Source organism: Micromys minutus (genome assembly GCF_963924665.1).
Source record: "Micromys minutus genome assembly, chromosome: 27".
In the NCBI taxonomy this organism is placed as follows: Eukaryota; Metazoa; Chordata; class Mammalia; order Rodentia; family Muridae; genus Micromys; species Micromys minutus.
In genome coordinates, this window is record NC_137962.1 from 26,468,036 (window position 1) to 26,589,931 (window position 121,896).

General features: G+C 44.8%; 1 protein-coding gene across 2 annotated transcripts; it reads left to right on the forward strand.

The window, feature by feature from the left end:
- The first annotated feature begins 29,911 nt into the window (after positions 1-29,911).
- PRICKLE1 (prickle planar cell polarity protein 1) lies at positions 29,912-121,242 on the forward strand. 2 transcript variants are annotated; one of them, XM_080939030.1, is made up of 8 exons: positions 29,912-29,993; positions 110,283-110,469; positions 111,994-112,107; positions 112,814-112,951; positions 113,375-113,578; positions 115,899-116,085; positions 116,900-117,763; positions 119,085-121,242. In XM_080939030.1, the coding sequence occupies exons 2-8, from the start codon at positions 110,338-110,340 to the stop codon at positions 119,939-119,941; spliced, it is 2,496 nt and encodes an 831-aa protein (XP_080795156.1). In that variant the 5' UTR covers positions 29,912-29,993; positions 110,283-110,337; the 3' UTR covers positions 119,942-121,242. The 2 variants fall into 2 exon arrangements, with proteins under 2 accessions (XP_080795156.1, XP_080795155.1); XM_080939029.1 differs by lacking the exon at positions 29,912-29,993 and adding an exon at positions 104,373-104,457.
- The last annotated feature ends 654 nt before the right edge of the window (positions 121,243-121,896 follow it).

The following is a 121,896-nucleotide window of genomic DNA, read 5'->3' on the forward strand; positions in this document are numbered from 1 at the left end:
CTTCAGGTGATGGCCGTGTAAGCTGTTTCCAATTTCTGGTGCTTTTGAATAGAGCAGCAATGAACACAGATGAACAAGCATCTCTGTAGTGGGATGTAGAGTCCTTTGGGCATATGGTCAAGAGTAATGTAACTGGAAGGGGTTTGCAACCCCATAGAAAGAACAACAATATCAACCAACCAACCCCCCCCCCCAGAGCTCCCAGGAACTAAAATGCCAACCAATGAGTACAAATTCGGGGACCCATGGCTCCAGCCACATATGTAGCAGAGGATGGCCTTGTTAGGCATCAATGGGAGAAGAAGCCCTTGGTCCTGTGAAGGCTGAGTGTTCCAGTGTAAAAGATGCCAGGGCTATGAGGTGGGAGTGGGTTGTTGGGAGAGGGAGCATCTTCATGGAAGCAAGGGAAAGAGAAGGGATGGGAGAAGGGGAAGGAAATAACATTTGAAATGTAAATACATAAAATATTCAACTAAAAAAAATTTTAAAAAAGAACAATGTAGCTGGATCTTGAGGTAAATCGGTTTCCAGCATTTTGAAGAACCACCCGCAATGATGAAGTATTCCCTTCTCCATGTCTGAGACAGCATTTGCTGTCGTTCATTTTATTGATCCTGACCTTTCTGACTGGGGTAAGATGAGATCTCACAGTAATTCTTATTTTCCTGATGTCTAAGGATGTTGAACATCTCTTCAAGTCTCTCTCAGTTGTTTGTTTGTGTCTCATCTTTTGAGAACTACCTTCATCATCTCCCAAAGATTTGGGTATATGTGTTGTCATTCATTCATCCATTCATAAAAAGTTTTAATTTCCTTCTTGATTTCTGTCTTTACCCCTTTTTTATTTTTTATTCAGTACTGAGTTGTTCAATTTATAGCGTTTCTGCTGTTGATTCCGCTTTAACCTATGGTGGTCAGCAGGACACACAGTGCTACCTCAATATTCTTTTATGTGTGGAGACTTGCTTGTGTCCAAATAAGTGGTCAGATTGGAGAAAGATTCATGAACTGCTGAGAAGAATGTATGTCCTTTAAAAAGAAAACAAAATGTGTTCTACTCTCATGTCTTACATCCGTACCACACTTTGCCCTCCTACATCTCCTTCCAGACACTCTTCCCACCTCCCTTCTCCCCAGATTCACGCCCACTCCATTTCCCTTCAGAAGAAAAGCTGACCTCCCAAGGATATCAGCCGAATACCGCAGAACAAGGCAGAACAAGTTACAATAATACTAAGTATGAAACTTCATATTAATACTGTATGAGGCAACCAATTCAATTATTATCAATGAAAAGTATTTCTTGGTTCATGTTTTTTTATTATGATATTGGTTTCCCCCTCTTTTGATTTAATGTTGTGAAATTATTTATTCTTTGTGTCTTCTTGTGTTTGATTAAGTACTTCAGACTGAAGTTTACCTTCTAGCACCTTCTGTAGACATGGTAGATGGATGATTGCTTAAATTTAGTTTTATTGTGGAATTTCTTTTCTTTCTTCATCAGTTGTTAGTGATAATTGTGCTGGGTATAGTAGCCTGGGTTGGCAACTGTGGTGTCTCAGAGCTTATAAACATCTGTCCAGGACCTTCTGGCTTTCAGAATCTGCATGAAGATGTCAGGTGATATTTTAGTGAGCCTGCCTTTATATATGACTTGGTCTGTTCTCCTTTACAGCATTCATCCTTTCTCTGTTCTATGTTTGTTGTTGTTGTTGTTGTTGTTGTTGTTGTTGTTGTTCATGAGAATTTTCTTTTCTAGGCCAGCCTATTAGGTATCCTGTGTATATCTTACACCTTTAGAAGCACTTCCTTTTTCAGGTTGAGGAAAGTTTCTCTTATGGTTTCGTTGAAAATCTTTTCTGTGCCTTTTGACCTGAGTTTTTTTTCTGTCCTCCATCCCTATTCTGCATAGATTTCATCTTTTCAGAGTGTCCCAGATTACCTGGTTGTTATTTTTTTTTTTGTTTGTTTATTTGGGTTTTTTTGTTTTTTTTTTTTTTTAGATTTAACATTTTCTTTAACTGGTATATTAATTTCTTCTACCTTGTCTTCAACCCTGAAATTATCTCTCCCTTGTCTTGCCATCTGTTGATGAGGCTGACCTGTGAGGGTTTGACATCTTAAGTTCTTCACTTCCAGTTTTATTTTTCTTTAGTAAGACAATTTTTTTGTTAAATTCATTCACATCTTGAACTGTTTTCTTTTTTAATTTTATTTTATTATTTGTTTGTTTGTTCATGGGCTTCATTAAAGAACTTATTTATATCATTTTTGGGGTGCTTGAACATATTCATAATTGCCATCTTGAAGTCCTTGACGTATGCTTCAGCTATATTGCATTTCTCATGGCCTGCTGCAATAGGATTGCTGGCTTCTAGTGGAGACATGTTATTCTAGCTGTTCATACCTGGGTTTTTGCACTGGGGTCTAGGTATCTGGAGTTATATGATTGGGGGGCAGTGGTGGGGGTAGGTGTTTCTTGGTGTCAATATCTGAATTTGTTTTTTGGGAGTGGATATTCCATTCTTTGGTTTTGTTGCCCTCTCTGAATCCTAGGCAAGTGTGGTGACTGCAGGGTCCCTAGTAGAGATTATTTCTGAGTCTTAGATCAGTGTAGCCACTGGGGGTCCTTAGCTGATAAAAGAAAATGGAGATGAACAAGGAGACCAGGTCAGTAGGAAGAGCTAAGTAGGATCCTTACCAAGATGTAGAGCCCCCAAGGAATCCACTATAAAATACTTTCATTTGATGTCTCTTCAAACATATCAACTAAAATATTTAGTTGAGGGTTTCCCTTCTTTTATATAGTTTTGGAATCCTTTATTATTAGAGCTATAAGAGGATCTTTCTGACCATAGAGACCTTATTAAAAAAGCTTTCATTCGTGGCTCATAGAAATCTAATATGAGTTAAGCCAATTTCTCATCCAGCTAAATACCCAATGCTCACCTGACATTAAGAATCTAATTTCTGAGCTAACAATGGTAGAATGCTTTCTCGGCCCATGGGAGGCTCTACGTTCAATCCCCAGTACCAAAATAAAATAATACAAAAAGATTTGGTTCTGGTTTTGTCAGTTGGGTCTTGATAAAGCTGTGTAGAGAAGGAGTTCAGAAAAAAAAGAAGTCCCCAAAAGTCTAGAAAGCAAAGAGGGTTTACCTTCATGTCCTTATCTCTGAGGCCTTTCAGTGTCACTGCCCTTATGGTTCTCTCCCCAGATGACCAGAGTGGTTCAGCAGCTACTGCGGGATCACCTGTACTAACAGAGGAAAAAGAGCCCTGTACTAACAATGAGAAAACAAATCCCCCTTTCAACAATTCCAGCTGCCACCGTGACCAAAATGGCTTCCAGGCAAAGAAGAGAGTCTGGATAGTAGCATTTGCAATTACCAAGGTCAATTCCAGCCTCCCAAGATAAGACCATTAATGTGCCATTGAGAAGAAATACAACTTTCCCACCATGAAGATATGGGAGCCTCAAGAACAAAGTCATAGATACAGCACAGTGACTAGAAATGATTGGCTTTTGACTTTTCAGAATCTTTGTCTTTGTGTAATTTAATTTGTATAATTAGCAATGGCCACGTGTGACAAATTATTTACAGAACTAGCAAGTTAATAATGTACATGCACGAGCTTTCCTTTCAGTGAAAGAAATTGATCTCCGGTATTAATTTCCAGACCAGTATGAACCAGCACAACCCCCAGTCTCAGAAAAGAGATAAATCCAGAAGCACAGTTTTACCAGAGGCTGGAACGACAGGCACATTTTCTGTTCTGTCTCTGGATCCCAATGGATTGAATGTTCTGACTGGCCATGTGCTTTGGGAAGGAGTCGGGCAGCCTATGTACAGTCTGACACTGGGGAAGCTAATGAGTGGTTCTGGATGGAAAATGAGAGAGCAAGGAGGTTGGGCCAGGGACGTTCTAATTCTTGAACCTATCAAGGAGAGATAAGGCATAGAGTTTATTGTACACTTGGAGAAGATGGTGCTTAATTATTTTCCCTAGTATCACAGATACTGAAAACTCTATCTATGAGAAATCAAAGGCCCAGGCATGGTAATTGGCTGGCTCAGAGTCCCACACATGCAGTGAGCCTCACATCCAGGAAACAGCCAGACATATCTAATTAGAAGAAATACAGAATTCTGAGCATAATTTGAGAAGACAAACAAACACCTTACCTTGCTGTGCATCCCAAGAATTTAATATTTGTGAGGTAGTTTCAGGAAATAATCACATACGTTCTCAGTAGCCTCCCGTTAGGAGTGTTCATTCCAGAGTTGTCAGCAGAAGATTGGAGATAATTTAAATGCACACCGGTAGGCAAATAGTTAAACAGTATCTTTCATTTATTGTGTTATGGTATATAATTTGCTCTAATATACCTCCTGAAGAGAAAAAAATTAAGTCTGAAATGTAGGATTATTTTAATCCTTTTTAAATTGTGTTTATTGGTGTATTTTTATTGCACATAGTGATGGTTTTAAACATAGCGAGTTCTTTGGTATCCATTCTCCCGACCCTTCCATCCCTTCTCCCTTAAGCCTCTCTACAGTCTCCTCCTCCCAGGCCTTCCTTCTGCATTCAGACAATGAATAGAAATGATTTTATGTGTCTATAGAAAATCTAGGATCCTATTTTTTAATAGGGAAAAAGAAACGTCTGAAAAGGACAAAGCATATTCAGACATTAATTTGCTCATCTCTACAATGAACAAAAATTGATTGTGTGCCTTTTCACAATTATTACTTTTGTGGGTTTTTTTTTTTTTTAAGATTGTTCAAATGTCCAATCTATTTACTACAAGAGCTGAGCTCTGCCTGCCGTTGGTGTTAGCATTCTTCTTGTCGCCAGGGCAGAGCTCTCCCTGTGGAAAGCATTTAGCTGGGTATTGGTCCACCCTGTGGCAAATAGAAAGGAGAGGTACTAAACACGAGAGGGGTGTGTCACGGCCTCCAGCACGTTTGGTTGTTAACTCTATGTGGCCTTAACTCTTTCAAACTTGCTCTGCTTTTGAAAAGCAATGTGCTTTAGAAAACTGCTGTAGAACAGCAGAAATGTTTGTCAATTCCGACCTTCTCCAGGAACCCTCCACTCTCACACATCTAGAACCAATTCAGTCAGCGGCTCTCCAACGCCCAAGTGTCAATGTTACAAGTACTGCTTTGGAAAGAAAGCTTTACTTAGAATCAGACGGTGTGACCTTTGGCCCTGGCTCTGCTATCGATAGGCTCTGGGTTGTGTCCGGGGTATGAGTTAATGCCGCTAAATCTGGTATTTTGTCCTATAGATACAAATAACATTCCAACACAGCTATGGGCACAGTGACCGGCACAGACAGGATGCTCAGTAGCTATGTGGTGAGTCAGGCTTGCTTTGCAAACTGCAAAAAAAAATCCCTCCGCATCATCACTGCCTAAGACTTTTACTTTTTCCTATCATCTCAAGTAAACGCAAACTTCCTGAAGGAAGAAATGTTCTTTTTACTGATCTGTGTCTACAGAGTTCAGGACAGTGCCTTATTGGTGGTGGGCTCTTGCTCAATATTTGCTAAGTGAGTCTGTGAAAAGCACCTCTCGCAGCTTAAGCCCTTAATGAGAAGCAATGTTGCTACTGGCTTGTAAAACATGGGTGAGTATTAAAGACGTTGTGGTGTGTTCCCAGGAGTCTCCTCTATCCTGCTTGTTTTGGCTTTAACCATAGGTTAACTCATGATCCACATAGATCACAAGAAACATCTTTGCTGGGAACCTCCTGAAGTCAAGTTCCATGAAGAAGAGATTGTGTCAGAAATAAGTCACTCCCGTTAGTCACTCTTGTTACTAGACTATTTTCTCCTTCTTGAATGGAAAGCAAGGGCTTAGGGTAGAAAATTGAAAACAGTGTCTCTTCTCATTTCATCAGACAGCAGCATCTACAGTACAAGGGGCTCTCAGCCCTGACTTGCCATTGGTTTATCAACCATCATGAGGACCACATTCCTTGGTGAGGATCCTGACCATTTATTGTTATCAGTACCTAACCTTGGATGTGATGATGGAGAAGACATAAGCAAAACCCACTTACATTTTACAGAAAGAACCAGACTCCCTGTCTTAAAAGCAGCTACTCCAGGACAGCAGGGGATTGCCTATGACTGGGTCACACACAAAGCCTGTAACATACTGTTCTTCAGAAGCCATGAGAAAAAAAATGTTTAGGAAAGACTTTATTTTCTTTAATTAAATGTTATTTAATATTCAAACATTTATATAGTGTGTTTGAAACCAACGCCCCCAATTGCTCCTTTACCCACACAACTTCAATTTAATATGATACCTCTCTCTCTCTCTCTCTCTCTCTCTCTCTCTCTCTCTCTCTCTCTCTCTCTCTCTCTCTCTCCACCCCTCTCTCCCTCTCTCTGTCTCTCTCTGTCTCTGTCTTTCTCTGTCTCTGTGTGTGTCTCTCTCCCCTCCCCCCTCTCTCTCTCCCTCTGTGTGTGTGTGTGTGTGTGTGTGTGTGCAAGCCCTGTGCATGTAGTCCCAGCTGTTGCGAACTCATAGGAACAGCTGCCCTACCGTGTCCTAAAAATGCTGTTTTACTACAAGTACCCCATCCCTCTGACTTGTATCCTCTTCCTGTACCCACTTCCATGATAATCCCTGCACCTATTATGGGATGGAACTAGATATAGATGTCCCATGTAGAGCTGAGCAGTTCATAGTATCTAGTTTTTCTGCACACTGGCCAGTTGTTGGTTTGTGTATTAATCACTCTCCACTGCAAAAAGAAGCTTCTCTGATGAGGACTGAAAGCTGCCCTATCTGTGGGTATAAACATGAGAACATAAGGGATAGTTTGTTACTATGTCCATTTTGCTCTCATGAGCTCATATTTTTGAATACTTGGTTTCTAATTGGTAAAACTGCTTGAGAAGGATTAGGAGGTGTGACCTTGTTGGAGGAGTTGTGGCTGAGGACTTCGGAGTTTCGATGGACTCAAGCCATTCCGTGTGTGTGTGTGTGTGTGTGTGTGTGTGTGTGTGTGTGTGTGTTGTGTGTCTCTCTGCTATCTGATCTCAGTTCTCTAGCACCATGCCTGCCCCCTTCCATAATGGTCATGAACTCTAACACCTTTAAACCAATAAGCCCCAAGTAAAAGATTCTTTTCTATAAATTGCCTTAGTCTTCCTGTCCAATCATAGCAATAGAAAAGTAACTAAGACAGGGTCTTACAATCAAGTCCTGGAGGGTAAGCAACATAAAAGGCAGTGACCTGCAATGTTTGGAGATCTGTAGGGTATCAGTGACCAACAACTCAAAAACATAATTTATACCTAACAGTCAGCTTTCTGCTTAACAGCTACCAGCGTCTAGGGAAAGTCTGGCCTCCCCACACCTTCATGGGGTAATACAATTTAAATCTTTTAATAAGTGTATAGGTATGTATATATGTTAGGAAGCCTCTGCAGTAGCAGAATGTTCAAAGGTGTGTCTTTGGTGTTGGTTAGGCTATCTTTCAGAGAGATGCTCTCTGTCTAGTTAGCATGTAGAACACCAAGGTGCCCTTAGGCAGTGGAGAAGCTGATCTACGCATGGAGATGTCAGTCCCAGAGATGGTCATCACGATAGCAATGGGCTGGTTGAAGGACAATGTCAGTGTGTAACTACAGAAGAATAAACATAGGTGATAGCCAATCATCCCTCACAGAGACCAGCAGAACATCATTCTTTGTTTGTTTGTTTGTTTTTCTTCCTTTCTTAGTTCTTACACTGGGTCCAAAGAAACTTCACCAAAAATAGAGTTGCACCAAAGTTCTCTGTCATCTATTGCGGTAAACATTAAAAGGATGGCTTAACCTTTTATCTGCCCTGTGCAGTCTCACTCCACAGACGCCTCTCTAGTGTGGAAGCAAACGCACAGACTCTGTCACACAGTCCGCAAGTCACCCTCTCCACGTGGTTCCCTTCCTAAGCTGCTCACTTCGCCCGCCCCTGTTGCTTCTGTCCCTGATAAATACGACCACCTGGGCATTTTTCTTTTCTCTACCGCCCAGAACAAACATGACTTCAAAACCCGGTAGCTTTTCAAGCAGGTTTATATATTAAATTCTCAATCCACAAATCCTCTACACAATAAGCTTACATCCGATGGACAAAGATACAAACTGCCCTTCTATATGAGATTTTTTTAAAAGACCAATAGAATCCCTTAAATATATTCATATCTACCTATTGCCTATTACAGCCACCTGGATCTAGATCTTTCTTCTCCAGCTCCATCTTGATTCCTCCTGAATCTCCTCTCTGCCTCCCCTTCTGCTCCTCGACCTTTCTCTGCCTATCTCTCTAATGTCCAATCACATATCACCATAACATAAATCTACAATCATCAATGTTTTAAATGTAACAGAGTCCCCTCTGATTTGATCCTTACTTAAAAAGTAAACTAATATAATATGAAGCAAAACTACCTGTTTGTGTGTTTCTATTTTCATTATTATTATTATTATTATTATTATTATTATTATTATTATTATTATTATTATTATTATTATTATATCTTCCTTTATAGCCTAGCTGCTACCTCCCCCTGTCTGCCACCCTCCTCCCTGACCATTCTTCATCCCATACCTCTTCCCCTGTCTCCAAGAGGATCTCCCTACCCCCTTCACCCCACCCCACCAGACCTCCCACTCCCTGGGCTTTCAAGTGTCTTGGGGGTTATGTGTGTGTTCTCTCACTGAGGCCAGTCCTCTGCTGTATCTGTGTTGGGGGGGGGGGGTGTTTCTATTTTCAATCCTTTCCTTTTTGCCTGGAGAGCCAACCACTTCTGTCCAGCTTCTTAATCTACTTGACAGAGATAGATGTTGCCTGGTTCTAGGCTTGCTAATAAATAAGACAATTATGTTTTTACATAAATGAAGGAAGGAGGGTGAGAATAATGGGGAGAGAGAGAGAGAGAGAGAGAGAGAGAGAGAGAGAGAGAGTAGAGAGAGAGTAGAGAGAGCACAATAAAGGAATTCTAAACCAAAGTGAACAATCATAATAATGTCAGACAATAGTTTTTGACTTCTGTTTTGAAAGGCAGTTACTAAAAATTGTCAAGTTCTCTTCAAATAATTGGGTCTTTGTCATTTACAATAATTACAGCAGAGAAAGGGGAAAATATTAAAATCAAATTTCCCCACTATGCCTCCTGAAGAAACTTCATTTTTAACTGTTTCAGAGGCATTCAGGAAAAAAAAAAAAAAAAAAAAGACTTTTTTTTCCTTCTCTCAGACACGTACAGCCGTCTTGAGCATCTTTCTCGTGTACTCTGACTTCGACAGATAATTAAACAGGAGCAGGGAAAGAACTCACCCAAGTGACAAAGCGGCTTTTAAAATACGGAGAAAGCTTCTCTCGTCTCAGAAGTTTCCTTCCTCGGTTTCCCTCCTTGTTGGCACCTTTAGGTGCTAACTGAAGTTTCTGCCCAGTGCACAGCTCTTAAGAGCTCTGGTCTCAGATTTCCAAACAGGGAAAGAATAGGTTGCATTCCCCTCCAAACTCGGTGCAGCGGGCGCCCAATAAAACCTCCTATAAAGTGGAGAGCCAGGAAAGGCTGCGAACCCACAGCTGCGTGACAAGGAGGAATTAAAAGATCTAAACGACCCGCCTTCTCCGCATGTTGTAACCCTTTATCAGCACTATGGAAGGCGGAATGTTTCATTTAGTCTTAACTTTCTAGAGATGACAACCCAGATTCACTCAATATAGACGAATGCAGTTGGCAAGCTCTCTAGGGAAAGAGAGGCCAGCTTCGGAATATAATTGACGATATTTAATGGGAGCATTTGCCCAAGAGAATGGAAGCCCATTGGCTAAGCTTCAGGCTGCCTTCCTGCAGTGTAGACCTGGGTTCCACAGGGAATGTCATTTCTAACCATCACTGGCAGGAGGAAACAGCTCTTCCATCGATAGCTGCAACAAGAGAGATGGAGATGGAGCCAGGATCTCACCCGAAGCGATCCCCACCGAGGCGCTCTGGGGCGGGCTACACGGTCCAAACTGAGCCCGCTCTGCAAGGCGCGGGATGGTTTTCGAGACTCCGCAAACCTTTTCAAGACGTAGGTCTTGAGAGGCTGGAGGGGGAAGAAACCATACTATAAAACACGGAGCCTCCTCGATCTTAAGCAGTGTGTTATAAATGAAAGTTTTTCTCTCAGAAATGCCCATAAATAAGGAGTCTGTGTCTATAACGAATCATTCTATCTAAATGGACCGCGCCTGGCCCTAAAGCCCATAATGTCTGAGACACGCTTTTTTGTCTTTGACAAGAGTCAAAGCTGTAGGAGAAACCATAGGGGACATAGCTTGGTGCCCTGTTCCGGACATGAGTTCTACACGTGTTACAGTGACGAAGGGCAGCAATCCGAATGTCCACAGGTCACTTCAGTGTGACTTGTTTGAAATAGCTACGATTTGAGAGGGAATGGAACGTCTGAAACCCAGCGAGCATCGCCTTCTGTTTTTCAGTCTCTCTACTGACTGTTCTCAGCTAGGGAGAAGGATGAACTGCTGTTTTCCTGGTCTACAGAAACGGTCAGATGAAAAACAAGACATTGTTTTTGTGTTTGTTTTTTTTTTTTTTTTCAATTTATATTTAAGTAAAAAGTGATGGGAGTATTTTTTTTATCCCAAGAAGCTAAATAACTGAGCCTTAGTCCAATGATGGGGTCATGAGACACCAAAACTGCAAACGAATTCCAAATGACACCTTGGCGGATGTGTGGAGAGTTTAAGCAATGACTAAGCAAAGGTAATGACAAGGAAAATTATATAGAAAAGTACATCTGAATCTAGCCATTGGTCACATTGGGATCAAGTCACAGCCCCCATACACTCCGAAATACTACGGTGGGAGTTCTGTCAAAATCAAGCATGTGAAAATACCATGGGAAATACACATGATCTGCTAGAGGATGCTAACTCTTAACGGAACGTCCCAAATGGTATCTGAGAGACACCTAGATCACACCGACCGGTGCCTACCGATCACAACATAGTATGAGAGGCTTCAGCTGCTCAGAGAAGCATGGAGTTCTGTGAGCTTCGAGGCAGAGGGATGGCGATGCTGACCAGGAGCCAGTGTCCCGCCCAGGGTTGTCTTACGAAGCAAAAATCAAATTAATATTTATGATGCATTTTAAGAAGCATTTTACATATATTAATTTTCATACGTGGGTACTGTCAGGATCAGTCTTCTTTCATATAGCTGAGAAAGTTAAAGAGAAAAACAACTACCATAACAAAACAGACCGCATAAGGTCAATTGATTCGGTACATGAGGAAATCAAACCCCTGCTCAGGGGCTCTGTGCCTATGAAGACCTGGGCAGTCCCTCGAGACCTGGCTTGGGGGAGGTCTGAACACACTGCCTCTGGCTGGGGTTTGGGGGCAGGGCTGGAAGTTGGGACAGTGATAAGGACTTTAAATATCAGAGTGACATTTCTGAGGCCAAACTTAGTGCAGAAGAGGAAGGCAGATTCAAGGCAAGAAATTAGCAGAGGCTAGCTCAAAAGACAGAGGCTGTGGTACACAGGACAGGGAAGGCAAGACCTTTCACTGGGACCAAGCGTTCACTTAGTTGCCACCCATCCTGTGCTGGGAAGGAGAGGAGGACAAAGAGAACCTCTAGGACAGAACGCCCCGGAAATGCCCTTCCTGAAACTGACAAAAGCAAGTGTCCCTTTAAGCCAGACATGGTGGCTCATGCCTACAGCCCCAGCTTGTTCGATCCCAAAGCAGGAGGATCTGAAGTTCAAGGCAAGGCTCCGTCCTACTTCAAGCCCGGGGCTAGCCTTGGCTAGATGAGATCATCTCAAAAAAAAAAAAAAAAAAAGTCATTTTCTCCCTTAAAATAATCTGAAGCCTGGAAATTAATCTGTGCCCAAGCTGAAAAGCAGACAGGCCACTTTCATTGGCCCACCTGATGTTCTGCTACCCCGAAGTTTTCTCGGAGCCTAAGAGACTGCCCTGCCGCACCCAGAGATCCATTTAAGGCGTGTGCCTCAGTGCAACTACTACCGTCTCTGGGCTCTCATCTATAGTGATGTACTCTGAGCACTCTAATTGAACCCTTTAGCGGTGTGCTGACTAGTTTTATGTCAACCTGACTCGGAGCCAGAGTCATTCGGAAAGAGAGAACCTCATTTGAGGAAATCCCTCCTTAAGACCCAGCTGCAGGGCATTTTATCAACTAGCGATCAAAGGAGGGGGGAGAGGGTCCAGCCCGTTGTCAGTGGTGCCATCCCTGGGCTGGTGGTTCTGGGTTCTATAAGAAAGCAGGTCAGGGAAAGCAAGCCAGTAAGCAGCCCTACTCCATGACTTGTGCATCAGCTCCAGCCTCCAGGATCCTGCTCTAATGAAGTTCTTGGACTGTTACTTGGAAGTGTAAGCAAAATAAACCCTTTCCTCTCCAAGCTGCTTTTGCTCATGGAGTTTCACCACAGCAATAGGAACCCAAATCATGACAGCCTTTGATCCCACGACCAGCCAGACTCTCTGTGAGAAGGGCTTTGTCTCTTACTGCCTTATTCTACACGTGGATGATGAGGCCCAGGACACAGTAGATGCTCAGCAAACATTCGACTGACTGCAGTGTGTTCATGCTAACCCCAGTGGGGAATTTACAAGTGCAGTCGAACGGCTGCGACTCTTTCCCCTTTAACTAGCAGGATACAGAGGTATCTGCAGAGCGGGATAAGTGGGAGGAGTCTGAACAGATCTGCTCAAGCACTGGGAGTAAATGGGGGCACTCTCTAGGAAGAATTTTTAGAGAACTGTTTGGAGACCACACATCTAACCCGACCACTTTATTTTTCAAACTGAGAAAATTGAAGCCCAGAGGGGTTACATGATTTCTCCGAACTCACTGTCCAAGAATGTTTCCCCATGAACACCACTCCATATGAATGCCATGCCTGCACATTACCTGTGAGGTACAGGTCAGAATAGAGCTTCTGCTTCTAGAAGTAAGAGTTCTGTTTGCGTTTCCCTGCCTCCAGACTCCGGAAGAATGGCGTGTCTTGCATACTACAAATTGTATCTCTTGGTGAGGATTTCCACTTCTTACTGCTCAGTTTTAATCAATAAACCTTGGCACAATGCAAGCTTTCCACGGGGGGGGCGGGGGGGGGCTCCTCATCTCTTCCTCAAGTTCAGTGCTTTCTTCCCCTCCCCGACCCCACCCACACCCCATCTCCACACCTCTTTCATTTTGACCCCAGTGTGTGTCAAAATGCCCTGCAGCCACAGGCTCTAAGTACTTAACACAGCTCTGAGTGTGGTGGTGGAGCTCCCCCACCACCAGCACCATCAGAACTAACACACACACACACACACACACACACACACACACACACACACACACACACAATCACCCAGGCCTCACTGCAGTAGGATTTTTCATGAAGTCTTAACAATCCAAGCCATTCAATGGTATTATTCTTCCTCTTCTTCCTCTTCCTCTTCCTCTTCCTTCTCCTCCTCCTCTTCTTCCTTCTCCTTCTCACCCTCTCCTTCCTCCTCTTCTCCCTTTTCTACATCCTCTTCTCCCTCCGACTCTTCCTCTTCTCCCTTCTCCTCTCTTTCTCTCTTTCCTCCTCTCCCACCTCCTCTTCTTCCTCCTCCCCCTCCTCTTTCTCTTCTCTCCCCCTCCTTTTTCTCCTCTCTCCCCTCCTTCTTCCTTTCCTTCTCCCCTCCTCTTTCTCTTCCTCCTCTTCCTCTTCTTCTCATTCTCCCCCACCTCTACCTCCTTCTCCCCTTCCTTCCCCTCCTCCCTCTTCTCTTCCTTTTCTAAGCTCTGCTGCCAGGGTGACTCATTTGACACTTCACTCTTTCCCCTGGTTCCTTCAGATGACCGAGGGGATGGGATCCTAGAAAACAAGTGCTATGTTATTATGAAAAATTCTCCACGTGAAACCTAGCCATCTGGCAAAAAGTGTAACAAGGGGAAACCAACGCAGGAAGGGAAAGCCCAGGAGACCATCACCAGTTTCAGGTAGAAAAAGAGGATGCAAACCAGGAAAGGATCTGTTTAAGCCCGTGGCCAGTTAACAAAGAACGTATGTGAAATGGAGCAGTTGAGTCTGGGGGAAGAAACCTGTATCCAGGCGGTGTGCAGAACTCTGAGAGGCCAGGTCTGGAGGGAGAAAAAAATGTCAAGGAAAACTTGCAGGAGAAAAGGTTTTTCATGTTATTCATTGAAGATTCAATTTGTGCCTCTGTCTAATAAGTATGAACTAATATGTAACTACCTTGTTCTTAAGTAAAATTGCCATGTGGAAGATGTTCCGGTTAGGACTAAGGATACAGTTCACTTGTCTCACAGGCACAAGACAAGGGCTGGAGAGATGGCTCAGAGGTTAAGAGCACTAGCTGCTCTTCCAGAGAGGTCGCTGCTTCAATACCCAGTACACATGACAGCTCACAACTGTCTGCAACTCCAGTTTCAGGGCATCTGACACATTCCCATGGACGTACATGCAAGCCAAACACCAGTGCCCATAAAAAATAAAATAAATAAATAAAAAGGAATCACATAGAATTTTTTAAAAAGCACCTTATGATAAAAGTCAATACTAGAATCATCTCCTGCTACCCTTGTGTGCCCAAGAGGTATTCTCTCCGCAGCAAACCAGTACCCAACACTGAGTAGGGGATGGAGCTGCACTTGTCTCAGATCCCTCCTCATAAAAAGCTACGCATCATCTGCAATGAAGATTTCCCCCAGTGCGTTCCAACTGAGACAGAATATTGGCACAAGGCAGAGCGGGAATGTGCTTTATGAGAAGCAGACAGGGCTGGCTCCCCCCAAAACTTGGCTCGGACAAGCAGCGAGTTACTTTGTGATAATGAAAATACAAGAATATCTGTGTTTGAAACATAATGGTGTCTGAGTAGGTCACGCCATAAGCAGCGTATAAATTATCTGTTTCGGAAGGGGGAAGGGAAATGGTGATCCCCCCCCCAGGAAAAGTCCTCCCTTCTGTCTTTGGTATGCAAAACAATGGTGATATACAGACTTCAAAACACCCAGAGTCCTATTTCAGAGATAACTGACCTCTGGCTCCCACCTCTGGGAACGGCGCTGAGTCCTGGTTTCATCTGCCCGAGAGGACCGGGCTCCGTGTGAAACTTTCATGTGTGACTCATCGTCTCTTAAAAACCGATTCTAGGGCACAGTGACAGCACCTGTGGCCACAGCAGTCAGCGGCAGCAAGAAGGCGGATCAGAAACAGAAGGTCATCCTCAGCTGCATAGCAAGTCCAAGGCTAGCCTCGGACTGCAAGAGACCTTGACTCAAAACACTCACGTAGTAGGGCTCGTGGCTTTTCCGGCTGCGGCCACGTGTTCATCATCCGTTAGTCTCAGCTCAGTACTCTTGTCTCGTGCACCATAAACTTCCCAGAAATGAAAAAGAAAAGCTCCGGTGTCCCAGCATGATGAACCGTTTGTATACATTCTTGTCTCTTCCTCTCTGCGTTTTTCCCCTGCTTTGCGGCCACATCTGGAGATACGGAGCTGGGAGCTGTCTTTCCATTAAAAGCCGCTGACTTGCTCTGGTCACACAGAGGGGAGGATGGACGCCTTTATCACAAAACCCCAGTGCAGGAAGAGAGGACTAGAATGGAAACAGAGAGGGCGAGGGTCTGCCCACGTTCATTACAGCTCATCCACTTCCTTCTTAGCATGGTGCCACTTTGTCCATACATGAGTATAAGAAGGCTGCCCAGGGCTCCCAAGTTCAAATACTATGTTTTTTAAAGAGATACAGACTCCCCCTTCCAAACCCAAGGAGAGAAATCTAATGGGCCCAGATGCACATCCGTAACGTACAGGGCTTATAGGGTCCCGTTCCTTCTGAGCTGCTGGGAGCCAATCATGATGAGCAAAGCATTCTGGGTGATGAGCGGCTGCTGACCCACTGGGAAGACAGGGTAATAGTGACTCCCCTGTGTCTGAACCAGAAACTCTAAGTGGGAGTAGATGGGATTATGAGCAAAGTGCCGTGTGTGTGTGTGTGTGTGTGTGTGTGTGTATGAGAGAGAGAGATTGAGAACAACATGGATATGTAAAGGTGACTATGAATGTCAGGTAGGGATCTAAAAAGAGAAGGACTCTGAACAAGAAAAGAATAGTAATGGAAAACATCTGACACAAAAGCAGAAAAAGTATTATATGGAGGAGAAAGGGGACCAACCAAGGTGGGAGGGGAACGAGGAGAAAAACATGGGAGATAAAAATACTTAAAGACTAATAAACTCTTTAATTTATGATAGTAATAAATAACAAAAAAATTTTAAGGCATTTGTGAGAGACAAAGCCTAAATAATTGAAAATGCAGAATCCAGGCCCGATTTAAAGAAAAAGAAAAGAAAAAAGAAAAAGGAAAGCAGCACACAGCGGGCTTGGGAACCGCTCTTTCTACCTGTTTTGGAAGCTGACCCTGCTGGATTACAGCTCTTAAAGTAAGGCCCCTTAAGCTCTTGCTCTCTGATCGTTTTCTTTACAAACTTTCTGGGGGGTTGGGTTGGGCAGTGGGAAGAGGAGACTTGGCTGACCCGGGCTACAGGAAAGCCTGTGTCATCGGCGGAATCGGCATCACGGCATCAAGGCAATCTGCTTCTTTGGCTGCCGTTCCTTCTGCCTAAAGCTAGGAACGGTTTAAAACCAGGCTCTCGAGGGGGAAAGACAGATCCCTCTCCTTAACATCCCCCAGACTCGGAGTCCAGCGCCCTGGGTGTTGTAAAGTTCCTGTGTGTCTGTAACATATCACCACAGCTACCGTGTCTCCTAAATATAAACGGTATGTTGAGAAAATGAAGCGTCGTTGCAGAAGTGAACCCAGCGTGATGAACCGCTCGAAGCAGGAAGCCCGTGTTAGCAGGGCTGGGAGAGCGTCCCAGGCTTGGGCCCAAGGGCCAGAGCTCAGCTGGAAAGCAGTGAAACCAGAATAGAACGCTGTTTGGAAGAATGAGAGGCCTCGGGGTGTCTCTAGGCACCACCATAAAGGCTCTGGGCATGCATTTCACATACATGAAACATAGTTCCATCCTAGAATATTCATGTCTAAAATTAGAGCCCCAAACAAAAAGTCGGCAGCCAGCAAGCAACGTTTGGATTTAGCTCTGAACAAGTTTGCCAGGTCTCCCACGTAAACCACAGCCCACTCCCGGGACTCTGGAACACGGATGTGTCACTTTCTCCCCATCTGTCCCAGAACACTCGTCCTCTATGAAAACAGGGCAACAGCAACACAATTCCACCCTCTCTTCTCTGCCTCCAGCCTCCACTTACATGCAACCGGAGAGCAGAGAGGGGGATTGTGGGAACGGGTTAAGCAGGAGCTCACTGTACGCACGATGTGCCGGTGTTCCTGACTTCAGCACCAGAGCAGATCCTACAAATGACAAGCTAGGTCATTCGGTAATGCAAAACACACATTTGCTGTGTCCATTCCCTGTGGAGGAAGATGTGCTTCATGAATTGACTGGAATTTTTGCCAAAGAATTTTCCAAAGACCATTTATCTCCAAACCTTTGAGCTCTTAGCGGTTGTCCTTGGTAGAGTTTATGGCCATGAAATTTAAGAGCGCTCCTTAAGAGTCAACCAGTCATCCTTCCTTTCTTCCATCAGTCTCGCATTAATTTATCAATACTTTGGGGGTTCATTCAGGTCCCCAGAACTGTAGAGGGAGAAGTAACTTCTAAGATTCACAATCCCAAGTCTTACACAATGGCATAACTTAAGATTGTATTATATACCTATCAGTGAATACATTACGTGGTTGGCTTTAATCTTAAAAAAAAAAAAGCGAAATTGCTTTCAGTTAAAAACAAGAGATTTGAAGTTACCTAGATAATTCCATTCACAATATTTACAGCATGAGTGGAAAAAAAATGCAATTTTGTGATAGTCTGATAACTCAAGCCTCTTACATAAGTCAATGACCAAACTTGTTTACTCAGAGGAAGTCTTCCGAGGACCTGTATCAGTGGGAAGCCATGGAGCCAGTGTGACCCTTTCCTGTGGAGCCCTCAGTACGGCAGGAAAGATGGATGATAAGTGTGATTGGATATGGTATTAAAGGTTATGATGTCCTCGGAGGGAAAGGCTGGCAGTGATTCCGGGGTGGGGGGCTGGGCACTCCTCTTGGAGAGGAGTACTGTGCTGACATTCCCAAGTTCAATCCCTGGAACCTAAGTAGAGAGTTAGATGGAGGGTCCTGTAATTCCAGCACCCCCATGGTGAGATGGGAGATGGAGATAGAATTAATCATAAGCTTCTGGCCCAGGCTTCCTAGAAACAGAGAGGCATTGCCTCAAGAAGACAAAAATCAACTCCTGGAAACTGCCTTCTGACCTCCACAAGTGCATGCATGCATACACGCATGCGTGTACACGCACACAGGGTGGGGGAGGGAGGAGGAGGGAGGGAGGGAGGAAGAGTAATGTAAAAACATTTGAGCTCTTGCAGAGAAGAATCCGCAGCTTTTTCTGGGGATCAGATTTCGATTATCAGCTCTCTACAATGAAAGCTCCAGGGAGAATTCAAGGCTTCTGGCCTCCAGGGGAACCTTCAGTCATTATCGAGGCACACACACACACACACACACACACACACACACACACGTAAGTAAATAAATAACTTTTCTTAAAGAAGAAAAGTTCAACGGGAAGGGTTATCAACACACTTTAAGAGTGGCCTATTCTCTCTCATTTACCTATGTGATAATTATTTTTCTTGTGAAATAATACTTGTATAGCAAAGCTCTCAGCCACACACCACAGTCATTTCTACCACTTTTTGCCTTCTCGGCCGGCTGCTGAAGACCCCAGTGCCCAGCTTCCATTCAGAACCTTAGGCACATCTCAACAGAGTCACAAAAGGGAAGAGAAAATGTGTGCTTCCCCAGCAGCCAAGAGAGCATTTGGCTCCTTGCTATCTAAACCATAAAAGATGCCATTCTACTCAGGGAACAGAGACAACAAGAAGGAACACTTAGACGGGATGCTTGAGCTTAAGGGCTGCCCTGTCGCAGTGAGGACATTTGAGCCCATTTCATTTGAACTTAACTGGGAATCCCATCAGCGTTCTGCATGACTCTGGCCACAAACTGCCCTACACCGGCTTAGTAAGCACATAACAGCGAGTAAGCGTTTCTCCATTACACCAAAGATGCTTCACCTTAGAGAAACCTTCCCTTCTGGTGTGGGAAAAGAAGGCCCAGGGAGACCAATTTGTTCACAGGTGATTAGCTATGTGGCTGAAAGGAGAGTGAATCAGGGAACCAGACCACTGTGCATTAGAGATCAATTCTGCATGAAGTCAGTTTCTGGCACAGAACCCCACCCTTCTTTTCTGCCTGGCAGCTCCCACGACTCCATCAGCAAGAACACACAGGCAGATGAGCAAGGAGGAAGTCTCCCTGCACTTCTGAGAAAGGACAATGGGGTCACCAGTGCATAGTGCAGAACAGAAAGGCATGAGTGGGATACCTGTGCCTCAGACTTAAGAGACCTGAACTTCGATGTTCCCCAAAAGGCCAAAGACGGTAGAACCGGGAATAAGGGACCTTGTCAGATTTGTCTCTGCTGTTGCAACTCCAGACATGGGCCGTTGTTGTATAATCTCCGGAATACTCCTTAAGAGGTATATTAACGTGGAGGACTCCAGGGAAGCCTGGGTCTCTTTCGCCTCCCTCATTAACAAGACTTTTTTTTTTTTTTTTTTTTGGTAGAAATATGCATGTGCCATTAACTGGATGGACCCAAAGACTATTAAAAATAATAACAGGCCGAGGGCAGGAGGTTCAGAGTTAGAGCCTACAAAGTTCGAATTTAATCTCTAGCATCAGAAGGAAAGAAAGGAAGGAAAGAAGGAAGGAGGGAGGGAGGGAAGGAAGGAAGGAAACAGCCTACTAAATTTAATGTCTCTCATTCATTCAAGATTTACTGGGGGCAGGGTCTTGATCTGTTGCCTTCCCTGAAGAGTAGGCTAATTCTCAGTTTAATTGCTCAACATTGCCTTTCGGTTCCGCTAGATGAAATTTTTAATTTTTCTGGCAATTATCGATCCAATGTCAGTTCTTCATGATGATTTATGGCCAGATTGCATGTTGTACATTGATCCAAGCTCTTAATACATCTATACTGTCTTTCTGCTAGGCTGAGCCTCACAGCCAAAGGGACGGACTGCCTGCCTCTGCCACAGCATTGCTTTTAACAATACATATGAAAGTCAACCACAGCCTCCTTTTGGTTTTGACTCGTACCTGAACCAAGGTGCCAAGTTTGGCCAAGGAAACAGAAGGTCCTTCCCCTATGATGATATGACAGGTTACATCTTCCAGGAGTGGCTTCTCAAAGCAGTTGGACCTGTTGACCAATTACTGCCTACAACAACAGCAACATAGTCATTTTGTCCCAGCTTAGCTCTATCCCGTGTGGTACACGTTTGAAATACACAGGGGTGGCGCTATAGGAAGCCTTGAGCGAATGTATACTGTTTAACATGGGCACAGCTATGTCAGGGACTCCATAACCTCAGATCCATGGAGGAAAGCCAAAGCCTTTCCCCCAAAGGAGAGGCTCACAACAAGGCCAAAGCTTTTCTCAGGAGCGGAGATGTTGACAGCATGTGCCAACAATGTCTGCCATATCTCCCTCCTGCAGATATTTACAGCCTGGATATTTACCCTGCTCCCCTACAGAGACGATCCCTATACCAAGATTAGCTGAGTATGCTTCCTTGACCCAGCTGTATACCGTGAACCCTATGTACATATATTACACCTATATGTAATAATGCCCCCTTCTAGCTCAACTGTATGCTATAACCCTGCCTCGCTGTTCAAATCTATAGAATAAGTATGCTGAGTATCTATAGTGCTGGAGTTTCTCCATCAGAGACCCCAGCTGACCTGACCCCAGATTTTCCTTTTGTCTGTGTGTCTGTGCATCTGTGTGTTTCTTATTTCTTCACCTCGCTGGTCAGGTCCCTCCCTGGAGCGATGGTTCAACACTAACAAATGTTCCCCGTTCAGTAACACCTGACCTCGTTCTGAGCCCAAATAAATGATCTTGGAAGACAAATCAGATGGCAGTCTTATTCAAAAGCGAACAGGATTTAGAGGTTAAATTGAGATTCCTATTGAGCAAAAAGTAAATGAGGATTTGAGGGATTTCTTCTTGAAAAAACTTGGGCTGGAGTCTGTTTTGCACTTAGTAAATTTGGAGAATTAAGCTGAGTGTTTCCTTAAATTCTTAAATAGACGAAGCACTCGGAAATTATAAAATCTACATTACTCACAGATATTCCTGAGTTGGCTATCCATTGTTTTAATCAACCACCGCTGTGTAGGCATCACTTGAAAAACCTCTTAGGACCCTAAGAGTCTGCCCTTTTAAGTTTAGAGTCTTTAGCAATGCACCCTAATCGTTGAAAGATTTGAACCTGTCATTTTTCTTGCCTTATCTTGCCAGCTACAAAGTGTGGTTCTAAGGGGGAAAGACAGAGGCCAGGGGAAGAAGAGATGCTTCCATGATATGATGTATTTCACCTATAGAAACGTACCCGTGATGTCAATTGAGAAGACTGAGTCTGTAACCAATCCCTTCCCAGGTTGAAGTGGGAATTACTGGATTATATGGCTTTGTCCTTTTACAATCTTTATGATCTCCTTACTACTGCCTTGTATTCTCACTGGAATTCACCTAGATCTAAATATGTGAATGTATGCACATGCAAACACATGCTACCTCCAGCACACAAGGTCAAATATCCATTCTTTGTGCAGAAAGTTTTCTGGGAAATTTCCCATTGTTATCCCACATGACTTTCGTCTGGACCCGGAACCCAGGTCTCCATCATTTTCTGTTGTTTGCTCTTTCTGTTCAACTTGAAGAGGCGCACAAGTCAGCCAGCTGTGTTGTTTTACTCCAAAAGCACAATCAGAAAACTCCTCGTACAAACCTAAGGACTGCAACCCAGAAGGTGTTGTCATGACCTAATTTCCATCTTATTGGCAGACAAGGTGAGTGGTACTATTGCTCTGAGTAAGCCGTCATTTGCATAGTCTGTTTCTGCTTGGCCAGTGTCTTCCTCCTCATCATCACGGAAGATAAGATGTATGAACCCTTTGGTCCACCATCTTGAGATGGACCTTCCTTGTTCCCTCCCACGCTAAACCACTTCTGGGTTCCAAGGCATCCCTCCTGTTGTCTCCCCTCCATCACAGCCCTCTTCCACCAAATCCCCTCCCTCAAAAAGGCTGTCTTACTCCTCAAAATCCTTCGTTAACCCTTTCTTTGCTGGCCCCATTAATATTGTGCAACTGTCTATCATTTCAAGGGAAAAAAGTTATACCTACCTCTCTAGTAAAACTTGGAGCTCACCCAGACATAGAAAAAGATACCAGGACTCCTACACACTTCAGAGGTGGAGGAAGAGGGTCAGGTCTTCAGGGTCATCCTTGGCTACACAGAGAGTTCAAGGCTAACCCAGGCTACCCTGGACTCTGTTGCAAAATAAAAACACAGACACAAACTGCGATTCTGTGTGAGAATATAATTTATCATATGAGATTGCACACGGAATAAATACAAGAGCAACAATTTGATATTTATTGAATTCAAGTTATCTGGAGATAAAACGTGAAGCTATGAGATGTCTCTGACATCTAAGGAGTTTTCTGTGCCCTTTAAGAGCTAAGATGCTAATCAGAACCTAAAAGCACCTTGGAAAGTACATAAAACATTATGAACAGATATTCGTGGGCCAGGTGAGGGGTCCAGATGGTAAAACGCAGACACTTCATGGAGGATGGCAAACAAAACTCCCTCTGAACAAGGAGAGAACACATCACTAAGGGGCAGTAATACCACCGGCCTCCCCATCCACATCACACTCATAAATCAGCGAAGAAAATCACCTGCGGTTTTCTGCTTGGATGTTGTAAACCAACGTGTGCCTTTAATTTAAAACACGAGAAGAAAACTCAGTGTTTGTTCAGCTATTAACCCCTAAGGCTCTAATAAAAACAATGGTAATAAGATAATTGGACAAGTGTCATTTTACTTCATTGATGGGCAACTGCACTATGGGATATTCAATCATTTATATCTGTGTCAACAACTCTGCTCCACTGGCAAACACTCTCTGACAGTCACACACACACACACACACACACACACACACACACACACACACCTCAACTGTCAGGCTAACTTCAGCACCTTCCATTCTAGTCCTTTCTTTGGCTGTATTCTGAAAAGCACCCCCTTTGCTTCACCACCACCCCCCAGCCCTCATCACCCCCACATCTCTCCCGACTCCTGAATCAATGAGCAAAGACATAAGCATACCACCGTACCCCCATTTCTTTCTGCCCAGCCAGCAGGATCGCCTACCAATTTACTCCCATTTGACAAGTTAGGAAGAGACCAGGCCCTGTAACTGCCAATGGACAAATTCCACTTTCTGATGAGACAAGCTGTCATGCAACTTGCAAAGGCAGGAGACCAGCTGGCAGGCAGAGTCTGGTCCGCCATTTCCCCAGCCTAAGCCATTCACTTAAAGAAAATATATTGCTCTGAATCACTTTTAGTGTCTTTGAGGACTTTTTTTCTTTTCTTCCTCATATTGGATTATTCTGCTTTTAGGCAAAATAGGATTATTATTTTTTATTTTTTTGGAGAGAAAAGACTGGGTTTCTACAGAAAGGATTGTGTTGAGAGGTATGACATGAGGACTTCCTTTCCCTTTAAGCTTCGTTACTTTGCCACATAGAAGGTAAATTAAAAGAGAAAGTCACTGCCAGAGAACAAATGCTATGAATTAAATATCACCCTTTGATTACTATTTCCAATCTCCATTTGACTTTCAAGCTAATAGAGTTGGTAAACTGATTTCCTCCATGTGTGTTGCTCAACTGCATCGTGAGTGACAGATCATTCTGCTCCTGACACACGGGGTCACACGGCTAGCACCTCAACATGAAAGGGTAATCCCCGGACCCTCATTGCCTCTCACCTGTGAGGAAACCACATCCTGCCTGGATAAGGCTGACTTGGGAACCAGTTCCCAGGTTCTTACCAGCCCCTCGCTACCACTGCCTTATCTGAATTCTCCCTCACAGTTGTTTTGCAAAACCCAGAAGTGAAGACTCCCAAACCCACAATGTCCTCTTTTAGGTAAATCTTGGGGGAAGGAGTAGCAGAGAAAAGCTGACAGTCCCCACTTAAAAGCTGTTCCTTTTTATACTCCCAGCCCACAATAGTATTGAGAACGTAATAATCTTTTTTTTTCCTTACACTTTAAATTTTAGTGCCCCAAAAATCCTGTGATCGGCTGGAAGTTGGTGTAGGAAGAAGAAATAGGGTTTACCTGACCAGAAGTCTGGGGGCCTTAGACCCAAGTTACACAACAGCACTTGGAGCAGGAGGGGGTGGGGCTGGGGGTGCCAAACATTACAAGATATGGAAGGTATTTGTGGCATAGCACGTGCTACCTAGAAAGTATCTACAGGCCTGGGACCCAGTGTAGCCGAAGCGGCAAGAATCTGTAGCAGGAATTGTTGTGGTTTGTTTTCCTTGTTTTGTTTTCCTTTTTATTTATTTTTTCCTAGAAGGGCAAACACACAAGCTAACCTTTCTGAGATCAAGAAAAGATTTAATTTTCCGTCCTTCTCTCAGCGAGCCCTCTCCACATTCCAGAGCTTTCCTTAGGTGAAAAAGACAAAAAGTAGCACCTTTAGCCCAGGGTTATCTCCAGCAAGGATACTTGAAGCCACCATGTCACTCTCTGAAGTATTCAGTCCTTACCAGTGTGAGCCCGGAAGTCTTGTGTGCCTGGATTGGACAGAGAAAACATGGGGCCCGACAGATAGGACTGGAATAGCTCTACACAAAGGGGACATTCACTTTTCTCATTTCTTGCGTTCTCAAAGCTGCAGGCATGTGAGGCCGAGTCCTCTTGGAGTGTGAAGACCAGAATCAGGAAACAGAATGAATATACTGGATGCAGTGGGTACATTCTTTCAAAACCAACACTCTAGGGCAAAGATCGGTGGGTCTCTGAGTTTGAGGCAAACATGGTCTACATTCTGAATGCCATGACAGATTGGGCTTATGCGGAGAGAGCTTGTCTCAAAATGATAACGAAGAAATAATAGTAATAAACCAAACACCAATAAGTTCTTCAGTCTCAGCATCTCAATTTTGGTAGTAAAAAGCTAGGATTTGGGGCTACGGAGACAGGGTCATCAGTCAAGCACTTACTAAGCAAGCAAACGCATGAGTAGACTACCAAGAAGTGGGCGTTTAAACCAAGGTTTTAAGGACCGAATGAACTTGATAATAAAGAAGGCAACGATAAGTGGGTAACTTTCTAGGCACTATCAGAGCACAGGGGTCTCAAATAGTGTGATGCTTTTGTAAACAGTTTGGTATGCTTGGTGCAAACACCGGTAAGAGCAGAAGTGTGCGAATATCAGAGCCTTCTCCTTACTCTGAGGACAGTGGACTTTGTCCCAAAAAGCACAGGAAGTCTACTGTGGACTGGCAACACAGGAGCTTGTCTTCCAAGCTGGCTGCTCACTCTATGTCAGACTGAGTGGAGATGTGGGGTAAGAGGCACAGGGAACAAGATCTAAACAAAAGGTAGAAACCAATCAAACCCGGATATCAAGTCGAGCTTGTCAGCACTCCTGGGTTCTTGCTTACGTTTCCATTTTGTCTGAACTGCTGTGAATTCTTCACCTTGAGTGAGCTAAGAGCATTCATTAGCATGAGTCACTGGGTACCACATTTGGTGACTGGCACCCGCCAGAGGAAGCATCGGATGTGGGCTAGCTGAAACAACACAAAGACATTGCCTCACAGGTGAGGAATGGAGAAGTGGAGATCAAGTGAGGGCTGGAGTTTATTTCTTTGGAGAGCTGTCCCTCACTCAGCGGCTCCAGATAATCCATTCCTCTCTGCTCGGTGCGTTGGCTTGTAAATTATCGCCCCCATCCCCTCGTTCACGGCTGTGGCATCCTCCCTGAACACAGGTCTGTCTCCAAATTTATGGGGGGGGGGGCAAGAGAATTAGAAGTTGGCGGTCTTCCTCAGTGACAGAGCAAATTCAAGGATAGCTTGGGCTATGTACGGCCCTAATCTCAAAGAAAGAAAGAAAGAAAGAAAGAAAGAAAGAAAGAAAGAAAGAAAGAAAGAAAGAAAGAAAGAAAAGAAAAGAAAAGATAAACTCAATTCCATAGGATTAGGCCTTGACTTTGGTTTCCTTTGATTATGTCTATAAAAACCAGTTTCGGAATAAGGTTACATTCCGAGGAACTGCAGATAATTTGGAGCTATAGCTCAATACACGTGGGTATAACCTCTATAAATGTTAGCATCGTTGCTTTAAAGTGATTCTGAATTGATTTGCATATGCAAGGTACAATATCCTACTCATGTGACAAGACAAAGGAGAGAGAGCCCTATCAATAAGAGGCCCAGAACAGCCAGGTAGTTCACAATAAAGACTACATTTGGCCATTAAACTTTATTTCCGAAGACATGTTTTTATTATTTATTTATTTATTTGTGTGCGTTTCTACATCTACATGGGGTGAATATTTTGTATGTATGGGTGCCCATGAAGGTCAGAAGAGGGCAGACACGGGATCTCCTACAGTTGGAGAGAGAGGCAATTGTTGAGTCACCTGGTGTTGGTACTGAGCATCAAACTCGGGTCCTCTGAAAGAGCAATTAATGCTCGTGACTGAAGAGCCATCTCTACAGTCCTAATACACTAAACTTCTAAATGGCCTCCTACTTTTCTTATACCAGGCATGGTGGCGTGTGCCTGTTCCCATAGCGACTCAGGAGGCTGAGAGATGCTCTCAAGTTCTTCAAAGCCAGCCTGTGCAACCTTGTAAGAGGCTGACAGAAAAGTCTTGCTCAGTGGTACAGCCCTTGCTTAGAATGCGCGAGGCCCTATACAGGAGGGGTGTTCTTTTCCCTAATTTGTGGGGTTTTTACATGGAGGCAGAAGTAATGGAAGGTGGATTAGAAAAGATGTGATCTAGAGACGTCATCCATAAAATTTTCAGGCTAATAGCCCAGGAACTCAATAGTTCTCTGACTTGGGTTATCATCCTCTTTACCAAGGAGGAACTGAGGGTGAGCAATGTTACTGACACCCCTTTAGGCTCCATTCAGTAAATGATGGGGCTTGGGATGTAAAATCAGCTTACTCTAATCTCAGACCATCCCTTGAACTGGCCGAGTAATTTCTTGAGCATCTTGGTTTGAAAAGCAAGTGCTCTTGCTACAAAGATGTTTGTTTCTCGAGCATTGTTTCTAGTGCAGAGGTTGCCCCTGCTTGAGAGGATAAAGCGTATTGTGTTTGCACTACATCTAATAGACGCTCAGCATTGAAAAAGAAGTTTTTGTGATATAACCGTAAGCCCTCTGCTGCCATACCATGTCATACTAATACCTTCTGCATTTACAAGGGAGGTCCAAGGGCAGGTTGTGCACTATACCCTTTCCTCTCGTTTCTCCCACCCAAATCCGCCGCAGAAGGGACAAGACTATTGGAAATAGCGAAGACCCCATCCATCCTCCAGCCCGTCCTCCTCTGATTCAGCCACGACATCGTTCCATTCTTAATTCTTGAAAACCCAATTGACTTCAAAGCTCTAAGGAGAAAAATAACAGAAACCCGAGATGTTAATAAAGACAGTAGATTTGCCCTTTAAAAAATACTCATTTTTCCACTGTGTCTAGACATGAAGTGAGTCATTTCTTGCGGGTTTTCTTGGGCAGAAAGGTTAGTTAGTAGCTCCATGCTTGTAGCTTGAAAGAAGTATTTGTTATTCTACCACTGAGCCACATACTTAGTGATATTTTATCATGTTATTTCTTCCACAAATATTTCCTAAGAGCCTGCTAGGAGAATGCTAATTTTAAAAAAGTCTTTATTTCTTCTAGACAAATTGTAGACTGTTGTGCTATCCTTACGTTGGTATGAAACTCAGGACTGCCCGTCAATTTTTAGTTCACATCACTAAAATCTAGTGTTCCTAGTTTAAAACTGTCACTGCTGTCACTTGCTGCATGTTCCTATTTAAGTCCTCCCAGGTTGTGTGTATGGGCTTCCTGAAGATTCAAGGAGGGACTTTGACATTGTCAGCTATGTTGGCAACTGATATTTTTCTTGCTTTGCAAACACAAATTTTTTAGTTTTGTCATCATTAGCCTGAAATGTTAAAATATCTTTTTTTTTAATCACTGGCCTGTTTTTTAAAATTGCTTTAGCCCTTTACAGGTATAAGATATATCCAAATCATTAAAAATAGACACACATAACACACACACACACACACACACACACACACACACACACACACACAAGAAGTATTTGTATGAACAAGATGAAGAGACACACAACTTTAAAGGCCGCGTCCAAGGAAATGCTGAGGAGTGAGAAGGCTTGGGTCACAGGGAGAGGGTTTCAATCGCAGCATCCAGGATGCTAACAGACCAAGGAATTCTGAACCCCATTAAGAGATGAGGAAAACCCTGTTCGTTTGTCTTTAGCTATTATCGCTTTACATCTTCGTGGTCATTGGCTCCATTTTTAGCAAGGCTCCCTTTGCTTTGCCACCAAAGAAATGGAACAGGCTTGTTACCAGAGAAAGTCTTAAAATGGTCGGTCAGCTTTGGTTATCCTCAAAGAGATATAAATCCGTCAGTCAGGGCCATCCTCCCTACTCGCAACACTGGAAGCCTTCTCTTCCCGGAGGATGCTACTTTCAGCATCTTAGAAGGCATGGGGAGGTCCACAAAGGTCCAGCTTTGTAGGCAGCACCTGTCAGGTTGGCATTACCAGCAGCAGTGGGCTCTGCCCTCTGAGATCTGGGATCATAGTGCCCATAGTGTGATTCCATAGATCCGGGAGTAGAGAAGATAAGGGGTTCTGAGGTTTAAAGGGCCACAAATGTCAGGGCTGAACTTTCAAACAGGCAGAGCCCCTGTTGAACGTGGGCGACTAAGCCTGACAGCCCAGCCCAGCCCTGGGAACCGGGCACAGTGAAAACACGGAGAGTGGCTTGGTCAATGAAAAATTATCTTCATGGTGGAAGAAGGCTTTGGAGCCTGCATCCAGTGTGCCCTGCTAACTGAGTCCTGGCCCCCATCCACTGCGGTCCCCGAGGGTCCTCGGCTTGTAGCACTTGGGCATTTTTCTTGAGACAATCAGTGTGGCCTTCCTGATCTGAAATCTCACCCAATTGGCTCTTGGCTTTGGAGCATTACACAAGATAGGATCGAGTCCAGGTGGGTTTACAGGGGCGAGAGCTCCGGAAGGAATCAAGAGTTTAATTAACTAGTGCCCTCTGTACACGCCCCCAGAGGAAAGGGACCCCTAATAGGGACCCCGTCAAACTGTTTGATCAGAGGAAATTGGGTTCGCCTTTTCCTCCCCTTCACCCTTCCTATCTCGCCATCAGTCCATCTGGATTATTGGCTGAACCTGGCAACCGCATTATAAAAAGGGGGGCACCGAATCGAGGGCGGGGCGGGGCGGAGACTCGCGGGCCCGCAGCCGGGCCGGTGCTGCCTCGCGGGAGGGATCGCGGCCCCGGCACTGTGCGCGTGGGCGCGCAGAGCCGCCTGGATCCCCGGCGTCCGCGCTCCGGGATTTCGCTGGCGCCCGCGCGGCGGCCGGGGGCGGGTGCTCTGCAGCGGCCGGGACTGGAGCGCGCACTCCGCCTGCAGCCGAGCAGCGGCCGGGGAGCCGCCACCACCATGCCAGCCCCGCGCAGCCAGCGCTGACCTGGACCGCGCGGCCGCCGCGCTACGGGCCGGGCTGCGGACGCTCCCGGGGCTGCGCACGCGGGAGCGCGCCTGACGCGGAGGACCGCAGCTTTCAGCGCCGCCGCCGAGGACCGCGCGGCCGCCGCTCGCGCGTGGGGTGAGTGGCGAGGGGCGCCGCGGCTCGGGCCGCGTTGTCACGGCGCGGGGTGGGACGGCGGGCGGTTTGGGAGCGCGGGGACCGCACGGGGAAGGGCTGCTGGGCTGTGGCTGCGCAGAGGCTGGGCGGACGGCCCCCTCGTGCTGCGTGGCAGCCAGGTCGTGCCTGCTTCCCTCCCCTGCGCCGAGGCCAGCTGCATGGCCCCGAGCCCGGCCACGCGAGATCGGGGAGGCGAGGGTGAGTGGCTGAGGATCGCCTGTCACCTACTGGCGTCGGCGGGGAGGCTCGGCCCCTAGCGCTCTCAAGTAGGGCCGCCTGCCCTGGCGAGGCAGCCGCAGCCTGCCCTCGGTGGAGACCCCTGCTCTGCACGCAGCTCGCCCGTGGGAGAGAAGGGGAGCCGCGGCGTTCTCCCTTCTGGCAAGAAAAAAAAAAAAGTTGAAGAAACTAGGTCTGTTAATAATTAGCAGGAGCGGGACTCGGGATGCAGCAGAAAGCTGTTGAGTTTTCATTGCCCTCTAAGAAAAACAAACGGCATCGCCAACGACTATTGGCAGGGCCGTGTTATTTTTGGGACTTTGGGAAAATTGTCCACAGATTGCGTTCGGGAGACTGAAGACGGGGGTGGGGGGGGTGTACCCGGGAGGTCGCGGGACGGGCTGGCACCGCTTTGAGTTCCAGCCCGCCCCTGGAAGACTCAGATTCTTAAGCCTGACGCACTTGGTTCCTGCCTTTAAAACGTGTCAGAGGCAGAACTGCAGCCAGGATCAAGGAGAGGAATGAACGAACGCACTAGGAACCGGCCTAAAAGGAGCATATGTAAAAATCGCTGGCGGAATCCCCCCCCCCCAAAGAAAGCTGCATTTGTGGCTTTTAGGGGTAGGTTTTATGAATGACAAATTATACTTGATGAAATTGTATCTCCTATCTGTCCGTGAACGGTTCTGTCTGCCGCCTGGTTTTAATCAGCGCTTTGGGAAGGCAGTGTCTGCGCTGATGTTATGTAATTGACATGGTTCACCATCAGATATTTTTAATGTACTTTTGGAGTAGAGAAACTTCATCTGTCTCTTCAGACAGGCCCAAGGTGTAGATGGAGTGAGGGCTGCTAAGGTTTGCCCTCCTCTAGCTCCAGATGTGTGAGCTCAGCTGTTGCCTGTCACTTAGGTGACAACTGGCCTTTTTCTGACTAAGCCTTTGCTGTCGTCATTATCCTCAGTAAAGTGTCAGTGTTCAGAGGCCTTCTATTACCAAGAGTGGGACCGAGCCCCTTGGGAGGTGTCAGCCGTGTTTGACCATCCCCAACAATATGTCTGTTTTTAGAGTAGAACGGGGGAGGGGGACTGTGGGGGGGGGGGAACCAAAAATCCCTGACAGCAAGATAGATGCACTTTTAGATTAGGACCAACCTAATCTAAAAATTCTGTTTTAATCAAGACAGCTCCGTAAGGATGACGCAATGTTTGTCAAGCCTTTTCCCCTAGAACAATATTTACTCCCACCAGGGGATTTAAAACTTAAACAGCAGCCATTTATCTTGCTGTCTGGTGGGAGCTGGGTTCATTTTGCCTCCAATGTGGCCCTAGCCTAGGTGGCTGGGACAAGAATCTATCACTGTAGCCAGCTGGAGCCTGAAGAAAGCAAAATACAACACCTGCTGGTACCAGAGACTCCTAAATGCCACCAACTGGAGAGTGGGGAAACATAGAAGGGGGTATTTTATAAGCGCTTCCAGAAATGTTTATACAAAAGATTTGAAGGTTAACAATGCAAGGGCTATAGAAAAGGCGCTAGAAACAAGTGGGCTTTACCCTCAGTTAAGAGTTAGCACACTTAGTGATAATTCAAAATAATAATTATGGCTCCTGACTGAATTCGTGTGCTTTTAAATAAGCCCTAGAAAGGAAGGGAAGGGGTGGGGGGGGGAGAATGAGGTCTAAAGACGGATGGGCTGATAGGAGTGAATGAGTTTAGTAATTTAATTTTTTTTTCATTCTTAATTTAGCACTAGTTAGAGAGTTACCACTGAGTGAGCCTGTTAATTCATAGACTCTTTTGAAGAGAACATTGCTATATGTCATTGAAGTGACCAATTCAATCAGTTCTGATGGTAACACCCAGTGAAGCTTGAAAGGTTGGCTGTGGTTTTTTTTTTTTTTTTTTTTTTTTTTTTTTTTTTTTTTTTTTTATAAGCAAAGCCCCTGGGTCCACTTTTTGTTGTAATGAGTCAGCATGGGTTATGAGAGAAATACCTAATACAGGCTAGAAAGGAAGGGGAAAAAAGTTTGTAGTTAACAGCTGAAGCAGGACAGAGTTGACCCTAAAAAACTGAAGTTAAATTTTACAGTTTCCTTAGCAACTTTCAAAAGTAAGCTGGGATGTAAGTTTTTGAAATATTGTGATTAGATAATCTCTTCACAGTCCACAGGAACCTGTCAGTAGAGCACAAAAAGGTGAGGTTCTGTAAAGAGATGTCTTTGCAGTACCAGTGAGCTAACCTGGGCTCATGAGAGTCTCTATGGATGAGCCACACCCCAGTGACATTTCTAATGCTGGAGAGATAGAAGGAGGATCTTTAAAACTCATTTACCATCAAGTAGGTCCTAGAATACCCTACCCTATGGTTTTGAATTGTCTGATCAGGGTAGTTTGCTGGCTTTTAAATTACAGCATTCAATTCCCTGAGCAAAGCCGTTTACAATGGGCAAGTCTCTCACTTTAAAGAAGTAGAATTTCAAAAGGCAAAATGGGGTTCTGGAGAGATGGTTTAGTTGATAAAGTATGTGTTCTGCCGGCTGGAGAGATGGCCCAGTGGTTAGGAACACTGACTGCTCTTCCTGAGGTCCTGAGTTCAAATCTCAGCAACTACATGGTGGCTCACAACCATCTATAATGGGATCTGGTATGTCTGAAGACAGCTACAGTGTACTCATATACATAAATAAATAAATTTGTTTAAGTATGTGTTCTCAAGTATGAAGACCTCAGTTCAGACCCCCAGGACCTGTGTACAAGGCTGGGCGTGGTTTCCCGTGCTTATAATGAGCACCAGGGGAGTAGGGTGGTCTCAGAAGGCCAGCCAGCCTAAACCATCAGCAAGTTCTAGGTTCAGTGAGAGACATTGTTTAAACAAAAATTACATAAAGTGGAAAGACATAGAGAAAAATGATCTACACACACACACACACACACACACACACACACACACACACGGATTCTCATGTGTGCATAGAAATGTTTATGTCCACTGACCAACATAAACTCTTTACAGATAATGTTTCCCCCACCCCAGGAAAACAGTTTCGTGTTTTCTCCATGTTATGTAAATCAGCGTTCTTACCTCTTACTGCCGTGAGAATATTAAAACTGTAAATCCAGGCATATAGTGTTCTACAGTGACGAGGAATAAGGGAAAGGAATGAGGCGTTTCCTGGTGGGTATGCTGAGGGACAGTTATTTCCTTTTTCTCCTGGTTCCTGGGTAAGGATTTGGGGAGGTGCACAGGGATGCTTTTCGAAAGTGGGTATGATCAAATGACTGAGGAAGGAAAGCAGAGTTACCTGGAGGTCACGCTGCGCCCTGCGCAGGGCTGTGCCTCCAAGCCTCAGCCTCAAACGAAGCCAGCGCCTCCAACAGTCTGTCAGGGACCAGGATTGCCTGAGGACAGCCAGCCCGGCAGCTCTATCCTTCTCGACCCCTCCCTTAGGATATAAATCATCCCTCAGCACCCCGGTAAACAACAAACCTCCTTGTTTAGAGTGGTACAGAGAGGAAGCGGGAGGGGGCAGAGGTGGGGGGGCGGTTGGAGGGGATTGGCCCCTGCGGTGGACTGGTGAGTGAGCATCCCCGAATGGGACTGGCCAATAGCAACCAGGAACCCTTGCAAGCCTACCCCCGACTCCTGAAGAAGGCGGTGGAAAAGAGACTTACTTTACAGCTCGAAGCATGCTGATGTCATGGCCCTCTGGCACACAGATACGACAGAATAATCAGATCCCTCTCCATGTGCCAAAATGACACGATTTTTCCACGAGCTGTTACTGAGCGGCTGGTCCACGGGCACGGGCTGTTTCCAGTTACGGGGCTTGGGGTGGGGGTGGGATGCAGGGGTGGGGTGGACAGGCCTCTCAGTTCGACACTTCTTCCTGTGTCTGTTTAAACTACAAGCTCACAGTCACAAAGACAGTACCACCTTCCGTGGCCATTCGCCTATAAATAAAAACACCAGATAAGGCAGAAACCGGTGTGAACATTTGGAAAAAAACGTAGAAGGGCAAATGAGCCATCGGCTGCCGTTCACTTTTATTTAACTCCTCTCCGCAAGCTTTGTCCTAAAAGTTTTTTAAATCAACTGGCTAGGTAAGCTGACGTTGCATTTCTCTCCCTGGGAGATTGGAGTGATCCTGCTCATTTCTAGCGAGTTATGTACTCTTCGGAAAACAGGTTAAGACTGTTACTTCATATGTCTTGATGCCCAGTCATGCTTTTGGATTTCCAGCTCCTGCCAGCTTTGCTCCACTCCCCTGTTCTCAGCAGACCTTTGGAAGAGACATGTCCATGAAGGGTGCCATGCTGTATTTGAGATGCCCCCCTGTGCCTTGAGTCCTCTCCCATAGACCCACTGCCCTTTTTTTTTAATGGAGGTACTGAGCCCACGGCTCCCAATTATGCCGTGACTTTAGTGACAATTCTGTTTGAAATGTTTCCAATTACACATAAGATTGGCCCCACGAAGCAGCTGCAAGCCAAAAGCATTTCCTAGTGTGCTCCAAGAATCAGGCTGTGATTGCTTTTCATTTAAATGAAGGCTATTTGGTTTCCTGTGATGTTTTTTTATAACCACCTTTCCCGCCATTTGTGTTGCCTTAAAAAATAAAAATAAAAGGGGCCAATATAGAGTAGCAGCCACTTAATGTGCTGCGCCCAGAGTTTTCTAGGACGCCATTTGCCTTGAGCAAACACTCCAAACTTAATAAAGGAATCTTAAAGAAACATTGTATTGTTGGGTTTCCCCAAGAAAGGGGGAAAGGTTATCTGGTAAGACATTGTAAGTAGCTAATGTTTTCAAGTTTCCTTCCTTTTTTTCTTTAGAGACCTCTCATAATTACACATTCAGGCCATTGGATGTCTTCTGACATGTCGTCTTTTATTCAGACTATTCCATTTTATCTTTTGAAGGACCATGAAGAACAGTTTAAAACAGAAATACTGAAGCAGTAGTGAACTTTAAAATATACTTAGGACAAAACAGGAGAGAGCAAATAATTCCATCTGGTCTACGGGCTCCAGATCTTCCTAATCCACTTCCCCTGTGGGTCTCCAACGATCTTAACACAGTGGGGGCTCTAACCCTCTCATAGCCAGCAGATATATTTGATATACTAAGCTTGAAAAAAAGAAAATATACAGTCTTGGGACTTGGCGCTTGTGTGGACCGGGATCAGACTGGGGGTCTCTGTTTCCAGAAAGGTTTGCCACCCCCTCCCTCTGAAACACAACACCCACAGCCAGAGGGGATCCAATGGGTGAGGTGCTGAGATGGTCCGCAGGAAGGCTTCTCACACAGGCCCTTTCAGTACCTCGAGAGCATCCTGGAGAACAGAGTGCTCCTTTGGATCCAACAGCCGTTGACTTGCATGAATGCCAGCGTCTCTCCTGGCACTTTTGGAAATTTCCACCACAGAATAAATAGTGCTGTTTAGTCCAAAATTTGTAAATGCCATATTTCATGGAGCACAAATTCACCCAGGGCCATTGAACCCTGGAGGTTAGGTTACTGCCTAAATTCCCAATGTGACCAGTAGCCAGGTCTACTGGGATCTTTCACCAACTAGGAGTTAGCTTAGTCTGAGTAGGACAGGTCTGTGAAAAAGCATCCAGTGACTTCCATATAGGGTCCTCCTTTTTTTTCATCCCCCTTGTCCCTGAGCACTGCCTATCAATCAAACCTCCTTGGAGGTTTCTTGGTTCGGCCAGAGGTAAATCGAGGTCTGTGTAACTGTATAGCTGAGCATTCAGGAAGATAGCCACACCCACTGCATATGGGCCCTTTGCTACAGGGACCAACTCCTCAGTAGCTACCATTAAAATAGAACATCTGTTAGAAGGTTTTCCTGTATTGGCAAGTTCTCTGTTTTCACAAACACATGATGGGGAGGAGACATGTATGCATATACAGAGACATATGCATACACATACACACAGACATACATGTATAAACATATAGGCATATATGCATACACAGTAGCCTAATGGTAGTATATTAGACTGTTTTGCTCTTGTAAAAGTTAACTGATTGGAGCTATGTTATATCTTCAGTAAAGGCATTTGGGCTATTATTATTAATTTCGATGACAGGCAAATAGCGTGGTAATCTGGAAAAGTCCATAGCAGACTCCCCCAGCCCCGTCTGATCCCAGTCCTCACAAGCCAAGTCATAAGTCCATGGGTGTAATTGATATTTCCAATTAGGCGATTTACATGCTTGAACAATCTTAAGTTCCTCATTTCAGAGCTGAAAAGGGACTAATCGTGTATGGCCCTTTGCTTTGCTTTAAAGGGCCTGTGCCAGACCATGTTAGGTTTCCCGTAAGATCTCCCAGAGCACACATGGTGGAGCACTTGTGTAACCTCTGTCAGAAGAAATGACATTTTCATTTCTTCTGTAATTAACAAGTATGTATGTAATTAGCAAGTGTGAGCAGTGTTCGGAGTTTATGCATGTTACACAATTTTAGTTTTTGAAAAAGATAAAGTGAGCTCTGAAGTCGATGGGGCTGCAGATGTTTCTTATAGAAAGTGCAGATGTGTTGTGGGAATTCTGTACCACATTCTGAGCTTAGCTTTGTTCATTTCCCGGATCCTGTGAGTAATTCCACTGAGCTGCCTCGGCCCCCCATTCCCACACAAGTCTTGAGCAAGGGCCTGAAGAGCTAGCTTGGCCCTCACATTGTTCGGAAAAGCTTTGGCCTTCTGTGTTTCTGTGGATATGGAGGGAGGGAAGAAGATAGATGTTTCACTAACTTAACCGTGCATGTTCCCGTGGTGGGCTGTCTATAAATGTAACCAGCTAAGCGGGCTAATAGCCAAAAACACGGCCTTCAGCCCTGCCAAGTGTGAGAAAAGCCGGCCAGCTTTCTCCATTTTGGGGGATTGGAAAATGTACTTTCTTAACCTTCTCTTGAGTGTTAAGGAGTAAGCCAAGAAAAATCAATTTTCCCCCCTCTTCTTCCTGACCCATGGAAACCAAACAGCAGTGCTTTGCAACGCAAGTGGCTTGCACAGGACTTGGCTCTGTCAAGAGGAGATGACCAGGTCATTGGGGTGGGAGGAGCCTACTGGTGACTTTTGTTGTCTGTTTGTTTGTGCCACTGGCTTAACCTCGTGTCCGTCATTTTTGACAGACTGTGTTGACCAGTTGTCCTCTTTGTTCTTGAGCAGGGACTCTAAGACAGACAGCTCTGAACTCACAAGTAGCCAGGAAACAGCGGAAGACAGTTTGGTTCTTACTGAAAATCCTACAAGTGGGACTGTAGACCGGTAGCTGTGTGGTTTCTCCGTGTCTCTGGGCTTCAGTTTTCCTTGTATACAGAGTGAAAAAAAACTAGATCGATATGAGGTTATTAAGGGATTTAGTCGTAAACACCTGTAGGACTTGGTCGAAGGACAAATAATGTACAGAGGCTTTAAGGGGTTGGGGGGCTATTTCTCAGTACTGAGCATTGAACCCAAGAAAGGCTTGTGTGGATTCAATGCTTAGCTTGCCTCTGGGCCACGACCCCCTTAGGCGGGCTTTCACACACACGTGGTCTGAGTGAGCCATTCAGGTGATCCCAGTACACAGCTGCGGGTTGAGCTCCTGAATTAGATGGTGTGAGAGGCTCTCTACCCCACAGAGGCTGACCTCAATACTGCCTGGCTTCTTCCCTTCCCACTCATTTCTTCATGGTCCCTCTCTACCTCCCATACCCTTTCCCCTTTAGTTCATTCATTCTGAATGGCTACTTTCATTCGATGGCTGACAAACTATTGTGATGTCACAGAGCCTAGTGCCACCAGGATCTCTGCTCTGTGCATGGTTCATGGGGATTCATGTCAGAGAGGAACCAGATGCCTACCTCTGCCTGACACTCGCTGGCCCCCAGCAAATGCAGATGACTAAAGTCAAAGAGCTCTGTGAAAATATTATTTGAAAGCATAATTCATGTTATATTTTTGTCACTCTGTCACAATTAACATTACCATTCACTAATCTGAAAAAGAAGATAATAAACATGTTATGTTCCTGTACATTTACCATACTCCTAAGCATATTTAATGTACTTTCTTCCAGATTAACAATTGGCCTATTGTTTTAAACTTGGAATTACTCTACCTGAAAAGGTATTGGCCGACTAGGGGAAAATGATGTCTTATTCCAAAGTGAAAGTTTTTCAGAAAGTGCAATTCACATACAGTTGAAAAATGACTGTATCCTACATGTTACATTTTGAGTTCGTAAGGCTGTTTAATAAGTAAATGTCATGTTTTTGTGATCATGAAAAGTATATCCGTTGAAGAACTCTTACCCAACTATAGCACAATAAAAACATTGAAACTTATCTGACAAATTATGAGTTTATTACAGTTTTATTTATTGAGCATCCTACTTTTAAGAATTCTGAATCATAAGATCAAACATTTTCAAGTAGAATTTTATTAGTATGAGTCCTTAGTTAATTCTGAGTGTATACAGATACAGGTCTGTTCTTTCAACAGTGGGAATACTGATTACCATTTCTAGTTTTTTTTTTTAATTTATTTATTTTCTTTTTAATTGGAAGGGGGCGGAAGGAACAGGGATATTTGCACATAGGTAGTCACAGAGGCAGGAAGAAGGTATCAGACCCCTCTGGAGCTATTGCTGCAGGTGATTGTGAGACATTACAAAGGTGATGGGAACTTGAACCCAAGTCCTCTGGGAGAGTTGTTCCTCTCTTAACTATCCCTCTAGCCTAGCAGCTCTCAGCCTGTGAGTTGCTACTCCTATGGGGCTGAACAACCATTTCACATGGGGGTCACAGATCAGATCCTGCATATCAGATACTTACATCACACTTCATAACCATATCAAAAATAAAAGGTAGCAATGAAAATAATCTTATGTTGGGGGGTCACCACATGTGAGGAACAGTATTAGAGGGTCTCAGCATCAGAAAGGTGGAGAACCACTGCTCTAGCCCAGTTCCCATCTCTTTGGACTAGTGAAGGAGTCTAAACTAGCTAACCATAGGGTTCCTATAGCCAGAGATACTTTTGTTCATTCAGGGACATAATTCCACTTGTCTCTGTAACATGAAGTTCTTTTAAACTGTATCCATGTCCTGCCTAGAGGCTCATATCAAAGAATCTCAATACAATGTTACAAACACAGTGTTTCTCCTAGTTAGGATACTATATCTGAAATGTTTCCTATCAAGCATGGGAAAATGAGTGATCACATAGTTTTATAGACATTGATTAAAGACTCTGCTGGCCATCTGATCTCTTCCCCTTTTTTAGAAGTCTTTGAAAATGTGGACACTGTCATTATCCAGTATGGCCCTGGCCGAAGACATGCACAGGCTACATGGAACTTTAAAAGTCTACTTAGGCTGTGGCAGAGCGTGTGTGTGTGTGTGTGTGTGTGTGTGTGTGTCTGCTTAGCAAAAATCAAGAGGACATTGGATGCTTCTTCCGCTTTCTGGTTTTTTATTTGCTATTTTGTTGTTGTGGTGGTGGTGGTGTGCAGTTCCTCTTTTCAAAACAGGGTCTCTCTGTGTAACCTTGGCAGTCCTAGAACTTGCCCTGTAGACCAGGCTAGCCTCGACCTCATAGGGATCCTTCTGCTTCTGCCTCCCGAGTGTTGGGATCAGAGGCTTGCACCCCCACTGCCTGGGCCTGCTGTTGTGTTTTTAGTTCAAAGGCTTTAAAATTCACTATTCTAATACCTGATTAACTTTCTTCTTGCCGTGTAGGTATAATCAGTCACAAATCCCACCTCTTCTGTGCCTCTTTCCCTAGCAAATGCAGACTGCTAAGTCAAGTACCCCTGGCCTCAAAGCGGACATTTCTACCTGAATTATCTGCTTCGGTTGTTGGCCCAGTGTAACTGACTGAAACCTCTCACTTTCAGTTGCTCCGTGAATGCTGCAGGGCACTGTACTCAGGAAGAGTTGAAGGACCATGGGGGATCAAGGGGGGGCTGTCTCCATTTGTATTTGAGGATTCAACTCTCTCCTCAAGTTTTGAAGCTAATCCCATGGGTGCTGGACTCCAGACTCCTAGAAAAGGGTGCACATACCATCGTGTCTCTGCGCGAAGCACCTGGGATCAGGAAGGAATCTCTGCTCTGGCGTCCGTGATCCAGCAGCAACATCTTCACATTCTCTGGTGCCACCTACCATCCCCACCTGTGTCTCTTCTCCAGAGGCCTTGGAAACCCATCTCTCTGCTTTCTCCTCTGCAGCCCTGTCTTCAGCAATAGGGCCCCTTGGGGAACAGGGTAGGTGCTTAATAGTTGTGAACGGACAGGATCTTCACTGTAGTACAGTAGCCTACACTGCTCAGGAAAAGCAAAAAGCATTACTACAGTTTGCCTTCTGATACTAAGGCCATAAAGTAGCAAATGGCTTCCTTTATCTACAGAGCTTAAGGACCATTTTGTAGATAATGCTAAGACAAAAGTAGCCAAGATTTTTTTTTTTTTTTTTTTTACCAAGTCTTTCTTGTTCTTGAAAGACTTAAGGGTCTTTCTTTTCGTGGGTGGTGGTGGTTTAGTTTTTTTTTTTTTTTTTTTTTTTTTTTTTGTTGTTGTTGTTGTTGTTTTTGTTTTTGTTTTGTGTGTGTGTGTGTGTGTGTATGTGTGTGTGTGTGTGTGTGTGTGTGTGTGTAGCCCTTAACAGTCCTGGAACTCACTCTATAGACCAGGCTGTCCTTGACCTCAGAGATCCCCCTGCCACTGCCTCCCAAAGGTTGGGACTAAAGATGTGTACCACTACCACCTGGCTAGCATGTTTTCTGAGAAAATTCCCTCTTGTTTGAATAAAGCTAGAGAAAGGTGAAAGTCAATGACAGGCCTGTCCACACCTCCTTCCTCCCTTCCTACTTTCCTTCCTCCCTCCCTCCCTCTCTCCCTTCCTTCCTCCCTCCTCCCCTCTCTCCCTTCCTTCCTTCCTTCCTTCCTCCCTTTCTCTCTCTCTCTCTCTCTCTCTCTCTCTCTCTCTCCCTTCCTTCCTTCCTTCCTCCCTCTCTCCCTTCCTTCCTCCCTCTCCCCCTTCCTTCCTTCCTCTCTCCCTCCCTCTCCCCCTTCCATCCATCCTTCCTCCCTCCCTCCCTCCTTACCTCTCTCCCTTCCATCCTTCCTCCCTCCCTCCCTCCCTCTCTCCCTTCCTTCCTTCCTTCCTTCCTCCCTTTCTCTCTCTCTCTCCCTTCCTTCCTCCCTTCCTACTTTCCTTCCTCCCTCCCTCCCTCTCTCCCTTCCTTCCTTCCTTCTGTCCTCCAGCCCTCAGTGACAGAACCAGGAGTGACCAGCAGAGGAGGATTTAGTCAGACTAGATGGACACCTGCAACAGGAAGGCCTTCCTCTTCATCATGAGCCTCACTGTCTACTTAAAAGACGAGTAGGGGAAGCATCTTCGGACAGGCTTCGGGGCCACCTGACAATGACAAGCTGTCATTTACTCCTGAAGTAAATGCCAGGGCTGCACATCTAATCCTCTAAGTGATTTCAGCCAGCTTGCTAGGAACCCTAGTTGCTTGAGTTATTATATTAATGTCTCAAGTTCCGGGGACTAATTGGCAGAGGGTCAACTTTCTAAGAAGCCTAGCCAACCGATTTGTCCAGAAATGATCGTATTCTAATTTGATGGTTTCTTTCTTTCTTTTTTTAACTATAGTAAGACAAATGCCCTCCAAGTTCAAAATGCCATTTGATATACTTCGTGGATCTTTACTCTGGCTCTGTGGAGCGGCACTACCCAAGGTTAATCCAATGTACTGATGAGGAATCCACTTTAGTTCGAGGCTCTGGTTGCTAGGCAGCTATGGCTTGGCCGGTCTTGAATAAAGCATGCCTGCAGTTGAGGGTTTCACCAGAAAGAAAAGCAGGAAAGTCGAATGAACATCAGTGTTGCTTACCCGTCGTCTCCTACATACATATGTCCTGTGTAGCAAACACGTTTAAATAACTGTTGACTCTTACTAATTCTTGGGAGTTGGATGAGTCACTTAATAAATCTCTAGTCTTTTTACCCTGCCTTGGTCTCACCTATTAGAATGTGAAGGTCACGGTGACATTTTTAGTTCATACTTTATTTAATTCTAAAATATGAGAGTTGGAGGCTGTAACCTCCTGTGGGGGGTGGTGCTGGAGGGTAACCAGCAGGTTTGAAGCGGTATCTAGTAATCCTCATCACGACCTGAATGGACGGCTAGAATTGTTTTCACAATCTGCTCAAAAATACTCCTGCTAGCAACGTTCACCTTACGGTTTTATTCATTCTTCCCTGTGGCCCATTCAAACCCAAGAAAGTGCTACGTTTGAAGAGCTCAGGGAATCTATACTTCCCAGACCCAACCGTTGGTTTAAATAGATTATTTATACTACAGTAGGATAGCTAAAGACAAAATAGAAATAAAATAAAGCCAGGAGGTAGTGGCACACGCCTTTAATCCCAGCAGTCGGAAGGCAGAGGCAGGTGGATCTCTATGAGGTCAGCCTGGTCTGCAGAGTGAGTTCCAGGACAGCCAGGGATACACAGAGAAAGCCTGCCTTGAAAAACCTAAAATAAAACCAACAGAAAAAGAGTGTTATTAAATAGAAAGCTACCAGTCTGATATATGGACAGCAATGGCTGCCGTGTCACTGGTAAGAAGTGGTCACTGTGAGCAGAATGTTCATCGTGGGAAACATGGAGGGTTTAAAGCTGGCCCTCCAAGTGCCGTGCTCACTTAGATCTGTAATAACAGCTGTGCTTTAAATGTCCCTGCCTTGGCAGGGTTTGCCAGAAGCTAGGCCCACCTGACTTGATTTCCTAATATGTTAAAGATCCATGATAGGGTTCTCCTGTCTTTCTCGGATAAATCAGGTCGCTGTATGGGACACAGAAAAGTCCCTTCTGAGCTGTGTTATGCCCAGCTGGTACAAGCCACACATGTGCCCAGACCCAGCTGAAAGTCCCTGCTAGTGTACTATAATTAGTTGAACCATTTACTTCCCAGCAGATCTTTGACCCTCAAATACCCATCACCTCCTCATGAGGCCACATTCAATCGGGAGCCCATGTTGGGAAGGACGGGGCCAGCGGCAGCGACACACGGTGCTGTATCTCTCCCAGCGGGTTCCTGAGTGACTCTGAAGTGCTGTGCAGTAGGAAGGACTCCACAGTGTGACATGAATAATCACCAGTTTGAATCTGGGTCACCTCTCCCATGACTCAAAGATCAAACGCCACCCAATGGTAATGGGAGTGTGAGAAAGTGCAGCAGAGACACACTCGGAGTTTCTTAATGACACCTTTATGCCTCTTTAGCACGGCTAGGGGCAGAATGGAAACCAAGCCACCGAGCCCTCCGTCTGGAGGCTAGCCCTTCAGGGAAGCTGGTACACTTTCATGGAGACACTTGAGGGACATCACAGCAGCTTCTGTTGCTCTAGCTCCTTAAGTGATGCCCAGGTCCTTTCATCTCTTCCTGACCATGTAATCCTTTCGGAGTACTGGTGCCTGTTTTGCACATTCTCCTGACTCTTTCCTGGAAAAAGGAGAAAGACACCACACTCGCATACGCGTGTTAGCCTTTACTATCCAGCTTTGTCGTGCTTATTTCAATCTGGGGATGTGGTTTCCTTGCAAGATGCCTTTATGGAGTGATTGCACTGGGCCAGGCATGGGGTTAGGCTCTAAGAGCACAAACAGAAGGATAGTTCAACTCTGAAGGAATTAACCATTGGTAAAAGAAAAAAAGGCACTGGAAAAATGAAATATACATGTATATATGTATTTCTATAAATGTATATGTATACACATTTATCTATGATGTAGCATCATATATATATTATGCTGGCAAAAAGGTGAAGGCACAGGCTGTCCCATGTGAGTTTTGATGGAAGGCATCAGGAAGTAAAAGAAGGTAGTTCGGGCCTGAAGGATGAAGAAATGGCCATGCCCTTAGAATTGGAGACTGAGTGGTTCTAGACAAAAGGCAGAGTGTACAGAAAACAGGAGCGAAGTCCCTGAGGTACAAGTGTATGTGTCTCAGGCATTGGCTTTGCTGTTCGTTTGGGGTTTGTTGCTCCCTTTACAAACGCTCAGTTCTGATCAGCAGTAAGATATGTGTTTGACAACCTTCCCTCTGAGCTCCTCTTTCTCACATGTAGTGACCTCAAGCTTTGGGATAGGAGACAGGCTGGGAACAGCTGGCCCTGCAGGTATGCATACACGCATCCTTTCTTGCATCAGAACACACCAGACCCTTCAGGCTCGTTGACAGACTCGAATACCCACTTGGACAGCTCCAAGGGCTGCAGGCTGTGTGTCTTGGATGCTTGTGTTAGTTTCTGGTTAGTAGAGATGGTGTGGACAGAAAAAAGCCTGAGTGTCATCGAACAGCCTCGGATTATGACTTACTATGTTGCTTCCTTTGTTTGGTTTCACGAAACCTTTTTTAATGATAAAATATAAACGTATGGAGTGTACATAGAAAACAGTAGCCTCACAGGATATTAGTAAAGACACTGCTTTCTGCTTCTCTTCCTCCTTTTTGAGTGAGGGTCTCACTATATAGCCCTAGCTGTCCTGGAACTCGTTCAGTACCAGGCTGGCCTTGAACTCACAGAGACCACCTGCCTCTGCCTCCTAAGTACTAGGATTAAAGGGATCTTCTTCATTTATTGATATTTCTTGAACTCCTTTTTTTTAAAATGTAATTTAGTGAAACAAAACATTTTATAAAAAAACAACTATAGTTCAACTTTTAGAATAACAATATAATAATAATGACAACTATACTTTGCTTTGAAAGTAAATCATATTCATTTGTCCTGTTTGGAAAGGTAAACTCTCTTCTGAGAGCTGTGGTCCTTTCGGGTGGAAAGATTATGATATTTTGATTTAACATTTTAGAACCACTGGTCATCTAGTGACTACTGACCGTGTTTCCAGGCAGTCTGGCATGTGATAAATATTTTGTAGCATATGTGGCTGAACACGCCAATTTCAAAAGGGCTTTACAAGCTTTAATTAATTTTCTCAACATCCAGATGCTCTTGGTTTATTGATGGGAAATCCACAGACAGTGAGGCTCAGACTCGTTGCTTGAATTCATCTAATAAAGATGTCTTCAAACATTGGCAGCACAGTAGGGGGAACTAAATAAACACTTGATGCAGACATACCTGGAGCCCAACATGGAGAGTTAGGTTGCCATGTTGGGAGACAGGAAAGCTGTTCTGCCTCAGGCTCCCTGTTAACCCAAAAGAACCCCTCTCATGGGGTGCTAGTCAAACTTGCATTTCAAATAACAATACGTTTTTAGTACAGATGTGCTCTAATCATTGTGTGTTCCCTCAAAATCACACACTGTTTATGTCAAGTTTACTTACACATTCCGTATTTCGTGTGGCAACCCCAAGCTGGCGGCTGCAGCCACCCTCCCAGTTCCCTTGTCTCGTAGACAGTGGAGGTATCCTGGCTCCTTTAACATACATATTAAACATATATAACAGTAGCTGTCTGGACAAATACTGAGAAAGAATGAGCCCCGCCCTGCTGGTTCCCGGCAATGCCCCTATAACTGCACGTAACTGCACATGATGCTTTTAGACTTACTGCTTTCCCATCCTTCCTTTCTTCTTTGATCAAACCCATCAGTCCCTATCTTTGTCAACAGTGCTTGCTGTCAACCCCTTGTAGAAGCTGAGTCCTTGGAGGAAGCAGAGCTGGTGCTATACCCATGATTGGGAATTGCTTTCCCCAAGCAAACGAGAAGAGACGTGACCAGGAGCTTTGGGAATGGTCCTACTGTGACCATAACCGGGGGTGGGAGGTGGGATTAGCAGCCATGGAGTTAACCTCATCCTTTGCTCTAGAAGGCAAAGGCCTTCGGAGGCCCTGGCTTGCTCTTGATGCTCAGTGAAGCATGTCTGTTTTCCTTCCTGCCGCCTCATCTAAACGCAGATTTGGGAAGTTGTCCTCATTTTCTTCTTTTTCTAGCCAGCTACTCCACAGAGTATTTTTACTTATTCAGCCATTCAGTTCCTCAGTGCCGGTGAGTATGAGGTGATTATCAGTCAGACGTTTGTTTTGGGGAAAATAACTCCTTAGCATCAAGGAGACTCCCTGATTAGCTGATTAAAAATATATATATATTTCAAAAATATAGAAGGAACTGGGGTCCTTCTCCTGGGATTAAGTCGACCTAAGAGCTTTAGCTGACTTGGCAGCTGTAAAAAATTTTGTATTTGGAAAATGTTGGTTTTGGTTTAATCTTTAATGGATACATTGATAGGGTGTGGTTTAAGTTTTTAGTTTTTTTTTTTTTTTTTTTTTTAAGTGCTATAAGTGTGTTACTGTAAAACATGTAAAGGAAATGTTTGAGATTTATTTTTATCTGCCGTCAGCGTATTATTTATTAGGAGTGCTGGGAATCAAACCTGGGGCCTTGTCCTGATTATTCAGGGGAATCTCCCAGCCAGATGCTGTACGCACCAGAGATATGTCTTCAGCTGCTTCGGCCATCCATGTCGTAAGTAGAGATCTTCGAGGGAGATCTTTTGTTTCTTTGTTTTTGAGACAGGGTCTCACAGTGTAGCCCTGACTGGCCTGGAACTTACTATGTAGAGCAATCTGGCTTCAAACTTGCAGAAATCCTCCTGCCTCTGCCTCCTGGAAGCTGGGATTAAAGGTGTGTGCCACTACACCCTGTGAGATCTTTTGTTTGTTTTCAGTTTATAAATGTGTATGTGTCTTCCTGACTTAGTTATTTATGTGATACCTGCTCAAGTTGTTTGAAATTAAAACATATATCTTGTTAAGATCATAACAAGATATATGTTTTATCCATCATGTCTCATAACCAGGACATGGTAAGAGGAACAAGGAAAAGGAAGGTGAAATCCTTTCTTTGGGACTTGGCTGCATGGTGGGCCAGCACTTACCTCCCAGTCACTCTGGGGAGGCATGTGACTGTTCTGTTGCCCAAGGAGGACTGAGATCCACCAGGCTGAATGTTTCCATAAGTAGCTAAGAGCCCAGGACACCTGAGGTAGGATTCATAAGATGACACTATAAAAATGCAAACACAAGCAAGCTCCCATCCTGTGATGTGGATCTTGAGGCCATTGATCCCAAAGCCTTCAACCAGTGAATTCACCTTCTGCTTCAGAGGCCAGCGCCAGGACTAGCCGCAGACCAGTGCCAGGGTCTGACCGGCATGTGGTTTCATACGATCAAGCGTAGATTCTGTCTAACAAGTGTGCAATGGCTTCCCTTTTAGTTTCATGGAATTTATTTTTAATCAACTATATAATATAAGCTACGTGGGCATTTTTCTTTTCTCTCCCTGTTGTCTTCTGGCTTTTATGTATTCTCTTAGAGGAGAAAATAACCGGAATTTTATTCCTCATACACCTCCTTCAGAAAACAGCCTTTATCATGCTCAGAATGCTACTCAGTGGGAGAGGGCTTCCTGGTTTTGGCTTTTCAGTTTGAGAATCATCCCAATCTCTAACACAATATGGAGGAGGCCAAAATCCGTGAACTTTCTTCTCACCCTGATATTGTATAAGAGTGTGCAGAAGGGGGCCACGTGTCACTGTCGATGGCCAGATGAAAGTAGAATTTGGGGGGCAGTTTGGGAGAGGGGAATCTTTGTGATAAAGACTAGGATCCTAAAAGGTCTCAAACTTGCTAAGACAACTTTAGGGTCAAGATCAAATTCATCCAAACTATTTCTTTCATATTAAATTAAACTGCAGAAGGGGGCTGGAGAGATGGCTCAGCGGTTAAGAGCACTGACTACTCTTCCAGAGGTCCTGAGTTCAATTCCCAGCAACCACATGGTGGCTCACAACCATCTGTAATAGGATCTGATGCCCTCTTCTGGTGTGTCTGAAGACAGCCACAGTGTACTTACATATAATAAGTAAATCACTTTTTAAAAATTAAACTTCATTATTATCGATATTGACATGTCAATGCTGATGAAAATAATCTCCTGGATAAAAAATAATAATAATAATAATTTGAACACAGAATAAGCATAAAGGAACCTTGTTGAGGATTTACATAATTTTTAATTAACTGGGTGCTTTGGAGACGGGAAAGCTATACCCAGTCAGCAAGTCACAGGCCACAAGCTGTGGGAGTCAGAGGTGTGTCTTGTCTGCTGAGCTGCAGTCTGGGATTTGTTTAACACCAAGGCCAAAGCTCCTTAAGTCCTTAGGACTCCTGTGAATTTTATTATAAAGTCACTTTCTGACAGTCATTCAGGATGGACTCTGACCACGTATAGCAAAACATAGGTCACGTACGATACAAAAAAAAGGGAAGTGGACTATCAGAACCCAGGTGGGCAGACATAGCCACCCAGGTATCCCCACACCAGACCAGTTCAACTGGGTAATAAGCTCATGAGGCTGAGCAAGTACCACACCAGGACATTGGTTGCAATTGATTCACAAAAGGAATGTCCTGGGACACACGGTGTCTGCAATGCCTTCCACAGACCTCTGGTCTCCAAGTCTACTCTTTAGCCCCCAAGCAGGCAGGTCTGCAGACTTCGCAAACTTCGCAGACTTCGTCACTCAACTTCAGCATGAAGAGCTTGTGTCCCCATGATCAATCCACCTATTCCAGGGACTAGGTCCTCACAAAAGAGTTAATTTGTCTTTTTGAAGGGTCAGGTTTAATTGCACGGGTCAGTTTTAAAAAAAAAAAAAGTTAAATGGCTGCTTTTGATTTTTAGTCTGTGCTTTGCTTTGTCTCCAAGACCACAGGACAGTGCAATTTCCTTAATCAACACAGCTGAGCCATACGTGTGCTGGATACAGTGATCTAAAACCTGAGTTAATGAGTCCAGTGACAGATTGTCCTTAAAGCTTTGCAGAACTCCTCCCTCGGACAATAGGAGAAAAGAAGCACTAGGGGGCACTGTTGAGCTAGAAAGGAACTTTTTTCAAACCAAGCACACCCAGAAAGTGGCGGCTTTTTACCAAGGAACTTGGGTTTCATTTAAAACCGCAAGTCTAGGAGCGATAGGGAGGTTTGGAATTTTGTTCCTTTTGTTTTTTTTTTTTTTTGTTTTGTTTTTTTGTTTTTTAATTAAAGATGATCCTTATTAACCCTGTATCTGGTCCCTTGCTAAGCTCACTTTGTATCTGACTTGTTTTAATGTTTCACTAAAGGTAACTTTTGAAAAAGGCTAGCAGACAGCTCTTTTAGACATTAAAAGCTAAGACAAAATGGTGGCATGCCCATAAAGTAGAAAAGAGAATGCAACTCCTAAGAAGCAAAAATGCACAGAATATACTCAAGTGGAAGGAGAAGGTTCCAGAAAACATTCTTTGGGGGGAAACAGTACTTGAGTATATAATGCTGTGTCTGTGTGCTTGTCTATGGCAGTGTCTGGGCAAACCGGATGAAAGATTTATTTTTTTCATCCTTACTTTATTTACTGTTAAAATAACATAATGGGGGGGGGGGTGCTGGGCATATAATCACACACTTGGGAGTTTGGAATGAGGATTGCAATGTCATCCTTCGCTATGTAGCTAGCTTTAAGCTACCCTGGGCCACACAAAGCATGGCTGGGGAGATAGTTCATTTGGTAAAATTTGAGCATGAGGCCCTGACTTGTTCCCCCAAACCCATGCTTAAAAAAAAAAAAAAAAAATGAGTTGGTGACAAAAACCTGTAGTCCCAGCTGGAAAGTATTTGTAGATTTTTAAAATATGACCCCAAGAGAGATTTAATCATGGAAGAGATATGACTTATAAGTCAATTTTTCTTAATACTATTTCACTTTAGACTTGCTAGACCTTATTTAGTGGTGCGCACCTTTCTCTGAGCATTCAGGAGGCAGAGGCAGGTGAGTCTCTGCGAAATGTGAGGCCAGCCTGAGCTATCTATGGAATGCCTGGCGAGCCGGGGTTACATAGGAAGACCCTGCCTACCCACCCCCCAAAAAAGAGGAGAAGATTGCTACTGTTTGGGGTGACCAACATCAAACATTTGCACCACCCTTATTAATAATCATTAATAGAGTTCCTGTTAAATCTTAAAAATGCCCAGTTTCACATAACATTTACGTTCTTCTCAATCTGTTTTAATATCAAGTGATTGTCCAGAATTCTCTGTATCCATTTATCTTACAAATAAATGTGAGAACAAATTGGACTTGAAAAAAAAAACAAAAACAAACTGCCTGCAGCATGTGTATCGATGAGAAGAAATGTCCCCTCTTGTTCAGCTTGGCCTGAGGCAAGTTTCTGTCATGGCTGCCAGTTAGCTGCTTTTCTAAAACCATGGGATCATCCTGGTTATAGTTTAAATCTTTCTATTAAATCTGCTAAGGCTGGGTTGGAGAGATGGCCCACTGGTTAAGAGCACTGATTGTTCTTCCAGAGGTCCTGAGTTCAATTCCCAGCAACCACATGGTGGCTCACAGCCATCTGTAATGGGATCTGATGCCCTCTACTAGTGTGTCTGAAGACATTGTACTCATATACATAAAAATAAATATATATTTTTTTAAATCTGCTAAGACTTTAGTACAAGCAGTCTCTGTTGGCATCCAGCGTTTCTGGCCACTGATTTCTCTCAAATGATGTTGCCAAGTTCTGGCTGACCTAGAAGTCTGTGTAGACAAGGCTAGCCTGGTACCCAAAGAGAAACACCTGCCTCTTCCTGTGTGTGGCGTTAAAGAAGTATACCACCAAGCTACACTCCGTAATTGTAGTTTGTAAGCTCTTTTCCAGAGTCACTTTTTTCAGAATTCACCATCCTTAAGGCTTTATTAGCCAATTTCAAGTACATGCCAATCTTTTAAAAGCTTTCTCTAGCTCTAACTAGATATAAAAGATATATATATATATATATATATATATATATATATATATATATATATATATATCTTTTTTAAGCACTAACATTTTACTGACTGCAAATTGGATTCTTTGTCTCTTCCCATGGTCTCTAGTAGTTTTCCTGCCCCATCTTAATCTTCCCATTTTTAATATTGCCATATTAACATATTCATGTGCCTTAATGTTTTTCCTTAACCTTTTGATTTGCAAATGAGTTCTACTTTTCCAAGTATATATTTAAAGGCTACATTAACCATGAATCACTGTGGCTTAATTTTTTTTTTTCTTTTATGACAGGTTATCACTCAGTAGCCCCAAGTTGTCCTCTGATTCAGGTTCTGAAGCATGGGATCATGGGTAGGCGGTTTACAATTAACAAATGCCTTATGAGTAAATTTGATCGTGGCCTTTGGTTGACATGGCTTTTCATCAGTACCGTACACAAGTGTGTCATAGACATCGTACTCAAGAACTGGGCCATTAGTACCCAAAATGTTCTGAACAGAAAGTCGTGCAGATCTCATTGATACTCTGATAAATTTCACATGAGAATTCGCAGCACGTATCTTACCCTACAACTAAAAGCGAGTGGCCTTCTAAGCCCGAGGTTTAGAAGTTTAAAGCAAAACACTCCATTAATTCTTAGTTTGAGTAGAGGTAACTTCCTACAGACTAGCCATTCTATGACTGCCACAAAACTAAGTTAAATAGAGCAGGAAAAAGTATTCAGGAGAAAAACTTGGGTGGAGTAACGGGAATGTTTGGTGGGACAGAGGTCGGAGAAGTGGGGTGGGGTGGAAAGGTCGGTTGTTAAGGGAACCGCCTGCTTCTATTGTGGGGACTTTTAATGGATCTTTTCCTAACAATACATACAACACAAGGAAAAAGGGAAATGGCTTACGGCTGGATGTGTAGCCCCATGGTCTACCGGGGCAGGTGACAGTTGGTTATTAACGAGCTTCGGAAGGATGTTTGATAGTCTAACTCTGGGCCCTTCCCTAACACCATCTTTCTAATAGCTTCAAAGAGTTTCTGGGGCTTATCTCATTTTGATCTTGTCATCGAGGTGACAAATGCCTCCAGGAAGTAGGGAGGATGTAACCAGCCTTCGGAGATTTATGATTTCAGGCATCACAAACCCTGGACCACTTCTTTGTACTTTTTCAGGACGGAGTCCTACTATTTTTATATTACTAGTCAATGCCATTAGCGTCGCTGCTATTATCAGAGTCTCTTACACGGAGATAGGGCTGACCTGGACAATGGGGGCATTTTTCTTGACTCAGATATGCATCTACACTTGTGTGGGCTCCCTGGGGAATAGTGGTACCCATGTGTGAGATGACCTTCAGAGCTGGCGATACTGGCTTCGGCCATGATAAGGTACCTACTGCTTAGTCCCAGTAACATTCAGAAGTTCCGAACACTAGCCTTGAATAGATACAGACCCTGCCCCCTCCCTGCCTCCTTTGCCCTTCTTCCACCCCCACCCCAGTGGCATTGTTTCCACAATAACAAACAGCCTTGAACAATAGAAAGAATATAAATCTGAATACACACATTTCAGAGACTCTGGTACCCAGAGTCCTTTTAACTGGACTTGGGATTTCAATTCTCCGCCTTGATTTTGAAGAGTTAGTCTCTGGTTCTTTCTTTTCTGCTATATTAAAAATTGTTAGAGGGTGGGGTGGGACCAGAGAGATGGCTTAGGAGTGTGAGCACCAACTGCTCTTCCAGAAGTTCTGAGTTCAAATCCCAGCAACCATATGGTGGCTCACAACCATCTGTAATGAGACCTGATGCCCTCTTTTGGTGTGTCTGAGGACAGCTACAGTGTAGTTATGTGTAAAAAAAATAAATAAATCTTAAAAAAAAAAAAAAAAAAAAAAAAGAGTACTAACCAGGCTGCTCTTCTAGAGGACTGTGTTCAATTTCCAGCACCCACATAGCAGCTCACAACTGTGTGTAACTCCAGCTCCAAGGATCTGACACCTCCATATAGACATTTAAAAAAAAGAAGGCAGGCAAATACAAGAAATAAAAACTAAAAAGAAATTGTTGGTTAGACACTAGTTTTGTGAGATTCTGTTAACTGTGATTGTGTATGGCATCAAGGAAGGAAGCCCTTCAGTGTAGGCAGCAAGCTCTGCCTATCTGTAAAATGTGATGTGCCCAATGGTGGAGCCTGTCGTGTGAGATGGAACCCATACCAGAGCCCATAAGTCAGTTGCCTGTGTTTGATGACGAGGCCAGGGTGGCTCCCTTAGCATGGAGGGGCCTGAGTTGGTTTTATTTGGTCCATGTTTAATTACAAAAAGTGCAGTTAAATCGGTTCACAATAAAGACACTCTTCAGATATCACAAATTTCTCACAGTTGAGATGGATATATTGCTACTTCCTAAAACCCACCAGGAAACAGTCTGAGAAAACAGCTGGTAGTAAGCTGCAGCAAGGAGAGGAAGAGAGATTTTCTTAAGGTGAAAAAGCGATTTCCTTCTGGGGTTGGCTGTGTGGCAAGCACACCACAGAGCCCCAAGCTCTTTGTCTTTGGTTTTTTTTTTAAGCTTGTTTGTTTTGGGGGGTTAGTTTGGGGCTTTTTTGTGGGGCATTATCCCAGGCCTTTTGCAAATTCTTTAGCACTCCCAAATTCTTATTTTCCTACAGAAATTTCTACTCAAAGCTGCAAGCTCAAACCTAAGACTTGATGAAAATAGTCAGCAGCCAATCATGCAATGACTACATTGAGCCAAGTGTCCTTTTACAAAAATGTCAGTGTGCTGGCTATCTGATAACTATAACGCAACTAATTCGATATATTCACCATCTCAATGATGTCCTTTGCTTTCTCAGTAAAGCAACCCTCAGACTGACATTTTTACTGTTATCCGCCATATAGTTCAGCCCTTCGGAGATGCACAAAGCTATTTAAAAGAAAATAAGACCATAAAAGCTGAAAAAGAGCGCTTTATTGCCTTCTGTGAGCAGACTTTTACAACAGTGTGGCTTTGTAGTTTAGTTACCCGAAGGCAACAAGCAGACTGGTCCTGGTGAGTCTGTGGTCTGTCCAGCACCCACTTAGGGCTGGCATCTGCTGGCCCAGGGTGAAGCCAGCCAGGGACCCAGGCAAGCAGAGTCCTGTTGGAGACCTTAACTGCTCTTTCCACTACAACCTCGGAATTTTCCTAAGGCAGTTTCACAGCTGGAATTTTAAAGAAGGTTTGTCCTTCAATAAAATGGCAGTAAATCTTAGGAAACATTGTGCCTTTTGTTGTTGTTGTTGTTGTTGTTTTAATTAACCTGGCATTTTTGTACTAAACCATTAACAGATTTTTCGACGTTCTCTCCCCTTTCTCCCTTAATGGTAGTACTGGACATAATAGTAGTAATAATAATAATAATAATAATAATAATAATAATAATAATAATAATAATTTCAAAGTGCTTTTTGCATATTACAAGTTACAGTGATGTAAATACATCACAGAATATCTTGTGGGTTGTTTTGGGTTTTTTTTTTTTTCATAAAAGTATGCGTTTAAGATGCAGTTCGGTTATTGATGCAATTTAGCGTTGTTTTGTTATGAAGATGTGCAGATTGTGTTCTTAAACATTGCTCACTCACGGTTTTTACGGCAGCTTGCATATGCCATTCCTTTCCCCAGGCTTCAGAGACACCTGCATGCTTTGGAAGCTGTCATACTCCAGGACGCCACTTACTAAGCATGTAGAATTTCTCTTGAAAACCTGGTTTTGGTGACTCCAGCCTGCTATCAGAACAGTTTAATCAAATCCTGAGTGTGACAGTTTCATTGTTTGAAAGTGTCAAAGCTGTTCATTTATTTGATTGGAAAGAAAAAACTGGGGTGTTTTGGAGCAAGTAGCTTAGGGTGTGTTTGAGAAACTTCCCCCACACAGAGAGAGAAATTTGGCATTGGTTACATAAAACAACCATGAAACCTAAAATTTGGATTTCGGTAACTCCCACAGAAGCCTTGGTATCCTAATCATTTGTGCACCGGCAGATGAACAGAAGGTGTATCTGTCTCTCCTGCCTCCAGAAGAATCTTTTAAGTGCATGCCTTTAACCACAGAGCACTGGCAGGAGGAGGGGGAGGGGAGGAGAGAATGTGGAGCTACCTGCCGCCCCAGCACAGATCAGACGCACTGATTGTCCAGGTTACATAGAGTAAGCAGGCCAGTTAGCCTGAGCTCTTCATAAAATTCGTCACTCGCCCATCTAACCAATAGCTCTCTCTACTCCTCGCCAGAGCTGTCCCCAGCCAGCAAAAAAGGTCAACCAAAATATGTTATCTGTCCAATAGACTACATTTTTTAAAGCAGCTGCCTTCAGTAAGGCTTTATCTCAAACCCTCCCCAAAGCTTGGCAACGGTGTCTTCCCGTTTCTGAGAAGCTCCTGGCCAGTCACTATGGTCGAAATACAACAGCAAACCGTACGCTCTCTGAAGGCAAGACAGTGTCACATTCTAGATAGGACATCTGGCACACAGGAGATGCTTGGATCTGTGATCTGAGTGTCAGGACATTTGTGAAGAACACGCAAGTTTATAAAATGAAGCTTTTCTGGGTTGTACATTTTAATCCTCCGTCGAAGCCTGCAAGATGGGTCTATCTATATTGAAAAGTGAAGGCTACGTCTTGGTCAGCTCAAGAACATCTAGTCACTTGATGAAGGTTTCCCGAGACCTTCTTCCACACTGGGTTCCGGCTCTGAGTCAGAGCACAGGGCTTGTATGATCCTGTCCACGACACTCCGACTAGCTAAGGGATCACAGGCAGACCATGAGAACTGCTCCTTTAAGGTGGGAGTAGTAACAGTAACTTCTTACAGGGATGCTGGGAAGACTGTAAGAACCACCCTATGGCTAGTGCTGAAACCCCATAGGGGTATGTTATTACTGGTACAGTGGCTGTAGGGCATGGTTTTGTTTGTTGGGTTGTGTTGTTGTTGTTGTTGTTGTTTTCTTTTCTGAAAGAGCAAAGCCAAGCATCACTGTGATGTAGCCGGGGGAGAAGGAAGGAACCAGATCTTTCCAGGGTCTTAACTGTCTTACAAGACTTCATCCTGGGCCAAGCCTGGGGAGAGATGTCATGAGGTCTGTATGTAGGTTTTGTCTTTGCCTAGGTTAGAAAACCTCAGTCGGTGATTTCTGCAAGCGATTGCTTAAGGCAGCCTTGTAAGTGGCCACTTGAACGTAATCAATAGGCGCTTTATGTGCAAACCACAGAAAGGAATATTATTGTGTTCAGCCAGGGAGTGGGGCGGTAAATGTTTGCTTACCTTCAAGTGGAATTTAGAGACGCTGTAATATCGCAGACCTAACCCCAGGCTGTTTATAAAGAAATCAGATTTGGTGATTAAATAGTGAAAGGTGTAATTCTTTTTACTCTCCGGGCCCTTAGAATAATAGAAGGTTTCTATGCGCTGCTGTTAGGAGGGGGGTCACTGCTACTGCTAAGCAACCAGGTAACACAGGAAGAAAATGCTGCAGAGAAATAATTGCCATTCCGGGGGTGGGGGGGATCTGGAGGGTAGCTCCTAAAAGCTGTTCCTTAATGCTACCTTTATTTCGTATTGCTAGGATGTTTAGAATGTGTTAGAGCTGACAAATACCCACTTGTTATATTTTACATTTCTGTAGTAAGTCGTGAGGAGTTGTAATGCAAACGTTTTTCCGTCCCGCAATCCTTTCTCTCTTGAAACATGAAGAAACATCAGAGTAATGACTGTTGTGCCACTTGTCAGAAAATCCTGTGTGGGACACAGACCTGTGAAACATTTTAAACGTTAAAGATAGGAATAAGAAACGCAATGATGTGTTTGGGTGGCTCAATTTTCATCCCCGCACTCGGAAAGCAGAGGCGAGCAAAGCTCTGTGAGTTCGAAACCAGCCCGGTCTAAATCGTGAGTTCCAGTGCTCGGGGATGCGAAATATAATGAACAATGTTAGGACAATCTGGGATGCCCCCTTTCACCCCATTGGTCACCAGGGCTGCCGTGGTTGAGGCAGACGCTTGGCAGTCTCTCCCTGTTCCCTCTCCTCCCAGCATTCCCTGCTGGACTGAAGGTGAGCATCCTCCAATACAGAAGAGGACAAGTCTTTAGTCAAGACTTTAGTCTGTTAACACATTCACCCCCTTTATTCGTTTGCCTTTGTGATGAGTCTCTCAAGCGCAAAACCTCTTCAATAGAACCTGAGGGTTTCTGGTTCTTATTTGTGTAGCTTATGAACTGTTAGACCTGGGGTGGGAGGGTGGAGTCACCTTTGGAACTCATGAGTCTCCTACATTCCCTTTTACAAAACAATTAGGAAAACCTCTTTAGTCCTCTTATATAGTTTCTGGTTACTATTTTGGACATTCTTGTTGTTGTTGCTATGGGCTTTCCCCGAATTCTAAAAGTTTCCGCTTACTTTTTAAAAGTTTGCAGCTTACTTTTTTCTCATTACCCTTTTCTGTTCATATGCTCTTCCAGTAAGAATTGACTGCGCAGGCTTGTGGGCATGACCACCTTAAAACTGGACAGTAATCAAATTAAATGCCAGCATATTACCCTATCCCAGGAGCCAGTAAGATGGTTCCACAGGCAAGAGCGCTTGCCTCCATGCCTGGTGCGTGCTCGGCCCTTGTGGTGGAAGAACAGCTCCTATAAGTTATCCTCTGGCCCCTGCACCCATGCCACTGTATTCACACGCACACACACACATACACACACATACACACACATATGCACACATACACACTCATACACACACATTCACACACACATACACACACATACACACACATACACATACACACACATACACACTCATACACACACATTCACACACACATATACATGCATATACATACACACGTACACACATACATGTACACACACATACACACACATACACACATACATGTACACACACGTGCACACATAAACACACATATACACATACATGCACACATACACACACATACACATATATACATGCACACATACACATACACACATGTACACACATATACATACACATACATGTACACACACATACACATATACACACATACACACATACACACTCATACACACATGTATACACACATACACACATATACATGCACACACACACATACACATACATATACATATACACACATAAACACACACACATATACATGCACACATACACACATATAAAATAAATGCTTAAAAAAGACTGAGGTGAAATAAAAACACTTGGAACTTGAAGGGACCATTTTCCTTTTTCTCAGAAATTTGCTGTGTTTGCTGAAACTGAAACCAGGGTCTTTATGTGCACTCCCATATAGGCTCCAGTCCTTCTCAAAAGAAGGAAGATGAAGGGCTGGAGAGATGACTCAGCGGTTAAGAGCACTAACTGCTCTCCCAGAGGTCCTGAGTTCAATTCCCAGCAACCACATGGTGGCTCACAACCATCTGAAATGAAATTTGATGCCCTCTTTTTATTCTTTATGCATACACACAGAATACATTTTATTTATTATGCATACATACAGAATACCATGTGCATAATAAATAATATATGTAATAAAATAAAAGAGAACCTAGGTTCAATTTCCAGCACCCATATGGCAGCTCACAACCAACTGTAACTTTTAATTCCAGAGGATCTGACACCCTCATACAGACATATATGCAGGCAAAATACCAAGGTGCTAAAAAAGTATATATTAAGGAAATGATGCTTTCTCTTAGGTAGGGCCCCCTATTGGTTATTATTGAACATGATGGGTAGGAAGGGGAGTAAAGAAACAAGCCAGCTCACCTTTGCTGACTTGCTCTGAGGCAGGCTCCATCCTCAGTACTCAGTGATCTATACTCAGTACTCAGTGCTCTGTCCTCAGTACACAGTGATCTGTACTCAGTACTCAGTGCTCTTGCCTCAGTACTCAGTGCTCTGTCTTCAGTACACAGTGATCTCAGTACACAGTGATCTGTCCTCAGTACTCAGTGATCAGTCCTCAGTACTCAGTACTCAGGGCTCTGGCCTCAGTACACAGTGATCAGTCCTCAGTACTCAGTGATCTGGCCTCAGTACACAGTGATCAGTCCTCAGTACTCAGTACTCAGTGATCTGGCCTCAGTACTCAGTGTTCTGTCCTCAGTACACAGTGATTTGTCCTCAGTACACAGTGATCTGTCCTCAGTACTCAGTGATCTGTCCTCAGTACTCAGTGCTCTGTCTTCAGTACACAGTGATCTCAGTACACAGTGATCTGTCCTCAGTACTCAGTGATCTGTCCTCAATACTCAGTACTCAGTGATCTGGCCTCAGTACTCAGTACTCAGTGATCTGGCCTCAGTACTCAGTGCTCTGTACTCAGTACCCCTATAGATTATCTTGACTTTTCCCATGTTACAAAATCAGACAATAACTTCATAACATTAAGTCACTTTCTTGAAAGGACAGTTATAAGTGAACAGTTAACGGAGCTGTTATTTGGACGCTTATTTGTTTTGGTTGGTTTGTTGGTTTAAGGATTTTTGATTCAGAGTGAGGGTTGGTTTTAGTTTTTATGTGTAGATGACATGGGGAGACAGAAAGGGAGAGAGAGATGACTAGGTGAGTCTCTGCTTATGACATTAGTTGTCTGTAGCACAGGACCCATTCGAAAGCAGACGGTCCACTGGCTCCTCTTCAGAAGGGAGATGGCCAGATGAACATCTGTTCCTCCCTTGGGCCACACACAAAGGAGAGCCCACTCCAGCCACTGGCTCACACATGTGTGCCACTCTCTAGAGGGGTCTCCCCTTCCTCTGATCACTTGCTGTCATACAGAGATGAGACCTTTCTTCGTTGCAGGTGGATCAATATTTACAACTGTTCAGAGAGGTTGTTGGCTCCTTGTTCTTCAGCCTGCTGTGTAACAAAAGCCTCCTGTTTTCCCCGGGCCTCTCCGCATCTGTTAGCAGAGCTGTGGCTCCCATCATCTGGAGCCTAAGACAAGGCCAGCTCCAGGAAAGCCTATGAGCAGTGTTTTAAACTGTCTTCCCGTTTGCTAAGAAAGGAGAATAATTCTCTTACATGTAGGTATCAGACCCGGAGGGAGCCATGCCATTCAGAGTGGACATTCATTTTTCTATCTTTTTCTTCTTGCTATCACCTCAGCATCCTGGTGTGTGATCACGGCCCCTGTACAATTATAGCTATTTAAGGCCCTGCAAGTTAAAATTGAAGGTTAGATACGTGCGTATTAGCGGGGTGGTGCCGATACGTAAAGAAATAGAGACACGATCACACCGCCTTTTTAAATTAACAAATGTGATCGGGTTTAATTGTTTTAAAAATATGTATGTCTCACAGGCTTCCTTGATCTGACTTTTTTATGCTGATGGAGGCACATTTTTTTTTTCCCCATCCAACAACTGCAGAGCTCGGCTTTATCATTAAGCAGATGGTTTCTGTTAATTCTCAGGGCAAGTAAATGATTACAATTAGCCTAATATTCCAAATCTGAAGATTCTGGGGTTTCATTTTATTATCTCAGGCATGAGTCCGTGTGTCATGAGTCCATGTGTCACGAGTTCATGTGTCACTCTCTTTCAAGGGATGCCTAACAAGAGAGCCACTTCTGGAATCATGTCTCGGAGTCCTCCATGTTCACTTCGGTGAATCCCCGATGCCTTCACTGGCTCTAAATGTTTGTCAGCTTCTTTGCTTCTTGTTTTGGGAGAAACAAGGAAGGGGGAAACGGAAATAATCTAGATAAAATTGAATACCAACTAAAGATAGTCCAAAACCTGTAAAACTGGGTAATACCCAGAGGGGATAAGCAAAGACGGTGTCCTGTGCCTCAGGAACCTAAGTCAGAAAGATCACCAAGGATTCGAGGCCTGGGCTCTATAATGAGTTCAGAGCCAGCCCAGGTTACACAATGAGTTTAAGGATAGCCCAGGATGTAAAGGAATGAGCCTATCACAGGAAGAAGACAAAAGGAAACAAAGACACACACGCTTTTCTTTCTTGTCCCATTACAACATGCATAACATGTGTGAGAACAAATGTTACAAATGTTTCAGTAGAGTCTAAGGATGGGCAGAGTGATGGAAGTCACACACACACACACACACACACACACACACACACACACTCACACAAACACACGTGTCCTCCCCACCCCTATAAACTGATGTTTGTAGGAGACGCCTCCCAACTTGCTGGCTTTAACAAAATGACCCTGCTTTCATTTTGACATGTAGTCATACTTAACAAGGCATACATGTCAAGAAGCAAACATATGCAACTGCACGTGACCTCCATGTGCTTACAGAGAAGACACCAGGTTAAACACTTGGACTTGTTTGCAACATCTGAGGCACCGAGACAGGAAGGTCTCGGCACACAGGACCTTATAAAGAGGGAGCTTAGAGGCCGCCACTTGTATTTACATTAGAAGATATGAACACATTATCAGCCGTCAGCATGGTGGCCCAAAGCAGGGGAGGCATGTCAAGGGCTGCTCCGGAAATTAGAAGGTGCCAAACGTGTATCTCAAGGCAGAGTATTAGCAGCTCAGCTAGGCTGGAGGGCTGGGGCCAGGTAATAATGGTTCTAAGACAAAGGAGCTTCAGATTGTATCTGCTGGGGATCTTTGTGCTAGCTGTCTGGAGGATGTCGAGATCAGAGGAGGTAAGACCAGACTGGGAAGCAAATGGGCCATCGTGTCTCCTGCAGAAATCAAGAGTGGGGTCTGACAAACGTTTGCGGGCTTCTGGTTTACACAGCCATGCATCCCAGAGACAGGACTGGGAGGGAGGAGCACCGTGCCAGTACCCTTTAGTCACCCAGGTGGGGATGGCCATGTGCCATGACCGTCATGTGGGCCTGGGGCAGAAAGGAGAGATGGGGCCTGGAGTCCCAAGGATTCTTGTACTGAGAACTCTGCTACCTCTGTGTGCTTAACTTTGTTTCCCATGGGTGTGGATTCTCCTGGACCTTGTTTAGAACAAACATCATGGCTTCATGCCATACATACCCAGAAAATAAGTGTTGGGGTTTTTTTTTTTGTTTTGTTTTGTTTTGTTTTGTTTTTTTCCACCGCTGAGATGGAGAAAAAATAAAATAACTGATCCCTGTTGCCGATGATGCTCTTCTTCCGGCTTCCTGGGAGGTCTTGAGTCTCGAAACCTCAGAGCCATTCTTTTGCCAAGAGCAAAGGTAGTGTCTTCAGACAGCCGGTATGCGTCTTTGCTGCCAGGCGGAGTAGACAGGGCAGAGCCTTCTTACCCTCGGTAATGATGACTTCCAGCGTGCTCCTCTCCTAACCCTGCCCTCTAAGGACCAGCTCGGAATCCACGCTTTCCTTTGAACTCACCGCCCACAAGCCAGCCAGCCCTTTGCTCCTCAGAACCCCAGGAGAGCTTATTATCTATGTCTCTTACTGACCACTTAGCATCTCCGTGGTTAATTCTGGTGGATGTGGGAACCTATTGTCCTTCTGAGTGGAACTCTCTACTGAGCCCCCCCAACCCAATTCTATATTCTACATTCTTTATGCCTAGAAGCGCATAATGATTTTGTGTTACCATTCCAGGGTGGCCAGAGCTACATAATTTCTTTTCTTTTTTTTTTTTTTACTCTACCTACTATAATCGTATCATAACCTTGATCTTGTCATAAATAAACATTGTACGTTATAGGCAGATAGCTGCCTTTATCATGTGTACATTTTTCATCTTTGAGCTTAGGAAGTAGGACTGGTTCCTAGCTTTTAATAGAAGTGGGTGCTCTAGTAGCAGCTCATTATTTGAACACAGTATACATCATCCCATACAGGATTTTAAAATAATGTCAGGGCTATGGACATGACTCAGTGACAAGGCCCTTCCCCCAGCCCTCCCAAAAGATTAACATCTGAAAAATTAATTAATTAATTAATTAATTAATTAAATATAACATTACCAGGTGTCATTTTCTTGGCTTTAAAGAAAGCTGGTCCTTGAAGTAGCCTGTCAAGAGAGTCATAGATATGAGGAGGTAAGCTGGAATCTGGGTGCAATAAGGTTCAGCTACACCTCTAAATTGTGGGGTTTAGCCACGTTCAATACAGCTGGTGCAATGTGTCTGTTATTCCACATGTGCCCAAGGATCTTATGAATACCTGTTGTTAGCACCCTTGACAGATGGATAAGCTGAAATTTCAAAACTGGGTGTAACACACCTCTAGGTTACTAACTGCATCCCAACCCTTTCCTCTCCGCTCTGTGAGCCACTACACACTCTGATGCCTTGGCTGAAAATCCTGTTGTAGTCCATTGCTAAGACCCTCTACTCTAGGACCCTGCCATTATAAGAAAGACCAAGGTTTATTATGGAAGTGGGGGTAGAAACTATCCTAGCCTCTAAAATAGAGCTTCATGACTCCTCTGGTTTCTGATTTAGTAAACATACAAGAGTTCTTCAAACTTGGAGCTAATTCAGAATTACAAATTTGCTAACACAAAAACTGGGTGTATCTTGCCAGAGCTGTGTAATAAATAATCAAAGTAAAAATAAATTCTCTTTTGCTTTTCCTCTCTTGGATCAGAGTTGGAACAGAGGAAAGCAGAAGGCAAAAAACATTGAGACAGAGAAGTGGAGTCCTCAGCAAGCCCCCCAAAACTGTAGTATTCAGCCAATAAACCTGGGTTTATAGCCGTGAGAGTGAGCTCAAAGCCTTCTACATGGAAGGTTCATTTTCGGGGTTCCACTTGAAGAGGCTGGGCTTGATGGTCATCCAATAGGGTGCTGGCTTTGCAAACACAAAAACCTGAAACTTATCCCCAGAACACACACAGCCCACACACACATACACACTCTCTCTCTCTCTCTCTCTCTCTCTCTCTCTCTCTCTCTCTCTCTCTCTCTCTCTCTCTTACACTTAAAAGTGTTTGGAATTGAACCCAACAGAGGCCAAGTTCTCTCCTACTGAGCTACCCTATCCGCTGTTGCCTTCCTGATGCCCTTTCCTTCTCTCCATCCCTCGTTTCTGGTCTGGCCTCAGGTCACACTGCCCAGGCTGGTCTTGAATTCCATCAAACTCCCGGTCATCTTTTGGCAGTTTTGGTCATCGAGTCTGGAGAGAAGTCCTTTCTATGGCACAAGTCTATCCCAACTTCAGTCATGTCTGCTCACCTGACTTTGTTTCTGCATAACATACAGTGTCTACCACTGACTAACCGTCTATTATGAACTTAGGACATCCTCTGATTATACCATGAGTGTCTGAGGCATACTAATGGGCTGAGAGTCTTCTCAGTGATTCTTTCACGCTTTATCCTTTTTGTGTGTTTTGTTTCCCATCAAACTTTGAAATTCTCTAAGGCAAAGGAAGGGCAGGCTTCTGAGACCAGGTGACTGCAGGGAAGATCTCCTGGGTGTTTGCAGGCAAGAAGACTCAGATTGTTTTTTGAAGTCTAGACCATTCTTTTCTTCAATGCCGGATTAAGCAAGTCCTTGGGAAGCAAGGCACAGAGGCATACACTTAATCCAAGCACTTCAGAGACAGGCATGTAGATCTTTGTGCGTATGAGGCCAGCCTTGTCTACATAGAAAGCTCCAGGATAGCCATGGATACATTGTGAAACCCACTCTACAAAAGGAAAAGTCCTTGGGAGTCAGATACAGTGGTATGTGTCTGTATTCCAGCTACTTAAAAAGCTAAAGAAAGATGATCACTGTACCGGGAGTTCAAGACCAGCCTGGACAATATGCTATATCAGAAACGAGGGAAGGACACAGGAAAGGATGTCAGGAAGGCAGCGGCTTAGCCTCTGGGTTGTTTCAGGATCATCTCACCTTTAAAATCATCACTCTGTTAAGTTTTAATGTTTCTCAGGAACATATTAAAGCCAGATACAAATAATCAATTCCATGCATGTGGCTTTAGGATTGTATGTACCTCTGCCGTAGACACCTTCAGGTTATTAGCCGGGTTTGTGCATTTGGACCATCCAGTGATGTTCAGCAAGTGTCTGATGACTAATGACTGCCTGGGACTAGTTGCCCAGGGTGTCTTCCCAAGGGGAAGGGAACAAGTTGCTTCTCATATCAGAAGAAGCTACAAGACTTACAAGCAGACGCTGTTTCTGGAAGCCTTCGGCCCCGGCTGTTCAGCTCTTAAACACGTGTGCACGTGTATGACTCCGATAAAGAAATCGGAGCATAAACTGATCTCTGCAGACGGATGGTTAGCAACGTAGCCAACCTCCGAGGTCAGCTTCCGAATGGTGCAGGGGCATTTTAGGTGCTACTGGTGTTCGGTGACAAACAGCAACCGTTTGCTACACAATGTGACGGTTGTGTCATTGCAGAGCAGGCTATGGAAAGGTTGTGAGATAGGATGTAAACGAATACCCCCAAATTATATACACAGCATAACGCCATGCACACACACGTGTGCACACACACCAACACACACACAGACACACACACACACACATACTGCATGCCTTTTCCTTTTTGCCCCTACCATAGAGAAAGCTGGCAGTCATCAATATTATCAAGGACGCTTTTCCCGTGGCTTAGGTTCATACCCAGGACCTTGTGTGTATCATGGGTAATGTGCACCATGGATAATGTATCATTAAGCTTTATCCACACCCCTAGTCAAACTCAGTAAGAATGCGGCACTCTTGGAATTGGTGTGACACAATGTGGCATACACAAGGACTCCAGCGAGACCATCCTAGGAACATTTGCCTGAGTCTCGGAGACCTTTACACAGTTCATGGGGACGCTGGGAGGATCTCGGTACGTCTGGAATGCTATCATAAAATACCATAGGCCAGAGGCTAGTTGGAAGCATCAGTTAATTTTCTTTGTTTTGAGAGGATCAAGGAGCTGGAAGATTCTGTGACCAATGAGGATTTGTCTTTTTTTTGGTTCATTGACTTTCTCTGAAGACACTAAGTCCAGCCATGAAGGTGTCAGCCACATAACCAACCATGTCATCTTCCACTTCCTAATACCACTGATTTCACCAGCACGGTCTCAGCGTGAAACACTGGCCACAGTGAGGGGCTGGCAGGGGTCGCTGAAGACAGCGTAAGCCACAACATCCAAGATGTGGAATGAATCTAGACCTTTCCTGTGGTCGGTAGCATTAGATGGAGAACAGAAGCACTACTCTAGGTTATACATGCAGAATGTTGAAGGTAAAACATTTTCAAAGGAATGTCCAACAGCTCATACCTGCAAACACAGCATTTGGGAACCCAAGGCATGACTCCTGCTAAAGGTCAGCCCCATGCAGGGATGGACACGTTTGATCCTTTCCACCTGGCTGTGCCGCCAACATGTATAACGTCTGTCTGACGCGCTGCTCGCCAGCTCTCGCCAGCTCTCGGGATTGTCACTGTGACTGCTCTCTCAATGGACACAAGGTAACGAATGGGTCTGTCTGTCCCCGGGCCAGCTCCGTGCTCCACAGGAGAAAACTCACATCAACACGTGCTCGAGTCAGATAATTAAGGATGGAAAAGAGAATCCTCTTCATGGCTTGAATCATTCTTTTTCTGTACAGCACACATTCTCATTACCAGCCTCTTGCAGTGAGCTATCTAAGCTCCATCTCCTGTGTCCGACCAGCTGAGGAGTGCATTTTGTATCACATACTCTGTCTGCAGACTCACATTTCTTTTGTATCACATACTCTGTCTGCAGACTCACATTTCTTGACCTTTTGCTACAGTGTCTTCTGAATAGTTTTGGTTTTGAAAGTAGGCTATTTAGAAAGTAGGGCACTCTCTGGTAAGCAGGTGATCATAGTTTTAAGTCTTTTGTTACTTTGTTTTAAGACAGGGTTTCTTTGTGTAGCCAAGGCTGTCCTAGAACTCACTATGTAGGGAATGCCTACCCCAAATTCAGAGACCCTCCTGTCTCTGCCTCCCAAGTGCTGGGATTAAAGGCACGAGCAACCACCACTCAAGTATAGTTTGAGGCACAGGTGCCCCTTCCCCCGCTACCCACTTGGTAAAAGAGTCAGTTCTATAGGGATTGTTGGGGTATGCCCTTCAGGGGGACCTGTCCTCCTCTTCACTCTCCTGTGGTTTGTAGCCACAAAGTGTGCAGATTTATATCTCCATGACCACCTTGGCACCTTGATCAGGAGCCCCTAAGCAGAAGGTACTTTCTCTCCCACATGGACTGGTATGGCCAACATCACGAGCTGAAACAGACATTCTAGCCTAAAATATTTATCATAGTGGCAGAACACTATCACAGCCCACACCGTATCTTATTTGTCCTCTTTTTCTTTCTTTTTAAAGTTGACTGGCTAAGTGATTGATGATTGATTGATTGATTGATTGATTGACAGGTCTCACTGGCTTGGGGCTTGTTGTGTAGACCAGGCTAGCCTCTGCCTCCAGAGGGGCTGGGATTAAAGCTGTGCAGCACCACCCTCAGCCCACATTCTTTGTTTTGTAAAACCAGAAATCCAGAGATCTTAGTTTGCTCGTAAATATTAAGACCCAAGAAAATAATTCTAAGCGTAAACACAGAGGAAAGGTGGCGAAGAATGTTCCGTGCATACTGAGCCATGATCAGTGTCTTGTCTGGTCTTAAAATACAACATTTGCTGCTGGGGTATGGTGGTGCATGCTTTTCTTCCCAGCAGAGACTGCGGATCTCTGAGGCCACCCTGGGCTACAAAGCGAGTCCAAGGACAGCCAGAGCCATATAGAGAACCCTGTTTTGAAAAAGCAAACAAATTAATAACAGCATTTGCTTCAAAATTAACATGCCTAACTGCTTCCTTACTTGTGTGTGCAATGGGCACTCAGCATAGTATTGAGTGCTCCCGGCTGCCCCGTTCTTATTCCCATTCCACAGATGAAAACTCTGTGTCTTACAGAAAGCCAATCAAAGGCTGAGATGATGGAGTAGAGAATTTGTGTTCAGGAGGCAACTGCGGTCCAGGCTCTCAGCCTTCCTGTCATGGGGGTTCTCCCCCCCTCTCTGGGGTGAGATTCTGTCCACTATCAATGCTCCCCAAGGTGAAGCAGGGGCATGCAGAATCTTAGCACAGACTTCCATCTGTAGATTAAACACAGCTATGGCTTTAGCTTTTGAAATGCTTTCATGTTTTAATGTGCCAAACACCATCTTCAGTGAAACGAGAGAGGTGCAGGGTATATGCAGAGCTTAGCTAGGGGTGGGGGTTGCTTTTCTTCGCACACCAGCTGGAATGCCCACTGGAAGAGCTCTCTAGTGTTCTTGGGGACACTGGATTGTGATTAAAGGGCTTGCTCCACTGTCCCGTCAACTTCCTCTGGAGCCCAAGATCAAAACCAGAGCCAGAGCATCCTTGACATTTCATTCAGTCCCTTGCAGTCGTAAAACTTGTTTCTTGCTGCTTTGTAAGGAATAGACTGAAGAAGGCATGAAGGACTAAGTTTTGGTTGTTTTTGTTTTAGCTTAATACATAGAAATGTGCCTCTCAAACATATAAAAACAACTGGCTTTCTAAACTTAATTACAGAATTCTTCATTCAAAACTGACTCTAAACAGCAGGCACTGTGATTTATTGAGGAATAAGGCCTCACTGGTGGGTAGCTGCTGAGAGGATTGGAGGGCGTGTCTGCTCACATCAAGACTTCTGATGGCCTTATCTGGCACCAGTAGAAGGGGAGGCTCCTGGTCCTGTGAAGGCTCATTTCCCCAGTGTAGGGAATGCCAGGGAGATGAGGTGGGAGTGGGTGGATGGGTGGGAGTTGGAGCATCTTCATGGAAGCAGGGAGGGGTAGAGGGGGGAAAGGGGATAACATTTGAAATGTAAATACATAAAATCTCTCTCACTTTCCAGGACAGTGTGTATGGGTAGGAACACAAAGACAGCGTCTCTGGGTACCTTGTTTTGGGTAGCATCTAAGCATTTCCTAATTCTAAGGCTAAGCGTAGCAGTGCATGCATCAGGAGACGGCAGCTATGATGCATTTGTTCCTTTTTTTTTCTCACCTATTAAATTATATTAACTGTGCTCTAATGTCATGTAGGACTGTTTATTTATTAGCCCACTACAGTAGCCAATGAACTCCGAGGTAGGAAGGACCATGTTGGTTATCATTTTCTGACTGACTCACACTTGGCGGTCAGTAGAATTACCTGCCGGCTGTTCACACCTACATAGCCCGGTTACCTCTCCCAGTGTGTTGGCTGCCCTTCCCAAAGGACGAGGAGCGATGTCACCCTAGTTGTTCGAACCCTCGGTGGACATATCATGCAGGCCACTCTGATGACCTATCTATTCATCTCTATCCAGCCTGTCCTGGCTCTGCTCCAAATCAGAGCTCTCAAACACACCACTTCTGAGGAACAAGAAAGTGTTGGCTTGTTCAGATGGGAAGGAAGCCCAGGAGTAAATCTGCCTGCTGCGCCATCTACTTGGTAATTACCAAGAACCCAGCCTCCATCTCTAAGGCTTCCTCCTGCCGCATGGGCCTCTTTCTCGGGTGGATCATCCAGCATCCAGGCAATGGATACTTGCATCTTTTCAGTTGTTCTGGAAAGTTCCAGAGTCGCTTGCTCAGGTGCATCAGCCATGTGCCATCTCCAAGCTAATTTCTGGTAAAGACCACAGGACTCTAATTGCTTAAGTCTGTGATCAACCTTCAAGACGGGCCACCAGAGGGTATAGGAGGTGGCTTCTGTCTTGGTTACTTTTTTATTACTGTGATAAAGATCATGATCCAAAGCAACCTGGAGAGGGTTTATTTGGCTTAGGAATCCCAGTCACTGAGGGACAGCATGTAGGAAGTAAAGCAGGGCAGGAACTTGGAGGTATAACTGAAGCAGGGGCTGCAGAGGAACATTGCTCAGTGGCTTACTCTTTCTGGCTTTGGTTTATGGTTTTTGTTTACCTGTAGACCACAGTGGGCTGGGCCCTTCTGCATGGACCATTCAAGGAGTTAAAACCCCACAGGTTTACCTACAAGCCACTCAAACAAACAGTCATTCGTTTGTTCTGTTGTTGTTGGTTTGTTTGTTGCTTTGGTTTGGTTTGATTGTTTTTACAACTTTATTTTAAAAAAAAAACAGAGAAACATGTACAGATTTTTAAAAGCATTTTGGCCTAAAACTGTATGAATATATTTTTTGTCAGTACTTGATTTTTTTTAAAGGTTTGATAGTGTGCATTGAAATTTTACTAGTTACAATGAGCATCAGGTACATGTAAAACAAAACGTAACATGGAAATAGTCAATGTTTTATTGGTATATAAAGGTTAAACAAGGCTATCTTCTTAGCTCTTGAGTTATTAATGATTTAAGGTCTAGGTGTACCCCATTCTGAGAGGGTAGTTTGGTTTGATTTTTGTTTCAATTGACTTTGTATCTTTTTTAGTGTCTTTTAGTTTAGTTACTTGACAAAAAAAGTATCCCATACAATTTTTCAAAGATGAATTATCTTCACACAAGATTAAGGAAAATGGGTATTAGAAAAGCAAAGATCATGGACAGGTATCTACTACAGCACCCCATTCTATTTCCTATTTGTTATTTTTTTCCCCAGTAACACCTTTAAAAAAAATTGTCCATTTTCCATAGCTCCAGGAACCGTAAGCATCAGGTAAAATAAATTAGGAGAGAAAACCTACCAATCAGGGTCAGAGTTCTGACTCCAGCATCTAGATGATCCCGCCCTGACTTCACAAGCCATAGACAAGAAAGCAACTTCACCTCCACCTAGCAACACCTACCTCCACCATTTTATGGCAAACAAACCCACTATCATCTGAGGTGCTCTTAACGAGTGCCTGCTCACCAAACGTGCTAAATGCTTGATCATCGGCAGAGCTGGCCCCTATGCGGGATTCTCACAGCCGGTGCGGCTTTCTTACTCTTCCCACCTTTCCCAAATGCCCCTGAGCAGCCCCCATCTCACCTCTACAAGCACAAGCTTCTTTTTACTCCAGTCTGTCTGTCCTGGTGAAGAAGTCTGTCCCAGACCTTCCTTGACCTATGGTTTTCCTCCACAGAGACCTTCTTCTCCTGTGTTGCCTCCCCGTGCTTGGCAATGATTTGGAGATTTTGTGTGCATTTCCTAACCATAAACCCCGTCCTATAGTAAAAGGGGGACTTGGGCAAATACGTCTTAGCAGGACTGATTACCGTAATGTCAGCTATTTAACGTCAGCTGTTTTCTGGACCTGTTTAAGGGTGTGGGGAACTTTGTTGAAGCTGCTCTGAAGACTCTCAACAGCTGGGGTGCTAGTGGTGGGGGAAGATGGCAAGTGGGCTGAAGAGCAAAGGCAGACTAGCCTCAACCTGAGGGCCTTGTGGCCAGAGGGGAGGGAGGACTGTATGCGTCACATGACCAAATGCCATGTGACATGTGATGTTCATGCGATCCAGTCTCACCATTTCACAGTAGATCATGTCTGCAGGAGGCATTTCTGTGGTCCTTCTCCCCCTTCCTCTCTCTCCTCTCTCCCCCCTGCCAGCCCTATCTCTGACTAGGGGGTCTAGGGGGTGTTGGTCATATGGCTTGTTTATTATACAATTCCCCCAAGTACTCTGAATAGCCACATTATAAATAATGGTTAGCTAGTATTGCTGTCTAGACTTAACAAATGGCTATTTAACAGGCAGTGAAATAATTTATACACAGTTTCTTATTCTATAATTATACACACTCGCGCATTTAGGGGCAAATGTTAGAGCTAATGTTCAAAATCCACTTGTCCACAGTGGTGAATTATTCTCTGTAGACAGTGAACACTAGTATGAAATACAGAACAAACACACCTCAGTTTCTCAAGGATCAGGCTTTGGTTATCACCGTTACAACCTATGCTGATTGGAAACTATTAAGCAACATGTCTGCTCATTAACTTCAACTTATTACAGGTTTATTAGAAAACACGGCAAACATTTTGACATGTACCCCTTAGGTTATCTTTTCCTGTTATGAACTTTTAAAACACAACATTAAAATCATACTGTACATAGGTCATATAAACTGTTCTTAAGTTTTAAAAATACTGTGTGTGTGTGTGTGTGTGTGTGTGTGTGTGTGTCTGGTGTGTTCTCTGGTGAGTATGTCTGGTGTGTGTGTGTGTGTCTAGTGTGTGTGTGTATCTGGTAAATGTGTGTCTGGTGTGGCTGTGTTGTCTGATGTGTGTGTCTGGTGTGTTGTCTGGTGAGTGTGTGACTGATATGTGTGTGTAGTGTAGTGTTTGAGTGTGTGTGTGTGTGTGTGTGTGGTGAGTGGTGTGTGTGTGTGTGTGTTTGTGTGTGTGTGTGTGGTGAGTGTCTGGTGTCTTGTCTGGTGTGTGTGTGTGTGTGTGTGTGTGTGTGTGTGTGTGTGTGTGGAGAGTGGTGTGTGTGTTTGTGTGTATGTGTGGTGAGTGTCTGGTGTCTTGTCTGCTGTGTGTGTGTGTGTGTGTGTGTGTGTGTGTGTGTGTGTGTGTGTTCAGGACCTATATAGGTGGAAGAAAAGAACTGACCCTTATAGTCAACCTCTACACATGCACCCCTGCTAAAAATGAGTAAGTAAGTAAAAACAAATGTTTTGCCTTTTCATTAGTTCTTTCTCCTTTTTCAGGAAGGTATCGTTCCAGTGACTCTCCATTGATCCTTTGACTTTGATTCAAAACCATCATTTCAGTTACAATACAACTGCCTTCCCTACTGTGCATGACTTGAAAAGTACTAAGTCAGAACGTCACAGGAATCTTCTGAAGTAAAGATTGGCTAAGGGGCTGGAGCGATTGCTCAGTGGTTAGAGCACTGACTGCTCTTCAGAGGTCCTAAGTTCAACTCCCAGCAACCACATGGCAGCTCCGTTGGGATCCAATGCCTTCTTCTGGTGTGTGTCTGAAGACAGCACCACACTGAGCCAGTGTACTCAGTATAAATTAAAAAAATAAAGGGTTGGTTAAGTCGGTTGACTGTAGTTGATCAAAAGTAGAAAATGCTGATGTGACTTCACGTTTTCCGATCTGTGCGGTGGGACGTGAGTTTAGGCAATACATTCTCAGAGGCTGTAGTGTTCGCTCTGTCTGTGTGAAGGCCCAGGCGGGCAACTCTTAGCTTCGTTAAGTACCGTGCAATTTAAAAACCAAAGCCGTAGCCCACACAGCAGCTGCACATGTGTGCTTTCCTTGTAGTATTAGCTGGACAGACACACTGGGCTTTCTGTGTTACTGGCCGGCAGTGCCCTGTTAAAGCGCCGCCTCGCTCCTTAACAGGTTTGCTTTTGTTCTCCTCTTGACTGGCCTCTGCCGGTCCCTTTCGGTCCCCCTGGGCAGTCTTGAAGAACTGCTGACCCCAGAAGTGGAGCTTCTGCTTGACTCAGAGGTGTGGTGTTAGGAAGGATTTGTTGCACCAAACAGGAAGTTGAGTGTGATTTAAAGGTTTGTTGCATTTCAGAAGCACAAAATGAAGTGTCTGGTTCCCTGCCTATGTTGCATTTGAAATAATTAGTTACATTGTCTAACAGTGGAGGACAAAAAAATTAAAATCTACATGAATCAGGCCCGTAAATACCTCCTATGCCCCTGGTTTTTGGTCTGAAGAGTTTGAATAATCAACTCGGCCCTTAGGAAGCACAAACCCTGGGGCTGGAGAGATGACTCAGCTGCTCTTCCAGAGGTCCTGAGTTCAAATCCCAGCAACCACGTGGTGGCTCACAACCATCTGTAATGGGATCTGATGCCTCTTCTGGTGTGTCTAAGGACAGCTAAAGTGTACTCATATCCCTAAAATAAATAAATAAATCTAAAAAAAGAAAGAAAGAAAGAAAAAAAGAAAGAAAGAAAGAAAGAAAGAAAGAAAGAAAGAAAAGGAAACACAAACCCTGGGTTGTTTTTTTCTTGGAGAAAGACTAATTCCAAAAGAATAATCCTGAGAGCCACAGGCCTTTCCAAGGACTCTGCTGTGTCACTGTAGAGCTGGTGATCTTAGAATACACATGCTCACATATGCTGGCTCTTGTTGCCCTCCCTAGCCTTCAGCCCCCTGTAGCAAATCTTCCCATCTGACTGCAAAGAGGGGTTTCCCAGTTCACTGATTTGAAAACGTACAGTTTGGGGCTTTGCTGGTATGGTTTGGTTTTTGCTGTGTAGTTTCAGCTGGCCTCAAACTTGCACCCACCCTCCTCTCTCCGCTAGCCTGCAGGTGCATGCCACCTGACCCAGATGTGCCTTCTGTGAGTCACACCTTCCCTACACGACATACTATGACTTTGCAATAATATACAGAGACAGAGGTATGCAACATGCCATGCTAGTCTGTGGTGTTTTTCAGTTTTAGATCAGATACAGCAGCCGTCGATCTGAAACAGTTCGTGTTCTCCCAGGATCACGTTCTCTTTTGGTAGCATTTTACATTTAACAGCAACAAAAGCTAAATAAAATGTACCTGCCTTTAGTCCAAGGACTAAGGAAGCAGGGAACTGGGGGAATCTTGGTGAGTTCTACACCAGCCAGCCAGGGCTACACAGTAAAAGCAGATAGATAGATGATAGATAGATAGATAGATAGATAGATAGATAGATAGATAGATAGATAGATAAATAGATGTAGGTAGTTAGGTAGGTAGATACATGCATACATATATACATACGTACACACATACATACATAGATGTAGGTAGGTAGGTAGGTAGATACATATATACATACATACATAGATAAATAGATAGATACACACACATACATACATACATACATACATACATATATACATAGATGTAGGTAGGTAGGTAGGTAGGTAGATACATACATACATACATACATAGATAAATAGATACATACATACATACATACATGGATAAATAGATAGATACACATACATACATAGATGTAGGTAGGTAGATACATACATACATACACACATACACACATACACACATACACACATACATACATACATACATAGATAAATAGATACACATACATACATACATACATACATACATAGATGTAGGTAGGTAGGTAGATACATACATACATAGATAAATATAGATACACACATATATACATACATACATACATAGATGTAGGTAGGTAGATACATACATACATACATATAGATACATACATACATACATGCATACATACATACATATCTCACAGTGCTGGAGATTGGACTCAAGGCCCACATACACAAGTGCTTTACACAGAGTAACAGCCCAGCCTCCTCTGATGGCACTGAAAGGTAAGAGCTGATATGTAACAGAAGTGAGAAGCAAGTGCAGATCCTTCATCCCGAGTCTTGTCTAGCGCAGGCCATTCTTCACCAGTAACTAGACAGGCGTTGGTCTCTTTGCTGGTTAGAAATGTAAAACACTTTTTAAAAGACTAGTCACTGAGGTGCTTTTGAAAACGTGTGCATGTAATAAATAGTTTAACTCCATATTAAACAGTTGCCTTTGCCAGGTCTGTCACACATCAGTGATATAAAGTCCCAGAAGACCATGTTTATTTGATGAATGAAGACTACAGAAAAGGCTTCCAAAGCAGAATTTTGGTTACAAATAAAATGCAAAGTGAGGCATCTCATTTTAAGGAGTAGGTATTTTTCCTAATTAAAAAGAGAGACAGGAAACCTGTCATTTATTCTGGTATGATTCTGTAAATGTTTCCATGTGCAAAGCCAGAGAGGGTAAAGCCAGAGTCCAGTGCATTTGTTAGAAAAAGGGGAGCTCTGAGAGGCATAGGGTTTCTACAGGAGAACTCTTTTCTAGTTGTACTGGCTGGTTTTGTGTCAACTTGACACAGGCTGGAGTTATCACAGAGAAAGGAGCCTCCCTTGAGGAAATGCCTCCATGAGATCCAGTTGTAAGGCATTTTTTCAACTAGTGATCAAGTGGGAAGGGCCCAGCCCATTGTGGGTGGAGCCATCCCTGGGCTGGTAGACCTGGGTTCTATAAGAAAGCAGGCTGAGCAAGCCAGGGGAAGCAAGCCAGTAAGTAACATCCCTCCATGGCCTCTGCATCAGCTCCTGCTTCCTGACCTGCTTGGGTTCCAGTCCTGACTTCCTCTGGTGATGAACAGCAATGTGGAAGTGTAAGCTGAATAAACCCTTTCCTCCCCAACTTGCTTCTTGGTCATGATGTTTGTTCATGGATAGAAACCCTGACTAGGACACTAGTGATCACTATAGTGGAGACGTATGAAAGGCGGCAGCCACAGGCATCATCTGCACAGCCCATCAGGTGACTTTTTGACTCGGGTTGTACTTTGAGCCTAAGCACATCCATCGGACTATCACTAACCGATAACATTTGAAAACTTGCAGTTAGTTCAAGTTCCACCTGAACTAATTTTTTTCCCTGATGATTCAGATATTTAATGGAGATATTTGACCTTTTATTGTTTATTTACTTCATTTTCTACAAAAATAAATGAAGCTTTCATACATGTATACAATGTATCTGATCATTACCAATCCCTGTTTCTGCACTCTGGTTCCCTCAAACCCTCCTTGGATGACAGGTTTATTGCTATGCAGCCCTGGCAAGCCAGGAAAGCTGTGTAGATAAATTGGCTCAAACATAGTCCTCTTCCCTCTGCTCACGAAAAGTACACGTGTAGAGAGGCCTGGGCCTTGAATGCTTGACTCTTCTGTTAGAAAATATGCTAGGTTAAGGTTTTGTTTAAAACAAAACAAACCAATAATGGCTTATGAGAAGACATTCAGACAGATACAAAGGCAGACTCTGTTACTCTGTTTCCTGGGTTTATTTTCCTGTTGATTCTTCGCTTTTTTTTTTTTTTTTCTGCTGGTGCTCAGGATAGAACTTGGCTACAATGTGTGTGGAACACACTCCACCCTTGAACCCAGGTTCCTGAGCTTAGCTCTAGGTATGAAAAGAAATACATTGTTGTTGTTGTTGTTGTTGTAGTACAAATGATCTGTTTTTCTCAAAACTAAAAGCTCTCTTGGAACTAAGCGGACTTAGCAGTCCCACCCAGTACTTGTTGATCACGTCTAATTCTAAGAATGTCTTCCCTCTGGTTTTTATCACCTTAGTCTCCATTTTTGTAAACGACGAAGTCAGAACTCTTTGCTCTCAGCTAAATAAAGTCAAGCCAAGGGGATTTGCTGTGCAGAGCACATGGCTGGTCCTTCCCCCCCCCCCATCTTCATAGACTTCATAGATGGACTTGGCCAGGAGGGTTGGAGGAGTCCCACCCTTGTCCTGGAATGGCTGACAGAGCTTCCTGCAGCTTAAGTGGTAGGCCTTGGCTTGGCTTCCACCGGGGAGCACAGAAGGCAAGAGTTCACCGGTGGGCCATACCCTTACGCTCTCTCTCCCTGAGCCCTCGGATTCCAGCTGACTCACTTCTCCTGGATTAACTGTGTTACGTAGGCTTGTGCTGTTTCGAATTACCTGTGCTGTGCAGGACATCTTAGTGAAAATAAAATTAGCTTAAAGATAGGAAGTACCTCTGATTAGCTCAACAAGGCCATGGTCAATTCAATTAAAGTGTTAAAATATCTCTCAGAAGAAAGAATGTCTAAGATCGTGAACTAATTCCACACAGTTGTTCTGAGCACTCACCAGTTTCCTGGCACTACTGTGCTTTGAAGATAGCTACTGGCTTTTGTTTTGTTTTGCTTTAATGCCTGTTTAATAAAAAAGAAAAAATGAGCTTCAGAATACTGTATTTAACATCAAAGATCATTACCATGAACTTGTGGTTGACAGTTTTCATTTCACATCTTACTAGTGAGCTTACAGATAGATGTAAGTTACAAGCATCTAAATCATGTTATGACCGTGTTTCTAGGCAATTTCCATCTATTATACAGAATGCCTCCCTAGATTTTTACCCTTTATTGCAACAATAGGGCTGCTGTTAGTTCCAGAGCATCCTTGAAGTCATGGGGACCAAACAGGCAGGTAGCTGGAAATGCACTGCCCTCACCAATCTTCTTTCTGGGTTTTATAAAGGCTCAGTTGAAGAAGTTAACATCGGGCAGTCATTTTAGAAACAAGACTGAGGAGGCCATGTGCTTCATAAAGCTATCAAGAGCACACCGGTTCCTTCCATATGCCTTGTTCAGAATGGAAGTGTTGCCCTGTAGAAACTGAAATGAAGGTAATCCAGAAAACAATTGGTTTCCCTTTGAAACTTTTTTAAGGAACTTTTTTAAAGTCTCTTAGGATCACTTTTTCAGTTAAAACTTCTTTGGGAATGGGTAGGCTTTATTATTGAAAGTGACTAAAGATATAACAGGGCTGGAGAGATGGCTCAGTGGTTAAAAGCACTGGCTGCTCTTGCAGAGGTCCTGAGTTCAATTCCCAGCAACCTCATGGTGGCTCACAGCCATCTGTGATGGAGTTCAGATAATATCTGCCTTTGTATTAACTTTAGGGACAACAACTGGGACTTAACTGCTTGGTTGATTTTTACTACTTCTAAAAGATATTTGTTCATAGTGCCTTTAAGACTGAGCTATAAGAGACTGGAGAGGTGGCCCAATAGTTAAGAGCACAGGCTGTTCTTGCAAAGGAACCTGGTTCAATTCCCAGCACCAACAGTAGTTCACAGCTGTCTGTAAGTCCAATCTGGGGATCTGATGCCCCTTTCTGGCCTCTTCAGACACTAGGCACAGAAGTGGTGGACAGAAATACAGGCAGGTAAACACCCACACACGTAAATAATAAAATAAAAGCTAAAATACGAGTTAAATTTTTATTTCAAAATCATTTCCTTTTAACATAATTGTTTGAATCATTCAGCGAAACAATACTGTAAAGAGGTTTTTTTTTTTCTTTCCTTCAGTCTTTGGATTTTCAAATAGATAACCAAATTTATATTAATGCAGTATAATCTATCTGGATAAACTACAGTATATCTAAGTCCTTTGTCCCTCTGTTGGCACATAAAGAACCGTACTTTATCGTATGGCTACCTTACATGTTTTCTAACATCTGGCACATCACTGTATTATGAACCAAGTTCAGTTATTCAACTTTACACATAAACTGAAGAACCTTTCTAAAAGCTAAAACCCCTTTGAGTTGCCAGGCGTAGTCTTGCTCAATAGTGTAGTCCTAGTACCTGGGAGGTAGAGCCTGGAGGACTCAAGACCAGCCCCTGGCATGCCACCCCCACCCGTCTAAAGACAGACAACAATAAACCCTTTGAAATCAATAGGCTATTTTGAGGTTCTTGTAGATAATACATGAAGCAGAACCTCAGTCAGATTAAAATAATAACTTGGCAGCAGACCTCACAACAGCTCCCCGCTGTGCAAAACTCAGTGTGGCAATCCAGGCCTTGGTGCCACATTCCCTAGAATGGCAGCAGAAAATGAAGCCAGAGGGAGACGAAGGTGCTTGCCCTAGTCACAGGCAGTAGAAAGGGAACAGTTCTGGCCCCGGACTGCCTGACTCCACAGCCTGTTCACATTCCCCTCATGAATGTGCATGAGGAAGTGCGGCTTTTCCTTTTCTGCATCTCTAGGCTGTCCTGAAGAGCCAAGCCAGGGTTTACTTCAGATGTGTGAGCCATCTTCTGTGGAAATCCCTTATGGCTCTCCGCTATCACTGACCCTCGAACTGCCCTCAGTCTGGCGACCCTGGAAAGGGTGATTTTATTTATCATCCAAGATATAGAGGGAGCCTCATTCATTTCAGCTAGGAAAGAAGCACAAAATCAGCTTTTTCCAGAGTATTCTGGGGCATGTGTGTACCATGTAAAATTGCAGTCTCCATAGAGACCACATTAGAGGGTGGTACCGTGGCAGTTGCCCTATGTTCAAACATATTCCCTGGGCTACTGGGACTTGTTGACAAGGAGAAGGGAGCCTGGGAAATTCTGGCTAAGGATGTCTTTCTTTACTGTGTTTTAAAGCCCGTGCCTGTACTCAGCTCATAGATCTTTAATCTTAGTTGAGTTACGAAGAGAAGTAAACATTGAGTTAAAACACTCATATCCAAGGGCTGGATATGTGCTTGGTTTTCAGAGACCTTCTCCCTGTAGGGGTGTTTCCTTGCCCACACACTGGTTTAGAAAACTCTTGAAGGAAGTGGTCATCTACAGGTTAAGAGTTCAGGGCCTGGAGAGATGGCTCAACAGTTAAGAGCATGTGTTGCTTTTCCAGAGGACCCAGGATTGGTTCCCAGCAACCATCTGGGGTGATTCGTAACTAATTGTAACCCCAGCTCCAGCAGCTGTGATGTGCTGTCCTCTGCAGGCACCTGTGTGCATATGGTGCATGCTCATGGACCCACTCACGGGGTAGGGTGGGGTGGGGAGCAAAGCACCTTCCAGGATGCACAAAGTCTACCCCAGTTCCTAGCAGTGGGAAAAGAACTTTATCAGAAAATGAGGGTATCATCGGTAGCGTTGTAAGGGCTTTGAGGGACATCCCTCAGACTAAAGTCATCTAGGGCTGCCGTAAGTGTCTCAAAGTTGTGGCTCTGGACATGACATGAATTGAACATATTTTGTTCAATTTCATCTGCTGGATTTTATCTTGTAGTTTCTATTTAGGTGACATAATGTGTGTGTGTGTGTGTGTGTGTGTGTGTGTGTGTGTGTGTGTGTACAAGAAAGAGAGAAAGAGAGAGTGTGGGGAGGGGGAGTAACTTATAAAATTGGCCAACAGATGCAGGGGACAGATATAGGAAATTAAGGACCACTGAGCTATTTTTGACAGTTTCAAATTAAGTTTGCAGCTGCTGTTACTGTCAGAACTTAAATAACTTTGCTGTGTTTAAAAAAATAAATCCAAAACATATGGATTTCAGCAAATTCTATGTTTATTGTTGGTGCTTATTAAGGAAAGGCACTTTGGTCAGAAAATGAAGATGTTCTCTAGGCTGTGAGAACAATCTCTCCTGTCGGCAGGCAGCTGCTGACAGGGTCATTAAGATGTCTGCCCTTCCATGCTTTTAATTTAGCGATCAACAGTAACCTCTTTGCTAATGGGGCAGAGCAGTTTTGAGACCAGGTTTTAATTACATTTATCTGTTTTATCATTGTACGTGTGTCCTTGTATATGTGCAGAGGTCAGAGGACAACTAGGGACTGTAGTTTTCTCTCTCTAACAAGAAGGCTCCAACTCAAGTCATCAGGCTGGGCAGCAAATACTTTTCTCCACCTTGCCAGTAAATTGTTACTGTCGGAGACAGAAACTCAGGTTTGCAAAGGTGTTATGAATCGAATTCCTCTGTCTCTCAAGCCTTTGATATGTATGTCTGTCTGATGCACAGAAGGTAGCCCATCTCCGATGAGAAATCGCCTTCCAGACTCCCAGTGAGGTTGCTCTGTCCTCTCGTCTGTAGTGGTGTATACCTTCCGCCCATTGGGGTGCCTCCCTCTCCCTTGCACTCATAGTCTAAAGAGCAGCAGTGTCCTTGAGCCAGGAAAAGGCAGTGGGACTGGAGTTGAGGGGTGGTCTTAAAAGCCACCCTTTAAATAATCATGACACAGAGGCTAGAGAGAAGGCTCAGCAGTTAATAGCACTTTCAACCAATTCCCAGAGATATGACACCCTCTTCTGACCTCTAGGTCACCAGACATACACTTGGTATACAGGTATACATACAGACAATACACTCATGCATCAAATAAAATACATTTTAAAATTAAAGAAAAGCATAACCTTTTCTTAGATAAAGCCAATGGAATATTTACATATTTAACTCTGTTCCTTTTCTTAAAAGACTTACTTGTTTATTTAATCTATGTGAGTGCATTGTTGCTATCTTCAGAGACACCAGAAGAGGGCATCAGATCCCATTCCAGATGGTTGTGAGCCACCATGTGGGTGCTGGGAATTGAACTCAGGACCTCTGGAAGAACAGTCAGTGCTCTTAACCTCTGAGCCATCTCTTCAGCCCAACTCGGTTCCTTTTCTTACATTCACTAAATAAACAATTAAAAAGAAATAACACACACAGAATGGGATAAAAAATAAAAACAAATTTGGAATTTGGAATGTTGGCAATTAATTTAGAAGACCAGAGGAGGAGGGAGATACTTATCTGGAAGGTTGAATGAGACACAGCGATGTTTCTCTGTAGGACTCTCTAACACAGGAGCATTATCCTTTCTGCAAGGCTAGAACAAAGGCTCTTGGGGATAGGATCAAATCCAACCCTCAGTCCTTTTGGTCCAGAGGAACCACCGGGTTGAAAGGCTCCTTCCCTGTCCCATCCTTCCAAGCAGACAGCTTCTAACCAGCCTTTGAGGTTATAGCCAAGGAGCACTAGAAAAGAGACTGGGAGAATTATAATTTATAACATATACTGTAATGTATATGAAAAAGGAATAATTACAAACAAGAACAGGGTGCTACAAAAGAAAAGCCACCCTAAAAGCAAAAGGACATACAGAGATATGAATTATTCTGCCATTAAAACTCCAAAGGTTGGGGCTTAGGAGATGGCTCAGAGCATCTCAGGAAGAGATGCTTTTCTAGAGGTCCTGAGTTCAATTCGCAGCAACCACATGGTGGCTCACAACCATCTGTAATGGGATCTGATGCCCTCTTCTGGTGTATCTGAAGAAGACAGCAAGAGTGTACTCACAAGCATAAAATAAATCTTGGGGGAAACAATCCAACGGTTTGATTGAGTAATTTTGTATTTCGTCCAATAAGTTGCATTTTCAGACTGAGAAGAAGTTCATGACGGAAGAAATGGAGAACTTCACCAGAGCTCAAGGAAGGTGCAGCACAGAAAATCTCTTAATAAAATCAAAGCACAGAGATGTATACAGAGCATAATAAGAAAAACTGAAGTCTGGTCCCAAGATCCAGTGTCTCAGTAAAGAGAGCGGAAGAATGAGTATCAGCAACACAATAAATCCAGGAACATGTGAATGGGAAGATATGAACTCACAGATTTAAAAGCCCACAAAGTTCATTGCATGAACATATTCTCAACTCACCACTTATCCTCCGAGAGAACTAAAATATTGGGAAAGCAGAATATCCCGCAGGCTTTCAAAGACTGAAGGGAGAGGTTCTCTACGGAGAACTAAAGATCAGAATAACACCATAGGACTCCAGGAGACAGTGGGACACCGTCAGAATTCTAAGGAGAAATCAGTTTGGGCATTACAGTAAATACCTCACCAGAATGTAATTTGAAGCTCAAGACAAGAGAGGCCAGCCTGAAAGCTCAAAAGAGGTGCTTGCTGCCAAACCTAAAGACCTGAGTTCAGTCCTGATCTGGGACCCATGGAGTGGGAGGAAAGAGCCTGAAGACTGCCCTCTGGCCTCCACATGTGTGCCATGACATCCATCAGTGCATAACCCATCGATGGTCCACATTTGATCTTAGCTCATCGGTCTCGGAGCTTCCCCGGGGGGTTTGTGTTGGTTCACATGCCACGGTGGAATCTTTCTTTTGAACAGTAATTAAGCTACATTTGGCAACTGCTTATTTTTTTCTTTTGACAAGGGGGTCACACATTTACAAAAATAGTCATGTTTCTCCTCTCACCAAAGAACCGTAGTGTAGGTGATAGCGAGGGCTGGGGAGAGTGCTCGGTGCTTAAAGCACCAGCCACACAACCAAGAGGACCCAGCGCTGGATTCACTGTGGGTTGGGACATAGGTGGGCAGCTGGAATCATTGGCCAGTCAGCCTAGGTGAGCCAGCGAGCTCTGCAGTCACTCACAGACCTTGTCTCAAAACTAGAGCGGAACGTATTAATCAAGGAAGACTGGACATCCCCTCCTTCCATACACACACAGCTGTCAGACACACACATATACCACACACGTTCGCACATACCAAGGAGAGGAGGCTGGGGGAAACGGTGAATTTGAATGGGAGCACCTAACTGGTGGGGAATTTTAAGTTTCTCGGCGCACAGGCGTACACACAAAGAAAATAGAAGACATTTTAAGCCCCAGAATAGAAAATGGAGTTTCCGTTGCGAGAATCCGGACTAATTGTTATGAGATCATAAGTGTGTCCTGATCTGGGGGAAGGCTACGCTGGTGAACTACTCTATTGTGACAATGCCTCAGAGGATTTCGAAAACACCAGATGAGACTTCAGTGTGACAGTCGGTCTCAGGGCTGCTGTACACGCTTCAGTGGGCAGCTCCTGATACACAAGGAGACTGTACCCATGTCTTACTTTATAACCGTTTTTGAGGAAGACACACTAAGGCTTTGAAGAGGGAGAACAACGTAGCAGTACAGAAAGCGTTGAAGATATGGAAGAGAAGAGGAGAGTAAATTACCTACAAAGAGCAGCAGCTCTAAAGGCCACGTACTTTCCAGCTCCCCGGCCCTTTGCGGCCATTCAGCTAACACAACCTGAGTGACCACTGTGTGTCAGGACTCTACGTCATATCAGCGAGCACGTCGGATGTAGGTCTTGCCTTACGAGCTTATCGTCTAGAGTAGGAGCAGACACTAAACCAGAAGGCTACTCAACACACCTCCTGTGCCATATATAGTTAGGGACTGTGTAGGCCAGTAACACCAGAAAGGAGCAGAACAGAGGTCATAAAAAACAGCCGATGTCGTTCTTGATGGGGGGAGGGAGAATGCACATTTGACAACCTGGTCATTTGTCTTAGTGCAAGGCATCAAAAAGAGACTTTGCTTACATTCACCTTGTGATCTATACTCAGACACACCCCCAAACCCCTAAAATTATTTCTTGACAAAAATAAATCTGTGAGTCTCTCCGGGAGTTTTGTTTGTTCGTTTGTTTTGTTGGGGTTCTTTTTTTTTTTTTTTTTCCTGAATCTTTTATTTGTTTAACTATAGAGCCATCGCAGACCTGCGAGCGCAGGCTTTAGGAATGAAGGAAGGAATTAGGGTATTAGTTAGCCAGCACTAGGATGGATGGAGTGGAAGCAGGAACTGGGGATCAGTGCAGGCCAGAGCCCTGCACCTCATCCTATCCTTAACAAAGGAGGGCGTTTGCTTGCTTTTGGAAATCCAAGAATGTACAGCCTCTACCTCTGAAGGCAAAACAAACAGCTTGTAAGTCAACTTTGATCCTAAACAAACGGAGCTCTTCCCCTCTGGCCCCTGCTTGCAGAACCATTGTCTGGGCATCCAGCATGTGCCTTAGATACACGGAGCTCTCTAAGCCCTGGGGAAGCCTGGGGTGAACCTGTCAGTGGGTATTGGACCTCGTCTCTTCTCTTGTGGACTATGATTTGACAAAATAAGGTTTGGATATTTACTTGTTTGGTTTTTTTGTTTGTTTGTTTGTTCGTTTGTTTTGGCGTTGCTCTTTTGAAACAGGGTTTTACTCTGTAGTCCTGACTGTCCTGGAACTCACTGTGTAGAACACAGAGATTCTGCATCCGCCTCCCGAGTGTTGGGATTAAAGATGTTCACCACCACCACCACCCTCTCTGGCTGGATTTTAATTTCCTAGGGATTTAAATGAGACCAACAGAGCGTAGCACTAATGAAGGCCAGACGCTCCCAGGGCATTCGGTGGGTGCTGCTGTCCCCCAAGTCTCATCCTCTAGACCTCTGTTGCTTCTTGCGTATTATATTCATCCATGTCTGCAAAAGTCACCTGGATACCTAAAGATTAGATTTTTATAGACGTAACTTGCAGCCCGCCCAGCCCTACTGTGTGCTCAAGATTCCATCTCCGAAGCCATTGCATTCCTCCACAGACCCTGGCCCTGGAAGAAGAGCAAGGACCAAGAACTACATTTGTAGAGCACAAGTCTTGGGCATTAGCGGCGCTTAGGCAGATATTGCCCCATGTTCTAGGAAGAACAGAATCCAGTGCCCTTGACTGGCCTTTGTCCCAGGCAGGGTGAGCTCTTAGAAGCTGTGCTCACTTCACAGGAAGGGGTGAACAGCCATGCCCTCTAGCTGGGCTGCTGCTTTTGAAGTGTGGTGGTCTAGCCTTGGTGCCAAGTAGAGGAGCCCTTTGTTTTACAATAGTGAGACCTGAGGAGGCAGCTGATAAGACCTGGGGCCCTGGTGTGAAAATGACCCTTTGAACTGGGAAGAGTCCTCAGATAAGCCAGGCCCAGCATTGTATCCAGCCACATTTTATTGGGCTCTTTACGGACCAAGGCATGCAAATAATGGCATTCCAGGCCCCTCTGCACAGAGGGACTTATTTTAAGAATGCCTAACACCAAACAAGGTCTTCAGGGGAAAATATTCCCACATTAGAGGAATCCATGTATACTTTTAAAAATTATCCCAGGTATGAAACGCATATATAAATATTTACTATTTACTATATACTATCTTTCTTTTACCCAAGAAAAAGTTAAGATTACTGCTTTAAAATTATCTTGATCACCTTCCGCAGCAAACAGGGTAGATGACTTGTTCCGTAAAAGCCGTTGGGAGAAAGGGAAGTGAATTCACGTGGAAGTGTCCTGTATCTTGACAGTCTCCGATGGTTCGTTCATTCATTACTCAGCCATTCAACAAACCTCTGTCTCTGTCTCTGTGCTTGAGCCACTGAGCTAGTGCTGACGTCAGGCACCAAGCACAGCACTCTGGTACCATGTCCTTGGCCTTAGTCACTTTAATGTGAAGGGTGAGCAGAATTCGAAGGGGTCACGATGGGCTGCTGGACCCTCCTGCTCGATGCTGGAGTTTTCTGAAACTTTATTCTGAAGTATGCTTTAAATTAAGGGTTTCATTTTCCCTTTGCAGCAGCTCTTTGGATATTTGCGTCCAAGGGTGCTTTCCAGCTTTCCCTCGTGTGAGCCTAAATGCATCTCTAGACAGTCTCCCGAAATAGAATTTTCCATTCCAGAATGAGAAGCTATAGCTGAGATGGAGAATTTAGGGTAAATGCCACGGACCCTTCATTTGAAGTTGGAAACTCTCACCACTCAGGCCTGAGGGCCCTTCACTGGCTACACTGAAACCAGGGCCAGCCACCTCCAGGTGTCTACACTCCAAGGGAGAGAATGGAGCTGCCTCTATGTGGCCGTTAGCTTCATCCAGCTCCAGAATGTACACCCCTGTCTCTCCAGCCCCCACCACGCCTGCCCTCCATCCCTCCAGGTCCTGTATGTATACCTGCCCCCCCCCCATTGCTCTGATACATACACACACCTGTCCTCTGGTCCCAGCAACAGCACATTGGCTTAAGTCATCTCTTGCATCACCCCTGGTATCCACTGCCCTGCAGTTCCAGGTTTCCCAAAGAATTCAGAAAATTCCACAGCTCCCCAGCCTGGATACCTAAGCAAACACCTACCATTTTGTGGATTAGAAACCAAAGTCCAAAGAACAGAGATCTTCTACTAGCCTATCAGTGGCAGAGACAGGACCACAAATCAAGGCCAGACCTTCCCCTCTCCTAGAGAAATAAGACAGAGGACTACAACATCCCAAGACCCCGAAGCTGCTGCTCCGTCTGACAAGTCCCCTTTCATCACTCCACTATATCTTTCCATCTGTGTTCAAAACCAGGCTGTTCTGGGATGTTTCCCAAATGCTTCGCCTAAAGCAAGTTTCTCTCCAGGTTGTGGAAGCTCTAAATCAGTGGTTCTCAACCTTGCTGATGCTGAGACCTTTTAATACAGTTCCTCATGCTGTGGTGACCCACAACTGTAAAATTACTTTTGTAGCTGTTTCATAATTGTAAATTTGCTACTGTTATCAATTGTAATGTAAACATCTGATACTCAGGATAGCTAACAAGTGACCTCCAGAGGGGTCACAACCCACAGGTTGAGAACTGCTGCTCTAAAGAAAAGCTGTGCATGAAGCAATCCTTTATCCTTAGTCCTGTGGATTAGTACATGCTGTATTCTCCCAATGTGTAAAACTTGGGCCCAGACCAATAAAGGTTAGCCCTGCAGGAGAGATTTACAGCTTTGCTGGTACTTGCCTTTTCTTCCTTCCCCAAACAATAGTTTGTTTGTGTAGATCACTTTATGCATGATGTTCAGACTCACTTGAATTTTAGGCCAAAATGTCCAAGAAGTACAGGATACTCTAATAGGAAAGTGTGCTGCTCTAAGTTGTTACTGTGTGATGAGATACATAGTATCGGAGGATCCTTTCCAAAGATACAAAGTATCGGAGGAGGCTTTACAAAGATACAGAGTATCGGAGGAGCCTTTACAAAGATACAGAGTATGGGAGGATCCTTTCCAAAGATACAAAGTATCGGAGGAGGCTTTACAAAGATACATAGTGTTGAGCCAACACTCTACCCTTCTCCCTTTCCTGTTCCTTCCTTCCTTCCCAGAGTCAGATTCTCTGTACGTTTCATTTTCCACTGTAACCATTATAAAACATTATTTTCATGACTTCTTAGAGATGTAATACCTGTGCCTGGCATTGTGGCTCATACCTTTAAGCAATCCCAGCACTCAGAAGGCAGAGGCAAATGGATCTCTGTGAATTTGAGCCTGGTTTACATAGTGAGTTCCAGGACAGGCAAAAAAGGAAAGAAGAAATGTAATAACTAGGGGTTGAAGAGATAGCTCAGCAGTTAAAAGCACTTGACTGTTCTTCCAGAGGTCCTGAGTTCAATTCCCAGCAACTACATGTTAGCTCTCAACTAGTTGTCATGGGATCTCATTCCCTCTTCTGATGTTTGTGTGTATGTGTATGTGTATGTAAACAGAGCACTCATAAACATAAAGTACATGAATATATCTTTAAAAAGGAGAAAAAATAAATGTAATAATGGTGTTTCAGTCATGACTAAAATGACTTTTCACTATCATCTGATTATTCAGAGCTAACTTGTAAAGATTCATGAGTGCCAAACTGATGGACTGATTCAAATGAGGCTGCCTTCATCATAACTTATATCTTGATAGAAGCCACAGGAACAGGTTCTCTTAGCCTGGAATGTATCGTCAGATAGGTATTTATCTTGTTCTCTGGCTAACGAGCTAATGTTAGTACTGTCCGTCTAGTGATTGAAGCCAGCTATAAGCTTATGTGTAATCTGGCACATGACTGACTGTAGCCATCCTCTGTTTCTGTGCATTAAACCAATGCAGATGCTGTGGCTCTGAGAATGTCAGTCAATATCATTTAGGCTGTGTAGTTGGCTCTGTGTGGTGCTGTCTTCAAAGATGGTGTGACGAGGATTTGAGGTTAGTTCTTCCAGAAGATTCTTCCTTACAGTAATAGGATAATAATAGCTCAAAAATTATTACATGTAATAAAACAAACCAGAAGGCTGAGCAGGAGAAGAGCCGCTGACTAGTATCAGAAGAAAGGCAAAGAAGATTATAACAGTTAGGAGGAAGAAATAGAATTATAACCAGATGGTTCCATTTGTCAGTGGTCAAATTGAAAAGAACAGCAGCTTATGGGAGCAGAAGATGGGAGACTTTGCCTCAATTCCAGTGAATTAGGTGTACCCATCCCCCCATGCCCAGAACGTTCCAAGTCTCCTTCTAGCCTTTGTCTATAAGGGTCATGCGTTTTCTTTGCTTTTTGCTTTGTGTCTATAACTTGGTCTGCTTAGTATTTTCGCCAAATAGTCCCTGCCCCCAATTGACAGGTGATCTGCCTGTTATGTGTTATATGTAAAGACATTAATGAAGACTCCTAAGTCAAAGAGACAGCAGCTGCTCTGTAGCCTTCACATTCATCAGCCCTCAACAGGACAGCAGTTCATTTATTCCCATAGAGGTAGCACTCACCCCAAAATGGAGCTTCTGCAGGGTTATGGGATCTGCCTGAAGTCACAGCTACTTGGAAGGTTAACATGGCAAGACTGCGTCCACTCAGAAGCTAGAGTCCAGGCTGTGTAGGAGGAAAGGAAGGGAAGAGGAAGGAAGGAGCTAATTCTTTATTTTGCCTGTGGAAACATTAACCAAAATACTTTAAATATTTTTTTAATCCAACTGAACTAAAACCAAAGGTTTTATAGCAATCCAAAAAAAAAAAAAAAAAGTTTTGATATAGAAAAAAAGGCGCTAAGTGGAAACTTCAAAGTTAATCAACAGGGTTTAACTTTTACTTGATGACTTCGTTTCTAGGGGGAAAGGGAGTAAAAATAAAAATTGATAGTGCTGTCAAAAACGGAGCTTTATGCATAGGAAATGTGTTGAAAATGCAGAAGCAGCGTAAGTAAAATTAAGCATTGCCGGTGTCCAAAATGGTAGGCTTGGATCTTAATATTAGATGGTGAGATGGCTCTGATTTCTAAATTTCTTAGTTCACGGGTTTTTGTAAACCCTTTTTGCAGACATTCTGGGAAAGCTATGTATGTTTTTTTTTTTTTTTTTTTTTTTTTTTTTAAGGTTCCACACATTAAAACCAGTGCCACAAGCCACTTCAAAATAGCAGTCCTCTTCACCCACTTAAGGACAGACTGACTTTCACTGGAAAAAGACATTTTGGCAAAGATAAGTGAGATTCCTCAAATCAGGTGTACTGGCAGATTGTTTCGGGAGAGGGATGAGATTCACTCATCGGTGTCCGGGCTCTGTGGGGAGACAGGAACACATGCTGGGATCCTGGAAGAATTTTGCAGTAACCCCAGCTAGTGATTGTAATTTGAAGAGGCTCTTGGCTTTTATTGCACAAATGTGCCACTTTCTTAGAGCTGGTAAATTAAGGTTGATGTTGTCTATAGATCTGCAATTCCTAAGCCAGTCACAAACTGCAGTTGCCTATGGAAAGCTTTTGCAGTACAATCGTGTGCATCACAATTCCAATTTACTGAGTGCAAGGGATATCCTGGAGACTTCTCGGGTATAGGAGAGGCCTCCCAGGTGATATTCCCACAGCTAGCTCAAGGGGCCCGTACTGCTGTCTGCTACTTGGTAATGAAGACAGCTTACTTCCCAGCCGCAAATTCTGATAGTCTTGCCCATACAATAAGCAGAAAATGTCTTACTTTTGCCCAGGTTAGATCTGAACTCCTTGGGATCAATCAATAGACCTGCCTCTACTTCCCGAGTAGCTGGGACTGCAAGTATTAGGTGGACACAAATAAAAACATGTAATCCATTTTATAGTCATTGCTGGAATACTTGTTATGACTATAGTGGCTGTTCCTCGTTGTCAACCTGACTATATCTGGAATGAACCACAATCGAGAATTGGAAGGCTCACCTGTGATCCTGATCTTGAGGTTGGGAGATACAAGTTTCTGACCTGGACCTTGGCATGGAGATCTTAAGGCTTAGTGGCTATGAACCCCTGGACACAAAGGCAAGGAGATCTCTGAGTTCAAGGTCATCTGGAACAAAGCAAATCTCAGATCCCAGTGTGGTGGTGCACACCTTTAATCTGGGGCTGGAGACCTACATAAGGACATTGGAAGAAGGAAGACTCTTCTCTTTGCCTGCCTGCCTTGTGGGACTGAGCAACTGCTAGATCTTTGGACTTCCATTCACTGCAGTTGCCAACCATTGCTGGGGAGTTGGACTACAAACTGTAAGTCACCAACAAATTCCCTTACTATATAGAGACTACCCATAAGTTCTGTGACTCCAGAGAACCCTGACTAATACAATGGTGAAATAATCCCATCTTTTTTCAACAACTGGCCTCCAGCCCATAATATATGTGTTCTTGCATGTACACACCACACCACACACACACACACACACACCTTCAATAAACCCTGCATTTCATCATACTGTGTTTCCTGTTTAAGAAAACTGATATTCCGTCATCTAGCATTTAGAACTTCTAAAATCCACACTTGACATTTTTATATATGAAGAAATGTTTTGTTTTGTTTATTTAGTTTTTTTTCTTCTTTCTTTTAACACACGGAATCTCACTCTGTAGCCCAGAATAGTCTGGAACTTGCCAAGTAGCCAAGATTAGGCTAGAACTCACAATAATCCTCCTGCCTCAGCCTCCTGAGTATTGAGATTATGCTCTAGCGCAGTGGCTCTTACTTATGGGCGCATCAGATAGACCTTCTCTTCTGATGGTTCTTCTGTGTGGTGGCCTGCATTAGAACTGTGATATTCTATTTTGTGGGAAATTCCATGGATTTTTCTAGTGTGTCTTAATGATGTTAATACTCAAAACTCCAAAGAACCTGTTCTCCTGTGTAAACCAGGGTGAGGGAAGTCTGAACACGCTCATCCCAGGTGGGAGTCACTGAGCCTTGGTTTCACTAGATAAGTAACAGGTGTGACGTGCTGTCACAAGGTCTTGTCTTTGACAGCTGAATTGAGCCATAAAAGTTCTGAAAAATTTATGCAGGTCTGCAAGAGTCCAGGTATAGGTTGTTTGTTAATCCCAGACTTAAAATGTGCCGATTTCACGAAGGGATGCTTAAAATGAATTTTTATTGTAGCTTTTGTCTTTGGCCTAGGTGAAAATGTTCAGGTTGCCTCATAAGTCAAAATTAATTTTGTTTACCATTATTCATGGGTTTGACATCTTCTGTTGACTTTTAAGTAGAATCAGAGATCGTTAAGATCATATGTTTCAATTTATGCTTTAAAATATTACAAGATGGCAAATACCAGGGATAAGAACCTTTTAAACCATCTTTAATTTCAGTGTAACTGCGAAGTCTGCGTATTCTTCTTATAAACTGAAATTTGCTTCAGAGAAGCAAAGGGAAGCAACATTTGGTTTGTGTGTCTGTTGCTCTTCTTCGCCTGGTTTGCGTTAGGCAGCTCTGGAAGCTAAATCAGAAAGCTCTCTAAAGAAAGCCGCGCAGCAAGGAAGGGTACGGGGGAGAGACATCAGAACACCCCCTCCTGAAAAACACATTCCAGTGAAAAGTGTGGGTCCTTGGTAGCTGCAAGTAGAGAACAGAAAAATAAATGGTTTTTAAGAATCATACCTAAGGAGCACCCCAGTTCAGTAGTTTCCATATTTCCCTTTGAGAACTATCCCCCACAAAAAAAATTTTAAAAGAAAAAACAAAACAAACCCTGAATATCCATATCCCTCTTTCTGAGAGTGTGCTCTACATTAACTGCTGGTTCCTCAACTACTTGGAAGAGAAGGAAAGAAAGAGAGAGGGGGGGGGGAAGGGGAAGGAAGAGAGAGGAAGGGAAGGGGAGGGGAGGGAAGGGAAAGGAAAGGAGAAAGTGGTTAATAAGGTTGCTCAATGGTTAGAGCACCGTCTTCCCTTTTAGAGGACCCAGGTTCGATTTTCAGCATCCACGTGGTAGTTCACGACTGGCTATATAATTCAAGTCCCAGGGATCCTCGCTCTTCTTTGACCTCGCTGGGTACTTGATGTGAACGGTGTGATGCTTAGGCATATGTGTAGGCAGAATGCACATAATACACACCGTGATAACAACAGCAAAAATAAATAAAGCCTACCACCAAGAACCTCCAGTGAGGATCGGAGCTGCCATACCCGCAGAAGGCAGCCTGGCACAGCCCCAGCCTGCTTGCTCCTCATTGTCCCAGAATGCCAGTGTCCAGAGCAGATGGTGCCTCACAGTATCAGAGGAAGAGTATGCAATCCCGGTGATGTACTCATGGGTTCTTAGAACTCCTCCGCTCCGTGGAGTCCCATCATCAAGTTGTTACTCCTAGCAACAGCATTGTTACTCCTAGCAACAGCATCCCCGGTACTCTGTATGTGTGATCATTGTGTCTCCTTCCCCTGAGAACTCCCACTAAGCACCAGAAATGGAATGACATGTCGTGGATTTTAATTTGCCCAATCATATTAAAAACATTCTGCACTTCCTGGAAGCATCCTTGGGGATCGGGATCGGGGGTGTGTCACTTTGAAGACTCCCGGAACAGCATGAAGTTGTTTGGTGCTGCTTTATGCTGATATATTTGGTTCCCTTAAAGACAGGACAATGCACATTGTATATGCACACATATATCATGCACAAAGCACGTATATTCACGTGCTTACAGATACACGTGGAAGTAGGTATATATGCACATGTGTGTATGTGTGTAGAGGTCAGAGGTCAAACAGGCATGCTTCAGTTGCTGGTCACATCGCTCTGTTGAAATAAGGTCTCTCTCACTGCTTGCCAGGTCACTGTTAGGCTGGCTAGCCAGTGAGCGTCAGGAAGCATTTTATTTCATTATCCTGGCAATGGGTGCTCTCATGTTGCTTTTCAAATGTGGGCTCTGGGGACTTGACACAGGTCCTCATGCTTGCATGAGTATTTTACTGGTTGAGCCATTCTCCAGCCCTGGCTTTTTAATCTTTTGAGTGGTAGCCCCCTCCGGAAAAGGCTCTTTAACCATATTGTCAGATCTCTAAAAACAACAAAACAAAACAAACAAACCCAGTATGTGCCATTTCACATCCTCAAACGCAGCCTGGCACGTGACATAAGTGTCCAATATACTCTTGCTGTCACTCTTAGGGCAATTGCTCCACCCTCTTTAGACATACTCTCCCCCAAAGCAGGAGGCCGGTGAGGTAGTTCGGTGGTAGAGCACTTGCCTAGCACACATGGAAGCTTAGATCTGAGCCCCAGAGACTCCCCAGCAACCTCATACAAAGAGAAATGTTGCAGAAGTTCCCGGGATCCTGTTAGATCATACTGTAGAAAGGCTAGTAAAAGCCTCAGAAGCTATTGGCCAAGAAAACTGTGGCTTCCTCCGTTTTAAACAGCAACCAGGGTGTAGGTCTTCAGCCACCACTAGAGTTTCTGTGGAAGGAAGTGGATTCTCCATTACCCTGGTTCCCGGCCTTCACAGCCTCGGGTTGTTTAAGCTGAAGAAAATCTCTGTCAGCAGAACAGCCTCCTCCAGGCTCTGGCAGACATTTAGGGATTTTACTGCCGCTTTCTTCTCTCTCCTCCATTGTCACAACTGAAGAATGTCAGTTGATTTTTTTTTTTTTTAAAGCGTGACGATCCTATGACTTGAACTGTAGTCAGTTTATAATGGTTGCATTATTCCAGTGTCTTTGGCTTTCGGGGTGTCATGTGAGGTAGAGGAGTGAGCCACACAGAGCCTCAGTGGAGCAGATCTCGAGGTCTGTCCCTCGTTCCGCATAATGTCTTTGAGTTGAGGAGGTGCTGGGTGAGCCATGGAGTAAGAGCGCACGATAGCACCGATGTGACTGTGACAGCCAGGCGACGGGACATCTGCCGTGCAGAGATCTCAATAAGCCAGTTGTGCTGTGTTTGGACAATGAGATGTGGGCCTGCGAGATTGGAATGGCACAGTGAGCTTTAACAATCCAAGGAATCTCCAGACTCGGGGAGACGTTCCTGGCATGTTTGCCTTTGAGCTACACAAATGTTTGGTTCCACAGGTCAGCAAAGTAATATATTATCCATGAACTACCCTCAAAGAGGCTGACAGCCCTTCAGCCATTACTCCATTATTGGCTGAAATAACCTGGCGTTCAGGTTTCTAGCATAGCCTCTGAGTTCTTAGCTGCCACCAAGGAACAAGCTAGGGAAAGCGAGACATTTTATTTAGCTATCTATCGGCTCTGCTGTGCCGGGTCTGGCAGCGCATGACTTTTCCCCCAGATCCTGGAGGCAGATTTCTCTGAGTTTGAGGCCAGCCTGGTCTACATGATGAATTCTGGGCCATCCAGAGCTATGCAATGCAATGGATTGTCTTTTAAAAACCAACTCTGCTTTCGAAACAAATGATAAAGTAGCTCAAATGGATAAGCTGTAATGTGAGACTCAGACCTGGATCCAGGCTCCTCTGCTGACAACTTATGTTGTTAGAGGAACTTAAAAATATACTGATGGAACCGACCAAGTGCCTACAATATATCGACTCCGTGAGGCAGAGCCCCAGTATCAGTAACAAAGTGTCCATTTGACACCTTGGATTCTTGCCTAATATATCAGCAAGATATCGGACCCCGTGGTATGTCCCAAATGACTCCAGCTCTAATACACATTTGATGCGCCACTCTAAGGATTCTACCACTGCCTCTATGTCACAAACTGTTCCCCGGAAGGCTAACACTGCACCATGTCCTCAAGGGACACCACAAGGAAAAGCTCTTTCTCTCTGAAGGATGTGGCTGGTGTCTGAAGTTCTAGGTCAACCCAGACACCACGTGTACACCCAACAAACTACGTCTCCATCCCAAGCATCGTGAGGAAGGCATAGACATCGTTTCATTTCCAACTCCCCTCTCTTTCTGCAGACGCCTTCCACCCTTAGCCTAGTGAGCCTGCGCAGACTGTCTTCAGTTTCTCTGATGGGATGTACTGTCAGAGTGTTACTGCTTTCCCGTGGCTTCGCATTTTAGAATCTGGAAAAACTAGCTTTTAGTGTAGCCTGTAACTGGCTCTTAGTGGTCTGCATGTATCTGACAGTCCTGCGTCTGAGGCCGAGTCAAGGGATGCTGAATCGGACAGTTTTTCCTAGAGGATCATTTAACCCTTCGTCTCAGGATGTGGTGCTCTTGCAGCCTCTGGGAAAGGTTTCCTGGCTTCTGCACCTCACATCAACTAGTCATGTTAGCCAGTCTCCCCCATCTTCATTGTGTTCCTCACCACACTGCAGTGCAGCACAGTGCACTGTGAGCTCTTGGAAAGCATTCAGGTTAGAGAGGAGATGCCTGGAGCCCAAACTATAAGATGACTAATCAGGGTGGGATGTTGTTTGCTGTGGTCTCTGTTAATTCTGCAATTCAGCATAAGCGTCTTCATTGAGAATAATAGCTGGACACTGAACCATTTAGGATGGAATGGCAAGGGAGACCGGAACCCTTCAGGAACATTGATGGAGCTAGAAAACACAACTTTTAAAAACTAATTTATTTATTTCATGTATATGAGTACACTGTCGCTGTCTTCAGACACACCAGCAGAGGGCATCAGATCCCATTACACATGGTTGTGAGTAGTGGATGCTGGGAATTGAACTCAGGACCTCTGGAAGAGCAGCCAGTGCTCTAACCACTGACCCATCTCTCCAGCCCAGAATTTCTAACAGGAAAAAAATAAACAAACAAAAATTGGTGGAGGGCCCGGTCTGACTAACAGGGCAATCCTGAGGCTCACCGGTTGTGTAGACATGGCAAGGTCAGGCACAGGGTCATGAAACAGCCCAGAAGGGGTGCAAACCAGCCATTTTAGCAGCAAAGATGAGATAAAATTTGTGACAAGTGACTGCGGAACTTTGCTGATTGCAAATGGAAAGGCTCCTTCCTTGCCCATGGAAGTGTGAAAGTGTGAGGGGAAAATAAAATCTGAGGAAGAGACTGTAAAGTAAAAATGTGGTGTCTCATGAGAGAGAATGAACACAGGGCCTCAGGGCAGGCAGCAGACACAGGGCCTTGCTGTGTGCACAGGCTTGCCGACTGTCCCTCCGCTCAAAGCTGTGCTCTTGCCTAAAACAAGGGAAACAGGAACCATCTTGGAAGTAGCAGGATTTGTATGTTTCCTAGGACGATGCGGCCAGACCTCTAGAGGCTCCAGTCTACCATAACTGGCTGGATCTTGCTCTTCCTCAGAGTGCCACGCCCACACCAGGAAGGAGCAAAGGACAAAGGAGGAGGAGGGTATTGCTTTAGGCTCTGTGGCTTAGAAATCAGGACTAGCCTATTAGTTTAGTTTACCTGGGATCTCATAAGCCAAAATGAAAATTAAATTCCTTAATTTGATTTTAAATTAAATATATTTTAATTAAATTAAAAACATTAAAAGCTAGGATATTGAAGCCAGGCATAACAAATCATCTCTGTGATCTGAGTGTTAGGCGAACTAAGATAGGGTTGCTGTAAGTTTGAGGTCATCCTGGGCTCTACAGGAAGTTCCAGGCATATATAGATGACATAACATCATTTTGGATGTATTTACTTTTCCTGTCTGTGATGCTCAAAGGACAAATCTTGCTGGAGTTCCACCTTTCCTGTCACCATATGGGATCCAAGGATTGGAGCTCAGGTTGTGACCCTCTCTTGTTGGCCCAACTGACCCTCCTCCTCCTCCTTTTTCTTTTTCCTCTTTCTTCTTCTTTTCCTTCTTCTTCCTCCTTTCCCCTCTTCCTCCTCCCTTTTCTTTCCCCTCTTCCTTCTCCACCTCTTCCTCCTCCTCTCTTCATCTTCCTTCTCCTCTTCCCCTCTTCCTCCTCCTGTCTTCATCTTTCTCCTCGTTTTTCTCCTTTTTTTGTACTGGGGATTGAACTCAAGAGCCCCACACATATTAAGCAGCGTCTCTGTCAGTGAGCCACACTTCAGCACTCACTTTTAGTAAAAAAAAAAACAAAAAAACAAATAAAGACCAGCAGATTTACTAAGGACTATATGAATACTTAGTGAGCAAGGTCCCAAGTCAGTCTGTCGAGGATCAAACAGGAGCAAGCGAGGTATTCCCACTCATCAGGAGCTAATGTGTGCCAGGCAGCTTATCTGACGGACCAGACCAGAAATCATCAAACAAAAGCAATAGGACTTTGCAGACTTTTAATGCAAACTCACTGCTGAAGAAACTGAAGGTCCAGATGAACACTGGCAGAAAGGAAATGCCAAAGTAATTTGGTCAAAGACAGTTACTTATCTAGAACCAAGTGCGATCTGAGAGCATCAGGCCTGCCACAGCTCGTAAACCAGTCTCCAGGCAAGATCACCCTTTCTGTTCCCACAGTTACAGAAAGGGCGGAGGATCTCAGATAAGATAAAGAAACAGTGTAGCATGCTCAGCTGAACCTTTCTTCTTGGCAAGAGGCCCCTGGCTGCTTGAAATAGTTCTTTGTTGATGCCCCACTGAAAATAACTTGGTTAGTTATGGCTCCCAGTTACAATGTTCAAACTTGGCCGGCCTGCATTTTCAACTCTCTTAGCTGGTGGGGCGTTTAAAAGGCAGACAGAAACAGATGATGGACAGAACTGTTCTGAACAAGTAGCACACGAACAGAACATTCTAGCATCTAAAATTTGCCACCAAAGCTATTCCTTTGGTATTTCATTTAAATACAGCTGCACTGCAAACCTTACCAATCACCACCACTGCACCCTTTGGACCTCTGCCCCGGTACTCAGCTGGGTAGGTTGTCTTCATGGAATTTGCTAACTTGAAGATCATAGGCATCTGTTTGGAGGCGGGGGGGGGGGGGGAGTTTCTATTTCACAGTGATAGGCTTGAGCTCTTTACCTTGTGAAATGTAAGATATGTATAATATTATATATATATATATATATATATATATATATATATATATAATTTACCTTGTGTATGTAAAGCATATATGCATATACACCACTCACAGGTCCAGTGTCCTCCAAGGTTAGAAGAGGCAGAAAGATCAATGGTGCTGGGACTAGAACCTGAGTCCTCTTGCAAGAGCAGCCAATGCTTTTAACCAGTGAGCCATCTCTCCAGCACCTAAGTATTATTATATTTTAAAGGTGATCATCAAACGAAAAGAACATTCAGTTTAGAAATGTAAGTCCTTCTGGTTACCTTGTCCTCAGAGTCTCTTCCCTTGCAGTTTGAAGTTAGAGCATATGTCAGGGCCCAGCTTCTGTTTTCTCTCAGGCAAGCCACAGGAGTGTTACTTACTTGGGAATGCAGAGTATGTCATCCACCCCTAATCACTGCGCCCTGGGCAGCTCCCAGAAAAACCTCCTCAGGTGAGTCCCTGCCACCCCTGCTCTTGACTGCTGTGGGCTTTTCTGGTCCTTCCCACCTGCTGTTCTGGGTTCCTGGCCTTGTTTCTCTCACCCCCATGCCTAACACATGGACAGGTTTGCCACTTTTTGGAAGTATCTTAAGGCCCTGTCCCTGTAGTGGCTACACAGCCATTCACACCCTGGGTCTGCATTTGGTCACACTTTCAGGTGCCTCCCCCTCCCTGGGGCTGTCTTTTGTTCCTCAGCCTTAGGTGGCTCAACCTGGTTCAAAGCTATTCCTCCTTCAGTGCCCCTCAATTGACTGTCATGATTGACAGCATTGGGGTGACACAGGCAGCAAGCACTCTTCTTCTTCTTCTTCTTTTTTAGAGATTTATTCATTATATATAAATACACTGTAGCTGTCTTCAGACACACCAGAAGAGGGCATCAGACCTCATTACAGATGGTTGTGAGCCACCATGTGGCTGCTGGAACTTGAACTCAGGGCCTCTGGAAGAGCAGTCAGTGCTCCTAACCACTGAGCCATCTCTCCAGCCCGACCAGCACTCTTCTTGCTTTACTCTTGACAGCTTACTCGTTTTATAAATAAGATCTTGAAACGGTCGTTTCAAACCGATCTAGCCTCCCCTAAAAGGCATGTCGCTTGTTATATGTTGTCCATGTTTTCGGGGTGTGCGTGCTGAAAGTTTTCAGGTAAACACTGAAGCCATGACACCTGAATATATTTTAAATACGGTGCTGTAGCACGGCCCTATCGATCCACACCTTTTAGAAGGTTTCTCCTTTATGTCTTCACATGTTGGTAGTTTTTCAGTAGTGGAGTTCAAAGATGTTTGTATTAAACCCCAGACCTGCAGAAGCTGAGAAGGCTGAAGGTCAGAATCTGGGGCAACCTTCTCATATATATACCGGACACACGTTTATTTATCCAGCATGTCTCCAGGTATAAAAGGTGCCCGAGAGTGCTTGGGAGTCAGGGGAAGAGGGGGCCGAGGGAGCCGCTGGGTTTTACTAGCTGTTTCCTGCACAAACATCCCCTAAGTACCACAGGTCTGTATTCCTTACCAGGCCTGGGCTGAGGTCTCAAGACAGTACAGCTGCAAGCACCCTATCCGTTGTTAGCATCATGACCAGCCATCAGACTCTTAGAAAACACAGGAGAGCTGATGGAGTGCTGGGGACAGGCCCGGTGTGAGCTTCCTCAGAGCTATGTCACTCTTATCTGTTTCTGGGTCAAAAAGAAAACAAATGGTTGTGTCTGTCTCCCCTGCCCAGAAACTTTACAATTGACCTTCCCCCAGACACAGGCATTTTAGAGAGGGGATGCTCACTGTCCCAAAAGCTAGCCTTAGAGAAGTGATCTGCCCCAGTGTTGGCAAAGTACCTGCTGGGAGTACAGGCCAGGGCACTTTGAAGTGAAGATGACCCCACTCACTGAGGTGGGGATGAGGATGGGGGAGGGGTCGCTGGGAGGTCTGGAGTCATAAATACAATGGGATGGAGTGGAGAAGCTGTTGAAGGACCCGTGCTCTCTAATCATGATGCTTTAACTATAATCAAAGGGTAAAGAAAGTAATTGGAGACCTTGTGAAGCTGAAACGGATCCTGAGCCTTCATAATGCCCCTCAGTCCAGAAGGACCTTGCCACCTGCCTTCCAGACCCCCCCCCCCTTCCCTAGCGTGCAGCAGACTCAGCTAATGGGAATAAGACCTTCCGAACACTCAGTGGTCTCCCAGGCTTCCAACAGAAGCCTCTGGTACCAACTTGCAAGGATAAGGCTATCGACAGTCATTCCTCCAGCACTTGGCTCATTGATCTGAAAAAGAATTGTGACTGAATCTACAAATGGACGGTTTGGAGAGACTGTGTGGAACAGTTATCCCTGTTTCAGAAATGTATTCATCCTGTCACTCATACTTCATTATCCATGCCTTTAAAATATTTGAAAAATCAAGAACAGTACGGCCTACGAAGGAAGTCTGTATTTTGCTTCTGTTTGTGTGTGCATTTGTGTATGCATGCTCACGCACAAGCGTGCATGTATGTGTAGGTTCATTCACCCATGTATGACCACGTGCAGGTCAAAAGCTGATCCTGGTTGTTTTCCTCTATTGCTCTCTCCCTGCTCCTAGATGAGATGGATCTCCCTGGACCTAGATCTTGTGGTCTGAACCAGACTGGCTGGTTAGTGAACCCCTAGGACCCCTCTGTCTCTCTTATAGATTCAGCAGGGAATTACAGATGTGCCAAGGCTGGCTTCCTCCGTGGACGGTAGGAATGCTAGGATGCCAATTCTGGTGTTTGTGCTCGCACAAAAGCAAGTTATCCACTGAGCCACCTTCCCAGCCCAGGGAAACATGTTACAAAAGAAACCACAGTCATGGTCACCATTAGGAACTAGCACCATGGTTTGCTTACACCCCAAACTTTATCCCTTTCTAACCAGACTAGATAAGGCTAGCTCGCTTTTGACAAAATAGTAGCTCTTTGTTTCTCTGCCTTTGGCACATTAGTTTTCCTAAAACAGCTCCGTCCTTAGGACAAACGCCAAAGTTTAGAAGTGGAGTTACTTGGATAAGGTACAGACCCGAGAAGAGCATGTGAGAATCCTCTACTGGAGCTCAGTGCACTGTAGGCTATGCACTAGGGGCGTGCCCAGAGCCCAGTGGTGGACGCCAGAAGTCCAGGAAGAACCGAAGACAATAAGATGATGACTAAATAGGTACACAGGGGCGGTGCTAAAGTGTTATGAGGTCAAAGGAGAGGGTGAGTGGGGGGGTGGGGGACCCTCTGTGGAATAGAGGCATGGCTGGGGGAAGCTAAGCTCTGAGAATTTCTGAGTTTCCTTTCTCAGCCCCCTAAAGTGTGATCTTCAAATAACTGAATATTCTCCCTAGCTGAAACAAAAGGATGCCAACTGGGGGGTGTTGCCCCCATCTGCATAAGTTCACTGTTGACAATAGCGTTGCCTTTCCGAGCAGACTGAAAGTCCATTTCATTCAGATTGAAAGTTAGTAAGGAAGTTTCTAACTGTCCCCAAATGCTTCACGGGCAGTAGCACAATAGAGAAGTTGACAGTACCTGTTGGAAATGTAGCAAGCGGTATTTACAAGTAGTTACCTTGTAACACAACCGCAGTGGCTACCTTTATTTCAGACAAGCCTCTCCACAGGATGCGCATGGAGTCTTTCCTCCCCACCTTCAGTGTGAAGCTACCTCTCCCTTAAGAGTTCTTAAAAAGGGTCAGCCTGGCGGCAGAGAATCTGTTTTACTGACTTGCCAGTTCAGAGGGGGGGATGTAAAAATCTGCTGACTGGCACATGTGTTCTAAAGATGCCTCTAGCTGATGTATTCATTGAGAAGGTCAAACAGGATGAAGTAAGAATAGGGGAAGTTGAGACAGGTGAGGTAGTTTGCTCTGAGAAACCTAGCGTTTGAGAGGCCCGGCTAGGGTATCTAGCAAATCTGAAGCCAGCCTAGGCTGTATAAAAAAACTCTGTCCAAAAATGGAACAGTACAATTTGACCAAAGTCACGAGTTCAAGAGCAGAAGTTCTCACTGGTGCGTTTCACAGATCAACAGGGAAATGGGCCCATTCGAGGTTTTCCTGCAAAACTCTCATGTCCTGGGGCCATTAGGGACCTCTTGTTCTTTGGGAATCATCTGGAAAACTTGAATCCACTTGCGTTGCAAATAATGGTTTCTCTAACAGAGCCAGGGCCCTTTGGTCGCTGTCTCTTAAAAAACAAAACAAAAGCAAAAAAAGAAAAAAGAAGAAAAAGAAACCCGAGCAACTTAAAAAACCCAGCTTGTCCCTCACAATGCAGCGGAGATGACAGGGTTTGACCTGAGCAACTATTTACTTGAGGGCTCTATTTATGGCAACCTGCGTATTTTTAAATCAGTTACAATAGGCTATTGTTCTCTTATATAAATAAATATATGCTACAAAATCACCACCCCACACGACTTTAAAGTAGAAGCTGGTGTCATTTAAGGTACATTATTCAATACGTTTTACGGAGGACGGAGCATTTAGGTTTGTTCCTCACTCTTGGGATCCCCTTGCCTGATAGGGCTATTACTCCAACTGAAGCGTGTAGCTTAGAATGTGGATTCTCCTGATTCCTAATTCCTAATGATCATTACTGATTGTCGTTGCTTCCTGGGCTTGCTTTGAGGTCCAGTTTTCGCTTCTCTGGGCCCTTTCTGCCGACAGCTGAAGCTAAATTCCTCTCTGAGAGCCCCTATAAATAGCACAGAAACAAGATTAACGTGAACGTGCGCGGGGCGTTTTCTTGTGTTTCAAGGATGGGGAGTTAAAAACTCTTACTAGCTCCTTAAGTGCATCCTGTGCCTGACTCCTTTGCTTTTGCCCTTGTTTATTGATAAAAAATAAATCATCGGCTCTGAGACGCTGGAATTGCTTTTAAATGCAAGAAAGTCTTGAGGGGGAGAATTCGTATGTTAATGAGACTTTCTAAGTGAGAACGGGGTGAACGGAGCCATTTGCTGGCATTGTTCTGGACAGCCTGAGAGGATTTGTGTACGCTGTAGCCCTGTGGGGCTGGGGGTGTGAAGCCCGGTGCCGAGCTCCTCCCCAAGCCCAGCGTGTGGGGCCGTGAGTTCGAGGCTCAGCACCGCCCCCTCGCACAGTCGCCGGCGCCCGCGCGTGCACCTGCGGGCGGGGGAAGTTTACAGAAGCTTCCAGGGGCGTCTGCAGCGCGCTGGCCACAGTCCTGTGCCACCGGGGATGGAGCGCGGCGGGCGGCGGAACTCCTCCTCCGGCGTCTGGGTAACTTTTCTAGGAATGCCGTGCGCGGGCGGGCCCCGGTGGACACCTGCCAGAGGACGGTCAGCGTGACAGTTCCTAGAAAGCCAGCGGAGCGACCGCGACCGACGGCCCCGAGCCGGAGCCGAGCTGGGGGTGGAGCGCGGAACGGCGGCGATCGCGAACGGTCTGTGCGCCCCAGGGACCGGGTCGGGGTCCGGGGCTGGGTTGCCGGGTGCGCAGGCGCGCAGCGCTTGCTTAATGCGGGCACGGAGCAGGGACTGTCGCCGGGTGGAAGGGACCGGATCGCAGGGTGGGCGCTGGCCTCCGCCGGGGCGCCGGGGCTCCGGGCAGACCCGGACGCGGCGCCCCCTTGCGGCCACAGTCTCCACCGCCGCCCCGGCGCAGGGCCCAGGCTGCCCCCGGATCTGGGTGGCCCCGCCGCCGCTCACTGCTGCTGAGTCCCTAAAGAAGGTGACATCCTTCCTCCTAGTCTGTCCTTAAGGCTCTGGTTAACCGGTGTGCGGATAAAGCGGGCGGTGTGTGGAGTTTCTTTTCTTTTCTTTCTTTTTTTTCTCTCGCAACTTGAGTCTTCTCGAATACTTTGTGGAAGTGTTTTCTCGGGAAGCGCGTTCGGTGAGAGCTGTAAGTTTCACAAAGGGGATGTTGTTCTGGAGCCAACAGGTGACGGGGTGAAACCCGAGTCTCTGTGTACATTGGAGTCAGGTCTGGCTGCCGTTTCCTTGAGCCGCTGCCGAAAATAGAAATTCAAAAAAAAAAAAAAAAAAAAACCCTCAGTAAGAGATTGACGGGAACACAGTTTTGAGAAAATGTGTCTCCCTCCTCTGTGGAAAAATGCGTGATTTGTCACAGGCCACGGTAGGCAAGCTTAGATCTCTCCAGAAGTGTCTTTCTGGCCAAGCACCGTGCCTTGTCATGGAATTTCCTCCTTTTGTTAAGCAGTCTGTCCCGGAATGCACTAGAGTGAAGTTAGAATGCTGTCGAAGAGTTCCACATTCGCTCTTGGAAAAACGGCATAGCTGGTGGCACATAACAGCGGGGGAATGGGCGAGTTGGGTGGAGGTTTACCTGGAAAATACCCAGTGGCAAATGACCGAATGCCACCGATGGCTGGCGTGAAGAAGTACTTTAAGTGGGAAGCCAGCTGCATTAGCAATCTTCTGATAGGTTTGTTAAACATGGGCTTCCACTACAAATAAAGCTGACTTGGATTCCGTTAGCAGTGCCTTTGTCTCTGTAGGCAACGGGCATATAGACTGTTCTTTGCATGTTTTTGTAAACATTAATCAATACGTTGTTTGTGTTTACCGGAAAATCTAACTCTTGACTCCAAATTTTGCTCATTCTGGGTTTATTTTACATTAGGGATATAAGCAAGGAAGTGTACACATCCATAAAGCCTTCTGATTTGTGTTTTGAGGAAAGAAGTATGCAGGCTTGCATGCTAACACATTTACCCCTGGTTACACTTATTTGACCTGTATGTTTAGCTCAGAAGAATAAGGAACCTGGGGTGACATCGTCTGTGTGCTAGGGTCTTGTTAACAAGCAGATTAACAAAGAAGCTGCTCAAGTCTGTGGCTCAAAGGGTGGCGCTTAGCAGCAGGGGACACCTAAGGAATTTTAGCCCAGGGATTTCACAGGTCAGTATCTGTTCAGGTGATTAAAGAGTCTCATAAGGATCCTACACTGTTACAGGAATCCTCGCACAGCAGCCAGCATGGAAATCAGCGACAGGATCTTAGACTTCCTAGTCATGAAAACATTGACAGATGTTGGAAAGATTTGTGTGGGGGGTACTTTGCCTGCGTGCTCGGGCATCCCCTGGGACTGGAGTTACAGACAGTAGTGACCTCACACAGGGTGCTGGGAATTGAACCTGGATCCTCTTAGAGAAGCAGCCCATGTGAGCCACCTCTCCAGTCCCCTGACAGTTGTTTTATATTTGCATAGTTTGTTAATTATGCAGAGCGGACACAATCATAACCTTCTGAGGCTCCTGACTCCCTCCAATCCTTCCTCCTCCACTTCAGCTGAACAGTCTCAGAATGATAGCATTCATTTCCCCCTGTCCTGCTAGTCTGCTCTGCTTTCCTTTCCTGTGCTGGTTTCCTTAGGAACTGGGTGCCCCTCCCTACCACTCTTCTTAGCGGGCCAGGAACACTCTGTGGTATCGTTTCTCCTTCCCTAGTACCCATGCTGTCAAGAGTATAGCCTCCTGCCTGGCAGGTACAGTTTTGGGCAGTCTGACCAGGTACCCTTTGGGAGAATCTGTTTTGTAGGAATACCGTCTTCCGCAGTGCTGCTTCTGGAACTTTAATGTTGCTGACTCAGAAAACTCTCTAGAGCAGCAGCCCTCAACCTGTGGGCCACACCCCCCGAGGGGGTCTCCTGTCAGCCGTTCTGCATTATCAGATGTTTGCTTGCTTATATTATGATTCATAACAGCAGCAGAATCACAGATATAAAGGTACCAACAAAGTAATTTTATGGCTGGGGGTCACCGCGGTATGAGGAATTGGAGTAAAGGGTCACAGCCTTAGGAAGGCTGAGAATCAGTGACCTAGAGAAACAAAGGCGAAGGCTGAGTTGGTTATACATCTAAAGGTGAGTCAGAACACTGCCCCTTAGCTGTCCCAAGTGGAATAGAAGGGAAAGTGATGGGCAGTGACCAAGCTTAGCAAAGGGGAGAAGAAAAAAAAAGTAAAGCTGCCATCTGGGTTGACTGACACCTTCAAGTCCTCAATGGCTTCAGTGACTCCCGCACTGCCAGACATAGGGACACAGGTCCTCCCCGGAACACAGTTTGGACTTTGAAGCTTTGCCCAATTTACAAAATACTGAAAGTGGCAGATTTGAAAGCTTCCAGAGTTGTTGGTCTTGGACTAAAGGGTAGGGCTACTTCCTCTACAGGGCGACTTCCAAGACAGCTACATAGTGAGACAGGAAAGAAACAAAAACCATGACAACCAGGAGAGAAGCACCTGCAGGAAACATGCAAGGTACTAACATGTCAGAGGTCAAAAGACTGGACTCTGGACTACAGCTCCTATGCTGGAAGGGCACAGTCTGCCCTCATTCCAGGTGAACAGCGAGTTTCTAGGCCACCCAGCTGGATTCTACCCCCCTTTCACTGTGCTCAAAACCAGTCACCAGCCACAGGCTCAATCCCATGAATTACACACAGGCTGCAACGAAAGAAACAAGGGACATACACAATAGAATTTGGAACCATTCCTGTCATGTTGGCCACATTTACTTAATATCCGGGCGCCTAATGGATTGTCACTTACCTCAATTTTTTTTTTTTTTAACTTTATGTGACTGGGTGTTTCGCCTGCATGTATGTATGCCTGTACACCATGTGTCTACCTGGTTCCCAAGGAAGACGGAAGAAAGCATCTTGGGTCAAGAAAGTTCTCTTGACAATTATGATGATGGAAGGGTCTCCTGCAGCTGCAGGCTGGTGTGTGGGGTTCTCTTTAAATGGTGAAAGCAGCTAGCTGGTTTTCAAGAAAGGGGTGAGAAAAGACAAAGGGGGTGGGGTGTGGAAGTGTTAACACTTCCTGTGGCTTAGGCTGCTTGGATCCACTCCCATGATAATCCCTGAAAAAGCACACCAACTCTACCAACCTCCATCTTGCGTCTCACCTGGACGGGTCTGGTTCTAAGGCTCCTTGGCTCCATGCTGCTGGACAACCGACCCTAAGGCTCAGTATGTGTTAAGCGGGACACCTCCCAGGTCACACTGCTTCATACTGTGTTTAAATATTGTAATGCTAACAGCAACAGGTACGGTGGCCTGGCCGCACTACCAGTAAAACTGGAAGCTAACATTCGGATGAAAGTCACCCTCTTGTTTTCCTACAATTGTGGTACCATTTATGTCGTCAAAAAAAAAAAAAAAAAAGTCTCCAGGATAGTTTGTTGAAAGGCTGGAATGAGCCTCTGAGAGTTTGAGGTTTAAAATGAGGCCACTGCATCCAAGTGACTAGTCAGGGAGGATGGTGATATATCACATGATTCACCTCCGTCAGGATAGAAATGCACCCCACATCCTCCTAGAGAACAGCTGTGAAAGGGGAAAAAAAAAAAAAACATGGCCCGTCATAATTTGCAGAGCTTTTATTTTTCTAGTTTTGAAAACAGAGCAACATATAATTTTTAGGTTCCTTTTTAAAAATATTTATATTCTGTTATTTTCCTCCTACCCCCACCCCCCGCCAGGTTTAGCAACAGACAAATGCTCCTGTTTCAAAACTCAGGTTAAATTGCATCGAAAGTACCCGTTCTCCTGGTGAGAGCCCATGAGTTACTAATTAAAGTCTTAATCTCTAGTCCTCTTCCTTTGACACCTGGGGGCGGATCTTTCAGGGCAAAAGGGAAAAGGCCCAAGCTGTCTTCTGACTTTCATTAACACATCCCCTTTTATTGAGGGGGTGGAGGAATGCACTTCTGTTTAGAGTCTTTCCTAAGATGTGAATGGTCTGCACCTGTGTGCCTTGACTGGGTCAGAAGGTGATAGCCTCACCGAGGCGGGGTCGGAAATGAGGCTGCCTTCCATTCTGTTGGGGTGGATGAAAGCCCAGTTTACTGGCTAAGGCTGTATCTCGCTGAGTCACCATTTCTCCTGCAGGAACACTGCAGCCACAAGGCAGGTGCTCCTTTAACTCTGACCCTTTGTGAGCTGTTCTAGAGTCTGAAGTTTAAAAAGTCCTTGGATATTGTGATAGCCGTGCATTTTAATAAGAGACCTCCTCCCCTGCCCCCAACACTAAGTGTTTGGTGTAGCACCGAGAACTGCTGAAACATCACTTTACCTCGGGCTGGGATTGGTTAGGATTTCAAATCAGGGATTAGGCTTTAAGTCTTGTACAAGAGTCGTTTGCCATCCCTGAAGCCCTCTCTGTAAGGTGACTAGATCGGACTAATCACATTTTCAAAAGATTAATTTTTTATATGCTTTGGTGTTTTGCCTGCATGTATGTTTGAAGGTGCCAGGTTCCCAGCACTGGAATTCTAGGGAGTTGTGAGCTGCCATGTGGATGCTGGGAATTGAGCCCAGATCTTCTAGAGCTCTTAACTGCTGAGCCATCGCTCCGGCCCCACAACACACAAACTTCTTATATTAAGATGTATCGAGATCAAAACGCTTAAAGAAAACTGAAGTCGTGAAGGCTCTTGTTGTCTTTCTTAGTGCCCTGTGTGTGAGGGATAATTTTTAAGAACTAGAAAGGGATAACATTGTGCTAACACAGCTGACATCTCAGCCTCAGGACCACTCCTTAACACCTTTAGTGCCCGATTTCTGAGACAGCTCTCCTGCTCAAGAGATTTAACACCTTACTTTGACCAATAGTGGGCTGGTTCCATTTCACACTCAATAGTCATTCCTAAATGTTGGTTGATAATGAGATTAAACTATCAGGTCACTAAGCTGGACCCGTGGCTGTATTCTGTATCCCTTTGCTGTTTGTTGAGGGGATTCACTCACTGACTGCCCTTTGCAGTCTGTGTGTAAAGTCTGACGTCAAGGATTAGACGTTTTCAACTGTGCAGCTTGCTTCAGGGAGCCGCTCTCGGCAATCTCTGCTGCCCCAGCTGGAAAACTTGCTTTCGGAAATATGGGAAACTGAGCAGGGTCGAGGCAGAGAGCCCAGTTCCCAGAACTTCTAAGTTTCTCAACACCTCCAAGGATCGAATTTGTAGGAAAGTTAGTCAAGCAGAGCAGTTTCCTTACCAAGTAAATCACGAGCAAGAAGCAGCTTTTAAAGGCAACCGAGAATGCTAAGTAGCTTAGTGACCTGTATTCTTTGGTACTGAGCTGGTGAAGGGACCCCTTCCTAATTGTCTGAGTGGCACTGCAGTTTGAAGTCACTTTCCCTGAGCCCATCAATGTGTAAGCCCTATTAACTAGAAGCTCTTGGTAGAGAAGCTTTTTTTTTTTTTTTTTTTTTTTTAAACACTTTGTGTCTCCTGTGTCCTCCACAGCAACCATCTTTGGATGTCCTGTGACTGAGAAGCCAGGTTTTAAAACTTCATTATTATGCCTTTGGAGATGGAGCCCAAGATGAGCAAACTGGCCTTTGGGTGCCAGAGAAGTTCCACGTCTGACGATGACTCTGGCTGTGCGCTGGAGGAGTATGCCTGGGTCCCACCAGGCCTCAGGCCTGAGCAGGTAGGAAGCAAGCCGTCTTCTTTGATTTGCCTTCCAGGGAAGTGTGGCACCTCCTTTCTCCCTGGCTGGCTTTACTTTCTAAGGTCTGGTTTGGCATCAGTAGAAGCTTCCGGTCTTCCTGGATCTACTGTCCCTTAGCAATGCCCTGCTTCTGCCGGCAGTGATTAATGCAAAGGCAGGACACCACAGGTGTTCCTGATAGGACTTTCCTGAGCCACTCCTTTGGGGAAGAGAAGCCTTCCTGATTAGGACTTTTTGTTGGCAAGCATAGGGGAGGGCTGTTTGTCTTTTAAAATGAGGCCTCCAAATCAAAGAACTCAGAGAGATCCACCTGCCTCTGCCTCCCAAGTGCTAAAATTAGAGGTGTGTCCTATTTTTGTTTCCCAATATCCTTATGATGAGGGAATTAAAACCTGCTGGTAGATCCAGTCCTGGCAAAGTTCTCCTTCAAAATAGAAGATGCCACCAGTTCCGTCTGATTGTGAGTTACCATTCTTGGGAGGTGAGATAGTATCTTGGGCTGGAGAGTTGGCTGTGTGGTTAAGAGCACTGACTGCTCTTCCAGAGGTCCTGAGTTCAAGTTCCAGCAGCCACATGGTGGCTCACAACCATCTGTAATGAGGTCTGATGCCCTCTTCTGGTGTGTCTGAAGACAGCTACAGTGTACTCATAAGTAATCTCAAGAGAGAGAGACAGAGACAGGGAGAATCTTTATACATTCAAGACCCAATGCATAAGTGGTTAGTGACAGGTAACAGAAAAGCTTATAAAACAATGCAGGGAAGAAAGGTATGTTAGTGTAGCAGTTAGGGAAGTGGAGTTTGACAGACTTTTGTGGAGAGGATCCCTTACATCTTTGGATGGTATGCGTTTGTAGACCTGCTGCTATCAGACAAGTCCCAGGTCCCCAATCTCTCTCTCTCTCTCTCTTGAATGCCTTTGGTTCCATCTCAGCAATTCAGGATCCTTTGCTGTGTTCATCAAGGGATGCTCCTAAAAGACAGCAAAGTAGCTAAGATTAGCTCAGCATCTCTCTTCTCCTGCTTCCTTGGGGAAAGTGAAGCTGGATACTGCAGCCATGGAAGATCCAACACCCATGGAAGCCTGACATGCTGATGCAGGAGAGAACCCTAGAATTCAGAGAGAAAACTGAGTCTGTTCGTTTAGAGGCTAGGTGTTGGATCTTGTCACACAGTCTGTGTGGTCATTTCCAGAACTCACCCAGCACTATCCCTTGATCCCTCAGCTGACCTTTGCAAGACTGGGGATGAGTCACCGTAAATGTGCACATTTGATAGCACTTAATTTATGGCGCCCTTAATTGTCACTACAAATTGCATTCCTGAGGAGCAATTTAGCAGCTGGATGCTAGCGGATGCTAGCTGATGCAGGTCTGCACCGCTGCTGAGTTGGCTCAGCTGGTCCCCTCATTAGCTGCAGGAGGCCAAGCCCTGTGAGGAGGGAAGGGTAAAGACGGGGCTCAGCCCTTCCGAGGGCCTCACTGTGCTGTTTCTGCCCCCACAGATTCAGCTATACTTCACATGCTTGCCAGAGGAGAAGGTTCCCTATGTGAACAGCCCCGGAGAGAAACACCGGATTAAACAGCTTTTGTACCAGTTGCCTCCACACGATAACGAGGTAAAGTAGCAGGAGGAAAGCTAATTAGGAAAAAGAAAATAAACAGTAAGCATCAAGGGGCCTTCCCGAAACCCCAGCTCTTCGCTGGCTAGGCCTCTCTTAAGATGCACCCTAAAAATACAGCTTTTCTTTTCTTCCTTCCTTTTCTTGTGGTTTTAAGAGAAGAGAGAAAGGTGCACCACAGCAGGAAGCTCCACACAAGTTGTTTCTGAGAGTGTTTTTTTAGCCACCCACCAATTATCCGGAGCCTTTTCCTTCCAAGTGCAGGATGGGCACCTCGGTGTATTTCAGGATTGACGAGCTGAACGTCTGTAGGATGTAGAGTGAGAACAGCCAGCTTCAGCCTCCTACTGGCAATTCACATTTAGAAAATAGTAAGCCACACCTGTTCTGTCAGATAGTGTGCCCTTTCTAAAGACTGAGGTCCAATTTGCTTTTTTGGGGAGGGGGGTGAGGTAGGGGAGGCAGGGTCTACACCTGGATCTGTAGACCAGGCTGGCTTCGAACTTGTAAAGATCCACAGATCTGTAGGTCATGGGTCCTGCTGGGATGAAAAGCATGTGTGTCACCACGCCCAGTCATGCCATGATATAACTGAGGGTTGGAGCCGGGGCAGCTAGGCTTCCTGTCTGACTTCTTGAAACCCTGGGAATGACGCTCTGTAGGAACAGCCCTCCATGACACAGTTCTGTTCTCTCCCATGAAGGTGAGGTACTGCCAGTCCTTAAGCGAAGAGGAGAAGAAGGAGTTGCAGGTGTTCAGTGCCCAGAGGAAGAAAGAAGCTCTTGGAAGAGGAACCATTAAACTCTTGTCCCGAGCAGCGATGCACGCAGTGTGTGAGCAGGTAGGCCCTTCCTAGCTCGAGCAGAAGGTGGGTGGGAGTGGTGGAGAGTGACCCAGGGGGTGGGTGATGGCCATGTGGATGCAAACGCTAGAAACTTCTGTCTGCTGTGTCACCAAAGGGCTCAGTCTCTTTGAACACAGTGATACAGTGAAGACGTTTTGACCCCTTGCTAAAGGGTCTCAGAAACACATCCCACAGGAAAGTGTCTGTGAATAGGGATCGGGTCAGACACACTGCACAGAGCTGGGAAGAGTAGCTGAGTAACGTGTATGGGAGGTCAGATAGCCACTTAATCACCAGCAGGAGCAGACAGAAATTAAAGCTGTCCTAACAAATAGACTTGTGGTTTATTTTTGAGTGGAAAAGCTGAAAGTCCGGTCATTTAGGCGAAGGACCATTTTAATTGCAAGTCTTTGTTTTCAGTGTGGGTTGCAGATGAATGGAGGGGAGGTTGCAGTGTTTGCCTCCCGTGCTGGTCCTGGAGTATGCTGGCATCCGTCCTGCTTTGTCTGCTTCACGTGTAACGAACTACTGGTCGACCTCATCTATTTCTATCAGGATGGAAAAATCCACTGTGGCAGGCACCACGCCGAACTGCTCAAACCTCGGTGCTCAGCCTGTGATGAGGTAAAAAAAAAAAAAAAAAAAAAAAAAAGTTCACCCCTTAATGATGGAAAAATAAGCCAATAGCCAATATTCCACTGTTCCCAACAAAGCAAAATATGTGGCTCTCCTGCTTTTGTTCTGCATGGATATTTTTAAGATAAGGCTGCCCCATATTAACACTGGAATTCTGTGGGGCTAATAAACAGAGGGCAGCAGGTGCTTTGGTTTGCCCGTAATGCCATCTCTGAAATGCAGGGGAACCACTGCACAAGAATATGCAGAGTATGAACTTTTGTTTCTCACACACAGGAAGGAAAACACTCAATGTAGTAGACACGTTGCACACAGTCGGCAAAGATCTGAACAGACAGACTGGGTCAGTAGAGGGCATAGCAGAAGACGGGTGACCGTGTAAAAGGCATTTCTTCCTCTTACATTATTATTATTATTTATTAAGTTTTTGGTATTCTTGAAATGGTCCCATGAGGTTAAGCAGGTCTCAAACTTAAATTCCTTATTCTCCTCCTGCCTCCACCTTCCTAGAGTTGGGATGATAGAAATATACCATGTTGACTGAGCTTCTTATTTCAAAGTAACTTTAAGTTCTCGAAAGTTGACAAGGTACTGTAGAGAGCCCCAAACCACCTGTCTCCCAGTGCCTGATGCTGGCCTCTTCCATCACCTTGGGGTGGACAGAAAGCAAGAACCGGGGCTGGAGAGATGGCTCAGCAGTTAAGAACACTGACTGCTCTTCCAGAGGTCTTGAGTTCAATTCCCAGCAACCACATGGTGGCTCACAACCATCTTTAATGGGATCTGGTGTGTCTGAAGGCAGCTACAGTGTACTTGTATACATAAAATAAATAAATACAATCTTTAAAAAAAAAAAAGAAAGAAAGAAAGCAAGAACTACCATTTGTGTGAAAGCAGGGCTTACACCATCGGGCATCAGAGTTTCTTTTAGTTATAGTGTTCAGAGGAATTATGGTACGGGGTTAAAGATGAAGTAAGGCTTAAAATGAAGTTCAGAACGTTAAGAATATATAACCCTTAAAAGAGGTAGGAGCTTCCTTGTAACCCAGGTTGGAGGCAGGAGCCTCCTATAGTACAGGTTGGTTCCAGACTCTTGTAGGGAATGACCTTGACCCTCTAATCGTCCTGCTTTAACTTCCTAGGTCATCTCCTGGATCCTTCTAGTATCCCTCGGTGTTTTTTCTTTGGCTTCCTCAGCCTGAGACAGAAAGCTTATACACCCACGCGTTTATTTCCTCAATGTGTGAAAGTCCGTAGTGTGCAGGCAGACAGACCCATGGTGCCATGTTTTCTGCACAGTTGCTCAACAATCACAACACCACTGTAGTTCTGTGCTCAGCCCACAGACACTTTACTTCAGTTAAAACACACAGAGACCAAAAGCTGCTTGACTGCTAGCATGTGCTTGGCCAGATGATGCTGCCCAAATCTTTCCCCAGGAACAAAAGTGTGACTACCTCCATGAGGAAACGTTCTTTCATGTCTAAGCAAACATTTATCTACTTTACCTTTTCAACACTGTCAGTTTATACTCTTGTAGACAAATATGTCAGAAAATACTGAATGAAACTAATACCAATCTGTAGCTATCTATAATAGACAAATTGCTACACATTTCCTAGCAGAGGTGACAGTTTCTTACACGTATGATGAACGCCCAAGAGTGAAACACAATATAACTAAGTAAGTGGGTCATATATAAGCTATATGCTCACCAGATGGTAGTGGTACACACTTTCAATTCCAGCACTCAGGAGGTAGAGGCAGGTGGATCTCAGAATTCCAGGCCAGCCTGGTCTATATGGGGAATATAGTGATTTCCAGGACAGCCAGAGCTATATGGGAATCCCTGTCTTGAAAAACCAAATGAAGCAATATTCTCCTCGGACGGGCACAAAACACACAGGTAGAAAAGTATTTCTCTTTAGAAGCCATTGATCTGATAAGGATTAGCCATGGAAGGGTAGAACATACTAGAACAAGCTAACCTTCCAAATCAAAGACCCCTGCCAAAGTGAACCACTTTCGCTTGTAAAAGTTCAGAGCTTGCAGTTGAAGGCTTTAAATGCAGACAAGCAAACCAGCACAGCCTCTTCCTTTCCTGGTGACTTAGAGAGTATCAGCCACCACAAAGGCCACCTCCAACAAAAATGTCACCACAAGGTGAACCCCTGAGACGACGCCTGCACCAGGGCCTTTGTGCTCAGACAGATCAGAAGAGCCAGTGCCAGCCATGCAGGGTGGACCTTTGTCATTGAGATGGTACCTGCTCATCCTCCAACCCACAATCCTCTGTTTCTTTTCAAAGATCATTTTTGCTGACGAGTGCACAGAGGCCGAGGGTCGCCACTGGCACATGAAGCATTTCTGCTGCCTTGAATGCGAAACGGTCCTGGGAGGGCAGAGATACATCATGAAGGATGGGCGCCCCTTCTGCTGCGGCTGCTTCGAGTCTCTCTACGCAGAGTACTGCGAAACCTGTGGGGAGCACATTGGTAAGTTGCTCCTGCCCCGTCTGTCACTCTGCCATAGCCTTCTATGATTACCCACAGGCTCATTTCTTGAACGTTTAGGAAAGTTGAAGTTCCCATGAGCCTCTGGGAGTTTCCCCTTTTTTTTTTTTTTTTTTTTTGGGTGGTGCTAGGGATGAAACCCAGGACATTGCACATTATTAGAAAGACGCCAGTCACACTATTTTTGTCAGTCTAGTAACATATCTGTTTCACTTGTGTTTGAAACGTTTCATTGAAAATAATACTAGCAGCAAGGCAATGCTGAGCTCTTAGCCAACAGCAGGTTGCTCATGGTTACAACTTACGTTGTATTTGCATGTGTGTAGGAGCACTAGAGAGGGCTACAACATTATACCCGAGCATCTTCAATAGCAAACGTACCAGCAAATAAGGCACTGAACACACAAAGTGCAGGATGCCTGGTTATTGTACGTGCGGTGAAACCAAAGGATATGTCAGCGAGGAACATGACTGGTCGATTGAAACCTGCATTGCTCTGCATCAGTGGCTGTCTTACGGGGATTAGAAATGGATACATTGAAAAACAACATTATCTACAAAATGAAGGCTAACTGAGCATATGTAACCTATACCTGACCAAGGCAGCACAGAAACGTGTGTGGTGCACACCTGCAGCCCCAGCATTCAGAGCCAAGATGGGTTTGTGGCTGGCTTGGACCACACAGCGAGATCCTGGCTTAAAACAAAGCCTGGAGAACGTTCCCATCACCCACAATCCCCTCCTGGTCACACCTTTGCACAGCCCCTAACTGTCTTCCTGCCCTTCTATAAACAGGTGTGGACCATGCACAGATGACCTATGACGGGCAACATTGGCATGCCACCGAGGACTGCTTCTCCTGTGCTCAGTGTAAGGCTTCTTTGCTGGGATGCCCCTTCCTTCCGAAACAAGGTCAGATTTACTGCTCCAAGACCTGTAGCCTCGGGGAAGACATCCATGCGTCTGACTCCTCCGACTCGGCCTTCCAGTCGGCCCGGTCGAGAGACTCCCGTAGAAGCGTGAGGATGGGCAGGAGCAGCCGCTCTGCGGACCAGTGTAGGCAGTCGCTCCTCCTGTCTCCGGCTCTGAACTACAAGTTCCCAGGTCTTTCCGGCAATGCTGACGACACCCTCTCTCGGAAGCTGGATGACGTGAGTCTCTCCGGGCAGGGAGCGGGCTTTGCTAATGAGGAATTCTGGAAAGCCAGAGTAGAACAGGAGGCCTCTGAAGACCCCGAAGAATGGGCCGAGCATGAAGATTACATGACACAGCTCCTCCTCAAGTTCGGTGATAAAAACCTCTTCCGGCAGCAGCCCAGTGAGGGGGAGGTGAGAGCCAGTGAGCACTGGATCCCTGAAAACATGGTCACAAATAAGCCCGAGGTAAAGCCGAGTCACCAGAGCCTCGCGAGTAAAAAGTATCAGTCTGATATGTATTGGGCCCAGTCCCAAGATGGGCTGGGTGACTCTGCCTACGGCAGCCATCCAGGCCCTGCCAGCAGCCGAAGGCTGCAGGAGCTAGATCTGGACCATGGTGCCGCAGGGTATAACCATGACCAAACCCAGTGGTATGAAGACTCCCTGGAGTGTCTATCTGACTTGAAACCAGAACAGACTGTCCGGGATTCTATGGATTCTTTGGCGTTGTCCAACATCACAGGTATGTCTTCCAGGGGTTGTGTGGGGTGTTTGAAAAAGCAGGCACTAAAAGGCTGATAAACTGGTTAGAACTGAGTGCCAGTGCGGGGCATGTTATTTAAAGCTCTGGACTATTGGAGGCGTTTCATTGGCATGCCACGGGACAGTAAAACAGACATGTCTTGTCGTTGAATACATATGTATAACATTCTGATCACAGCTTGAAAGCCAGTATGGATAAGGGAGTCTGGGCCTGGATTGCTGGTTAGATATTCTGTATTTAGATGATACCCAAATGTATTTTAAGATGCTAAAAGTAACTTGAGTGTGTTATAAGATTTTAACTCTTAAAAATAGAATTTTTGGATTTCCCTGTGGCAAAAGATACCCACCCCTCAAAAAAACAAATCCCCCCCCCCCATATTGTAATTTGTACTTTAAGCTGGGCAGTGGGGAAGCACACCTTTAATCCCAGCACCCAGGAGGAGGCAGAGGAAGGTGGATCTCTGAGTTTGAGGCCAGCTTGGTCTACAGATTGAGTTCCAAGATAGCCAGGGCTACACAGAGAAAGCCTGTCTTTGAAGAACCAGATAGATTGGTCGATAGACAGAAGTAGTACCTGCAGGTCATAATACAGCCAGGTAGGGGCCACGTGCTATCTCCTGCCTGAGTGGTTTGTGCTGAAGGAAAAGAACTGCTCCACCCTGGCTCCTGGCCCGACAGACATGGGTCTTACTGTAAAGGAGGAACTCCAGAGAGCATGGGTGACATGTGCAGGGTCCTTCCTTTAACCCCTGGTGCTGAAAACTGAAAACTAAGAATGTTAGAGTCCTTGGAAATAATGTGCTGAAAAGCAGGCTATCTGTACAGCCTTTCCAGTCTCCCTCTCTCCAGGGTAGGGTCTGTATTTGAGGAACAGAGGTCCTCGATTTTGGTATGGCACCGAGCAATGTGGAAGTGTAGTGTATGTTAAGGACCGAAATAGAATAATTAAGGGGCTTGATTACACTCCTTTGGCCAGGCCTTAGAGTTTCTGACCAAGCTACTCAGTTCTGCCCCTGCGGGGGAGGAGCCCCAGACAGCATCTGGGGAAATATGGACAGCTGTGTTCATAGCATGTGACTACATGGAGCAGGCCCCAGTCTGAGATGAAGAAGGCCACCCACACTGAAGGGGTTGACTGGTGCTAAAGAGGTGAACACAGGCCTCTCTTAGCTTCTGCTGTGGGTAGCTGTTCATCTCTGCCGTAACTTTCCCTTGACGTGTTCTTCTGGATCACACTGAACAGCTTCCAGAATGTTAGGACAGGTGAGAATCACGGTGTGTTTTGGGTTCTGTTGCAGGGGCATCGGTGGATGGAGAAAGCAAGCCCAGACCTTCGTTATACTCCCTCCAAAACTTCGAGGAGATAGAGGCGGAAGAGTGTGAGAAAATGAGCAATATGGGAACTCTGAACTCCTCTATGCTGCACCGGAGTGCAGAGTCCTTAAAAAGCCTGACTTCAGAACTGTGCCCAGAAAAAATCATACCCGAGGAAAAACCAGCGCACCTGCCAGTGCTCAGAAGATCCAAGTCTCAGTCCCGGCCGCAGCAGGTCAAGTTTTCAGATGACGTCATCGACAATGGAAGCTATGACATCGAAATCCGGCAGCCTCCCATGAGCGAAAGGACTCGGAGACGTGTGTATCACTTTGAAGAAAGGGGATCCAGGCCTCACCACCATCGCCACCGGAGAAGCAGAAAGTCTCGGTCCGACAACGCCCTGAACCTGGTCACGGAAAGGAAGTACTCTGCCAAGGACAGACTTCGGCTGTACACCCCTGATAACTATGAGAAATTCATACAGAACAAAGGCGCCCGGGAGCTCCAAGCATACATGCAGAATGCCAACCTCTATGGCCAGTATGCCCACGCCACGTCTGATTATGCCCTGCAGAACCCAGGAATGAACAGGTTTTTGGGGCTCTACGGGGATGATGATGACTCCTGGGGTTCCTCCTCTACTTCCTCCTCCGACTCAGAAGAAGAAGGCTATTTTCTTGGACAGCCAATCCCTCAGCCTCGGCCACAGAGATTCACCTACTACACGGATGACCTTTCTAGTCCGGCTTCCGCACTGCCCACCCCACAGTTTAATCAGAGGACAACTAAATCCAAGAAGAAAAAGGGACACAGGGGCAAAAACTGTATTATTTCTTAACCAAGTAGACATGGAGATTCTTTGTTTTTAACACTTAAGTCATTTAGCCTGGACTCTGACCTTGTATCCATCGTAGGAAAGTCGTTAAAACAGTGTAAAGTGTTTTCTTGGCCTATGTAATTGAGAGCCCCCCCCACTGTGTTTACAGTCGGGTTGACACACGGAAGGGGTGGTTTCTTCCAGTCTCGGTGCAGTATTCACAGTCTTGTGCCTGTGGCAGGTAGATTATGGTCTCTATAGCCGCTTCGGTCTCTAGTCCACAAGAGCACACTCCAGAAACTGCCAGCAGGTGACTGGACAGAGCGATAGAAGATGGATAGCCACCTTTGTGAGCAATAGTGCCTGTTGTTAATCCAGTCAGGTAGGCTCAGGTCCTGGCTGGTGTCTTGTGAGGCATGCATGTCACCATGACGACCTAGCTAACACTGTGTGTTCCATTGTGTAAGGCGAACTTGCTCTCCTTCAGCCCTTATTAGCCAGGTAATCATTGTGTCACTTCCAGCTACAGATCGAAAGGACTCGCTATTTATATTGTAGTATTTCATAGACCTAAGTGTATTCCTAATTTAACGGTGCAAATATTAATGTATATACTGTACAGTTCAGATTTTAAAAGCTGATATTTTTATATCCCTGAACTGCAAGATGTTTGTTACACTGCCGTGCTCGATTTGTTAGGAAATCGGAAACAGCATCTATGGATGAGAGGACTGCTTGTATTTTAGTCAGGGCTTAGAAGTTTAGACAGTCAATTTATATTGCTTAGTGATGGAAAGTTTTTTTTCTCCCCTTCAATATTAAAAAGGCTCTGTATGCATGGTGGGGCTGTGTACATACTTGGTACTAGGCCCTGTTAACCTCACAAGTGTTATTTATGGGTCAAGCTTTGTAAACTGTATAAATGTAAAAAACAAAACAAAACAAAAAAAAAACACAAAAAAAAACAAAACAAAAAACCCCTAAACCCCACACATACCTCTTGAGTATATGGTGAAACCAAGGAGAAGCTACCCGGGCGTTCTTACCTGGGCAGGGTGGGTTGTCTCGGCAGGTGACAGCGTCCACACAAAGAGCTTTCTGTGGCAGTCTGTGTAGACTTACTACATACAGAGAGGTTATTTCTTCTGCTCTTTCCCTTCCAACTGTTGTTGGCCTTTAAAAGCAATTTTGAAAACTGGGTTTCCAGTTGCAGTTTTCTTTTAAGATTTTTCAGGAAGAATGAGCCAGAGTCCCCCAAGTTCATGAGTCTCTGGATCAGTGGAGAGTCATGTTGGATTTGAACTAACGAGCGGGTAGTTTAGTCTGCGCTGTCCTTACATTTACATCTCGATCCTAATTAAAGGTCCTGGTGTCATCCTGGGCTTTTCAGGGAGGTGTTTAATAAAGGCTTAATAAACGAGAAACCGCCTTTCCGAGTCTGACTTTTCCACCCCACTCTGTGCTCAGGCATGGTTAAGTCCGCGGTCGTCTTAAAAGATCTCTGTTGAGCCCCAGACTTGAACAGAAACTCCCTCTCCCTATCAAAAGCAAAGAAAAGCTGTCTAGCCATGAATCCAGTAGGGAAACCTATAGACAGGCACCTCCCAGCGTCCACCCCTAGAGAGGGCAAGGCCAGAAACAGGCCCTTTGGAAAGGCTGCAACGGGGAGAGGGCCTTTTGCTTTGCAATGGCACCCGAATTTCCACGGTCACTGTGAAAAGTACGCATGGCAGCAATCCTGCCGCAGAATCAAACACAAACACTGAAGCTGCTCCTCGTCTCCATGAATAAACAGTATTTATCCCAGAATCAGGGCACCTTCCAGATGTTCCAAACACAGTATCTCTTAAGAATTCTCCTTGAGGACGGGGGTGTGGCTCAGTGTGTACAAGGTTCTGAGATCAATATCAAACAGGCAGTGAGCTCTACCCATACTTGCTTTTCACCCCTACCTCTTGACTACAGTCGGTCGTTTT

What these genes read in the sequence shown, in the direction of transcription:
- PRICKLE1 (XM_080939030.1), top strand. Translation starts at nt 110,338, where the DNA reads ATGCCTTTGGAGATGGAGCCCAAGATGAGCAAACTGGCCTTTGGGTGC. An exon ending in TGCCTCCACACGATAACGAG is followed by an intron (nt 112,108 to 112,813) that starts GTAAAGTAGCAG and finishes TCTCCCATGAAG; the next exon opens with GTGAGGTACTGCCAGTCCTT. An exon ending in GGTGCTCAGCCTGTGATGAG is followed by an intron (nt 113,579 to 115,898) that starts GTAAAAAAAAAA and finishes TTCTTTTCAAAG; the next exon opens with ATCATTTTTGCTGACGAGTG.